This window comes from Rhamphochromis sp. 'chilingali' (assembly GCF_963969265.1).
Source record: "Rhamphochromis sp. 'chilingali' genome assembly, chromosome: 5".
NCBI lineage: Eukaryota > Metazoa > Chordata > Actinopteri > Cichliformes > Cichlidae > Rhamphochromis > Rhamphochromis sp. 'chilingali'.
In genome coordinates, this window is record NC_137932.1 from 39,475,737 (window position 1) to 39,619,915 (window position 144,179).

The following is a 144,179-nucleotide window of genomic DNA, read 5'->3' on the forward strand; positions in this document are numbered from 1 at the left end:
AGGCTTAAAAATAGGGTTTGGAGAGGACAGCAGCTCAGGAGGCAACAGAACACTGTCTGGCAGGAATGACTCACAAGAGCTCTTACAGTCACATGTTTGATATAAATGACTGCCAATAACAGCAGCCCGATGGGAAGCAATTTCCCCATATGCCTCCCCTTAACCCTCAACCAGTCATGGTAGATCTCTGGAGGTTTCTTCCTGTTAAAAGGGTTTTTTTCCTTCCCACTGTCACCAAGTGCTTGCTCATAGGGGGTCTGTCTCATTGTTGGGGTTTCTCTCTATTACTGTAGCATCTTTACCTTACACTATAAAGCACATTGAGGTGACTGCTGCTGTGAGCTGATGCTGTTTAAATAAACTGAACTGAATTTAAAGCAATGGAGAAAAAAATGGCAAGTAAAAGAAGCACTGGAGTGATTTTGCAAACTGCTGACTCGTCACACATTTATTTATAACTGCTTGAAAGAATATCAACAGTAAAAATGCACTGCAACAGAAATGTCTCACCATAAATACACATAACCACACAGGCAAACGGTGCAAATAGACAAGCAACTAAAGCTGAATTTACGACATTAACACAAATTCAAGTTGTTTTTTCCCCCCTCAATTATAGTGTACATGCTACCTGTGTGTTGAAAGTAAAAAGTTCTGGATATCATTTAAAAACATGCACAGTCATACTAGGGCTCTAGCTCTTTCTTGTACAATCTTTTTTCGCATCTGCGAAACAGGAGCTGCCACAAAGAGCTATGCATTTGTGGCAATGTTTTACATTTGAAATACAGCTCGTATAATAATTTATTCATGTGGACAGACATCTTCCACCATAGTTAAAAATCAATACAGCACATTGTGAAATTCACGACGATTATTGATTTACAAATTCGAGATGAGAACTTTCAGTACCGGCTCTTGTACTGCTCTTTGCAATCGCGTTTAAGAGATAAAAATGTCTCTGCTGTAATTTTTAAGCTCCAATCCTCCTCCCTCTCACAGCCCTGGCTGTGTTTGATCTAAAATCTTGAGCTCATGTCCGAAATGATGAAAGTTATCCACAAAAAGAGGCATCTTGGGCAATCCCCACTCAAGTAATGAACATGCCAAGTAAGCAAGTAGGATTGAGTGAGAGCAAGAGAGAGGAGCGTTATCATATTCTGCCCCAACTCAGAGCGATACTAGACTTCGGAGTTAAAACACCTGAATCTTGTTACAAATAAATTCTGCCGTAGTTGGAGGGTGTCGCACACATTTTGTATCACCTTGAGTAGAAACTGCAGAAACTCAGGGCCAACAGAGACTGTCAGGTGCCCAGAGTCGCATGACTGTGGGTTGTGTTTATTGTCTAACGTCATATCAGGTTACAGAAGTAGTCTGCGCTGAAGCCGAAGGGCGAAAAGAGAGAAAAAAAAACCCTAAATGCAGAACCACAATCATAGACATTGTTCCACCCAGTCCTGCTCCTCCTCTTGCCACTAAGCCTCGACCGTCTCTGTTTGACCCTGATCGTAACCTGGTTGGATGATGTTACAGGAAGCCCGATGCTCCTGGGAAGATAGTGCTACCTCGTGGTGACAGCTCCCTCCTCACCTCCTCTTTGATTGCCTGCCTGAAGACAGAGGGAGAGGGGAAGGAAGAAAGGTTGATAGGTTGATGAAAGGGGGTAAGAGGGAGAGAAAGCGGAGGACAATCAGATTTAATTCATCAATAAAATGAGAACAAAATTAAGCTGCTTTGTCACCAATGTATACAAAACGTAGTTGTTAAGCTCCTGTCACTGTGTAAGAAATAGCATATTTAAATGAAAGATTTAATCCAGACCTATTTAAAAAATAAAAAGGACAGTGCTGCTTCTTCAGCTTCTCTGGTTCTCAATTGGCTAGGACATTTTCCAAACACGTAACCGAGGTTATTATGGTTAACTAAAAATAAACACTTTATTTGAGTTAACCAAAATGAAAGGGACACAGTGGACGTTTTAGTTGTTAGTTTAATATCATTTTGTTACAACTTGCCTGATGAGGCTTTGATGGACACACTTACTGAGACTCAAAGACTGTGAGTCAACTGCTTTCAAAACGTTCAAGGTTTTTATTGTATTATCTACTGTGATTGCTCTAAATATTTCCTCTGACACCTGCCGGTCATACAACAGTAATTAAAAAGACTAAAACCAATAAAAACTGAACTGAAATGGACAAACCGGCTCTGGAAACCAACTGAAACTAAAGTGAATTAAAAATAAAAATCCCAAACTAAGCAAAAATAAAAACTTATTAGAAATCATAAAATTGTAAGAACTCTGCTCTTAACATTATGGCTCAGCAGAAACTCCTATCCTTGTCTCTACTTGCTAAGTGGGTGGCCTGTTAAGCCACACAAACATCTTTTCTTTACCCAAGGGAGCCTTTCACTCAGTCACAGCAGATATGTATGCTAGAAAAAACAAAACAAACAAAAAAGCCATTAGCCTGAGGGGAATCTTGCTCAAATGTGTGCTTGTTATTACACAGATCACTGAACCACCCCCCCCGACAATAGCTTGAAACATGCCAAAAAGCTTACTATACAATACAGGTTATTTTATATAGCATGTCTGTTTGCTTATTGCCCTTCAAGATGAGATGTGATTAAGTGACAAACATCTGATATTCGCCAGACCTCAGAAGTACAACACACTCACAGAAGGATGCGGTGGCTTTGAGTAGCTAATAGGTGCCATTACAAACTTCGTGGTAAGGGCACCCATCGGAAGAGCCGGAGGTAATCGCTCATGAAATGCAATTAGGATGCATGAGAGCATGGAGAGATGTTATCGGCCAACTAAGAGCACCAGATCATCTCTGCGCTGACTCCAGTTCTGTGTGTAAGACATGAAGTTGACAGCAAATAAAAATGGACCCAATATCAGGCCTGACAGTGCAGTGCCTCCAATAAAAGCTAACTCAATTAGATTTTCCCAATTTTCATTTTCCCAATAAGTGCTTACTGTGTTTTTTGTTTATAGCCATTGTTACGTTCTGCATGATAAGCCGACTTATGATTCAGACTACTTTGTGTCGCTGGCCATAACGGGAAAAACATTAATGCAGATTTATAAGGAAAGTCTTAAAAAAGGGGCATATTTTATTATATAGAGACTTCTGGCAGAGACTGGTAAGAAATGAAAGAGTGGCAAGTGAATATCCTTAGTGGAACTGAAGCAAAAGTTGCTGGGAACCAGTGCAACATTTTTACAGTTAATTTCCTTTAGCCATTGTGTTGCTGTTGTCTTGGTAAGTAAGTACGGCATGAAAAACTGGATTTTCAGGCCTGGGAACACCCACACACCCAGGAGTTTCCTGACATGCATGGTTGTGTTGATATATGAAATGTAAAACTGATGTTACACAAATATTTGGTGATTGTGTGGCAGAGATTTAATCAAGCAGTAAATAATTCACAATGCTCTACATGTTTGGTTGTGTGGGGTGCTACAACTCCATGACAGTCACCGGTTAATGCTTTCATCATTTATATAAGGCACAAATAACGTGTTTTTTACGAATAATTATTTCGAACAAATACTTTAAAAAATATTTGTATTCGGAAACAAGGAAAAACTTTAAATCAAAAAGCTGAGTTTCCTTATGAGACCGCAGAACATGACCGGATGAGTGAGTGACGTGTCGAAGAGGTGAGTGACACAGGCTGCTCCACACAGCAACAGAGACGGCTCTGCTGAGCCAAAAAACAGTGAACTGCATCAGGATTTTGTTGAATTGATTTTTTTGCACCTCCAAATCTGAGGCCATGGTTCTCAGCCGGAAAAGGGTGGAGTGCCCACTCCGGGTCGGGGATGAGTTCCTGCTCCAAGTGGAGGAGTTCAAGTATCTCGGGTTCTTGTTCGCGAGTGATGGGAGAAGGGAGCCGGAGATCGACAGACGGATTGGTGCTGCAGCCGCAGTGATGCGGACGCTGCACCGGTCCATTGTGGTGAAGAGGGAGCCGAGTGTAAAAGCGAAGCTCTCAATTTACCAGTCGATCTACGTCCCTACCCTCACCTATGGCCACGAGCTGTGGGTAGTGACCGAAAGAACGAGATCGCAGATACAAGCAGCGGAAATGAGCTTCCTCCGAAGGGTGGCTGGCCTCTCCCTTAGAGATAGATGGTGAGAAGTTCAGCCATCTGGGAGGGGCTCAGAGTAGAGCCGCTGCTGCTCCACATTGAAGGGAGCCAGCCGAGGTGGTTCGGGCATCTGACAAGGATGCCTCCTGGGCGCCTCCTGGGTGAGGTGTTCCGGGCATGTCCCAGGGCAGACCCAGGACACGCTGGAGAGATTATATCTCTCGGCTGCCCTGGGAACACCTTGGTGTTCCTCCGGCTAAGCTGGAGGAGGTGACTGGGGAGAGGGAGGTCTGGGCTTCTCTGCTTAGGCTGCTGCCCCCGCGACCCGGCCCCGATAAAGCAGAAGAAGATGGATGGATGGATGGATTTTTTTTGTACCTTAACTGAGTTCCAGAGGCAGTATATAACTTTTGTGAAGATCGTTAAAAGGTTAAAACAATCCTTGTGTAGTTGTCACTTATTAACGTAGCTGAAACTCCCCACATGGATTTGCGGAACCGAATAAAAGAGTATTGCTGCTGCTGAGCCATCTGGCAATAACATAAATAACATAACAGCCAATGGCTCTTATGTTATTTTCTTTTCAATGACGTTCCTTGTGACATGTTTATTGCTGGATTTATGGTAAAACATCAACTAATATTGCATATCCATAATTATTATAATGTATATAATTAAAGAATACTTACACTATAACGTTTGTTAGAAGTGTAACGCAAAAAAAATGGATTTTTACGCTTATTTTGAATTTTACTCGAATAAAAATACAAATACTTTTCCCTCCTCAACAAATACAAATACAGATACAAATTCCGGCTGCTTTGCACATCTCCAAGTACTGTTTTCCATCATAAACTGAAAATGCATGCTCAATAAGACTCAAATAAGTAGTGTTGTGCTGATATACTGGTCGATATCAGCCATCTGCAAGTATACTGGTATTGATATTTATAACAGCCGATAAGTAAACATTTTAGTAATAAAGAGAAGACAGGAACACCATTCAACCATGCTGTAAGTATTGATGTTGGGAATTTGTTTCAGATTGCACTGCAGGGTTAGGACTGCAGATTGGCTAACAAAAACTGACCGATTCTTTTTGTCAGCTTATCTTACTAAGGGTGGAAAATAAGTACAGATAATAAATGTTAGGGAAATATGGTTATGATTCCTGTGTTTGCAAGAAAAAAAAAATCTGGGCTGATATGTCAGATTTTTTAATCGCCACATATCTGTATCGGTTTTAAAAATGCAATATACTATTGCTTAAAGTGCATCTACAGCAACTCTTTTCTGAGAGTCACTGAACATTCAAATCAGTGCTGGCCACCATCTAGAGTGGTTGGCAGAGTAGATGAAGTAACCAGATGGGGCCAAAATCTGCCAGACTGGTGTTGATTTCCCGCTCTTAGCATACGCTTACTTCCATTCCCGCCTCCTCCTGTGGAGCTGGCAGAGACAGGCCGGCTGCTCTGCTGCGGCTCAGACTGTGAGAACTGGGGAGCCAGGGCCAGGCCTCTACCCCGGTGAGCACTGTTCTGGTTGGTTGCTGTGTCAGGTGAACGGGGAATCTTGGGCTTACTTGCAATTGCAGGGATATAATCATTTCTGCTGACAGGGACAAAAACAAAAACAAAAAAGAATATAATCTGTTTTTGGTAAAAAAAAAAAAGAAAGAAAGAAAGAAAGAAAGAAAGAAAGAAAGAAAGAAAGAAAGAAAGAAAGAAAGAAAGAAAGAAAGAAAGAAAGAAAGAAAGCATTAACAACAATCTGCCAATTAAATGAGTCACTATAAATACCATGATAATCATACAAAGAAGGATAAAACAGAAAAAACCCCTGAAACTGGTAGGATGGGAATATTTAACAGTTAAGTTAGGAACGTGATCTGTAAGACTGTGCAAAAGTCTTGCAACCCCTCATTTCTGTATATTTTGCAAGGAAAATGGGAGATAGGCACAGCAATAAAGTCACACATGGCATGACAGAGTTTTTCTCTGTCATACTTTATATGTATGAATATTACAACAGGGCACGTTCTGACTGGACATGCATCAGTAAATCCTCATTAGTGTTAACTTTCCTGTTTTCCCTTTCTCTAAAGCCTAAACACACGTAGGGTCACGGTGGTTTCCATAAAAATAAGAAAAGTTTTTAATAATTGAGGAGCAATTATTAATTTTTAGGTCTATTTGGACAACAGACAAGACAATCGTTTAGTCATTTTTAGACAATCAGTGTTAAACACTAATATAACATTAGAACATATTTAAAATGCCTTCCTTCCATTCAAATTAGACATTTTCTTTTTTTTTTATACCTAATTTTCTTTGTGCACCTTCTTTATGGTGTCTGAGAAACAGGGTCACGAGTGAATAAATGTCTTCAGCGTCCATTCACAACCTCCTCTAAGGTTCTTATCAGGAAAGAGCTAAGCGACCTACATCCTGTTGAGCAAGCTCACACTTATCAAATGGATCGATTTCATTCTGGTTTCTGTTCAGGGTAGTCACATTGGCTCCAATATCTCTGATAAAATCTGGTATAACTAAGCGTTACTGTCACGGTCCTGGGTCGGTGACCCAGTGTTTTGAGTTTCTTGTGCCTAATCATGACAGTTACAGTGTATTGTATTCCCGTAAAAATGGGTGGAGGTGCTATCCTTGCATGTTGAGCTCTGTTCAGAAGCAAAATGAAATGGGTACACATTTTACATAACTTTTCATCAGTCCCTAAAATTCTTTTTAACAAGTCTCGAGTCTGAGTCCCGATTTCTGACAAAGTGTGAGTGGAAGACAGCCTGACTCTCCAGCAGGTGTTACTCTGTCTTAGGGAATCAGTTCATTAGTCTAAAAACAATTGCAAACACACACATCTGCTCTTTTGGCATTTGCCAAACCACCGTGTTGCTAAGATTCTCTTCAGCTCAATATGAATGGCCATTTCATCTCACTATAAAAGTCTTGCTTTCCAAACTGGGGTGAAACGAGGCTACCGAAGTCAGACTCAACCAGGCTGTATTGTAGAGGTGTTTTACGTTCCTGGGGGGTGAGGTGTGGGGGAGGCGAGGGACTACTGAAGCAGTTTCCTGGGACTCATTATTGTGGGTGGGTTTCAGGAGTCAAGTTCCTCTGGGATTTAAAGGAGAAGAGAAGCAGGGGAGGTTCGATTGAATGGGTCTCTTTGTGGGCACTGCTCGTTTAAACGCATGTCACAGTCTCACAGACCAGCTTGGCAGTGCTGAGTCACCTATCGGTGTTCAGCAACATTCTTGCCAAATCTTTATACACACACACACACACACACACACACACACACACACACACACACACACACACACACACACACACACACACACACACACACACACACACACACTCTTACAGGAATCTCTCCAGTTATGTGGTGGTTGTTTTTTGTGCTCATTCCTTAACAGCATCAGATCAGGTCTGGTTCTAGTTCTCAGGAAAAATTAAGCCAAGAATATTTTAACATGTTATTGTTGGCTCAATAACTTTATTTTAAATGTAAATTTAGTTTGTATATATTTAGTACATATATAGTATATATTTCTCTATAAATACAGAGAGTGTGAAGTGCCCAAATGTTTGCTTTTTGAGTGATTTTTTTTTGTTATGTTGAAACTGCAAAAGTTTAAATGTTTTTTGTTTTTTTTTAATCATCTTGTTATCTGTTATTTTATTGGCTGCTCTTTCTGTCATTTTCAATCGATCAATCAAAGAGAATAAAAAGTAAAATATTAAAAATAGGATTTTAGCAGCACAAACATCATCTGCAGAGAGCTAACAGCTTTTTGGGAAAAATCAGTGTAAACAAATCTGATAGAGTGAAAATCCAAAGTGAAACTGTTCACATTTCCATCGATATGTGCAGAGGAGGTCAGAAGAAAGGAACAACAGTGAACATCTTCTGCTTGGCTGCGCCATGGTTTGGGGTTCATCCAGCTGTGTTGGATGATCTTATTAAAACAGATGGAATTATGAACTCAGAAAAGCACAGTCAGATTTTACCATCTAGAAAGCATCCGATTAGCAACAGCTTCATTTTTTAGCATGACAATAATAATAAAAACACTGCCAAAATGTTAAAAGCACATCTGGATAGAAAAAACACATAACAGAAATGAATATTAAGTCATGGATTGGCCTCCTCAGAGATCGAAACTCAACATTAATGAAGCAGTCTGGGATTATCCCGAGAAGAGCTTTGAAATGTCCTTTCGGATGCTTGGACAACTATTCCTGAAGTCTGCTTAGAGCGATTACAAAAAGGAGAGTTCACTCTCAGTTGAAGAAGAAAGATGGTCTGTTTTTGCCTTTCATACTGTATTTCCATGTATGATTGCACTAGAAAAAAAATGAGTCTAAACAGTTTTTATAGTCTCTCTGTGACTGTTTACATTCAAACTCTGATCAAAAACCTCAACCTGATTAACTTTGACTGTCGTTAAACTGTTGCCTTTTTATTCAAAGAACTGCAGTAAAATTCAACACAAACAGCCATGTTATACATAAAATATGAACATGAGCGCGCTCAGTTTACATTTGTGTGTCAGTATACCTGGCAGAGTGTCCGTTGTGGTCCTCCTGGGAACATCCTTTTCTGGCTCTACCTTCATACTGCCTGTCCAATTCTGACTCCTGGGACAACTGCCCACACTCTGAGTCTGAGTGGGAATAAATTAAGAGTGTCAAAAGACCAATTTTAGAATCAACCAAAATGTCAGACCTTCAAATGGAAACAAAGGTCATAACTTTAAAAAACTAAAAAAAAAGTAGATGGACAGCTGAACACTATCAAACACACAAGCACACTTGATACCATCAAACTAAGGTCATTAGCCTTCTGGTGCCCACCCACCGATCTGAGCCATGGTCTGAGTAACTCTCATCACTCCGGCCACTCACACACATACTCAGACTGAGCACTTTGAAATCTGTCCTCTAATGTGTGCCTCCCTCCTGTTTTGTATATACTCCTCTTGTCTACTATTCATTCCTGCTGTCGTACTATTTATATTTGTATTTCAGGCACCCACAGTTTCACTGTACATGTACAGTGACAATAAAAGGCTATTCTATTCTATTCTATTCTATTCTATTCTATTCTGCTAAGTCTTTATCCCTTATGGTTTGTGAGGAAGTTGCAGGAACTTCATTCTCTGGAACTATCTTTTGTTGCTTGTGGACACTGGGCACCACATCAAATACATCTAACACACCAAATAAAAAGCAGCAGGTAGAAGGGAAATTAAAGATTTTTCCACAAAAATGCACAGAGCTTCTACTAAGTGTGAGTAATCTGAGCGCAAACATCTGATTTACAGCCACGGCTGTTAGACACGGTCAAAGAGTTATTATTTTACTCTTTTGAAATTCTACCGCTACTCCTAAATTACATCTGAAACTCTGAAAGTTGAGTCACCCACCGATGCTTTGGCGTAGGGAGTCTGTGGTGCTCGGCCGACTGCCGGAGCGTGTAGGAGGTCGTGAGTTGTATCGAGAGTGTGGCAGGCTTCCTTCCCCGCTCTTCTGTCTGTATTCTGTGTCTCTGCTGGTCTCGCCTCCCCGACTGGCGGGTCGATAATCACTACACATAACACGAACACAATCTCACATTAAGAACTTCCATGAGGATGTTGGTGTAAGCAAGATGGCTTTTAACTTGAAAAAACAATTTATTTTGATGATTCCACTGACTTTCATCAGTGCTAGTTCTCCATATTTGTACAGTTCTCTAACAGTTAATTATTTAAACTGTTAAATACAAGGTTAGGCCTGTTTCTCTAGGTTGGTGCTCAGAACAAGGAAATTACCTTGTCAAGACCAAACAAGATGCTTTACAGCAATGGTATGCAGGCACTCCAGTTCTAGTCTACTGCGGCTGACTCATCTCTTCAAAGTTTACGCTTTGCAAAGAAAAACATCAAAATACATTTGAAACATTTTTGTATTTTCAGAGTTTTAGCGGCAAGAGGAACGTCGTTATCTATGTATCCTAAACAAATGGTGGCACAATTATCTACACAAGCTACAGATTAGTCAGCTCATAAAATCTATGGACTACTGTGAAGTGATCAGCCTTTAAAGAAATGAGGCCTGAAGACCGGTATCTGAGATCTAAGGACCAATGTTTATGGTGGTTTGTAAATCACTTAAAGAGAGGCTGCCGCTGCACAGTTTCTCATGTCTTACACATTTTATGGTCCCACAGACACCACAAAGAACTGTTTTAGCTTAAGAGTGAACTTCAGTTTGGATCTTATGACACCGTTTGGTAATTTAACTTACCCCACGCCGATATTACGATGAGAACTAGGGGTGACTGGCCGCTGTAGCGGCTCATCAGCAGCTGGCTGTGGTAGAGGGGTTGGCTTCCTTTTCACTTTTGTCATGTTGGTCATGATCTACACAGCCACACACACAATAAAACAGTAACATACCAAACAAATTTCCATCATGGAAAAAAGTGTTAACAGGGAAAAGAGAGATTACACGTAACTTTTTCTCACTGTAAACCTGACTGTGTTCTGTCCGGCGTATTGGCCGGTCATGAACTCATAGCCACATAAAACAGATCCCTAAAAAACTAACAGGCCAGCACCTGAGATATCAAAAGCCATCACCACAAAGAGGCAGCGATGTGTGCGGTACCTTATCTAATCATGAGGTAAAATATATTTCATGCTAGCATTTATGAACTAAATAGCCAAATAATTACAATTCTGTGAATGCACAGACCTATGCACCGTCTAAAGTTCAGTGCACGCTGTGATAATGTCATATCCTGTTATTGGTGCAATAAACAAAATTTACAAGCTACTTTGCAACTTGCCCGTAATACATTCAAATTCAAATTTTATTTGTCACGTACACAGTCATACACAGTACGATATGTAGTGAAATGCTTGGACAACTGCTCGTGACCTAAAGAGAACAAAAAAGGAAAAGGCTATGAATAAGATAGGAAATAAATATGAAAAATTAAAAAGGGTAAATTTAACTAGGAAGGAATAAAATATAAATTAAGGTTAAAAATGAAATAACTGTACAACACAAATTAGAATGAAGGGTAAATTTAACTGGGAAGAATAAGATAAAGATAAATATATAAATTAAAGTTGAAAATAAAATAACTTAAAGTTGAAATTATATTATTCTTGATTAGTGTCAAAATTTGAACTCTGCGTCTTCTTAGCTACAAACAATATGTTTATGGTGAAAATGTGTGTTTTGCTCTTACTCCCAGGTACTCAGTGGTGAGCAGGCTTTCCCCAGACAGTTCCCTGTGCTGTGGCTGAAGAACTTCCTCTTTATCAATGTCGATCTCCATTAAATCTTCCTGTCACAATGCAAAGACAATAAATCACTTGAGAAAGAATTTGTGTGCAGTGTCAAAAATGCATATTGTCCGCACATGCACTTAATTTATGTTTAAGCATTAAGCAGCATTATATAAAACACCCACAGGGTTGCTGCAGGTCGATTTTTACCGGGTTACATTGGCAAAGCGTAACTTCCTCAGACTGACTAAAAATTAACTCTCACCCATTAAGTTTTAATTTTAAAAATTAATACAATGCTTGGTACCATTCCACAAGGCTCTGACAAGGGACCAGTGTATTCTGTAGTTTTGAGACTGCCACTCAGAAACAGGTATGTACAGTACGTATCAGTTCACCATTGTGGGCAGGGAAACGGATAGCAGCTATAAAAAAAAACAAAAAATATAAACAAAAAAACACCTAATTCGAGATTACAGGGCAAGGGCACTCACACTCAAGGAACTCTCATGGGAACAGGAAGAGAATGGAATATGTGCTTATACACACACACATACACACACACCCCAGGAAACTCCTGTAATTCATTTACATTTTAACTTTTTAAGTCCATCATTCCCCCTCATACTTTATTTTCTTTGTTTAGTTCTTTTGATATGAGCCAGTTATTTATGGTTCAGTGGTTTTGTTGAATTAATTTGTAAACAGGCATTTAATATGATGATGGAAAACACCAGCACATTGATGTTTATCAGGCGGCCTTACGTCATTGTCATCCTCTTCCTCCTCATCATCAGACTCTGGTCCTTCCTCTTCAGCTGGGGGGGGGGGGGGGGGGGGGGGGGGGGGGGGATTAAAAAGCCAGCAGATTTTCCAAAATTATACTTCATAAAAAAACTATAGTTTCAAATGATAACTAATGTTATGAAAACTGGGGATCTGAAACAGGAAATGTAAGATATCAAGTTTCATATTTACATATTTTGTTTTTCCTGCATTGCTTGAGTCGCTTACTTTTGGACTACCAGTTTATCATCTACGTGTTTAACAGTAAATTTCACTAACCTGAGTTTAGCTGTTTAATGATGAATTCAATCTGTCTGTTAAGGTTTGGGTTCTCCTCTTTGATGTAGCAGCGGAGAATCTCTTCAACGCTCTTCACACATGAGGGAAAGACACACAAAACATTCAAAAAATTTGTATGCAAGTATAAAATTACAGTATATATATATATATATATATATATATATATATATATATAAAAAACAATATTTGGCCAAAGCATATTTGGCCAAGGCATGTGAAAGATGAACATACCTAGGTGACACTGTGATGTCACTCGTTGCTTTCTGAAAACTAATTTAAAAACACTGAGATTGCATCCGTGTCCATTTTGGCCTTTTATAATTGGTTCTGATGAAAAAAATGGCTAACTAATTAGCTAAAATTTGTTAGTCAATACACTAGATAATCCTCATTTTTGAAATGATAAAACGATTAAGGTTGATTAAGGTGTGCTGACCCAGGGTTCCCCACTTTAAAAGAAAGTATGTTTTAAAGGTCTCGCTGATCGCATTGACTTCAGTTTGCAGACCTGGAAGCTGCGTCCATCTTTTATACTTTTTGTGATTGCAACTCCACATTTTAACTACACTTCCATTTACAACTTTCTCTGCCTATTAAATGAACACCTGAGGAAAGTGAAGAGGAAGAGACATGCAAACTGCAAAATGCAAACTGCTATCTCACCATCTCTCTTGCTTCCTGTCGCACAGAGGGAATGCACAGGATGCTGTAAAGAGCTCCATTCACATATGGCCAAATCTGAAAGTGACACAGACAAACACAACCTCTATCTCTATGGTCTCAAATACAGCAATTAGAGATGTGTGCCCACAAAGAGGAACTAATGTTTGTGCTGTGGATAAGCTTTTTTTTTTTTTTTTTAACAACCTGACCGCTAACATAACGTTAGCTTCATAGCATAAGTGCCTAAGTCATTGACTTAGGCACTTATGCTATGAAGCTAACGATAAGTAAAATCAATGAACTCTGTGCTTTCTATGTTTTATTGATGTTCCTGCAGTCATGGCTCACTCATGCCAAGACTGCAAGACATTTCAAGGGACATAATTACACAGTGTAACATAACAGTAGAGAGACTGTTAATTTATGAATGTTGGCGGTTTTAGTTTATGATATGCTAGCAACTCGTGTCATTTTCTATCCTTTAATGGCATTAATTCTGCACTTTCCACCTATTGCATGCAGTACACACTGTTTGTTGTGTAGCCTGTATCAGTTTCAACCACGAGAAATCTGTTTTGCTTGCACACTGCAACCACTGTGCATGCAACTTCTGTGCTGTGTGTTGGTAGATGTGTATATCACCTCGTGGTTCTCATGTCCAAGGAGATCAGTCAAAACTTTTAGCACATGCTTGGCGTTTTCTGCACACTTCCTTTTTCCTGTAAAAAGACAACCATCCAGCACACAAATTTAGCAACGCTTTTTCTGTGTGCAATATGATGGGACTCTTATTTGATTTAATACATATAAATCCGGTTAATGACTTCCCAGTACTTATCCGTGTAAGACAATACAATTACTGATAAATCAAATGTGGGACAGTATTTCATTGTGGCATTCTACATTGAACAGAAGTACAGCATATAATAAAAACATGTTTTGGGAAAAAAGAAAAGGAAAGAGGGAGCGTCTGAAAGCGATACATCCTAGATATGACGTAAATGGAAGACAAATAATTGTAAAAACAAGAGTGCAGTGAAAACATGTATTCAGAAGGACCGAAAAGCTAAACGTTTGCTTTCAATGCAAACTTAGGCAATAATTAACCTTAGTGTATCAGCAAAAAAAAAGAAAAAGAAAAGAAAGAAAGAACAGGAACAAACCTAGACCTTGACTCGTTGTGGCGTGAAACAAGGTCGTTCTGATTTTCATGATAGCATGGACTATTAATAAGCTCTATGAATGAACGTTATAGTATAACCCATGGTGTGTTTGAGAAGACTTATTTGACTTGGAAATTATTCACGGACAGTGAAAAAAAACAAAGACACAAAAAAGCACACAGAAAATCAACACCAGTCTTAAAGTAAATATAGCATAGTAGCATAGCGTAGTAAATAAAATAAAGCCAATTATTGTTTAACATGGATGAAAGACAATAAGGAAATTGTAAGCCTGGGTCAAAAGTCAACTGATCAGAAAAAGGTTTCCTACAGTAAGGCTTAAAAAGAAATGTGTTTATTCTTTAATGCCCTGTAAAAGCCTTGAGCCAGCTCTCCCTCTCACCTTCCTTTATTTGTTTATCACATTTTTGCTTCCACAGAGTGAGATTGTTATTTTATTTACTTTATAGTAAGGTATAAAGACCAGTCTTTATACCTTGCGATTTTTTGATTTGTTGGTGAAGCCACTTAAACACTGACCTATGAACCATTCACGCATAAAGACAACTTGGCAACTGTAAATTCTACTTTGAGGGATTTAGTTATTAGCATAATTTGTTCCTATTTCTTCAGTTCAGTCTTTAGTTGGTTACTGATGTCATTCACAAACAGTACCCATTTCCCATTTTCTTGGCAAAATAAAAATATATTTGCCAATGGCCAGAGCTGCCTCTCAGCCTCCTAGCAGACACACCTATCAATTTCAAAATCCTACATCTCCATGTTCTCAAGTTATCACGTTCACAAGATTTTTACAGAACGTGATGCGGTCACTGAAAGTGGAACTTGTTGATACATCGGATTTTTAGTAAGTGCATCTGTGGTATCAGTTTGAAGCTCCTACGTCACCTCATTCTTGTGTTATCGCATTCACAAACGCCGGTGTCCATGCCGCCCGTCTGGTGTTCGCATTATTGAGCTACATTTATGTTCTGCATGTTTTTATGTTTACCCTTTGTTCGCAAACACAGGTTCATAAGCAAAGCTGCAGAATACTCCAGGTTGTAGTCACTGAGGCAGTCTGAGTCCTGGAGCTCATCCACTAGCCAGCCAATCAGATCATCTGCAATCATGGCTGTCTGCTGACTCCTCCTAACAGGCGAGACATGATGTAAGGTCAAATATTCATGCTTGTCAAAAGGACAAAAATTGTGACATATTCATTTAAAAAACATTAATCAAGATAAGAAAGGATTTAGAAAACCTTAGTAATTTTAAAAACTACCTGAGGCTGAGTTTCTGCAGAGCCACAAGGACATTTTCGCGAGTAAGAGATTCTTTTTCTTCCTTTCTGAGTGTTTCTGTCAGATGTTTCAGAAGAATGGGGATTTGGGAGAGGTAAACACGACCTGTAATAAATATCAAAGGAACATCTTGAAAGCATTCACAGCCATTCTAAAGTCTCCTTTTTACAAAATGCTGTCTACAGTTACTGTTTAGCTTTGTGGAGCATCATTAATAGTTTTTCTTCAAAACGGAAAGCCAGTAAGGTCAAACCATCAGGAATCAACTTACAAAGTAAATGATGATGCCTAATGAGCTCTAATGGCAGCTTTAAACTTACCCTCTGCAAGGGAAGCAAATGCATTGATGAGACGAGCCATGTATTGACGGACAATCTCGTTTGTTGATCTCATTAAATGAAGCACAGTTTTCTAAGGAAACAAACAAATGTAGGGCAAGTTGTGCACTGTGAGTTTTTCCACTCACCATTTTTTGAAGAGTGAAATTTCTTAGAGACAAGGACTATGAATTTAAACATAAAACACAATGTAACTTATTTGAGAAGTAGCATCTTTTTAAATGTGTCCTTCCTTAATGTTCATTTTTGCAACACTTTAAAATGAAAGGCATCATATTTATGTACGCTGACCAACACCTCAGTTAAATGCAGAGTCTTCCAGCGTTGCTATAGAATTTAATTTTATTTATATAGCACTAAATCTCAACAACAGTCACCTTAAATGATTGCAGAGTCACTTAGATATACCTAGAAAACCTTGAAACATACACAGGAGTACAAAGATTGAAAGCATTTATGAAAGGGTTATTCACTCTAAAGAGATTGTATTCAGCATAGCACCTGAAGCTAAAGGCTAGGTGAAAAGAAAATGACGAGAGAAAAGAAAAAAAAGAACAAAGTGTGTCAAAAGTCTTTCACGAGGGTAAAGTTTGGGACACAATCTGAGCTTCTCAGAGGAAAGTGCTTATTCTGAGACTGGGAACCATTTCTAAATGACTCACCATTGGGTTCAAATGATCTCTTAATATAAAATAATTACTAAATATTTGATAATGTTAAGATCATAAACAATGATTTTCTTCCTCTAAATTTAAATATATGACCTACAGAGCTAAACAAATTGACAGATTAGACAGTCTAGAATAAAAACAAGAAGACTGTGATATTTTAGAAATCTGTCAAAAAATGTGTTTACAAGTTTGATTGCCTTTTCCCTATCCTCCAGCTTTGTCATGAAAGTCACCTTGTAAGGATAACATAACCTTTTTGGGAGCGAGTTATGTTCTAAGTGTTGGTTTAAAATTGTCTGGAAGCACCACATTTCTACGATTCTTTTATTTACGGCGTGTTTTTCAATTTGCACGTTCACAAGTTAATTAACAGGCCCTCTGAATGAATTTTGTAGTGTTAACATGCATGATAGTGAAGCTATAACCCCACCTCTTTAGTACTGTAGCACTCCAGAAGATCATTGCTGATGTAAGCCTGAAGCACAGTATCTCTCTGTTCACCAGGGAGTGAGCGGGTGAGTCTCTAAAAAGACATTAGAAACAGATCCAACAATCAGCACTCAAAAGTCTAGTCCAAGTAAATATAAGTGCCACTCTTCTTTTGTCCAGGTTCACAAACTGCCCAAGTTTCTGGACGCCCCAAATTAAAACTGTACTTAACGCATTCTACTCTCTGAGGATGAAGATGGATAAATACACTGATCTTAAGTTATAAGCGAGTGTTGGAGCCAAACAAAGTCACAAGGAAGGCTGATGATCAGATAAATACGAGACATCTTATCACTAAGGAGAAGGCTGGAGATAATAAACAGAATACTCTCACCCATCGCATTGCCTGAAGTAGCAGAGACTGAAGTCTCTCTGAGCCTTCGATGAGGTCTTTCTTAAGCTTCTCATAGTCTAACGAGGGCAACATTGGCACATCCTTTGGTCTCCTGGTGATTTAAAGAGAAACGAGATAGCAGCCTTGTTTTATTTGGGTTTAATGAAACTGTATGATTGGTACAAAAATGATTTCTTCCAAACGAAGACTTACTGTGGTGCAATGGACGCTCGTAGCATAGAGGAAGCCTACAAGAGAAGGCAGAGGAAAAAAAACAGAGATAATGAGAAGAAAAAAAGGAGGATCTTTAATGCAGGGTATTTTTTTACAATCTGACTTTATTTATCACTTTAAAGTGTGCAAAACATACCACATGCAACATTAACCATATGTTACTCTTACCATCTGGTCCATCCAATCTAAGATAATCAAGTTAGCTAATGTGTAAATATGTCATTAGTAGTTTTTAAGACATGCATACATCATCATGCGTGTGGTACATGCTGAGTACTGGGACATACAGTATTGCAGTGTTTGGCAATATTATCTATGCAGTAAGAGGCCAAGAAACAGTACCAGAAAGGGTAGGCTAATACTTCTGCATTTGTCACACATTAGTCCATCTGTGGTTTTTTTTAGATGGCTCCAGAGTGTAGCGACTGACATCTAACAAGTGAAAGACCCCCACTTTGACCCAGGAGAAGAAACAAAAACTTGATCACCGAGGTGTTGTTGTTGTGTGTAAAGTAAGGTGAAACTGACTATTAAAGTTTTTACTCTGAGGGTATTTTGAAAACCCCTGAAATCAAATCTAAGGAGGAGGAGGAGGAGAACACTGATCCGTGTAAACGGAGGTATCGCCTTGTCTGGCACACTAAAACAAACAAAGAAAAAGAACAGAACAGTGATACCTGGCTTCTTTCCCAACCAGAAGGTCATATTTAAAGCGACAATCAAATATGCTGCTTAGTAAGAAGAGAACCATAAAGCTAAACAAAGGTACTTCTGACAACAGCAGACGGCTGACTGTTGTCAGGGCAGGGATAGCTCAGTAGGTAGAGTGGTGGCCCCATGATCGGAAGGTCGGGGGTTCGATTCCCCTGAACAACTACCCTGAGGTACCCCTGAGCAAGGTACCGTCCCTACACACTGCTCCCCGGGCGCCCAGTGGCTGCCCACTGCTTCACTGAGTGAATGGGTTAAATGCAGAGAGGGATTTTCCCCACGGGGACCAATAAAGTACACTTTCTTTCTTTCTGACAGAACAGAAATCCAGGTTTCTGCAAAGACAAAGATGGAGGTGTTCAGTCAATCCCACCAAAGAGCCAATTATATGTTGAACCTGAAATCTAGTGTTTGCATTGAAGCGCATACAAGCTAATTTTTAAAACGACTAATTTCGACTGTGTGGAAATTAGTCAACTACAGGGTGGGCCATTTATATGGATACACCGTAATAAAATGGGAATGGTTGGTGATGTTAACGTCCTGTTTGTGGCACATTAGTATATGTGAGGGGCAATTGTCTATGGTGTGAAGATACGAGATGTGCAGCACCTGAAACTACGGATACTGGATGCCTGTGCTGACATTTCTTCTGCGGTGTTGCTATCAGTGTGTGAAGAGTGGGAGAGGGTTGCATTGACAATCCAACACAATGGGCAGAACATTGAACACATTTTATAAGTGGTCAGAAACTTGTAAATAACTCATGAAAGAATAAAGTTACGTTGAATCCAAGCACACCATTGTTTTTCTTGTGACATTACCAATAAGTTTGATGTGTCACATGACCCTCTTCCTATTGGAAAAATAAAAGATCTAAGATGGCCGACTTCTAAATGGCCACCATGGTCACCACCCATCTTGAGGAGTTTGCCCCCTCAAATATACTGATGTGCCACAAACAGGACTTTAATATCACCAACCATTCCCATGTTATTATGGTGTATCCATATAAATGGCCCACCCTGTATATTTAAACCAACAATGTAAGCTGCGACCCTAAACTGAATTAGCACAGTTTTTAGATGTTCTTTTTTGATCCTTGAAAATAAAAATGACTCTCTCCCCCTTCATTTAGTCATTCAACCTGCCCAAATAACTGGCTGGAGTCTTTACCAAGATAGCTGCAGAATGGGGAGACTTGCTTGCAGCAAGACTTTATGTCCAAGTTTTATCTAAATTTTGAGTCCTGATTAGTTTTTATATTCTTTGAATAAAAGTGAAATGCTTTTTATGTTTTTTCATCTTTTCAATCTGTTTTTACACTGTGGTTACAACCAAAATCATGGACTGTTGATGCTATTGTCTAACTACAAGGCTTTATGCCTTGGTCCAAACAGCAATAAAAGAAAGATTGATAATGTACAAAGACAAAGACTCTGATACTGAGGATAAATTATGGCCTTGCACTCACTTACATTAAACTAGCAAGCCTAAATGAGAAAAAATACTATCCTCAAAAATAATTTATGAAGCTAAGCAGGTATGTTGACCTGCTTAGCTTTAAACTGCTACGTAACAGTGGTTTAAAGTAAAGTTTACTAGCTATGGCTGCTCATTTTTTAATGTTTAACTATACCTAAAAACAGCAAATTTGATATGTTGACCCTGGGTGCCTGTTTTTAAGGTTGTTAAGAATCCTACATGAAGTGTTCTTGTTGCTGCCTTTCAAATAGCTGTAATATAACCTGTCCTGTTTGAGAACCCGAGCATGCGAGTAATTCTTTTAAATCAAAGCACCCTGTGATGGCCATTCTTGTTCTGTCATTTTATATGGCTATAATCTAAAAAACAAAACAAAAAATAACAATAAGCATAAGAGAAGAAAAATGAAACTGAGAGATAAGTTGAGAGCTAAAGGCTAAAATGAGAGTTGAGGAACAATGACTGTCATCGTCCTTACTGCAAATAAAGCCAAACATACGTTTAAACTGGGACAATCTAGCGGGAATGCACATATAGTCAGGAGGGTGTGATGAAGAAATATGTTAGGAGGTCATGAAGGACATAAAGACAACAACAGGAGGGAAAAGGGAGACACCGAGGCAGAAGCTAGATGAGAACTGGGGACCTGAGCAATAAGAAAATGTAAAGATGAAAATATATGAAACTTACATAGCCATCATCATAGGGACTCATAGAGTAATATCCCTTTGGGGACAAAAGCATCACACAAGCAAAAAAAAAAAAAAAACCACACACACAAAACACAGAAAAAAATGTTGTTCAGTTCAAATAGAAAGAAACAAGATTTCACAAGCCAGAGGTCAAAACCACAATGAAGGCCGCTAACAGCAAGCATGATTGTCAAGCTGTGGACAGTTTTTTAGGTCGGTTGGGAGCTTTTCTACAGCCTTTTGATTATCGGTGGCACAAAAGAGGCAGAAAAAGAGGCTTAATAACAGCAGCAAGGATTTAAGATTTAATGTAACTCTGACCCATCTCGACACCTTTAAATGTCGTCTTTATGGGAGAAACACAGTTACATTTCCAAGGCAGATGATTACGTAAATGTCTGTGACTGCTTATTGGAAATTTGTGTTGTGTACACTTGACTTTCCAACAATGACTGTATTGATTCAACTCCAGGATCCAGGAAGCACTCATTCTAGGATGCACACAACAGAATGACTAGACAGCTTACATAAAAGGAACAAAGATGTCTTTTTGTACATAATGTAAACACTCCTTAAGTGCACTTATCTCCTCACCGTCTGCTATGCATACTCTATGCTTCAATAAAATCACATTAAGTTGGGGCCAGGTGTTGTTGTTACTATTCTGAGGCGTGAAGAAGAGGGAAGGAATAGAGCTAAGACTGTGTGCTGCAACTCACAGTGCCTGGCCTGGTGAAGTCTGTGCTCTGCATCACACTCTGTCTCATCTGGCTGCTGAACAGGCGAACACACACATTCTGCAGGTACTCTGGGGAGATCTGCAAAAACAAGGCACGTTCCCCTGAGCTTTAAAATACTGTTTGTGCGAGAAGAGCAGGGTACTACAAGTGTATTCTAGTTTTCCAAATATTAAAATCTTTTCATATATATTTTCAATCCATTTTGCGCATCAAAAGATTTCTTGTTGGCGCTCGCATGCACACCACTGGACTTTGAATATGCAAATTTGGGGTTTTTTGTCCTGTGTGCACACATTCTTTTCTAACTTGTGCCACACTTATGGACTCCGTATCTGTTGCATGTCTGACAGAATGTGTGCTTGTTTGTCCCACAATTAGCCTGCCCTACCATCTTTCCGCTGACTGTGGCCTCCAATGAGTCGACCAACTCAGCAGTGATTCCAATCAGGTTATGGTAGTCAGCTTGCATCTTGTTGAACTTCCGTACGTAGCTGGTGATGCGGCGATCTGATTCAGCCAGCTGGAGCTGTAACTGCTGCGTGGCCTCTGTGCATTCACCCAAACAAACAGAAAAAGACGGAGACTGCAGAAACCAACACTGGCTTACATGCATTAGGTGAAAATGCCTGTTATCCTTTCAGATGTCAAGAAATTCATTTAAAAATTAAACAATATTCTGAAATGCCATTTTTAATCAACCTCTCCAACACCAATCTCATCATTGACTTTTCTACTAACCTTTATCAATATTTAACATAACGTTTTTTATCCATTAGTGAGAGTTCTGTAAGTGTTATTACGTAAATAATACTTTCCACATTATACAAATGAATCAAGCAAAAAACCCTTGGCAAACAGATGTATAATGGGTGACGCTGATATGACTTCTTTATCTGTAGTATTAGTTGACCACTACTGATTAATGAGCAGGTGTGGCCGTGAGCCTTTGTTCCCTTTGAGATTATGAAAAGTTGAAAGAAAGAAAACTGAATAACTGGCAATAAGAAACAGCTGTTGGGGTGAAGAACTGCAAACTGCAATGCACGAAAAGGTAGACTCTGTGATGGGGTAATTACCTTTAGTACTCCTTCCACCCTCCTTCTGCATGAAGCTGGTTAAAGATCACATACTTAGAGACAAATCAAACATTTCTCCTGTATTTATTCCCTTGTTAATGGTTTCATCAGGAATTACATACAAATGAAATAATTAGTAAAAGGACTGCAGATGGAACTAATTAATATCTGAAGCCTCAGTTATGCTTTCTCTGTCGGTTTGAGTCCAAGTCACGCAAATTTCATCATGAGATGCTGAGCGTGGTCCACGCGGACATCTGTTTTCCTGAAAGCAGCACAGACTTTACATTACAACATACCAGATGTGCATGCACCCCAGGTAGCAGACAACAAACAACGACAATTGGTTGTGTTCCTACTTTCACTTAAGTACCCTATAAATGTCATGTAAGCACATGTAAATGTTATTAATTGGCTGAGCCAAAAAACACTGATGCTCAAATGTTCCCACTTTTGGTAACCGTGTTAATTTTGTATACACTAGAAACATTTTTTTTCAGCCCATAGCTTTTTATTTTACAAAGCTTTGAAAGTTGGCTAGTTTAGTTTCACAAATATGTACTGAGCAAAGTCTATGTGGTGGGTTTCCAGTATCCCAATAATTCCATTACCTTTGCCTGCCCTTCTACTCTGAGGAGGTTAGGATAACTTTGTTTCTTTCTGTGCATTAGCTAACTTGATAAAATCTAAAACCCCAGTTGGGGACAATGGTTGTCATGACGGTTGTTATCAACTTTCTCTTTTAGGCTGGGTTTTGTGTTTCCGACTGTGCTCTCAAAAAAGTTCACAGGTTGAATTACTGGAACTTTACAGTAAGTAGTAAGTAAGTAAAATTTTGGCAATTCCAGAATATTTTTTAATCGAAACTGACTTTTAATTCAACATAACTCACTATCCCGTCAATCTCTCTTCGTGGTACGTCTCTCAGGTTGTCACATGATCAAACATGTTACAAGAGACTGGTTGTTAAAGAATTCCTTATTCACCTACAGAACATATATGTATTCTACATTTAAATGTGCAGTCCAGCTAAAGAAGGCAAGTTTTTTTGCTCCTCAGTGGGTTTATTTTCTACACATCATACCTTGCCTTCAACGAAATTGCTAGATTTTTACTGTTTGCTAAGTTTTATAAGTTTCACTGAAGGCTGTTAAACTACCTAACCTAGTAATCTGTTAATGTAAAAAGCTGGAATTGAGAATTTAATTGACAAAAGTTACGTTTTACTTGACAACCGTTTACCTGTCACGTGGGTTTGTGCAATGAATGAAAATATGAATTGTGTTAATTTTCTATTAGTTTCAGATTTGTCGCTAATGCCATCTCACTGAAATCAAAACAAGACAGACAAATCCATTTGTACATCTGTACTCTGATGGTTTTCCCAGCAACGGCTCATTAGTGAGGCACAGTAGAAGGATACATATAAAGTCATCAGCCTTGGGCTGTTAGATGGCTTAAGTATCACTGACAGGAACTGCTCCAGCTTATCTCTCAATTTTGGCATCCAGGAATCCTAAAAACATGAAACAGAAGTTAAATATGAAGTATGGTGATGTTCATTCTCACAGTGTGACTTAGTAACTGTACTAGATGGTTAAAAGCAAGGTAATATTCTATAAGTGTAATACCTGGAACAGTTCTTTGAAAGAAGGGTGGACAGTGGGGTTGGGAACAAAAGGCAAAGCGTAGTAAGGCAGAAACTCTGTGGTCTGGCTCAGAGCTCCTCCTCGAGTTTCCAGGTACTGCCTGAAGAAGGAAACCCTCTCTTCAAACTCAGCACGGTCCTTGAGGTAGATTTGAGATGTCCATCAAAAACAATTCATGAACAAAATTTAAAAAAATAAATAACTAAATCAGGTAAGCTTAAGGCTGGGGTGTCCAAACTCGGTCCATTTTTAATTGGCCCGCAAGTAATTTTATAAATAGAATAGAATATGGCCCGCACTTCTTGAGTGTATTGCACTTCTTAGTTTTAACACCAGGGGGAGCTGCTGTTGATCAAGGCAGTTGCTCCACCAAAAAGGCAAATCACAGAAAAACTTATCCCCAAGTTACTAAACATGGCAGAACCAAAGAAGCAAAAGGTAGAAAGTGAGTGCAGAAAATTTCAGACACGGTGGGAGAGTGAATATTTCTTCAAAGAATTCAAGGGGAAGTATGTCTGTTTGATCTGCACTGAAACTGTGGCAGTTATGAAAGAGTATAATGTACGACGTCATTATGAAACCAAACATCAGGCCTATGCATCTTACACTGGTGCTGAGCGAGAGCAGAAATTAAAGCAAATGGCAGCTATGCTGCAGGGACAGCAACAGTATTTTTTTGCGTGCTCAAATTGTCCAGGAAAAGGCTCCAATAGCCAGCTATGAGGTCGCCCAAGACATGGCAAGCCTTTTTCAGATGGAGACCTCATAAAACACGGCCTCGTTAAAGTCACCGAAATAATGTAGGCCTATCCGGAAAAAGTGCAGAACTTCAACAACGTCAGCATGTCCAGAAATACAGTTGTGCGACAAATTGAAGACTCGTCAGCCAACATTAAACTGCAACTGTCTGATAAAGCTGTGCTTTTGATTTTTACACCGATGCCACAGACACCGCACAGCTGCTAATTTTTTTGCGGGGAGTGGACGAGAGCACGAGCGCTTTATGTGAGTAAAAATATATTCCACAGTACCCGTGTGTTAATAAGCATGCATGTGTAGGTACACATGCTTCAAATATCAATAATGCGCATCAATTATGTCACTACCCTGCTTTTGCGCACCACTTTCTTTATATGCACAGCGCACGCAGACGTAGTCAGCTGATCTCATCTGATGCAGATTTGCTCCTTGATCAAGTGACATTTGTCTGGATTTTTGCCAGGAGTGGCGTACGATCAGCACTGCAGCTGGATGGCCCGATTTACATACCCAGCGCAGCTGATACTCACCAGAATAATTTACTAAAATTATATGGACTCCTGTTATTAAGTCCAGTCCATCGTCCATCGTTTCAAACGGACGTTAATAGATGTTTTGCTAAGCCTAATAACTTAAATAATAAACTTGAAATGTACCCGTCCCATTTTCCCCTTTATTGTTTTTTCTCTGGACTGTAAATCTTCTGTCTAAGAAGAAATCTGAGGCTGCTGTTCTGAGAATGAGCTACCAAAGCTTTTTCTGAATAAATCAATAAACATCAATTTATGGAAAGCTGTGATGAAGGCAGTTTTGTCTTTAATTATATTCAACAATATAACACATTTGACCACTTTTAAGTGATTTTTCTAACTTTAATACAGTAAAGTTAAGGTTATATACCTAATTTCTAGTAAGTGGCCCAGCCCCTCCAATATTTTTATGTATGTGGCCCTCAGTGAAAAAAGTTTGGACACCCCTGGCTTAAGGGGTCACTTAAGAAGACGCAATACATCTTCAATTATGATTGCATGTTTTGCTAAAAGAAGCATAAGGTTTTTTTACAAATCTGTATAAATAAATGAACTCAAACTCCAATTGACTCACAAAATTGTTGCCACAGAAGGGCGAAAATAAGACTCTGGCGCAGCTTAGTGGACATATGAAAAATAGCACATAATGAAATAAGTATTAACAGACACATACACTTGTAAATACACATGTAAATACATACATGTCCTACAGGGTGCCTCCTCAGTGGGTAGATTGTAAAGTGGATGTAAAGGTAGAACTCCAGTCCCTGGGCCTCAGCATCAGTGTCTTTAACTCTGTGGGGAATATTCTCTGTCCACAGTTCAAAGAACACCCTGTGGTCTCCATCATCAAATGAGCTGAGAAGGTCTTTCTACAAAAGTCACATTTTTTGTGGTTTATCACACAGTAATAATTGAGTCTCAATGTACATGACTATTACAGATCTTTACAATTAATACAGACAAATACATCAATTTGAACTTTTCTTTGAGGTTGCAATATTTACATGTTAATTAGCATTTTCTAATCAAATAGTCTTTTGCACTTTTTACCATCACTCCTCCATGAAAAATCAAAATGTACCTGAATTACACGTGTCTTTGAGTCTTTGAGAGTATTCCCTCGAGGCTTTGAGAGGAGTCTGCCTTTGCTTTTGCACTCCTTCTCAAAACTGTGAAGAGTTTCTTCAAATTCTTCAAATTTGAGGTACTACAAAGAAACGAACAAAAAAATACAAATAAACACACGTGACATACCACCTCAATCAGAGCAGAATGTAAGTATGCTTTCAATCATCTATGCATAATTTATTGTAGAAACGCTATATATGAAAGTTGTGCATTGCGATTACTTCATTTCTATTAATGCTCACTGCGATTTGCATATGGCAGTTTACAGAAGAAACGTGCTACCTCCTTAATCATCCCAAGAAGATCGGTTTCATTTGCCGAGATGTCCCCCATATTGGCTGCCTCCTTGGAACTCATGTGAGTACCGAAAAGCTTTAAAATATCCGGCAGCAAAGAGTCCCACTTTCATTCAATAACGTTTTCGCTCCGAGTTAGTATTTTGCGGTCTGTTTGAATTGGACAGCACAATGGTTTGAGCAACTAACACACACACACACACACAGAAAGAGAAAAACATCAACAAAGATACAACTGATGGCGATTTTACTTTATAATCTAAAATTCAAGCACATTTGCCTTAAAAGTGAATTATTTTCATCACAGTAAGACATCAGAGACAGCGTCAAGATGTCACAAGCTAGCTAATAAGCTAACTCATCAATTAACGTTATGCGACATAAAGAGAGCGCATTAACATCATTACCTCGTTCGTATATCAGGTACTTGGTGAATACATTTCATTGACACTTCCGAGGCGCTCACGCGTAGAACCGTCCATTTTTGTGAGGATTTGTGGTCTTCAGTTGCAACTTATATTAGTTAGATAGCCATTAGCTAGCAACAGTACACAGACAGGACGCTAAAAAACACCTAGCAACCGAATAGACTGGAAAGTAGAGGCAAATGTCGTAAAGATTGCCGAAAGGATGCTATTTGGTTCTTACGTATTCTTTGCAGATTATTGTGATTTTCTTTTGCTCTTTTTAACTTTATAACAACAATAAGGTATCTCATGAGACCATTTATTTTTTAAACTAGCTGGAAAACCTATATATTTGTTTCGAATATTAACGTAGAGAAAGAGCAGATAGGCAGGTATTTTTTTTTATTATACGTTTTTTTTTGTCTGTGGCTGAAAAAATTCGTCTATCTGTCTTTATCTAATTTCGTTATATATTTACGTTTATATTCTTTCTTTCCGTATTTCAAACCGGAAGCACTTTCTATGTCAAAGGTTGAGCACATTGTTCCTGCGCGGTACAGTCTGTTTGGGATAATAATGAATGAAATTTTGACTAACTAAGACATCTAGCGCAAAATTAAATACTCCCCGTCGCAGAGTGAAAACCCAAGTGAGCGCGACGCCATTGAACTTACAGTATAATATCAAAACTTGAGGTACGTTTTTGGAATCGTTTGGCCAATATGCTAAGGCTAGCAATTAGCATGAATGAGAGATGCTAAAGTTGAAAAAGCTTTGCCAAGACCTTAATACTTTCGCTAACTGATTCGGCAACAACGGGTGTTAGATTACTGTTAAATGGTCAAAAACAAAAGCACGAATTATTAAGGTTTGAAGTTTTTTTTTTACGTTGTGATACACAGTTGTTTCATTAATGTATGATTAGTGGTTAAGATTTTTCAGCTGCAGTTGTGCACAGAATAGACGGGGGGAAACAATAAGACAAGCAAACACAAGTTTCTGTGAATTTCAGTGAAGTGTGTTTCTTGTACTGGCAGGGTGTGTTTTAAGTTTCAGTAATGGTTTCAGTCTAATAAAAGTGGCTTCATTTTGTGTTTTTGTCTTTATTTTCCCTTATTTTTACAGACTGACAGACTCGGAGAGAGATGGCTGGAATTCTTTTTGAGGATATTTTTGATGTAAAAGATATCGATCCAGATGGCAAGAAGTTTGACAGAGGTGTGTGAAATATTATCATTAAAAAAGTGAAATTATAACACCAACCAACAGATAATTGCATGTTTGATCTCTAATTTGATCTCGATATAGATAAAGTTTAATTTATAACCCAAGTGCAGTTCTTCTTAGTGAAAGGGATCTGATATTAAGTATTAAACCTTTCAAGTATCCAAACACACAACTTCTGGCCAATCATGAACCAGTCTAACTTTGATTATCAACAAGAGGCATTATTTTAGTTATTGTTGATCTTCGTTAACACCATTTAATTAAAAAAACAAACAAACAATAAATTATCTAATAGAAACTCTTCAACTGTTAATCTGCAGTATCTCGTCTGCATTGTGAAAGTGAATCGTTCAAGATGGACCTCATCTTGGATGTGAACATTCAGATCTATCCTGTTGATCTTGGTAAGAAAAAACATTCTTTTTTTGTCCCTGTGTGTCTTTGTGTTTTTGTTTTGTTTTGTTTTAAATTGGAAGTCATTTGTTAGTTAATATGTATCAAATACAATGGTGTAAACCGGTCCTATATACAGCATAATTATAGCAAATGACTATGTCAGCTATTTAGAATATTTTATCAGAATAAACTGGCACTCTTCAAAAGTAAAGATTATACTGTAATACATAAAAAAATATGATTGCTCGTTAATGTATCCCCTGACTCCCTCAATATTTGACTTGTTCACGTGCAGGTGAGTCGTGTAATAGCTGTATAATAACATTTACTCAACCCAAAGGAACCCAGCTCTATGAGTAAAAAGCCTTGAAGAACCATGTGTCAGAATTGTATCTGTAACCCAAAGTGTCCAAATGCACAATATGATAAAGCTAGTTTGTTGTAATATATCTCTTTCATTAAGGTGACAAGTTTAGACTGGTAATTGCCAGCACGTTATATGAAGATGGAACACCAGACGATGGAGAGTACAATCCTCAGGATGACAGACCGTCTAGGTAAGACAGCTGCTTCCAATTTAAAGTTGTAATTTGTGGAACTTTAGCAAAAAGAAAATTGCTGTTTTATTGGCATATTTAACAATAATAACATTGTTAATACTTCTTACGCTTTTAATTTACAAAATGACTTTCACACTCATTCCACTTTGTTTAAATTTCCAGAGCAGACCAGTTTGATTATGTGATGTATGGGAAAGTTTACAAGATTGAGGGCGATGAAACTTCAACAGAAGCTGCCACACGTCTGTAAGTGAAGTGCTTAGTTTTCTCAAAATGACTATATGTCATATATTTACTGAAATTAATAATCCGCTGGAACAAAACTGTGTTTCTAACAGAGAAGATGACCTTTCTGTGAAACTATTTATGGAAATGAGATCACATTTGAATCTGCCTGTGTGATAACTTTTCCAGACTCTGCCGTTGGTTTGTGCTATTCCAATTTCTTGTGTGTTTTTCTTGTTTCAGCTCTGCTTATGTGTCTTATGGAGGCCTCCTCATGAGGCTACAGGGAGATGCCAACAATCTTCACGGCTTTGAAGTGGACTCTAGGGTCTACCTGCTCATGAAGAAGCTGGCCTTCTAAAACAAACCTGTGGTCACCCACCCATGGTTCACCAGTCAACCTTAAATTTATATGGAGCATCTACAAGGAGGCTGTCGGAAACTTTTTTATTTTGATGATTCTCATTCCTCCATCAGGATGGACTAAAGACTAAACACTGTGGCACATAAGAACTGCTACCGACTCCACCTGCAGACAAACTGTAAATAAAGACTTCTTTTATACACATTGGCATGTTTATTCTTCCTTATATCTTAGCAACTGCTCTCAAACAAACATTTAATTATCCTTGTACTCTGCAAGAAGGGTGAGTCTAACATTATTACACAGGCATCATGTGTGCTGCTATAATTAGGATGGAAGATGGTTCTATAAAGAAACAGTGCTAATTGAATAAAGTAGTTCAGAACGGTGAACTTTCAGGTTTGTAATTACAGTTCCAATAAATCTGTTTGCAGTTTTTGGCTCCATTTATTCCTCCTGCAGACCCCAAATGGGCCATTTATCCTCAGCCTACTCACAACCGCAACAATGCATGTTAGCTGATGTCATTCTGACTCTGCACATGAGGCAACAAGGGATCCACAACCACAAGCAAAACCTTAAGCATGTGTAAAAGCAGCAACACACATGATTAATGCCCAAAGATTAAATCTCTCCCTAAAAGGAAGATTTAGCAACAAACATGAGGTAATCCTACCTCATGTGTGGGACTTCACAGTGTGATGGGAAATGTTCTACATGCCAACAAACTAAAATGTGAACACACGAGAGACAGAAAATTTAATCAAGTGTACACAGGCAGCTTTTTGTATGGAAAGCGGGTTTTTCTTCTAATGGAAGTCACAAGATGGGGAACATTTTTGTCTGACTCAGACTAGAGTTTAGTGATGCAATAAAGGAACGATGTAACTTCTCTGAGGTCTTCCGCTTTTCCTCCTGCTTGGTATCTCCATTTTCAACATCCTTTGTCCAACAAATCCACTATTCCTCATCATCATCCCTTGTCTCTCCAACTTTATCTCCAAAACACTTGACGTGAGCTCTCCCTCTGATACACTCATTTTCTAGCTTGTCCACTTTCTATGAAAATTTTAGCATTTCCAGCTCCAGGTTTAGGGTTTTTAGTTTAGTCTTACTGTCCAAATTATACATCATAGCAGGTCTCACTCTCGTCTTATAAACCTTCTTTTTCACCCTTGCTGCTAACCTCCTGTCACAAATCACCCCTGACACTCATCTCCACCCACTTCACCCTGCCTATGCTCTCTCCTACTCCTAAACTGCATTAATCAGCATGATTGAATCCACACTCATTAGCGAATATCCAGATTCAGTCCAAGGGGTTCAAAAGGTTTTATTTTTTTGCAATAGTGACGCTTGTCTAATAAAGCACGTATAAACAAGAAGTGCAGTTCTTTGTATCAGATCGATACCAAAATTTGCAGTATCGCACAGCACTACCATCGTGTATCTTGTTAAATGGTCTTGCAACAGAAAGAAGAAGAAAAAAAACCCTTATACTCCAATGTGTGCGTATATTATTCAATCTATGAAAGGAGTTGAAGTTTCAGCGGTTGCGACTGTCAATGTGCGGGCAACCGGAAGTTGTGTAGGATGGCTTTAAACTGCGCGCTGCTGTGATTGGTTGTTTCCCCTCTGCCTCGCTTTTGGCAGTTTGAGGGCGAGTGTTTAGTAAGCTACGGCTAGCATCAATCATTGCGGAGCATTTACCCGGCTGGTTTAATTACAGACATTTTATATATGCATGGACTGGACTCGTGTTTTCACGACGAAAACACGAGTTTTCCATACGATATGAGATAACGCGTAGTGATAAGTGATATTAGCCTTGCAAACGCTGTTCAGGTAGTGGGAACAGTGTGCTCTTGAAGCATTCTGCAGCTGTTCTCTGTAATTGGAAGCACTGCTCTCGGGATTATGTCGGCTGTGTTTGGTAGGGAGACGAGAAGGGACATGTATGTTTAAAGTCTTACAGAGAGAAGAATTCAGCAGTGAGGCGTAATGGATAGCAGACGGGAAAAGAAGCTGACATATATCACCATTGGACTTATTTTTCTTCTCAGCGGGGTGGAATATGGTAAGACTTGTTATTGGGGTAAACATGGGTAGATGACAATGACAAAGAAATTGTAACAAGTACAACAAAACTGTTCTATAAAGATATTTTAAGTGGACAAAATGGACTGTTTTAATTATAACGCTGTGGCACAACACCGGTGCAATGACGCATGAGTATAAAGAGTAAAAAAGATTTTTAAAAATAGGTCATTTCTTTATTTTATATATATCCATATCCCCTTCATATCATGTTTACTATAGTCTATTTAACAATATGCAAATATAATAAACATTAAAAAGAAAAAACATCGGAAATAATTCATTTCACATAATCATTTTCAATGAAGGTCATCTCTACAGTGCATTTAAAGCGCATTTGTGATAACATAAATGTTTATAAGTATCCCAATATATAAGATGTATATGTATTGCATAGAATATATAAAAATCTAATTATTATAAGAGGTGGAGATGATGATAATAATAATAATATGTTACATTGTGTTTATTTACCGCATTGGCATTTAACAAACAAAAAAATCTGTTCTGTGTTACACACTGCATTATAAGTACCATAAGCTTAACCGGTTATAAAGACACACACAGAAAACTGTAAAAGAATAGATTATAAATCCAGGCTTCAATCAATACAATTGTGAGCTTTAAATGAAGTGAAATTAAGTACAAATTTAAGGTTTGTTTCAATTTTATGATTCTGTAACAGCAAATTGTTTTCACTATTTGCTGGTGACGAGTGTAAATCAGAAAATAGGAAATTCAGCATCCACAGATGCAAGATTGAGGTAGAATTGGGCAAACTCAAAGGTAAGGCGATAATACCAGTGTAAATCTTTATGTGGTGTAAAAATATTGCGATATCATTGCATCACCGTACATTTATGTTCCCTTGTGTGCGCAGTAATGAGAGAACCCCAGGCTGATCTGTGAGTAAGATCAACGTGTGTCAGCCTCCATTGATGAGTTAGTTCCTAAAAATTGAACTACTTGAACAATCTCCAACAAAGCACAGGACTTAGCAAAATGTGTAAGAAAACTGTTCCTGTGGAAATAATAACTGTGTTTCACCTGATAAGACCATAGCACAGAACCATTGAGTACAACCAGGCTAAGCGTGGGAGGACCTGTGACCCAAATGTATATAAGTGACTCAGTCCAGCATGATTGGAGCGCTTGATAGCACCCCATGTGACAGTGAAAACAAACAAGGAAATTAGTGATTAAAGGAAAATCTCAGGTAGAAAAGATTTTTGTTTTACTTTGCAACAATATTGGGCAACTCCCAAAGAGTTATAAGGTTAAGTTAACCTAAAATCTTAAGCAGTTATTTTACACTTGGACTTCAAATTTTCAAGGGAAACACTAGCTAGGTTTGCTTGATCACAGGAAACTGAACAGTACTTAAAACACAGTTGGTTCATCTTTTAACATGAGTGGTTTTACTTGTAGTTGAATTAATGTTTTAGATCTAAGAGTGCAGATTTCCAGTACAACCCACCTGTGTTTATTTAAGAGTGAGTAATGTAAAATAGGGTCATCTACACTACAGTTTGACACTGTATATTCAACTGCACGTCTTCTTCCCCTCACCCCCAACTGGTCTCGGCACCTTGCCACCCCTCCCTAAGGCTGATGCTTCTGGAGAAATCTTCTTGTTAAAAGGAAGTTTTTATGCTTGCTCATACAGGGTCACCTGATTTTAAGGGTTTTCCATTATGTATTATTACTGCAATATAAAGTGTATTGAGTTGACTGTTTTGTTTTTTAAATTTCGTGCTATATAAAGAAAAATCAAACTGAATTTAACTGGTTGGACATCACTGTCTTTATGCAAACATTGCTTAAGCCATTATCACAACTCGGTAACAGTCACTTTAAAAATACAGTCAAAAGAACAACTGACAACAGACATGAATGCAGGTGTGCCTTGTGAAACCATTGCATAATCCAAATGTGTTTAAAAATGTCCGCCTTTAAGACGTGTATACATAAGAACAGGTTAGGAGCAATGTGGCAACCACAAATCAAAGTCAATGAACTTAACTAAACTCTTGCAAAAAGGGTGAATTAACGCATAGCTGATGTGAAATAACTGCCATGTAGAGTAAATAATTCTCAAATTTGGGACAAATAATTAAAGCAACTACACCAATGTGAGCAAAGAATGCCGCTAACTAACCGGATGAGTAGTTGTGAAGAGCCTGGAAAACCGACCAGCCAACCAGGTATCAGCTATAAAGCATTGTGCATCAAGCAAATCGCTTTACACAATTAGGTCAATACGTTTTTGGTCTCTGCTCCACTGTAGTGGATTTTAAATCAAACATTCATGATGTGACTGAAGTGCATACTTTAATTCAAGGGTTTTACCAAAATAATTCATTAACCTTTTAAGAATTACAGCCATGTTTAGTCATTTGTTTTCAAAGGCTAATGATTAATTGAGAAGAGAAACATTATTTTTAACATCACGTAATCATACATATATTTGAATGAAAATGCTTCCTGGAGTGTAGAAACCATACACATCACAAAACGCTGTGTTTCCTTCCTCAAGATGCTCTGACAGGCCTTGTTGTGGATCTTTCTACCTCCAGTTTTGTACAACCATGCTCTGTTGGGGTGAGATCAGATGACTGACTTGGCCACTGAGGAATATGGCATTTCTTTCCCTTCAGAAGCTCTTGGTTTGGTATTGCAGTATGCTTTGTTTCACTATCCATTTGCACTGTCAGCTGCTGTCCAATCAGTTTTGCGACATTTTGCTGAATGTGCTACTGCTACTTCTATCAGCAGTCACATCATCAGTAAGCACGACTGACCTAGTTCCACATGCTATAATATTGCCTCCACCATGATTTACAGATAATGTCATATGCTTTGGACCTTGAGCTCTTTCTCTCCTTCTCCATCTTTTTTCTTCCCATGATTCTATTACAAGTTAGAAGACATTTTTTTCAGAAATGTGTAGGCCCCTTTAAATGTTTTCTGGTAAAGTCTAATCTGACCTTCTTATTTTTGAACATAACCACTGGTTTGTTGTACATTTGTATTTGTATTAACAATCAGAAAGTGTCTCTTGATTGTAGACTTTAACAAACACCGACCTACCTCCCCTTCTGTGGTCTTTCAGGCCTTTTTGGTGTTTTTTGAGCTAATCAATTCATTCATTCTTTTAAAGAATGAACCAGATTTTTATTTTATCAGCTTAGTTTGTCCTGATGTAACGAGGGTACAGGCCTCACCTGGCCGTGAAACTGCTTATCAGTCAATCAGTTTCTATTTACCTTTTTGCATCTAAAAATGGTACATTAGGTACATAAATTGGCTGTAATTGTTAAAAAGTTAATTCAGTGGGTTTTTTTTAATACCTTGAACTAAATTAAGTCTGTACTTCAATCAAATCTTGTTTATTTGACTCCACTGTGGTGCTCTATAGAGGCTGTTTATAGACAAGGTCAATGAAAAAGAGAGATTATTGAATTATCTACAGATACAGAGGTTTTGCTCTTTCCTAATGAGCAATATATAAATATACAAATAAATGATAAATTCCTAAAGTTTATGAAAAAGAAACATTCAGTTTTGGAGCTTTTAGTTTTGTCACTTCCACACACAGTTGTCTGTCAGGGCCATATCCCTGAACGACAAAAATTTGAGTAGTAATTTTCTCTGGAATTCTCAGAGAGCGTGCTTTATTGTGTGCCATCTGACCCAGTAATTGAATTTTGGATTACATTTGGTCAGCATTATCCTTTGCCTGTGTGATAAATAAAGCTGTAAGCAATAACAGCGTGCTGTATCCATCTTTTGTCTTTTAGTTTTCAGACTATGATGAATCGAATATGTATGATTTCTTAATAGTAAAATAAAAAACAAACTCTCTTCTCTATCCACAGCTGTAATTTTGCCCACAATATGGCGTTTCTTGCAGACTCTGGATGCAGCACCTTACTTTCTGGGATTGGTCCTGTCAGCATTCAGTCTGAGTGGCCTACTGTCTGGACCACTGTTTGGCCACTGGTCCGACAGAACCCGATCAACAAAGAAGATCATATTGTTTGCCAACATCTTTGAGATAGTTGGTGAGTCCACAGGTCTTGCATATTTTCTAACACTCAGCAATCCTTCAAATAGGATTCACGTTTGAACCCCAGTTATACTGGGTACTTCTTTTGTACAAGAAACCAAACATATTTTTTTTATTCAAATCTTATGACAATTGTTTAAGTCGATTCCATATTTACTTTTTATCTTTTTTTACAGGTAATTTTATGTACTTGATGGGATACTCAAAGTGGCTTCTGCTGTCAAGCAGACTGGTAGCAGGTGAGTCTATAATAAGTAAACGTAGAACTGAGAATCATTTTGTGGATTTAATGACTACAAATATGTTAGTCATACTGAAAAGCATGTTAGTTTAGAACAGTTTAAAAAACTTGATTATAAAAGTTTCAGACTGAAAGTACTTCAGTGATTAGAAAATACTGGGATACATTATTTACTGCAAAATATAGTCCCTGCCTTTGTGATAGTTTCCATTGACACTCATAAATCCTTAACTTGTAGGTCACTAATAGTGTTTCAAAGTTCAACCTGCGATCGGTTTACAAGCTACTTTAAATTGAGTCTTAAGGTATGTTTGGTGAAATATACTGCTGAGTTTGCAGCAACTGAGTGTGTTATGAACTGGATATGAGACATTGTTAAGACTTTGTCGAGGTTGGACATAATAGTTGCATAACTGCTGTCACTTTGTTGGAGTAATCTGGAGAAATTTCAAGAATGCCAACTGTTTCCTTCTTGTCTAAATAGTTCATGTTCACAGTTCTTATTTGGAGCTGTGTTTTGGGTCATTGTTCCATTGTTGGAGGAAATTGGCTCCATGTGGCTCCAATAAATGAACATTCAATGGCACGGCTTGTACTGCAAAAAGTGATAGCATTCCTTTATCCCATACAAATCCCTCACTTAACATCACCAAGACATTCGTGGGAGTCACTTAATAGAGCTGTTAAGATAAGATGAAGACGTGTAAGGTGTCTGTTTGTCAGAGTAGAAACTTGTTGTCTGGTTTATCGTTTTTTGCTGTTTTATCTTCATTTCTTGCAGTTCCTCAAAGCCTTCAAAAAAAATTTTCTTGGCCAGTTTGAGGCTGAAACACCCAAAGTTCTGATTACTCAATAAGCCAAATACATTTCACCTGTCCCAACATAAGTGAAAAAAAACAAAACATTTTTTTCCCAATTAATTATGCTTTTAACATTTAAAACTTGCAACTGTTAACACAATATGCCATCTGTGACCATTTAGGATAACTGAATGCCATCTTAAATAAAAAACACGTGTTTTTCTTTGTTGTTTCTAAATCACTCCTGTCACTTGACTGTTAGTGAAACATGATATCTTATCTTTTTTCCCACTTTACAAAAAACAGTTTTACCTGGAAAAGAGAAGCCAAAGTTGATGTTTTTGGTTTTTAGTTGGTTTGTTTGTTTCCCAGGCATCGGTGCAGGCGTTAGCTCGTCTATCTTTGGCTTCTTAACCAGAAGCACGGCCCCAGAGGACCGTGCCACTGTATTTGCTGCTTTCATGGCATGTCGGCAGGCTGGACTTGTGATTGGTCAGTGCTTGTTTGCTTTCTTGCGACAAATATTAAAGATTGTTTAGTTATTATAAATCTTAATGGTTTTAGGTGGATAATGTTCATGTAGTATCCTTTGTTTAACACAGGTCCAGCATTTAACATCTTTCTGAGGTTGTGTGATTTCCACCTGGGTCCTTTTGTAATCAATAAATACACTGCACCCGGGGTAAGATTTATAACATGTCAGTATGCATTATAATAAGGTGTTTTACATTTTTTATGCATTTCTTTGCGGCCATCTGTGGAGAGCAGTGATCTTGTTCATCCATCCCTTGCAGCTGTTTATGTGTCTGCTGTGGATTCTCCTTCAATTCGTGGTTGTTTTCCTGACTGTGGACCTACCACCCGTTGAGAAAAGGAAAGCCAGGGATAGTATGATGCGAAAGAACCAAGAGGAAGAGAATGAGAAAAGCCTTGTGGAAGACGTAGAAGAGAGCGATGAAGAGGGAAAGCCCCTAATAGTGTCTCAGGAGCTGATGGGGTCCTACGGCTCTGTCGTGGCTTCCAGTCCACCCAGGAACACTACGCTGAATCCGAATCCTTCACCTCATTCTCCTGTTTCACCAGCAGAGTCTTCAGGTGTCTTTAAGAATTTCAGCATATCTCGAGGTCAGTGATTCACATGATTATTGCTGGGTGCCTTGCCTGTTTGTTCATCTCTTCTTCTATCCTCTTCTTAAACAGATTGGATTGCCTTCTTGCTACAAAGCGTCTTAGTTTTATGAGCCTTGGAATGTGCAAAATATATCTCTTACAAGTGAAGTAGCACAGTTTGTTTGTTGTTGTTGTTTCTGAACTTCCTGGTTATGAAATAGATTTTTGTCCCCTTTCTTTCTGACTTTGCTGTTGACCAATGTCTCTTTCCAGTGTTTTCATGTTTTGTCTACATGTTTCGGTTTCTTTGTATCAGAGTTCCTGAGAGAAGAGGTGATTGTGCTGCTGGCTGCCCAGTTTGTCACCTTTTTCAATCAGACAGCCCTGGAGGTGCAGATTGAAACTCTCATACAAATTAAATGATCTGTTTTCAGTATATCATTTCTTGATTTTTTTTTTTTTAAATCATTTTAAACCCTGTGAGAGCATACAAACTAAGTTTTATCTTGCCAACAAACATAATGAGACTAAAGGATTTAACGGGCTGTGTCCTCAGACCATGGTGACCCCTCTGACGCAGAAATATTTCAGCTTTGGGGAGCTGGAGAACAGCGTGATGTACTTTCTTGGTGGTGTAGTGGTGATTGCCGGCTTCCTGTTTGTGCGCTGGCTGAGCCGCCATGTGACGGAACGGGTGATCCTCGCCATTGGTCTGTGCATGTGCAACATCTCCTGTATCTGGTGCCTCATCTTCTTGGCTAAGCCGCTAGGTTAGACTCAACTTGAAATTATAATTTTTTTTGATTGTTTTTTTGCTTTAGCATCTAACTCTCATGAATGCTGTTCATCTGGACGGAGCATTTTCACATATAGAACTAGGTCCTTGATCTCTCACTGAGACACAGTCAAAGTAATGCTTTCTTTTTACACATATGTAATATTTAATCCTTAAAAAAGCTTTCCTGAAATCCATCTTCGAAATGTGTCATATATATTATTCACCTTTTTCCTTCCTTTGGCGTTTTGTGTTTTCTCTAGGTGGCTTTGCATGGCAGCTGACAGAGTTCATCATTGGGGTATTTCTGCAGATTTTGGGTTTGCCGTTTGTGTCTGTTGCGCAGGTTTCTCTGTTTTCCAAAATTACAGCTGAGAAAACACAAGGTGAGAAACTGCACCATCTACTGGACAAGCAAAGGCATGACAGGGTTCTGGGGTCGTTTCGAGGGAAAAAATTAGTATATCAGTGAAACTGACTGCACATTTTAAGGCCTTATAATAACCATAGAAGTAAGCCCTTTGATGTGTTTTGTGCTGTGTGGGGCATTTTACAGGTTTCAGTCAGGGAATACGTCGTTCAGTGGGGGGTCTAGCCACCATTCTGGGCCCACTATGGGCTGGAGGCCTTACCGAGAACATGTATGTCATGATGGGGATGATGACTGTACTGCTGGTCCTGCTAACGGTAAGCAACAATTACAATGACAAAACCATAAGGCATCCTGTCAGAGGTTAAGTGTAAACGGACCTTTGTTGGCTGAGAGGAATCATATTTATATCGAGGGCATAACCTGAAAAAATAAAATGAAAACTCATTTGCAGTATTTTTGCTTTTGAAATTTTCTTTATACAGTGTGAATAGTACATTTGGGTAGATTTAGGTTATGTACTTCTCTTCTTTTCCTACATAAAATATTACAAATAAAAATAATACATAATACGCATTTGTGCTTTTGTATTGCTTTATTTTGCCTAAATACTTCTCTCTACTTTTCATTTGTTAGGAATGAATATTGCTACCTACTTGAGAACATAATGATTAATCACCACATTCCCTTTTTACGCAAACCTTTGTTCTTGCACTAATGTGTATAAAATAAACCAGTTTCTAAAATTGGGACTCACAAAGTGTGCAAATGTGCATTTCTGTTTTATGTCAAAAAGTGATGTTTCTCATCAGTGAGTATCTGTTTAGAACAAATAAAAACCTAAAAATAGGTTTTATGTTAAGAAAAGGAGATGCATGTTGACATGTCTAGCCAGCAGCAACTGGATTAGCTAACAAGCAAGCACAACAATATCCTTTTAATGAAGTACAGGCTCACTTGTTATGAAACCCAAATGTTTAGAAGCAAACAAGACAAAACAAGGCAAAAACAACCAAATTTACTCCATCAGTTCTTCACAGACCTTTCTTTCATTATTTTCTCTGTAAAAAAAAAAACAACAAAAAACGTGGAGCTCTACCTCCCTGACACATCCGATGTAGTTTCTCAGTTATCACAGCATCAAATGTTCAGTTCTTAAAAATATTTAAACTTTTACAGATACTACCAAATGAACCCGAATGAAACATTCCCGCTTCAAATCACGTCTGTAAAACTCCAGACGTGTCTGTGTCCAATTCAGGACACAGACACTATCTCTACTTTTAAGATTAGGCTTCAAACTTTCCTTTTTGATAAAGAATATAGTTAGGGCTGGATCAGGTGACCCTGAACCCTCCCTTAGTTATGCTGCAATATGCTGGGGGATTCCCATGATGCATTGAGTATTTCTTCTTCTGTCACCTTTCTCACTCACTATGTGTTAATCAACCTCTGTGCATTAAATCATACTTGTGATTAATCTCTGGCTCTCCTCCACAGCATGTCTTCTATCCTGTCTTCCTTCTCTTATCCCAACCGGTCTCAGCACCTCCCTGAGCCTGGTTCTGCTGGAGGTTTCTTCCTGTTAAAAGGGAGTTTTTCCTTCCCACTGTCGCCAAAGTGCTTGCTCATAGGGGGTCATATGATTGTTGGGTTTTTCTCTGTATGTATTATTGTAGGGTCTTTAACTTACAATGTAAAGCGCCTTGAGGCGACTGTTGTGATTTGGCGCTGTATAAAAAAAATTGAATTGAACTAAATATTGAACTCAGCTTAGCAACTGCTAAATGATAATGACACGTGTAGCGTTGGACCCGTTAAGCATAGACAGGACACGGACGTAATGACAGCACTACTTTATTTTCGAATGTGATTACACTGTGGTTTTTGTTTTCACTGGGACACAGACACTCCCCCTCTGCCTGTCACTGACAACATATAAAGAGACATAATCACACTCACATCCCAACACACCTGTTCACCCCACCCCTGCGCCGCCCCGGGAGCTCACTGCGTCACCCCTCCTCTGCACCCGGCCAGAGACCACACCCACGCCACAACACCAACTAACAGACAATCTTTCTCTCAGTCACCTTCCACTTCAACATGAGAATAAACGTTTCTTTAACAAACGTTTTTTGTCCATTGCAGATGATGCTGGTCTACTCATACAGCCGACTGGTGGAACCTGCTGCACAGGAGCAAATGGACAATTCGGAAAACTTTAATTAGCAAGTGGCTGTTAGAGGAAAAGTGGTTGAAGGAGGTACAGTTTTATTTACAACCATAATGTATGTCTTGATGCGATTAATTTCAATTCACTTTGGTAGTATAGTAATCAGATGTTAGAAAGTAAATAAAAGTCTTACATACTGTCTTCTTCTGTCTCTCTCTCTTTTTAAGAACAGTGTGAGCTTCGCGATCTGTACTTTCTGTCCCTCATCAGTCTCACTTTCTGCAGACCATCATTTAGAGTAGTGTCACGCACCAGAAGCACAAAGCTCATTCTGTAGGGGTTGGATTTGTCTGTGCAGAGGCTGATCTGATGCTGTTTAGTTCACTATATTTCCTATGGAAATATACAGAGTTCTGCTGTTCATGCAAGAGTTGGATAAAGAGGTTTGTACCAACATCCTACCTGTGCTGAAGCACAGGTAGGATGTTGGTACATGTTGGATCCTACCTGTGCTGTGATCACACATCATGCTAACTGTTAATTTGATGAATATTCCAAATGTTTTACATTTGCATCAGAGGACATATATGAATATATATTAAGCACTGACATGATTTGCATTATTCAAGGTGTTTAAAGTTTTGTGACCATTGTGGGATTAATTTGCTGACTCCCTGAATTTTTTTGAGGGTGTTTTTAGGGTTTAGGAATTACAGCTTCTTAAGCTTTTGCCCCCTTTTTTGTTTTTTCCGGGGGACTAAAGGTAATTTGCTCAATTGACCTTTTTCATGGACAGGTGTAAACTATTCTTTCATTATTTTTTGCATCAGTTAAACAGTTAAAAGCTCCTAAGTTGATTTCAAATGCAGCATTTGGATTTTGAACTATGCATGTGAACTTGGAATCAACAGAGATAAATATTGGATAGGCTGCAAAAACAACTCTATTGTAGAGATAACAGCAACATTAGGATTTGCGAAATCAACAGTATGATGGATATATGAAAATAAAGATACTGGTGAGCCACAGAAGACATTGGCGGTAGATCAGCGCACGTGTGTCACTGTCATTGACTGGCTAGTCTGTAAGTGGAAGACTTCACAAGGGTAGACTTTATCGGCTTCAAGAATAGAAAGGCCAAAATCTAAAATGATGATTTTTATTTTAATTATGATTACAACAATTTTTACAATTATGTGGTGCCTCTGAAGACAGGGGACTGTAAATGAAAATCGCTGTAATTACTCAAAAAAAATAAAAGCTTTAAAGGCTTCAATTTCATCTCAAATCTGTTGTAAAAAATTATAACTGAAAAAATATCACTGTCTAAATGTTTCCTACTGAAACATAATGATACCTTGACCTATTGACCTTCTGTTGTGATAAGGAATATTAATATGTTATTAATACCAAAACAGTACAGTACAGAGATTTTAAAGGCAGGCCCTTTTGTCTGAAATAGCAGAAGGATTTAGAACTTTATTTTTATTTTATTTTTTTTAAATTTACAGTAATTTAATTACAGTTGATCAAATGAAATATTCAGCTTTTGATGACACTGTTTTACATTCTTCTCATATTGTATTTATTAATTTAACAAGCGCTTAAACACATTGCCGATATGTTTTTTTTAAATGTCACAGTAAGTGAGACAATAATTAAACACTAAATAATCAGAAATAATTACAACAACTAATACAAAGAATCTTTTTTTCATTGGAAAGAACTACGAAGTACACATTGCTAATATCATGATGCTGATTTCATATATATTTTCAACACTGGTGGGCGCTCTTAGTCTTTGAAATATTTCATTCTTATTGCTGCATGACTGGTATGTGATCACAAGGAGTTGAGTCCACTGTTAGAAGCTGGGGTTTTTTTTTGTGTGTGTGTGTGTTTTAATGAACATCAGCACTGTTAGAGTTGCTTTAGGTACAAGGCAGTGCTAAAACAGGCACTACACTTTTTGCAAGCATTTATGTTGTTTGTCTCGTAATAATTTCTTCACATTTTACACTAAACTCACCAAAGCGATGTTATGAACCGAGTATTCTTTATTTCATATTTATTTTTCATTATTTATTTATTTTGTTTTGTTGCCTCGCAAAATGTACATGACCTAATTTGTACCATTGTCTTTAAATAAAAAAGATGAACTTCACTATGTGAGCTTGTGTTTATAATTCTCCTAATAAGTGATGAGTTTGGGTATAGTCACACAGTCATTTTGAGAGTAGATCAAAAGAATTGGTTTTATAAGACATTACTTATGTTTACAATATAATATATGACAAGAAAATAATGTTTATATACATATTTATTTAGTTTTCTATTATTTAAAATGTACATTAATTGCAATAACAGTATTTTGTCAAGGTCATTTGTTTTCTATCGTTTAAAAGTCAAAGAAAGATTTTTTAAAAATAGTATCTTGTAGTTTAATCTCTATATTTTAATTAAACAGTTTCACTGAATTTTAGTAGGTTACATCATCATCATCATCATTTGGAGGCAATGAAGCCAACAGTGTTGGTATCCCAAATTAATGGTTTAGTGGAAAATGCTTGAGTTGATTTCTAATTGGAAGCACTGTTTTAAAAAAAAAATAAAAAAAAATCTGTGAGGTTGTTAAAATTACATTATTCTGTAAAAAACCTATTGAATATTACTTGTTTGACTTCTTTATAAATTGACTTTCCGATTAAATAATACTGCATAAAATATAATTTTATCTGCATTTTTATTTCAGCTTGTCAGGTTTCAGAACAAATAAGTCTACTAATAAAAAAATATTTGAGGTTCATATGAAATTAATCTTTTTTTAAATTTAAACATTTGTATCAATTTTATTTATTTATTTACCCTTGAAATTAAAATGTTTTTTTTATAGTTGTCCTGGTCAAGAAGGCACACCATTACAAAGACAAAAACATATACAAATCAAAACTAATATTAAATACACATATGCCAAAAATAAGTTGTAATGAAACAAAAATAAATTAAAAGACATGAGATTAGAAGGTCATGTAATACAAAATAAATAGTACATTAAGATTCTACTTTCTTCACACCATTTATTTTCTTGTGCATTTAATATACTATAAAATTATTTTACCAGTACATTTAATTTGTAATTGTTAAATAAAAAATTATTCATATAGTTTTGTAACATAGTTTTAAAAAATAATGTAAAATATATATGACATTTACCCTATTTCCTTGTCATTCCTAAATCTGTGCCTATAATGAAGGCACATATTTAGAAATGTACATTAACTGATAATAAAATGGTGATATTATTCATCTTCCTGTCCATATTTTTGGTATTATAATTTGAGTGTGTGTGTTTTAGTGAGAAAACTGTAATACATATTTCACAACTCTTTTGTTGCCTTCATATTTCCGTAGAATTTTGCAGTTTATGAAATATTTGTATTTATTTATTAATTTACTTTTTAATAATTATTTAAAATTACTGCAAACAAATTCATTTTGTTGTAAACTAATAGCAGGCCTTCTTTGTTGGTCCATTCAAGACAAAACTTGCTCTAAATCAGGACATTTTACACTGTTGATATGACGCGAATGTCACCCCACTGGGGGCCGCTGTGACCTTGGCACAAGAAGAACCAAGAAACAAGCGTGTAGGTGAGGCCTTGCTCATGACGACATGCCTTCTGCTTGATGACGCGATGGCGAGGAGGTGTGGCCATATGTTGTGAACTCTAGTTGAACCCATTTTGATGTTGGGCGGGGCTGGCTCGGAAATGTTACGACACAGCGCCAGTAACAGAGATATTTTAGGGTTATCCTTTTTTTTTTTCCAACTCCACTCACCACACACACAATCCCCAAACACAGTTAGCCTGCAGCGGCACACTGACCGAGCAACGACCCTGCATATCAGGGTCAGAAGTGTAGAGCACGTCGTGTGTCGTATCAACAATTGTCGGGGTAAATTTGGCTTGCCCGCTCCTCCTCTTTCACTACCAGTCGAAGACATATAACCAAATTCACAGATGATAATGGACACATGAACTTTTGGTGAACTGTATTTTCTTGACTGGGGCAACGAGGGCATGTAAAGTTTAGTAGGACTTTGTCTGTGTTGTTCTTTTTTGTTGTTGTTCTTAGTACAATTCCACAGGCTTGATCACTAATCGACATCCACAAACTGAGTGAAGATGGTGTAGGGATGATGCTCTGTGACTCTGGGGGCCTTGCGAGACCCTGGCATACATATTTTACATGTGTGAGAGCGGACAAAGCATTACTGCCGTATCACCATCCACTTTCCCGCCACATCTTCTTTTTCTTGTCGTTTCACTTGCACTTTACACAACTTTCAAGAATAATACCTTCGACGAGATTTTAAGACTTTCATGAAGCGAGGTGACATGGGTAATAAATGAAGAGAAGTGCTTTAAAGCTTAAACTTAGCCTTTGAGTTGCCAAGTGCATGAAATATTGACTTTGTGCACTGGTGTCACAGATTCCTAATGTTTGTGAAAAAAAATAAGTTGGAGCCACAGTTAAATCAAAATGATGGCACTGACAGAAACCTGTGAAAGTCTCTGAGTGTCCCTGCAGGGATAGCACTTGAATCCCGTTTTAATAATACATGTGTCCTTCCGAAGAGGTGCGATGTTGCAAACGCAAGACAGTTTGTGGAAAAAAGTGAGCGGCTTGAAAGGGCTCGAGTTGTGGGTAAAAAGGATGGGCTGTGACAAGAGTCTTCCATAACAAAGGGTAAAATGCGCATAAAATCTCATGCCGGAGCTGGGCTTTAGAGTCGCTTCTTTAGTTCAAAAGGTTATGCAAGGAGTAGAGTTGTGTTTAGTTGCTGTCTGAAATTGAACTCCTGGAGAAGATTTAACTCCAGATCCGTCACCCGGGGCCGTCTGACAGGCAGACTTTTTCTTCCCCACTGGTTTTATCAGGGATGCAGGGTTGTGTAATGCTCCTTCTAAGTGAATGAATAATTAAGTCTGCGTAGCCTATAGCGGGGGAACCCAGGGATGTGTTGTGCAAGGGAGCCAGCTGCTATTGCACAGAGAGTTCTGTTTTGCCAAATAGGTCACGCTTCAGTCATCCTCAGTTCTGAGATTTTTATTCTCCCCCCTCTCTTTGATCTTAAAGCATCATACACTTACTTTGGATTTGGTCTTTTTTGACCTCTGACATCCCACTAGTCTTGACCTATGTGGCTGATGAGAATAAAGTAGCACACGTGGGATTAAGAATACTTGTGTTACATTTTGCACCGTTTGAGAGGGGTGAGTTTTCACAATCTATGAAAAGAATGTTAATGTTGCCTTGCCATTGAAGCGCTGTGCTCCTCACTTTTATTTCCAGGATGCATGTCATTGAATTTCAAGTTCTCACATGCAAATTTTAGTTTTAAATTAATTTTGTTGACAGCTCTATTCTGGAGGAATATAAATTAGCTTATTTGTTGAAGGGAGACATTGGTAAATGGACCTTTAAAGTTGTTTTTGCTGGCAAAGCACCAGTGCACAGAGATGAAATACCTTGGGGACAAAAGGAGCTGCCTAACAGAGAGAGAACAAAATGTCTTTGCCTATTATTATGTTCTGAAATATTTTGTTTTATTTCAAATTTAGAAAGCTAGCTTACATTATTATAGCGATTGTTATCTGTTCAGTAACCCCATTACTCAGATTTTACATACCTGCTTTTAGGAGATATTTTCATATCTTAAAGTCACAAAATTTTTATCTCCAATTTTATCTAACACGTGTTACTGTCTTAATTTTGTTCTAGCCCACATCCGCACTCAGCCGTCCAGCTGCCTCTGCCCTCATGTGTCCCCTCTGCCTTGAGAGGAGAGAGATTACTAGCCCATCTGTATCTCCAGAGCCAGGCCACGCTAAGCCGATGGGAGCCCTGCTCAGCAAGGCACCGCCACAATTGTTAACCCTGATTAACTTGATGTGGTGTTCAGTAGAGAGAACAGTGTGAAAATCCAGCGAGTACCATGACCTAGTGCCCTGCCGTTGAACCTAGAGGGAATTGAGCAAACTTTGGGGAGGGTGGATGAGAACTGGAGCCAGGAAAAAGGATGAAGAGCAAAAAAACAGCGATTGTAGAGATGGAACTGGCTGGAAACCTTTAGATTTCAGATAGAACAGATATATGCCTATGAATATCTTTCTGTTTCAGTGCAATTGAGTATCAGTTACAATACAGACTCCAGCAATAAAGCATGTATTGGTGTGACGTTCTGTGCCCCTGCGACGGTCTACTGTAAAGGCACTGTTTACTGTAGAACACCCACTCAGATCATGATTTCACAGAGAAGGCAGTTTAGATTTATGCTACAGAGCATGAAATGGTGCATAATTTAAAGATGGGGACATACATATAGAATAGAAATAAACAGAGAAATACATGCCTTGTTTGCTTTTCTACATAAATTAGTTTGCTCAAGTCTCCAAGGCAAAACAGACTTATGCTTGGACCTTTAACATACTTGAAATTCAGATGAACCCTGTTCTCAAGCAACATTATCATCATCCCTCATTTCATTTAACATATTTGTATATAGCATGTCAAATAATTATTTCATTCAGAGCCCGGTCAGATTTGAACTTTAGCACGAACCTTTCTTATTTGTTCATTTCTGACTCATGGATAATGGCCTATTATATGCTTTTCAGCTGAATAGCCTTTGAAGAATTTCTCATAAATGAGCCTGAAATTATTACTTTGCATATCCAGATGCATTTGCACATCATTTTTTCTGTATACAGAAATGCACCAGTGCCAGTGGCAGTTCAAACAGTCAAGGCACATTAAACAATATACGTTCAAAGGAGGTTACATTGTGGTATTCACTGTGTTGTGATGGGGATGCTTTAAGAAAATAATAACATGTTGAAACCCATACCAGCCTCTGCAGAAGCCTGCGTTGCTTAGCTCGTGGCCCTTTCCCCTTTGACCCAATGATTAAGCTGCTTTTGGCAATTTAAGTTGAGAAGCAGCTTTGCAGCTGCAGTGACAAATCTGTCCTAAATGAACCTCTGCTTTCACGGAGGCTCCTATTGTCTTATCTGCAACGCATGGACGCTTCCTAGTTCCCCAGTGTCTTTTACCACACTACTTAAATCAGAGGTGTCAAATATACAGCCCCAGGGCCGGCCCTGGGGCTGACACCCAGCAAAGACACCAGTCTGATCTACTGGATGGCAAATATGAAGGGGGCAAAAATTTAGGACATACTGTTGGGATGTGTAGTTAAACCTCTTTACAGTAAGTTTCACTGTTCAACATATTGTAAATATTCTTACAGGAAAACTATGTTTTCAGAGAGGATTTTGTGGATTTGTGTCAGTTTAAATTTTCAGTTGACGTGATAGAGGTAAATAAATGGAGGGATTGCAAACTCATATAACAAATATTTAAGGTGTCCGTTTATTACCCATGAAACCAAAAGAAACAAAGTCTGGATTATTGCTCATATTAAGCAATGTTTAAAAAGCGCTCACAAAATAGTGCAGAGCTGATCAAAGATAACTGTGGCTACATCTACACTAGCCCGGATAAATTTGAAAACGGTGTTTTCGTCTGAAAACACTCCGTGTCCACACTATCATTTTCAGTCGTTCTCACAGAGTTGTGCGTCCACATTGAAACGGGCGAAAACGCTTACGTTCCAGTACTGCGCATGCGTGAAACACAAGACGATTCGACCTGCCTCATTTCTGTCTGCCGTCTATTTACTTACCGGTTCTTTGAAACATCGCCGTAAAATGTCGAGGAAAAGTTTATTTAAATGGACTAACAATGAGGTGGAGTTGTTGCTGCGAGTAACACAAAGGTACAAAGTTGCAAAAGTGAGTGAGAGTTAAAGAATTTGAAGAAAAGCTATCTGAAGCATGTATAAACTGATATTAATCTTTAATAGGGCTGTCAAAATTGAGCGCAGACAAAACAACTGCTGTATAATGTCCTCTGCTATCTTAGTTTAATTGGTCACATGACTGCATCACATGACTAAAACGTGTCATCGTTTTCTAAAAGGCTCCGGGTTCGCTGTCCACACTGTAACGCGAAAACGGCGTTTTCAAATGTATCCGCTTTGGTGAGTGTTTTAAAAATGCTGTGTTTTGCTTGGCCAAAACAGAGAGGAAAAAGATGCGTTTTCAAACGAAAATGTATTCGTGTGGACATGGTCAAAGCCCTAAACTGCAGTTGCAAGGCCAGAGATCAGATTCTTTTTGACCTGCAGGTGTGATCGCACCCTGAGCTCAAGAGCAAACTGTCAAGCACATCACTTTCAAAATGCAACCAAGTCTTGTGAGATCTTTGTTGGAGCTGTTTTTTAACAAGGGAGGTTTCTCAGCCTTTTCCGTGTTAGACTGGGTGGGTGTTAAGAGAAAGAGACAGGACGGGGACAGAGAGAGAATGTGTGAGGCAGGAGGCAGCAGAAAGGAGGGTCTTGGAAACAAGCTTGACAAAGGAGTGACCCAGGATTAAGCACGGTAGACAGTAGCAGTTTGATTTGATTGGGCAGTGCTGCGCTGTTAAATCGCTCATTAAATCCAATTAGTGGAGGGTAGTTGGAGACAGATTTGGGGGTTTGTAGGGGACGGTGGAGCTTTAGACTTTTCCTGAGCAGGATTGCATGCCAGGGAGAGCAGGTGACAAACTCCAGCTCTGAACTCCTGACCTAGCCATGGGACTCCCTCCTTCTTTCTCTCCTTTTCACCCCCCTCCCTTGTTTTTTTCTCGGCTGTCCACTCACAGCTTTCGTCCACCTTCATACCACTACGCTGAGGTGTGATGGTGATGGGCATATTTGTGACACGGCTGATGTCAAAGAGCAGTCAGTCCTGCTAGATTTACATGTCACTGTAAAGCCAATTAATGTCCGATCAAATCAAAAACAATTAAAGCCAGAGTGTTGCTCTCAAGTGTTGCTGAGAGTCACATCAGAGCAGTGCCAAGACAAATGCCACACAATCGCACGGTATAACACCACCCGGCTGTGGCCTCTCAAAAACCTCTCTTCAACATCAGACATGGATAAATGCCTCTACCCCTCCTGAATTTAATAATTCCTGAAACTTGATTCCCAACTTAATCTTTTTCTCCAATTTTCATGGTCCATAATGATTTTGCCCCAGAAATTGAGTGCAGTGGTTTGAGACACAAACAAACAAGTAGGGATTTAGAGAGACTTTGACATAAAGTCTCATTTAGTTGGCTGATCTGTGAAGTCATTGATGCTTTCCACCCAAACTGTCACAACACTGCTTTTGTGATTCACATTGTTTTTCCAACTTTCACTCCACTGTTTGGCCCTTGATGTGTGATTCATGTGCTGCATCTCTGCGTTGTCTGTCCTTTGCAATCCAAATCTTCTTCCACCATGTCAAAGGTTTTTAACATCTTTGGAAGGTTCCTGCTTTCTTGATTTGTTTGTGTAACTGAATTATATAATATAATAATAATAATAATTATTATAATAATTATAACAATATATATATATATATATATATATATATATATATATATATATATATATATATATATATATATATATATATATATATATATATATATATATAATAAAAACCCTTATTAAATTACAAATTACAACAATGGCAACATAACAACAAATTAATGATGTTACAGCTACCATAAAAACAATCGTGAATAAGGGTGTTTTTATCTTTTTAAAAATAGCTCGGGCTGATGACGATCTAACCTCAGTTTGTATATACGTTCTAGCTATGGTATTTACATCTGTGCACTACCAGGTGATCAGACTGTGCAGACATACTGGATCCTTTACACATCTCTGATTTTTATATTTAGGGTCCAATTTATTTAATGGTTGAGAAACAAACAGAAATAATTCTCTTTTTTACTGTTTTTGCTAAAATTGTAGCAGTGGCATTTTTAATTAACTTTAATTGTCTAATAGTGTTTTAGGAAGGCCAATAAAAGGAGCATTGGAATAGTCAGCTCTGCAAGAAAGAAAGACATAAATGAGCTTCTGCAGATCTTGCCGGGGTGCATAATCTCTCGGTTTAGCTATATTTCTGAGATACCCAAAAGGCTGATATAATCGCAGCTTTAATGTATATATAGTTAGTGAAACTAAGGTCCTCATCCATCATTACACACATATATATCACACACACAAGTTGCACATGAGCATCTTTGTTTCTAAACAGCAAAATCTCAGTTTTGTGTCTTTTTAACTGAAGGATTTACTTATTTATTTGTACAGGCAGGTTAATGTAGGTGGAATTTCTGGAAATCTTGTAGATGTCTAAACAGATATATTTCCATATTTAAATAATTGATCTTTTATCCATTTAGAAGGAGTTATGTGTCCCAGCAGTCTCCAAACTGACTCTGCTCTAACAGTGGGAAGATGGATGGGCTATTCATTGATATATTTAGTAATTAATGTTAGGTTAAAAAATGTGGCTTATACGTCGTCACATAAAGACGGTGAATAAATACAAGAATGGTTAAAACTAAGGATTATTCCTAAAATAAAGTTGGAGAGTTGATACGTGAGGCCTGTTTGAGTGCTAAAATAGGCTGCAGTGCATCACGGCTAACAGACTAGCTAGCTATGAACCATGAGGGTTTTCAGTTAAGTCAGACTGTGTCAATTACTGTTGTCAAAAGACTCTCTAAATAAGATTTTACTGCTATCAGCTGCACAGTCTCTTCCCAGCTGTCTTATTGGCCTTGGGCTTAAGGAAGGGTGAGGTTGCGTTGCACCATTTGAGAATTAAAAGTTATTAAAAAAAACATCTGTGCTTTAAACTCCCCCTCTTTTTGTCAGTCTACCAAAGTGTTACATGGAATTTTTACAAAAACATATTGTGTAGCGTTTGGTATCTGTGTTATTGATACTACAGTTTAACTACAAGCAGTGTCAGAAGTGCAATTAAAAGTACACTGATAATAAATCCACAATGTTGGGGAAAATACATTTCTTCTGTAGAGCAACATGCAATTCTTACTTCTTGGAAATATTTAGATTCAGTTGTGTCTTCATCAGCTAAATGCAGATGAATGGAGACGAGGTGTCCTCCAGTAAAGCAGCACATCTCTGAAACTGACGATATCTTTTTACTGACAGGATAAATTGTTTATATGTTAAATTAATGCAATTTAATTTAATTTGGTCGAGGTTATTACTTCCTCTCGAGAAGCAATAGCAAAGTTACAAGTTTTTGGTTTATTTTGATGAGTTTTGAACATTTTAAAAAACCTATTTACAAATATAAGAAACAATGGGCATGTGTACTTTTGAACATTATATCTTCTATCCTTTCTGTATAATTAAATCCACTAATTAAATTGCAAATATTTAAATTACTGATCTAGTATCCAGTTATTTACATATAAAAAAATAATAGCAGTAGTCTTTAAATAAAATAGCATATTGGACATTAGAATTAGCAAGGTTTCTGAGCATACACTTCTTTTTTTAAATGGTTTTGATAGTAAGTAGGCAGTGAGTGGACACTGGATCAAGTGATTTTTTTGTTTAATATCACACAAAGTTTAATAGTTTTAAAATTAAAAGTACAAAGAATGAATTTGAGTTAATATCAAGGTTTAAAAGAAAAAACAATACAGTATAAGTAGTTATGGTCTAATATTCCTAAAGGAATATTAGTGCAGTTATGCCAAATATAATGTGTGTTGAAACTAAAATTTCTAAAATTTCTTCTTGTACATCATATCAATATTTTAATATTTTAACATCAAACTGTTCAAGCTCCAATTTGCTGTGCATTTTTCATGACACCTGACCCTTTATACACATAAAGAAATTCATAACAGCCACAGCAAATTATTAAATAACAGTAATTTCTCTGATTGACCTGATGCTGTATAGCCTTTCTAGTTAAATGTAAAACACATGGAGCTAAACCCTTACATGCCAAAATGAATAAAAATGGATGCCAGCATTTAGGTCTGGGATCAGTGGGCAGCAGTGCCAAGGTGAAAGTGGCAACTCAGGACACACACTCACACACAAACCCCCACAAAACTGGGCTCACTGTGCCTCTAATGCATGACTGTGTGCCCCAGTTACATCTGGATGTCCACCGAGGAACTCCTCCGGGCCTTCAGACTCACAGTAAAAGTCAGCAGAGCCTGTGCAACCTTTTCCTGACCTCTGCCATTCTGCTCGCTGGGCTCTTGAGCTTCTGCCCGGCTGTCTCTTACTTTTTTCAGCACATAACACAGATCAACACAAGATCTGACAAACTCCTGCTTATGTGCAGCATCACAAACGACCAAGTGAGTTGGCTTGGTTTCGCAGCACATTCACCGCGCTGTTGCGCCTTGATGTATATTCTGTTTCTCAGTACGTACAAAGATGGCTAAGGGGGGCAGTTATGCCAAATCTATTTGTCAGTCCCTCAAGACAAGCAGAGACAGCTTCCCTAACAGGCTCTTAGAGCCCAGAATAGATGACAACTTTGACACTGTTGTATGATGTTTCAGTAGCACAGACGTGGAAGGCGGACTGCCTAGACTTGATGTACTGGAGGGTATAAGCCAACAGACGTATAAGAGGGACGGGGGTAGGGGTGGGGATCTATTTAAAAACAATCGTAGCTGTGTATCCACTGTGGGCTAAACAAAGGATTTGGTCTCATTAACTTACAAGTGTATACAAAAGCAGGCTAGTTCTTAAGTGAACATGCTGTCAAGGAGGCCGCTGAGAGGCAATGGCCCATTTTTTTTTTTTTTTTCCCCAGTGCGTGCCCCTCCACTGCATTATATGCATGTACTGAGCATGCTCATCAGCATCTTCCCTCCATTCCCCTTCATCAAGTCCATCTTGCTGGCGGTCATGTGGATATGTCAAGAGAAAGAAAACAATAATCAACATTGACAAACAGCCCAGGCTGATGTTCCACAGAGCAGAAGTGATACCAGGAGGCTGGACACAGCAAATCATATTCCAAAAATACATTTTCCTGCAAATTCAACGATAGTAAAAATGAAAATTTTGTGTTCTGGCTCAGCTCAAGCATCACAACAATAATAAAAAAAGAATAACATTGCAGTGTGCTGATTTAAAACATCAACAGACTTCTGTTTTCTTGTGACGTTTCTTTATTTTATTTGAACCAAAGTGTTTAGTTTGAATCATTATTCTTTTTGTTTATGTTCAATATATTTGTTTATTTATTTTAAGGGCAGCAGGGAACACAGTTGCAATTTCTGTTAAATGACTCCCTTTTAAAATAAAATGATAAAAAAATGAATAACAAATGCTCTTTCAAAATAAAGCATTCACATGGTTTAAAAAAGCACTTTCTAATAAATAAAAAAGGCAAAAGAAGAAGAAAAAAAGCATAGACAACACATAAAATCTCCAAATATAATAACTCTAAAAACCTTATTTGAATAAGACCGCTTTGCTTGTTTTACTGCTGGCATGAAAAACACAAATTAAAAAGTTATGCTGACTAAGACCCACAAATCAAACTGATCTCTAGACTTGTTAATTAAAGTTTCAAGGAAGATTTAAAAGGAGAAATTTCTCTGTAAAAAGTGACAAAATAATTCATGACCTTCAGTAGAAAGTCGTGTATTCCCTAAAGTAAAGTTCTTCAGACTGCTTTCAGTCTTCTTTCTGTTACATTTTACAAGCTGACAGCTGCACTTTGCCACGGTCAGCCTTTAGGAAGTAAAAAAAAATAGAAGCAAATTTACCACCAGATATTTTCAAGTTGAGATTATTTTTCTTTTCTGCACTTTCGAAGACCTGTTCAGAGTCTCTGTTGTATATTTTATACAGTTTACTTCTTAAACCTCAGCGCTGGTAAAATCCGTGACCGGAGGCTTTAGACTATATTTTTTTGTCCGTTTCATTTCCATGAATGTGGTGTCTCAGGGACACTTTGAGGGAATTTCTTCAAATTAGATTATGATGGTCAAAAATAAAGGTCGCTGGAATCTCTCAAAACACACTTTTGCTCATAGCTCAAGAATCCATGTGCTCGTTATGTGCTTTCCAAACTTTCCAGCAAACATTAAATAAAATCATGATGTGATATTTTTACATTATATTCCATTTACATTTTGCATCCATAGGTCAATATTCAACTTCATATTGTAATAAAATAATGTAAAATGTACTTCAGGCTTTGTATTCCACAAATATTTGAAGCAAACAGTTTTCCCTAATAATAATAATCCATAAATTAAATATAGGTAAATAGATTTTCTTAATTTCGTGGACTATGTTTACATTAATAAAAAATAATGCTGTTAAGAATTAAGCAGTAATTACAGTCCCTAAACAAAGGCTTGTGCATGGGTCTACTCTCCCTGTCCCCACTTGACACAAATATACAAATATTAATTTATTTAGTTTATTATAATCTATCATGAATTTACTGGTAGCGGTTCACATGTAGACAGTATGTAGACATTTATCTTGACTGGACAAAAGCAGTCATATTTTCTTCTAATATAACTTTTTATTTTTATGTTAAAGGAGTAAAGAAACAGTAAACGTCTCTTTACGATTATGAAAAAAACATTTCAGCTGTACTGTTGGTGGAAATGAGAGAGGACACCCAGAATGACCACTGAGGTTAGAAGGTAGATAAGGAAACAATTACTCCCTTACATTTTCTTCACATAGATAAAATAGCTTTTATTTTTCTCTGAGCTTCAACCCTTCAGCTAAGAAAACACCGTCCACTGACATCTAGGGTTGCCAACTCCCTGAAAAATAAATAAGGGACACCTCGTGGCCAGGGCCGGGCAACCCAGTTGTCTTTACCCTTCCCAGTGTGGTAGCTCTTTTTTTTGTGTGTGTGAAATTATTTTTTAACCATTTGACTTGAATTTGATTTAAGCAGATGCATATTTTTTGTGATATGACCATATGGGAAACAAATGATCATTTAGCCATTTATTTTTAGCTCAAAATGAAAACATTAACACAGTAAAACAGGTCTCTTTCTTAAACAGAAGCCTGTCATGCTTAACTTTTGAGAATATAAGTAAATCTTTCTTTAAAAGAACTTTGTCCTGCTTAACTTAAAATTATATAAATTAATAGAAAGCAATAGAACGAAAAATATTCTTGTAACAGTGCACATATAGTGCATTTAGTACAATTGGCTTCAGTTGAGGTATTATTTCAGCTTTTCTAATGCTAATCAGCTGCTCCTGTTTGTAAACCCGCTTGTTCCCATGATTACGCACCTTAACTCATCATCATTATTCATCTATGTATTACTTTTATGTATTATTCATCTATTTGTTGTAATCATCCATCCTTGCAGTTGTTTATTACACAAAATAAATGATATTATCACACTTCTGGCCACATAGCGCTGATATTCACCGCACATGCACATATTAACCTTAACCAGAGGGTTTAAACAACAAACCCGTGTTTATATACCATATCTGCTTCTGCCGTGGCCTGGTGGACAAAAAATTGGTTAAGGGTTCCCCGAGCTTTCACGCCCCTCATGTTCTTCATGTGCCCACCACTAGAAGCATGCCTATGGAAAAAGTGCGCCGGCACACAGTGCAGTGCGCTTTATAGGTGTTATCGTGCACTTTCCCAGCCAGGTGTTTTCCTTTTCCCAGTCCTCCCTGTGCTTTTGCAGCCTTTTTTCTTTTCTTTCTCTGAGGGGAACAAACATTGCTGCTCTAACGCTGGGCTTACACTGTGCGATTTTTGGCCCATTTTGAGCCGATTTTTGAGTCGTGCGACCGATTTGGTGATCGGCCCGATTTTGGCCTTCATCGTGCATCGTGTAGTATACGTGGGGTAACGAGAAGCGATTAACACCTCACGACCAGCTCCCGATCATCAATCGCTCGTGAGGGTGTCACCACAGCCGCTCACACTGCTCATGCGCAAACACGTAAACATCGGTGAAAAAGACGGCGCAGCACGGCTGTGCAGCGTGTGATCTGGACACAAGTGATGGAGGCACTTGTAGAACTTTGGAAAGCTCATCCGAGCCTTTTCGATGTGGCATCACAAAATTATCACGACCACAACAACCGTGAAAATAGTTGGATTTACACTGCTGCTCAATCACAGCTGCCTGATCATGTTTTTCATTAGCAATTTAGCAAAGTTGATGGTGGTGTGCGTGTCTGTGTGAGTGAAAGACAGAGAGAGAGAGCGACAGATTTTCTGTTATAACCTTCATGTTATGTTGGCACAGTGTGAGCACTCAGGTCGCATCAGAGCATCGGGCCGTATAGTGTGAGACCCTGCATCGTGACCTGCAAACTTCTAATCCCTGCGAGTCAATCGTGCAGTTTGAGCAAGAGCTGAATAACGTGACTGAAAAAAATCGCAGTGTCTGCCCAGCTTTAGGTGTACTGTCATCCGAGACGTGCACCGCAGTGTCGGCGTTTGTTTCCCTGTTGGCCATGCTTGTTGTTGTGGTCATCTGTTGTCTTCCGGTATTTTCTCCGCAAGCGACCTTTCCTCGACCAATGAGATGAGCGGTAATCTGAATTGTCATACTCGAATTGTCATAAGTGTGCTGTCAGCTCATTGGTCACAAAGCAGGAGAGGGGCTGGGAATTATGTTTTCAAACAAAGCGTTAATTCCATTAACATTTATAGACTACTTTTGATTCTCACTGTATTACGGGACAAAGTGCGTCCCTTATTAGCTCAATACGGGACGTGTACTTTTGTTTCTAAATACGGGACGATTCCGTTTTTTAAGGGACGGTTGGCAACCCTACTGACATCACCACCAACTGGATAGGATGCTTCAAGCTAACAAACAGAAACTCTCGTCTCATTTAGAGTGTTTAAGCTTTTTTATCAGGGAATAAAAAAGAAGTTAGCTGTTAACGCAGACACTATGAACTCTGAGTGACATCGAGTTCACAGAGAGGTTATTGGTTCAAATTAGCTGAAAGATTTGCAGGGCAAACTGATGCTATTTTTTAAAAAAAAACTATGACAGACAACTTCCACTAGGGGGCAGTATATTACCTCAGTTTAGCAGAAGCTGCTGTTAAGAGCAGAGTAATGAATGAATAGAGCAGAGAGTGAGAGAGATATGACCCTCTAATGAACTGCAAATCTGCTGGGAGCTCAGCGGGGCATTGCTGACTGGTTAAATGCCAACGCTCCACCTGCAAGAAGAGAACAATGACAATGATGCATCTGTATGCGTGTGAGCGCCGCGAGCCTCTGTCTCTGAGTGTGTGTTTGCATGAGTCGGCCGGCGCTTACACAAGTGTTTGGTGAGATTTTGGGTGTGGCTAATCATGCTAACATGCCGCCAGCAGTGCAGCAAACACAAAGTCCCCCACATCCCCCACATTTCAGATGTGTCCACCGTGATATCTCTACTCATTCCTAGACGTGAAGGCCAGGGAACATTTCCCTCACAGATTAAATTAAGACTATTGAAGCCTTTTTGCTGCCAGATCACTTCTCTAAACAATTCCTTGGCCCCTCTTTTCTCTGTTCACTTTATGGAGGGGATTCTGTCTTTCGCATCTCACTTTTGGCTCTCTCCTGTACTTTTCTTCCATCGTTTTATTTCGTATCCTAACAAAAGCCAGGACTGCGAGGCACATGATTAGACCCCCACTAATTGGTATCAGATTCACAGGTTTGGATTGGCGCTGTGCTGGCTGGAGTCGATGTATTGCTTACATCTGCACAGAGAGCGGGTCGCTGAGAACCTGAGTGTGTCAAGCTGTTTGGCCAACCATCAGTTTCCCCTCAGAGTCATAGGCCTGCCATCGCGCACAGCGCTAGGGGCCAGCGCGAGTTCCAAGCACACACGTATGGGAGCTTTCATGTGCAAGCCAAACTCTGATCAGAGGACCTCCATATTGACACCTTTCATGGTCTGTTAGCACCTTGACAGTGAAGAAACAGGACAGCTGAGATAGCTGCAGTGTGACGGGAAGAAACCAACCGGTGTGGAGGGAAAGCTGTGGTTAACGGAGGCGGGGTGGACATGGGGATTAGGGAGCAGGGGGTCTGCCATATTTCCTGCATTCATAGCCCCCAGACATAGAAACCCGCATACACAGACTCTCACACAAAATATAAACATAAAATTCAGGCACGCACACTCGTACTTGTTGGCACTAATGCGCTCTGTAAGTGTGCCTCATGTTTTCGGTGTGTTTTTGTGAAATGAAGGACGACTTCGTGCCACCGAATTTGCTTTGGCAAGGCACTGCAGTTTGTTTTGACTTTATCGCCTCGGCATGAGCTGGCAGACAGTGGAGGGCAGTGGCTGGGGCCTGGGGTGGACTGCAATGTTGCGCAGAAGTGATGGCAGTAGCAAGGAAACGAGAATGAAGAGGGGAAAAAGAACAGAACATGGGGACATGTGTATGCTCACGTAACGCATCTGTCTTCCCCGAGAGACGTCCTTGACCCACAAAACACTTACCTAGCGTGTTGTCAGTGGCTAAAGGATGATTTGTGACCATTAAGCTAGTGGAGTGATAGCATGCTCACGACAGCACACGGTAAACTCCTGGGACCCTGCCATTGGATATGAGCAAGCCACAAGGGGTTTCCTGCCAATAGTCTGACAGCTTCTGCCCACCCCTCTTTGGTTAACCCCTTATTTAACCTGACAAGTTCACCAGGAATCCATGTTTGTTTATCATAAGGGGCCTGTGAAGGTGAGTGCAGGGCTCAGGACTGGACACACAGCTGTGCTATTATACCAAATCTTGTCAAGTAGCATGAAAGTAGCAGCAGATCCAGGGCAAGCCCAAAGTCTATTTGCACTAGTTCTGATTTCCAGTGCTTGGTCCATGACTGGTTGGTTGGGGAGAGTGCTACGCTGATATCTAAGGGATAATAGTGAAAGGTTTTCAGTGAAGTTTTAGTAAATTTGTGATATAATACTGTATGGAGAGGCCCATAACATAATCAACATGCGCTTGCCTTTGTATTGTTTCAATGTAAGCATATCCCATTGGTGCCATAAATAATAAAGGTCATTATAGTTAAATAAAACTAAAACTAAAAACTAAAATTGGATGTGACAAAAACATTTTAGTTAATCTAAATAAAAATAAAAACTACTGTCTTGTAAGACATTAAAACCAACTGAAATGAACTTGGGAAACCTAAAATAAAATTAAAATATAGTAGAAATGTTATTTCTTTATGTGGATGTTTTTGTTAGGTTAATACAGTTTTATCACATCTTGCCTGCAAAGGCTTTGATTAATGTGTTTGTTGAGACTCCAGATGTCTACAAGACTGAGAATCAACTGCTTTCAAAAAATTATGTTTTTTTTTATTGTAATACTTGTTTTCCTAAACATTAGCTCTCACATATTCCCTCCATACACTAAAAACTAAAAAAGACTAAAAAAAAGGAATAAATAAACTGAAATGGGGAAGGCTGCTCTGGAAACTAACTGAAACCGAACTGAATTAAATACAAAATGTCAAAATAAAATAGAAAACTAATTAGAAAATAGAAAACCTGACAACAATTTAAAACTAAAAAAATACTGAGGCAAAAAGAGAGTCTACATTATATCAAAATACTTTGCAGGTCATGAAAAGTTCTAGCAGTGTTGCAGTCCATGCTGGCTGATAGCAGTCATAAATAACTTAGCATTCATTCGTGAGAGCAGAGCGCAATACTTATTCATTCTGCAGAGCTCTCGAGTTAGTTGGATGAGTAGACCTGACAACTTTCTTGTTAACTATCTCATCTCAGATTTCGCTCATTACACCCCCTGCTAGTATTCTCCAGGCATCTTCCTATCAATGTGGAGACCTCTTACTGCTTTCCTGCAGCTTTGCTGCCGTTTCCCACTACTTCCCCTAACTCAGTTTTCACTGAGTTTCCTGTTGCTCCGCCTCCGTTTACTTATCGTTCCACTGTCAGTAGGTGATGGCAGCCACCACCCTGGGGAGCAGAATGTGAAGCTCCAAGTAATGGGAGAGGACTTGAAAGTGATTTACAGTTGAACTGGGAAGGGCTGAGATGGGCTGACGTATGCTTCAAGACAGATGTAAAAATTTAAGGAGCAGAAGACTTTTTGGACAAACAGGATGGGGAACCCACGCATCCAAAAACTAAAGACAGAAAACAGACAAAAGATTTCTTCTTGTTCAAAGTCAGATAGAGATCTTTTGTTCCATTAAATTTATTCCAAACTGTAGCGTTTGGATGTTTTGTCAGATTTTTTGTTGTAATGTCTTATGATTTTTTCCCAACCATTTCAAAAGAGTTGAAGAGAGAGAGAAAACCAACTCTGTTGGTGATTCAATATCGACTGAGATGGTGACTGTTGCCCAGTGCAACACTATATCTGCCTCGTCACTGCACGCAGAAACACCCTTGCTGAAGAAAAGCAACTGGGATTTGTTTTAATGTTACATTTTGCTCCTAATATCTGCAATCGAACAGTTTTAAAGAGCTATGAGCTATATGGTTATTTGCAACAGTGACTGGCCCCAACTGATTTGGCCAGCTTTTAATTCTAGCCCACTATCAGATAACCGAAAAGTACGAGTCTTTAACTTTAATTTGAATGGACATTTTCCCCACTCCATGGCAGACAAGTAGGAAAAAGGGGACTTGTGGAAATGTATCGTTTTCATTTGTTTTGACCGACGTTCATTTCACTTGCTCTTTAATTAAACCATAGTCTTGTAAGAGTAATTGCAGTGCCACTTTTTAAAAGCTTTCGCGTGAAATACAATCCTGCAGCCATTTTGGTTAGCCTGAGTCGTCTTTCCTTTTTGTCACGTACCCCATGGCAGTCCTCTTGCACTCTGAGTCTCTTCCAAGTACAACAACCAGGGACTGGTTGAGGGACCATGAAGGTAATAATGGTATAACCTGATCTTTCTGTTTTTCTTGTCACTTCTTCTCCCCCCCCACCCCCCAGTGTAAGTCTCTCCCTCTTCCCTGCTAGCACATCTAATTAAATTATAACTGCATGGAGGTGAGGAGAACTGCTGTTATGAGGCCCTGCGTCTCTAAATTCAACGAAAGAGAAAGAGCGGAGTTGGGAGTTTATAGCCATCCCTTCACCCCCATTACTTCCAGTAATCCCCAGTAGAAACCGAAGAGAAGAAGAAAGGGCAGCGCCTGGTGCCCAAAGATGTTATAATAACAGAGAAAAAGAAGGGCTTTGAAAGTGACTGGTGTGCATTTGCATTTGTGTATGTGGACAGCTCACCAGTTACACTCATGGGTAACAGATGGCGCCTTATCATTGGCCAGGATCGGTCGTGCACCACACATTCCTAGACATGCCGGTAATGCCTTTTGTGATGTTCAGTTAATGCTAACTTCACGTAGAATTACACACCAAATTGCACTTGGAGCGTGCTTATTACTCCATACATTATCAATGTTGAGCTTGTCAAACAAAACACACCGGGGTGGGGGTGGGGTTGAGATAATTGCTGTCTAATTATTGAACAAGCTCTGGTACCTTCTTGTGTACCACAATCCAAGCCAGCGCACGATGCTACGAGGTTGACCCATGTGCACCGTCGAATGAGTGCCCATCGTGCAAACACGCTTGCTCACCTGGCCGCCCTACAAACTGGCCTTTTAGCAGCCCCCTCCCCCTTCACCCTTTTAATAATGCCCTTTTATTCTTGAACATGTTATTAAACACTGTCACTCAGGTTAAATACCAGAAATAGTTGGATAAGAGCCTACACAAGGATGAGGGGATGCTGTACGGTGGGGGCATTAAGAGCGGGGGGTGCGGGTACATAAAGTACCCTGAGTGATGGACCTGGGAGTCCATAAATGCTGGTGTTGTGAATAGAGAGCGAAAGGTAAAAGCTGGGAGGGCGAAGGGAGGCTGGAGGGAGGCCAAGTGCATTATGGTTAGGGTGAGGAGTTCAGGCTGGAGTGCAGCAGGGGGGCCAGTATTCGTTCTGACTGCACACAGTGATGGCTGGTCAGCAAGGATGGTGATTGACACCTGGTAGAGTTGACTGGATGACTGACAAATGCAGTGGGCATGTTAAAGTCTGTGAGTGGAAAGATATTGTTGGTGTCCTGGGCATTTCTACGAGAGCAAAATGAACAGATGTGTGTGTGAGCTTGCTGGAGTATGAACATATGTTCTAGCGCATGTATTTCACCCAATACATTCATGAATCACAGCTTCTCCAATCCACATCTGGACTTGTTTTTGAAAGGGAGAAACCTCAGGTAATGCTGCACGTTCTGCTTGATGCAACAGTGATACTGAGTGTTAGTCAGTTTTAATTTGATTTATTAGTGCTGCAGCATATTGGCAAATATGCTTATTTGTTTTCTTTTTGAAATTCTGAAGAAAAAATACCGCCTATGAGTGTAAAAACAAAATATGCAACAAACTCAAAACTGAAAATGTATTGGGTTTCGACAGTCGGTCAAATAAGCCCTGTAATGTGACTGTCAGTAGACTGCAGTCAGCTGAATTTTGTTTAATATCCCCTCGCATTCAAGTGCATAATACTAGCTATGGTGGCTGCTGCAGGACAAATGACTCTGCCTGTCATTCATCTGTAATTATCATACAGAGCGAAAGTAGAGAATTTGTCTCGCTGGTGCTCAGAAAATAACCTGAAGCTGAACGTCCTTAAAACAAAAGAGCCCATAATGGACTTCAGGAGGCACACACAGTTTCACTCCCCTCTCCTTAGAAATGGAGAACGGGTGGAATCTGTCTCCACCTTCAGGTTTCTGGGCACCCATGTCTCCGCCTATCTCGCCTGAACCCACGACACCAACACCCAGAAGCTGCTGCTGGCCTTCTGCCACTCCTCAGTGTTCTCCTACTGCCTGGGTGTTTGGTACACAGGGGCCACTACTGAGAACAAGAAGGCTGTGCAGAGGGTAATTAACACCGCCCAAAAAATCATTGGCTGCCCTCTGCCACCCCTAGAGACAGTCGTCTGATCCTCCTGTCTCAGGAAAACCAGTGCCATCATAGGTAACCTCTTGCAGCCTGCCCACCACCTGTTTGACCCGCTGCACTCTGTAAGACACCTCAGGTCAATCAGGTCCCTCAGCTCCAGACTGACAAACGGCTTCTTCCTCTGGGCCATTCGGGGAGCTGTCCAGAGATGGGAAAATCACATTTCCAATCTGCTGACAATAACTCTTCTGTTGATTTAGTTTATGCTGGTTTTCATATGTTAGAGCTCTGACTTTAGGTCATCAGATGAGGCTTGAGGTGAGGAGGAAGTGGATGAGGTGGAAGTAAGGGTGGAGAGAGCAGTGGTGGAAGATGCAGATGAAGAGAAGGAGGAGAAATGCATAATGATAAAGAGATGATGAAACTGTGCATGTAGAAATGTTAATCATATATAGTTTAAAAGAGCTATTTTGTGATCTTTAAAGTAAAAGTAACTTATAATGCATATTATATGTGGTCTTATATGGTGCTTTCCTACTCATTCACAGACACACATGCTTTTATCTGTGCCTACACTAACATTTACATGCACACTCAGATAGATGCGTCGGGGCAACTCAGGTTTCAATATCTTGTCCAAGGATACTTTGACACGTAGACTGGAGGAGCTGGGGATCAATCCACGGATCATCCAACTGGCAGACGACAAGCCACACCGGTGGTGGAGTCAGGATGTACTCATTTAGGATGTACTCTGAAGTGATTTTTAGTGACGATCAGTAACAATATGCTGTTTATTTGACACAGTGGTATGTTTAAAAAAGGCTTAATGCATGTCTTCCATTAGACGTGACCACTATTAATTTGTGATAAATCTAACTTTAAGGTCAGCTGGGCCAAAACTGCAAGGACAAAGACATTTCGTCAATGGAAAAATCACACTTTGTCTAAAAAGTGCCTAATTACCCAAACAAAGTTATAGTTAGCAAGACATTTACAAAGTCTACATAGCAATACCGCCCTTGTAATACACTAAAAGCTGAAAGATTGAGTGATGGTAGTACCAAAGTAGCCTTGTTTTGATATTTAATAGCCCTAATGATCCTCTGTGAAAGACAAAGGGTATGATAACGATCAACCAGGGCTATGACAGGCTTTGCCTGCTGGTTACTGGGAAGAGTGACAGACTGATGGGAAAATGAGTTTCCAAAGCATTAAGTAAGTAGCCACAGTTTGCTGTTGTCACCAGAGTGCCACTGGGAATGTACGGATGCACTCGCACTAAGACACACAGGGATCACCTGCCTGGAGACAGACTGGATTACGGAGGAATTAGGGGGCACTGTGTGTCTTGGCACCAAACTGTGGTCCTGTTGTCGTCGGCACAGTATCTAATCTTATGCCAAAATACACACACTTACACAGTCTCACAATGGAAAGCACACAGATGACCGAGGACACACTGGTATGCACACAGGCATAAGGTAGAAAGAGACACGCACAAGCATACACATATACAGCAGCTCCCAGCAGTACAAGTGTGTCCCCTATCCAACAGTAGCAACTGTAACAATGACAAGGCTTAGCGCTGCAACAGTAGCCCCCCTGAAGATTGACATATGAGACTACTGTTCATACAGTGCAACCATTCACAGCCTCAAAGCTTGATAACGCTCTTGTAGCCAACAGTAACCTGCAGCTGTACACTGTTATAATTAACAGCATGGCCTCAATATGAAAAGCAAATCTTTATTCAGCCTTCAAGTGACAAGCGTATCCAGCAGGTTTTCATTTGAAATATATAAACATTTGATTACAACGTGTGGTAGCCATGCTTGCAGATCAATCTCAATCAGATTTTGAAGAAACTGCAAATACATTCTCCTGAAGTGGTACATTAGGTAAATAAATCAGCAAATTAAGTTACAGAAACTTACAGTAAAATAATATCCCAGGCAAATTAAAGCAGTGTTCACAGAAATAATCTTAAATCACAGTTCACATGCTGGCTTTTTCCAGAGCTGTCAAAAAGCATTTCACGGTCTAACTGCAGATGGGCTATCTGTTATGGAGATTGCTCAGTTGTCATCACACAGTCTACAGTAAGGATGGAATGGTGGTCACATGATTATATGCTGTTATGTACTGGGGGTAACTGGTTTATTAACTTCCATTATTACTGGTTTTTTTATTTCTACTATTTTATTAATGACGTGTTGCCAATTTCTCAAAACTGTCTCTAACCTCCCTCAAATTGAAAATGAACATTTCACTCTGTGTGAGAAACTGTAATTCTACATGAGCTCCTTTGCCTGGCATCTCAATGCGAGCTGTAAAGCATACAAGGCATTCAACAAGGGCGACTTGCGCTCTAGATTAATATGGTTATGCAGGAACGCTGCAGCTGGGTGTTAACCACTCATCATGCAAGTACACATTTAAATCATGTTCATGTATGGCTGAATGCTCATTCATACTCTGCAAATGCACATATCGATGCAACAGACACAGTAAATCAAATAGCATTCAGAGCTATGCCGAATCACCACACACACACTCACACTTGCAGACTTACAGTACACCGAGTCATGCATATCTCTCACACCCTCTGCCAGTTGTCAGTCATTGCCTTTGAGCGCAAGGCCTGAGGGACTAGATTAAATCCTTCTGGAGACAGGAAGACGGGTACGTGGCCTGCCCCCCCCACACACACACACTCATTCACACAGACTGAATGACTGCATGTCCTCTGCTAACTATCTCTAATTTTTCAAACTCAGTGTTGCTCTGACATTATAATTGTGTTTCTCTGTAAACAGCTACAAAATCCTCAATCTTTAATACCAATCAAACCAACTATTATTCAGCTGTTGGTGAAAAAAGGCTGGAGATGAAAAGGCCTCCAGTAAATATTTTTGTTGTGTTTGCCTGCAAATAAATAAAAGGCAAACTAATGTGCACTCGTAAAAAATTCATCTCCTCGACTTCCAGGGGGTAATATAATCAAACGGCCGATTCAGTCTTTATCTGTATAACGCAACAAATCACAGATTATAGGCTTGATGCTGCTATGCTTGACAGAGCCGTATATTCTCCATTAGATGCTCATAATACCAAAAGCAATATATATATATATATATATATATATAGATACACATATATATATATATATATATATATATATATATATATATATATATATATATATATATATATATATATATATATATATACACACACATATATATATATATATATATACACATATATATATATATACACATATATATATATATATATATATATATATATATATATATATATATATATATATATATATATATATTTTTTTTTCCCATCCTCTTAAATTGTATTTAGAGCGTCTGGAAATCAGTGTGAAAGACAATGTGGGCGCATTATTAGGTGACTCGAGTGACTAAATGTACGAAATTGCTCGGTTGCCGTGTTTGGATTTGCTCTGTGTTCCTTCACTGGCTGTCAACAAAGTCTTGGCAGCTGCGAAAAACACAAGAGCACATTTTGTTTTTGGTTGTGACATCGCAAAACCGTCGCAGCTAGGCAACCGCATGTTAAAAAGCCTTAAGTTTCCATGCTGGACAATCCGAGTTATGCAAGGGCAAAACAGATGGTGATGAGCTGGTGAAGTTGTTTGGCACCATACTTTGCAATTTTTTTAATGCACTCTTTCGTTGTTCTTGAACGCCAACATCAACTGTCCTCCTGGCTCTGCTGCGAGTGGCCGTAGCAGCTGAAATAATACGGCACTGACAGAATTATGAAGGGTTTATGGCCTAGTTCCTGCAGTGAACCCAGGGTGGGTAATTGTGGCCTAATGCAAGGCAAACCCGACTACACGATTGCAATGAGGATCTACAAATGAGCTTTTCTTTTTCTCACCAGACAGCAAACGCTGCTGTGTGTGCCTGTGCCTATCCTTCGTCTCCGTTAAACATAGCTGAAGTGACGTGTTCGCCACCACATACTTTTTGAATTATGGGAAAGACGATACACATTTCAATCTGCTGAAAACCGGATGGCGCTGCATGGTTGCTCTGGGAGCAAGAAAGTATTTTATTGACAGATGACATAACGTTATGGCTCCCCCCACCATCTCTTCTCTCAGATGAAAACTATGCTGTGGATTGATGGCAGCAACATCTGAAAAGTCCTCCTTTTTCTCGCCCAACAGGCATTAACTGAAGTGCTCCCAGAAGAGGGAACTTGCTGTCAAAAATACTTATGTGCCAATATATTTATGGCACTTACGGCAGTATGTTTCTCCCGGGGAGGAAAAACGGTGTGAACATTTAAAGTTGCATTTTTCTTCCGCGTTTAATGTGTAATTACCATCCAATTTCAGAACAGACCTCCAGACGCTCCTGTGTCCTTGGGTTTGGAACTCGTATGTGTGACTCTGCAACATCCACCTACTGTATTATTATGTTTTTGATGAACCAGCCATGTGGGCGCAGTCCAAACTCAAGTGCACAGCCCATCTATCCACCATCTGTCAGCAACTTGTCATCTGGCTTTAGTAATTACACCAGCATAAATATGGCCAGGAGACAGCAGTTTGACAGCTGTATGAGATCTGTGAGATCTCTGTGGAGTATATCCCAGAGTTAAAAACCTAACAAACTGTGGAAAAAAACCCAAAACAAACCCAAAAAATCCCACGTCAGGTCTTGAAGCTTTCCTCTCAGGAAATTGCTTTAGCTCTTCACTTAGAAAGTGCTCAAGCTTCTCACCTTCAACAGACCAAACAGATGCTACACTCTTGTAATTGTTGTATACATGCATTTGAATTTAATTAATTAATAACTGTGATTTAAAACTTTCAGATTTTTGTTCTCTATTGATTATAAAAAGAAACGAAAATGTATTTTATATTCCCTCTTTGGTTTTTCTGCTGGAGCAGAAGGGTGAACCCATCAAAAGAACACAGCACAATAGGACATTTTTTGAACAGGTTAAACAATTCTTTTCTTTACAAAGTCATGAAAATCTTTCAATTTTTTAAATTATACAGGTAGAAAGAAAAGAAAAGCCACTGTGTATAGGTCCCGAGTGTCTCACTGAATGATGGTGCAGTATTATTTGTCAGGTCAAAGAGGAATGTTTTTACTTCACATTCCAATCTCAGATATTCGTGACTTTCGTGGGTGAAAAGCTTGTGTCTTTGAACCTTCAATTGCCACTGCATCTCAACGCATCAGTTGGAACCGTTTTCGTTGAAAGAAAACACGACTTCTTTGAAGAGGCATTTAAAGCCTCCACAAAGCAACCAAATAGTGAGACAGCCAATGAATAAAGATGACGAGGGGACAGTTTTATGCATGAACATCTCTGACCGGCTAACCTATTGGAAACAATTTGTGGAAGCAATAAAAAAAGGGGTCTATAAAGCACTTTAGGGAGAACAAGGAAACAGACATTTATCTGAACCTCAGCAGGGAGGATAAAACACCTTAAATCTTCTGTCCTGAACACTCCATTTTAGAGTCCAGATTGATTCTATCTTTATGTCTCGGTAGTAGTAAAAGATTAAAGTTGTCTGCATGCTGTGTGGGTCAGGCTCTAGGTGGTCTGGCTTTCTAGACCTCACAGACATTAAAGAACACAGATTCTTCTTCCTTGTGGTAAGAAACCCTCACAGTAGGAGCTTTGTTCATTCTATTGATTATTCTCTACCAGTGCAGGTCTTTGACAGCACAAAATACATCGACACAGGGGCTTTGGTGGTTCATCTGTGGAGAAGCTACTAGATTTTTACAGTCAAAATGTCAGGTGATACTGTGGGATTGAACAAAAGTAATTTATCAGTACAATATAATCTGCAGTATGATCATTGCCGTAACAATGTAACTGATAGCTTTAAGATGGCCTTAAAATGTTTATGCATACTGTTATCATATTAACCTTGTATTCCAGATGCAGTTATAACTATTTTTATACACCTTGCAGTTTGTGCATTTTAAAGAGTTGTGGCTAAGTCCATTAATTGAAGGTCAAGAGCTTTGGCCAGCGATATGTCTGGCCAATCCAGTGTGAGGTCGACTGGAGCTGTGGACGGAATTGCAATACATGCTTACAAAACACTTATATTAGGTCATTCTTTATTATCTTTTATTTGTTCATATTCTTTTATTAAGTTTTAAGTAGAATCATTTGATTAAAACATTTATTCAATATATTACACATATAGTTTCAGTGGTGTACGTGCTGGCCTTCTGTCTGGTGGAAAAGGTTACAAGGTTCAGCTGGTGAGGTGAGAGGTGAAACTGAGTGCATTTCATGCTGACACACACACACACACACACACACACACACACACACACACACGTACACACCCACACACACACACATACACAACCACACACACACAGTAGATAAATTCATTTATAGGTGAGAGGTTAATCATGTTTGCTTGCAACTGCATTTTTGTGCGTGCAGAATTGCTAGTTTGTTGCAGAGCATGGCCTGAGGTTTTGGAGAAGCGAGAATCAGAAGGTTGACAGGAAGCACCTGCCGTGGAGATGGAGACAATGTTCTTTTAAACTGTGTTAAAAGTCATTGTGGTTTTGAAACCTATGTATGTATTGTATTTGTTTGACGTTGAAGGGGCGTCATTAAATTTAAGCCCAATTGGTATAAAACATCTGCTTATGCATTGTTAGTCAGAGATCAATGCTTTCTGCGTACAGCGCTGGTCCCTCCACGCGTGTATTCCATTAAAATCATCGTTTGACTTCACCTGGCCGGATCAGTGTCGTTATTCTTCGATTACCTCCTGTATCCCTCCTTAATATTTGAACCCTTAACAATACACACACACGTACAGTTGTGTGCTGTTTGCAAAAATCTTGAGCCACCCCTCATTTCTTTATACCTTGCTTCTAAAAAGCCAGAATTTCTTTTTTCTTTTTCTTTTTCACTCATTTTCAGTTTTTATACCCGACTATTTTCACAGGAATTTGGCTCGTGAGCACTGAATTATGACTCCTTCAAGCATTAAAACAAAGCAAACACCCAACTCAAGGGATGAACCGGTGTTCTGACTACACAAAAAAGGCAACTTTGCAAAGAACCGATTTTAAATTGTATGTTTAGGTACTTTGTTACTAGCAGCCCGTCACAAAAACATTACTTGGTGGCATCAGCAACAGATGCCACCAAGCATGTCCTTAAAAAAATCTTTAGTACACTAGTGGATGACAAAGAAGACGTATCAGGCCTAAAAAATGATTTAAAGCAGATTAAATATATACATGCACACACACACACACACACACACACACACACACACACACACACACACACACACACACATATATATATCAAAAGAATGGATCCCTACGATAATTGACATAAAATGTCCTCTTTCCTCTTTAAGGCATCTGTATCTGCTGTATGTTTCAGTATTTCAAGGGGAGGGATAAAATTACGCTGCATGCACACGCATTTCAGCGCTGAGTGACGGAGCAGGTCAGCGAGGTTCCTCTGGGAAAATTGAAGACACGAGCCTCTGCAGGCTACTTTTGACACTGACTGACAGGTGAACACCGCACCTTCTTACCCTAGAGGCTCCGGTCTTTATGGTGCTGATAAAGGGGCCAACAGATGGCAGGCCAGTGGAAATAGGATGTTTTCACCCCGTAGAAATGTACAACCAAGAAAAAGTCACGACCTCCAATCTATCAATTCGCGTTTTTGGGCATGACTTATATTTGTGTCCCAGAGCACCATTTTTCTTCTGTCCTGTAAGTACTAAGTACTAATTTGTACGTTTAATTGGTACTTTTTCACTTTTAAAGTGTGAAAAGGTGATTTATTTCTGAACTTGAAACAAAGCACGAAGTCAGACTCATAAAGGGTTGCAGCTTGGGTTGGACAGGAAACTGCAGGATCTAGGACTGAGCAGCTCCCTCTGCAGCTGGATCCTTAGCTTCCTGTCTGACAGACGCCAGGTGGTCAGACTGGGCAGCATCACCTCATCCCCCATCACACTGAACACTGGTGCTCCACAGGGGTGTGTACTGAGCCCTCTCCTGTACTCACTCTACACCTACGACTGCACAGCCACTAACAGCTCCAACATCATTGTGAAGTTTGCGGACGACACTACAGTGGTGGGTCTTATCACCAACGGTGATGAGACGGCTTACAGGAAGGAGGTCAGCGCCCTGACCCACTGGTGTCAAGACAACCATCTCACCCTCAACGTCGCAAAGACAAAGGAGTTGATAGTGGACTTCCAGAGGTGCCGAGAAGTACACACCCCCATCACCATCAACGGCGCTGCTGTGGAGAGAGTGAGCAGCTTCCGGTTCCTTGGAGTACATCTGGCTGAGGATCTTACGTGGTCAGTACACACAAACAAAACAGTGAAGAAGGCGCAGCAGCGCCTCTTCTTTCTCAGGAGACTGAAAAGATTCGGCATGAGCCCCCGCATCCTCAGGACCTTCTATCACTGTGCCATTGAGAGCATCCTCACTGGATGCATCACCACCTGGTATGGCAACAGCACCGCCTACAACTGCAAAGCTCTCCAGCGAGTAGTGCGGTGCTCTGAACGGATAATTGGAGGTGAGCTTCCCTCCCTCCAAGACATCTACAGGAAGCGCTGCCTGAGGAAAGCGGGGAGGATCATCAAGGACTCCAGTCACCCCAGCCATAAACTGTTCAGACTGCTTCCATCAGGAAGGAGGTTCTGCAGCATCCGGTCCCGTACCAGCAGACTGAGAGACAGCTTCTTCCATCAGGCCATCAGACTGCTGAACACGTCATAGACACCTCAGCTTCACTACTGGAACTTCAACATTATGCACTCCACACTGTATATAAATGCCACTTGTTTTGCACATATTCAACTCTGTATATTTTATTATTATTATTATTATTATTATTATTATTACTATTATTATTATTATTATTATTATTATTATTATTTTTTTTTTTTTTTTTTTACTATTTAATTTGTAAAAATGTGTATACACACACACACACACACACACACACACACACACGTAGGAAAATATTTAGTATACACATCCAGAAATGCATACACTATTATATATTGTACATATATTTATTAGTTTCAGATTGGCCATTCTTGTATTTTGCTCGTTTGTGTTGTTGTGTTTGCACATCTCTGTTGCTTGTGGGGCTCGCACACAAGAATTTCACTCGCATGTGCTGTGCCAGTGTGCCTGCACATGTGATGTGACAATAAAAGTGATTTGATTTGATTTGATTTGAGCTATCGTTGCTTCTTCTGAAGGTCCATTTTCTTGATTACCATGACAACAAATCCCCTACATAATAGCTTTCTAACTATAGTATAAGATAACCTTTAGAATGTAGTAACAGAAAATGTGTTGACTAGATTATTTGAGCTTTTCCCTTAATTTTGTTAATAACTGCTCTGAAGTGCAGCCTTGTGGATTTGCCCATTAATGGATCACATTTCTTTCTCTAAGACTTTTTTTTAAACATGAATGTATCTATTCAAATGAAAGCAATACATTTTTTTTGCCTTCCAGCTTGTGCACAAACTGCCTTGACATGTCACACCAACTTTTAGTGTGCACAAAACTTCAGGGAGCAGAAGATATCAGCCACCACTATCGTGCATGTAGGAGGATATCACTTATAGGTAGGGATGGGTATCGTTTAGGTTTTATCCGATACCGGTGCCAAATCGGTACTTTTGAAACGGTGCCGGTGCTCAAACGGTGCTCAAACCGGTGCTTAAAGAATGGAGAACACAAAATTGGTCCAAAAACCTCTCATGTTCAGCTGTTTTTTTGTAAAAAGATAACAATGTTAGCCTTTTCTGCAGCTATGGGGCATATATGGCATCACTCTTGGCTGGAAGCAGTGCTTAAACAATGGAAAAAACACAAACTTTGTCCAAAAACCTCTCATGTTTAGCTGTTTTCCACTTTTTCTTTGGTCATTTTAGCCTTTGTGGCCAGGGTGAAGGGAGTATCTGCCATCAAACAAGAAGACAGCCGCATGTAGCTATGATGATGTTTGCTAGTTCACCTTACATGCATTAATGTAATAACGTGGTTAGCCTACTCAACGTAAATCACACAAGAACAACATTAAGCTACTCACGCAGAGAAGAACAGCTGCTGCTGCCATCAAATACGGCGCATTTCTCGGCTTTTAAAAAAACGTTATGCGTCGCCAGGTGTTTCATGAGATTCTTGGTGTTACCTCCTTTGACAGTATCACAGTATCAGCTTAAAGCACTTGTTGCAGGCTGCTGAGTTTGCATATTTTGCTGTGAAGTACAGCCAGACTTTTAACCGCTTCGCCTTGGACATTTTTAATCTGTAGCTCTGCGCTAACAGAACGTACGTACCTGGCCCCGCCTACTATCCTCGGAAACGTAAAACGATTGGCTAAAAGTGTATCACAGCTCAGGAAAAAAAAAGCACCGAAATAAAGCACCGAAATGTGTGCTGCTTTTCGGTCTGGTTACTACCGTTTATGTCAGAACCGGTGCCATCATGGCACCGGACACCGGTACCCATCCCTACTTATAGGTGATGCTGAGCCTATTTCTGCAGTTAGAATTGAGTAAAACATGTTCCCCCCAAGTTTGCCCAAGGCTAGGCAAACATAATGTACAGACAAAAAAGCAGGAATCAGAGGATCTTTTGGATTTACTCTCTCGAAAAGGTTACGTAGTCTTGAGGAAAACAAAAAATGATCAAGCCTGTCTGTAATTGTAATCCTGTGATATTTTCCCCTATATGCTGCCTTTGCTGTTTTGTTCTAGCTGTGCTGTGAGTCAAGTCATTTTTTTCTGTCTGCAGCATCAACTCTAAACATCCAACCAATGCAAAGCTTAACGTTCAGGATTTTGCCATACAGGCTAACTTTCATTTGCAATCTATGGCATGTTGATGGTTTGCACAAGTACCACGGACATAAACCGAAACTTAAAGAGTCATAGATGTTTTTCCAATATTTTTCTTCATCTTAACGCACCTGTGCACCTACCCATTACGCACCTATTTCGCTCACAGCGCATTTCCCCCTTTATTTAAAATTTCCCTCCTGCACTCATTCAGCCTGAGTGCAAGTAAACACACCGACACGCATCCCCCTGACATGCCACAGACTCACACTTCAATATTCTTCGAAGATCTCAATCTCCGATAAACAGATGCCGATTCATTCTGCCTCCCTCCTCTCCTAATTGTATTTACCCTCCATCTTCTCTCCCACAGTTTCTCACCTCTGTTGCCCTTTTCTGACTCTTGAATTCTCACAATTTACCGTCTTTCACTTCTTTCCCCATCAGCACTCTGTCTCTTTTCCCCCTCCTACTCCTGAATTTGTTTACCCATGAGTGCTGACTGCTGACCTGGCAGCCCTCTGCTGTCTCCCCACCACCTGCATTCTGAGCCATAAGAGGCTAAGGACAGCAGGCAGGGGGGAAACTCTTAAGTCTTAACCTTAGTCTGATCGAGGTTTTCCTTAAACGGCTTTTGACTGATTTTGTGTATTTGTTGCATCCCTTATCTGGGCACTTGTCCCTTGCCACGGCAGGCAGGTTAAACTCATAAGACGCGCTTGAGCTGCTGATAGCAACCTGCCCACAACTAGAGTGCAATTTGGTGTTTTGGGAACTTTTAACCTCTGTGATAAATAGGTCATTAATGATTATGCAGTGTGGGACCCCTCTGATGTTTGCCCCTCTTATTCAAGTCCGTTATGATGAGACGGGAAGTAAAAGCTAAAATAAAAGTTGAAAAAAAAAAAAAGTAATGGATGTTTAGCTTTGCTGGATGATAGGGTCTGTCAGTTTGTCATCTGGTTTGCTGCTTTTGTCCAAACAGAAAAACCTCAATAACCATCAGATAGATTGTAATGACATTTTTGTACACATATGGTTTCCACTTTCTTTCGTTTTCACTTAACTGGCACAACATTTCAGCAGATGTTTAAGGTTACTGAATCACCAGATCTATAGGACAACTTGCGCTAAGCTAAGAAAGTGAATACTGATAAATGTTGATTTACATTGTGAGCATCAATATCAATACTAGTGAGCTGTAGTTACATTTACTTGATAGGTATATGGCTCAAATTCAGAAAAAATAGAAACACAAACACACAAAGCATATTTATTGTGTGTTTGTGTGATTAGCGCGCACCATAGGAATAAATGTTAGCATGCGCTTACTCACGCGGCACATTTCCTGGACTGACTGATTTCTCTGCAGTCTGCAAACACGCAGACTGCTTTCTCTGATGACCACAGACTCATCACGAGTAAACAAAAGGCCTACAGTGGTTTCCTCTGAACAAGCGTGGACTGTTAGAATAAAAAAAAGACGGGTGTAGCTTAGCGCCCTAGAAGCGACTCATAGCAGCAAACAAAAGAGTAACAATAACAAGAGCCGCAGCCCCTGAGAGCCAGTTTTCTACCTGAATTATTTATGAGACCAATATGGTGAAAATAAATATTTATAAAGGCTGCAGTGAATGACATAAAAATAATCAAATATGGCACACCTTTCGCTTGCAGTGATTGCCACTTTTCCCTATATAGGAGCATGTATTGTATTTGTGTTTCAGCTTTTCTCTCCGTCTCTCTTGCAAAATCGTAAACATCAAAAAACTTTTTTTTCTTCCAATAAACACTTTAAGGATGTAGCTGGAGTTTTCTGCAGAGTGGATTGTATGTCTTCTTTCCCATCTCACGCCACTGCCATCTCTGGCCTGCGCTCGTCTGAGTCAACGCAGCAAATCAAGGCTGCCAGCTACGTGCTGGAGAAAATTAATCTTTCTAATTGAATGAGCATGTTGACTTGACTAGCCATAAAAAAACTCACGAACACTATATCTTTGTTTGGGTTTTTATAGACTTTTACAGACTTCAACATCCTGCTGCTGTGTGTGCGGGAAAAAAAGAAAAAAGACTTTGGATGGCCAGCCAAGCTGCGACCAGCAGCTTGGGGGTAATGAATCTGTTAAATCATTCCCTCTCTTATTAAGACCACATTAAAAGAGGCCAAAATCTGGAGCAAAGCACATAGAAAGGAGGAAAAACAAACCACTCAACACATAATGGATCAGTCCCCCCCTTTTTTTTATTTTGGGGTGGGGGACTAAAAACAGGCTGCTCTTTTTATTGCCTGTCAGCTCCCAGCCCTACTGCAGCAGGCAAACAGAGATGAAAAGAGGAGAAAAGAGGGGGACATTTCTGTATTGAGAAGTTAGAGAGGCTCATCCGGACGTCCCGGGTGAAGCATGAGAAAGAGAGCGAGAGACAGGAAAACAGAGAAAACTGAGAAGAGGGACAGACAGACGCAGAGAGAGACAGGTGGGGTTTTAAGTGTGGGTGGTTTCTGATGCCTTTAAGCAGGATGTTTTTGTGTGCACATGTATGCAAAGGTTCTTTAAGTATGAATGTGTGAGTGTGTGTTTACAGATGAATCTTGGGAGGTGGGAGCTGGAACACTAAGCAGACCCACTATTGTCAGTTTTCACCCAAAGGCTGCCAGGAAAGTTTAAGCTTTATCCTGTTTATGTAGAACATTTCCCATATTAGGTATGAAAGATGAAATATGAAAGACAAAAATGCAAACTGTTTAGTTATGATTATAGCCTCTGTCTGGCATGTACCCATCCTATCACAAAGAGATGTTATAAATTAAAGCTTGTGATATCTTTTTCTTGTTTAAACAGAAAACGGACAAAAGCTTGGTAGTAATGAGAGCTCAGCAACGCGACAACACGAGACATCCTGGATTCAGAGCCCTAATTTTTAAGTAATTAAAAAAATACAAATTATTGCACAGCTGCATAGCATATCTGTAAATTGTTTCCTGCATTTAAATTTGGTGATATTAGATCAGCTTAACTGTGCAGTGGTGTAGTTTTACTCGAATCGGTATCTTGTCATGTTGCAAAAATCTACAAATACTGTCACCTTAAATGACGAATACAAATTATTTGTAACTTCCATCTGTGTTGGACCTCTTTTAATATACATGAGGAGGTGCAAGAGATCTCCAAGCTCTTCCAGTGTGAGTTTGTTCCTCTATATGGATTTTATATGCATTTGTTTTAAAAATGAGACATCCTCCAAGATGGCACGCTGAGGGCAAGTGAGGACGCATAAGGTAGATTAAATGAGAAAAGTGAGAAAAGCCCATTGTTTAATTAGCAAATTTAAGCTAGTAATAAACACCTAGCTGACATTTTTCATAAGGGTTTTTAGTGTGAATTTTTTGTATTGATGAGTAATATTGCTGTTGTCATATGTTGTGTTACAGTGATTGAGAAGCTAACAAATATACAACAGTGAAGCAAATGTGGTGCAGTGTGGCCATGAGTTTGATATGCTAGTTGAAGGAACATCAGCTTTATTGTGAGAGGGGTTTTTTGGTAACATTTTACTTTCGCGAACTTCTGTGTGCTTTTTATGTGCGAGCAAATTTGGGTGATTTTATGTTACTGTCTGTATTTGTGGAGCCATAACCAGTGAACAGTCAGTTTTAGAGTCCACCATTTAGCTATGGCTGCTCTACAAATTGATCAGTTGTTCTGCAAAAGTCTCGACAGAAATCATTCTAGATCTGATTTAGTAACATTTACATTCACTTTCAAGCCAGCACACGTCTGAACTACAGTATATGATAATCTTAATAATTAATAGGCACATGCATTATTACTGTATGATTCCTTTTGTCTCTGCATTTCTCTGCTGCATATTTGTGAGTTGCTTATCTCATTAAAAAAAATAGGATTAATTTGGAAAAAGCTGTCGAGAAAAAATAAACCAACTGGGTTGCCAACTGTGAGACGCTTGGCCTGTCATGCTCCTCATGCCAGGTTAACAGGACACAGAGCAAAGTCGGAACATCAGGTTTTTTCCACCATTTCTCTCCAGCTTTGCTCCATAAACATCACTGAAAACAAAAATGATTTGCATGCCATTAGAGGCCAAAGGTGCACACTGATACCAAAACTGCACGACGCTTTGCAGGTACGGTGCTTAACAAACGTAAGAAACCAGCACCCAGTGTAAGATTTATGCCACCGCTGCCCAAAACTAACAGTGTTGGTAATTACTAAAATCTTTTTTTGTTGTTTTTGTGATGGTTAATCCATCAGTATGCACGGACTGTTGTTTGTTTGTTTTTTTCCATTGCCAAATTACAGTTATTGCATTCCTGAACAGGGAAGAAACCTTTTAATGGTTGAATGTTCTTGATTAATTTCTAACTTCTCAGTGAAGTCGAGTATTTCTACATTCAGGTCAGTGAATTTAGTAATTTTTTTTTAGCTTTAAATACTTCTAAATTATTTGTTTTCCTGATTTTGTTGTATTTATGATTTTACCGAACACGGTAAATTCTTAACAATGATGTGTTCGCACGTCAGATTAACAATAATTATAAATGTGATTATAGTTGGATTGAGTTGGGTTGGGTTTTACAACATTGGACCCAAAACATCTCCAACACATCTGTGTACTGCAGTCTGCTATGTGGCACAACAGTGATGACTTCATTTCAATAAATGACGCCCCACCTGGAGATGCAATCATAATAACTATAAACCTTTATTTGTGTAGCAGTCTTCAAAACATAGTTACAAAGTGCTTTATAGAACACAATAAAAAGATCACATTTAAAAAATCATGAAAATACACAATGGTAAAATAACATGATGTAAAACCTGAATAAACATTGTGAATACACTTACAGTGAACTACATAAGTGCAAAAATAAAGAAATAACATTGAGGGAATGAGAAGTATTTTACTATATAAACAAAAGCAGAATGATTTAAACCATAGATACTGAGTTTTCCTACATTAATTTTCCTTGTAAGGAGTTTCGCAGCTGTGGAAAACTGATTTCCCTTTGGCGTGAGGCGGGCTATACAAACAGGTAGGACCTGAGGTTTGACCTGAGGACTGCAAACAGTGGCTCTTTTCATAACATGTGACTAAGTCTATAATGTAGGTAGAACCCAGACAGTTTAAGGGTTTAAAAGTAATTAATAAACCTTTAAAATGGGTAGCTGCAGAGATGTGATTTTGTCTCTTTGAATGGGTTAGAAGTCTGGCTGCTGAGTTTCTAACATAAATGCTGAAAATGGGACAGGGCATAATTTTGTGAGTGAATTATACAGCGGTCCCCAACCCCTGGGCCACGGACCGGTACCGGTCGTGGAGTCGTTAGATACCGGGCCGCGACAGTTGAGGCTTGGGTATGAAATTTATGGTTTTCAGGATTTTTATCGTTAACTCTGTTTCCCTGGGTCATTTCCCGTACCAGTACTGGTTTTATTTTGTTGTATTTATCTGTAACACCTTAAAGGCCGGTTTTTGATAATATTGTCGGACATAAATCGGTCCGTGGCACAAAAAAGATTGGGGACCGCTGGGTTATAATATACTCAAATGCCAAAATGAGTGCATGCTGTCACTTTAACAGTTTAATGAAGCCAGCAAGGTTACAGGTGTGTGTCTAACAAGGGCTTCTGGTGAATGGGTAGGTTGTGTGAACCTGCATGAACTGAAATTTAGCGTCTCGCATACTTTTTGTCAGGAATGCTGAGGCTGAACTCACAAGCAGGACTCAAATAGTGCAGTCAAACAGGGGTTTGTTTACACACCAGTGAAATAATGCACATATATACAATGATGGGAAAGGTTGGGGCACTCGAATTCTTCTTCGCCTTTATCTGCTCACTCCAACACCGTGACCACATTTACTCACACTCATTCAAGTCGGGTCCAGGGAACACGGGAAGTCTAAATGAAGAGACAGAGAAACAGGTGTCAATGCAGCAAAGGGGGAAGCACAGGAAATTCACAGGTAAAGAGCCGGACACACTAACACAGGTGTGTTAACACTCCAGCGAGGAACAGTACTCCAACCGGGCCTTAAATCCCATAGGGCCTCATCAACAGCTGATGAGATGCAGGTGGGTGTGTGGGCGGAGGTCAGGAATCACAGGAACACAGTCGCCGCCCTGGTGATAGTGGAAAGAATAGCACTCCAGGGTGGTCATAGATGACCCCTGACACTTTTTCGTTCCAATTCAGTTTTCCAGACGATAAGCTAAAAAGCTGGTCAGGGCTAAAAAGATTTAGTGAACACCTGAAGATATTTCAGTGCTTGACAAGAAATCTGGTTTAAAACCAATTCCCAAACTGAATGCAATTCTTTGTTTCTCTTTCAAACTGTTCCTGTGTATAATTAACTCGCGCTTCCCTCTCCCTCTCCACTTCTCCACTTTGTTTTCTTAACAACGGCTGTGCATCTCTGAGTCAGTCATCAGCCCACACATGACACTTCCCCATATGCTGGCACTGCTTGTGCAGATGCTTTAATTTCTGTAGACTGGCTTTGTTGATTTTACCAGCCGCACACAAATTCAACACTTCTACAGTACATCCTCAAAGCTGATTTGTTAGCCTTGCAAACAGTTGGTACTCAGTTAGCACTGAGACATAACATTTTGTTACTAGAACAAAATGTGTCCTTAGTACAGAAAATTCTACAACAAAAACTGCTGTTTAGTAGCAACCCATTTATTTTAGTTTTGGATTACTTCGATGGATCTGTTCCGACTTCTTCAGGTAAGTGACAGATAAAATCCTGTGTGTGATGTGTAAAGAATCTAATCTTTAAATGCAGTGCTACCATTTGTCCTCTAACATATTTGTTGGCTAAAATATACAGTTTTAACTAAATCTATCCATCTATCTACTTTTTGTTTTTGCTTAGTTTTTCAGGCAAAGGTCATTAAATTGCAAACCATGTTGTTTTGTTCTTGAACATGCAAATTTGGGCATTTGGTAGAATTTAACAGGTGGCCTGCTACCAGAATTTCTAGTCTTTGGTGACCAATCATTCAGTGTTTTGTATTGTGTATTTTTTTTACTCATTTGTAAGGCAAACAAAGAGTAAACACACTTCCTCCTGACAGCCAAATACTAAAATCTGCGCCAGATGGCAGAACACAGTACACAGTCTTTAGCTTATCTTCAGGTGTGGTCCAACATTTAATAGCTTTTGCTTTCAACTGTCACATCTTCACAGGTATTGTTTATGTTGTGTATTGTTTTGTATCCATCTGTTACTGTCGGCATGTGCGGAGAATGTTTTACACTTGCTTCACGCTTTTCTTGGATGACGAGCAGGTTGACATTTTTTCCCCCTCATATTCATGAGGGGGAAAAAATTTGAGATGCAGACTTGTTAAACATTTCCTAATACGGACATTTTTTCCTCTCTGTCACAACTTTCCCTCGCAGGGTGTCCTCCCATCTCTCCCTCCTGGGAAACCTTGCTACTGAGTTATTGACTTTCTTTGCGCAAAGCAATGCTACTGTTCATCCCCAAGACAGCGGTCCCCAACCTTTTTTGCACCACGGACCGGTTTATGTCCGACAATATTTTCACAGACCGGCCTTTAAGGTGTCGCGGATAAATACAACAAAATAAAACCAGTATAAAACAATAAAAGAAGATTTATTCATAACACACGGGAAAAGACCCAGGGAAACCGACTTAACGATAAAAACGATTAAAAAAATAACGCTACAAACCCTGAAAACCATGAATTTCACACCTGAGCCTCAACTCTCGCGGCCTCGTACCAAACGACTCACAGACCGGTATCGGTCCATGGCCCGGGGGATGGGGACATATGCACGTATAGCTCTAGAGTTGATGTAGGAAGCGTATTGCTTTCTGCTGCCAAAAGCTGAGCATGGACCTAGAAAGCAGCTATGCCAAGTCCAACAACAACAACAACTGTCTTTGTTCTGCTGTATCGACATTTACCCTTGTCTGGTCTCAGTGTGTCCTATTAAAAAACTGATATTTTCCATCTCAAACATCTCCCTGGCTTTCATAGCCTCTCCTTCATTCTTATTCCTCTCTCTGCCTCACACAACACAACAGGTCTCCTCAGCCCAGATTCTGTTTGATGTTGGATTGCAAGCAGCCGCCTCTTCCTTTTTGCTGCTTTCTTTATTCCCTCACTTTATTTATTTATTTAATTCTAGCGGAGGTTCACTCATCGCCTGGCTGTCTAAGCTTGTCCCCTCTCTGGCCTTTGTTCTTGATAACAGGAGCCTGCTCTGGTCCATCAGCACTTCCCACTCAGACATGGCTGGGGCCTGTGTTACTGACAGAGGCTGCTCTAACTTTCCAAAGCTCTCCCCACTTCTGTGGTCTCGCCCGATTCTTCTGTGCTGCTTCCCTTTCCACCTCTCCTCCCACGTCGGCCGTCTTTGCCAGCCTACTGACCGTTAACTGTTCGGCACAATCTACAGGAAGTAATTGAGATTAATTTGAGTTTTATTAAAAAATAAAAAAGTATCCTAGTTTCTTACATTTTCCCAGTCTTTGAATTTGTAGTTGAAAACATGAACAGGCAAAAAAGCAGAAAAAACTCTTATACTTTGGCCTCTCTTTGAAGACATGTGATCAAATATTTCTACATTTGTGTTTTCTTATCGACTCAGCATGATAACAGCTCCTTTCTGTTCGGATACAGATCTTTCAGATGTCTTGTGCTCAAGGAAACAGTCTTCAACCGAACAAAGGAGGCTTAATCTAACGTGGATATTTAAAAGAAGCTTAGCTGTATGAAGAAGAGTAAAAGCCTCTCAAGCCAGACATGTTAGCTATAGTAAAGTTTCAGAGATGGGGCGACAACACTTATTTTATTGTCATGGAAAGAAATGGGCTTCTTGATATTCTACACCTTTTTAATAATTATTGTTTAGGAAAAAAGGGAAAAAATAAGATGCGTACAATCTTTTGCAGGCTATAGCTTTTAGTAACCTTTAGTGGATTTGTAAATTTTTCTTACATAATATAATCGTGTAAAATTACACACACACATTCATATATATATAAATTGGTTGTACATTTTCTAGATGGCTGTGGTTTTGTGCATCTGTGGCTTGTGAAATTTATAACTAACACAGGGGAATGTGCTATTAAGACCTCATTAAAGTGCTGTTATGAAATGTACCTCACACAGGATTAATCCTAAGACCTGGGGGAAAGAGTTTTGCATTAATACATATCAACATATATATATGATCTTTTTTTCTCACCATTGGAAACAAACAAAAAAACAAACAAACTGAATTTAACACATTTTTCTAGCTGTGAAATGAATGAATTCACAATTAATAAACTGGATGTTCCTCTTGACTTCTTTTCCTATTATGAAAGGAACTTTTGAACTCAAATTTCTTTATTAATCTGGGAGACTCTTATTACAAAAAGTACAGAAGGTCTTATTTTATCTTTGATTTCATTACTTTGTTGTTAATAGTTTTTTTTTCCCTAAAAGGATCACACACTGATGCTTTGGAGAAGGCTGGAGCTGAGAGGAGTAGTCAGGCTTTGGCCACACAAACAACACTTATGAGTAGATTGAGGCGATTGTTAGAAATAAAAATGCAAAAATATTTCTTTAAAAGATTTTTAACTATAAAAAAACACCCATTATAAGCTGATTTTAGGCTAATGTTTCGTGCCAAGTATTGAAGTATTGCACTTCAGTAAACGTTCAGTGTCTTTTAAAAAAAGTCTCCTACCAAAAAGAAAAAGGGAACGTATACTTGAACATTTCCTCTTTCTTTCCTTGTGTTTACTTTCCTACTGTTTTATTGCTGCTCAGCTGCAAGGTACCCCCACACTTAAAGTTTCCCGTCCTTCCCAGCCCTTGGTCTGATCCCTTGGCTGTTTGGCTGCACTGTGAGTGATGTGTTTACGGTGAGGGCTTTGGCCCAAAGCACTACAGAACACAGATATTAATTCCACTGACGGCTTTATCTGCTTTGGGACTCCATATGTGTGCACATGTGTGAGTCTCCCATGTGTCTCGGCCTGTGAGTGTGCGTGCATGTGTACAAGCACTTTACCGTGGCCCGTGTTGCCATCTATCTTTCACCGTGCAGCCTACAATACACACCACTTATCTCCATCAAATATCTATCTCATGCCGATTGTCCACCTGCGCTGCGCTTATATAACGTGCATTTGTATGCGGCCTGAGATCATTTCGGTAATGGCCAGCCGTTCCACGTAGATCAGCAGTGACAAGAGTAATCTGTCTGTATGGCAGCGGCTCCCACAGCGCACTGCACCCCATTTACAGTCCGTGGGCTCTTCGGCAGCACAGGCTGCAATACCAACACAGCAGAGCCAAGATGTTTTCATTTAATGTTTCTTCCATGATAGATTTCTAATGACAGCACTGTAGTTTTGGAAACATTTTGACCTCTGATAAAAACTAGCTGGGCAGATGTGGAAATGCATTCTGTAATATTAAATTTGAGATCTCTAGGTAAATAAAAGCAGTGGATTGGTTGATATCATTCTATCACTGTGGAAGTGAATGCCTGCAGTCATCACTAAGGGAGAATCCCATTTTCTAAATGTCCCGGCAGATTGCTGATTGAGTTGTTTGGCCATTGAAGATAGCACCACTTACAATATAAAACATTTGAGTGCTTTTCCCCTCCCTCCGTTGCCTCAGAAGCATTTCATATGCCGTCTGCTTTTTCTGCCTTATAGGCAGTCCCTTGGCTTAATGTTTCATTTAGTTTCGAATGACAGCGCCCGTGCAGTTTGCAGTGTGTATCGTCTTACCCATAATGCAAAGAATATGTGGAGATGAAAACGGCGTTTCAGTTGTTTTGTCTAGGGAAGACAAAAACAAGAAATGCAAAAGCATAAAGGAATACATACATCTCACCGCCAAATCTGCCGCCACCCAGCCACACACCACTCCCAACAAAGCTATCTGGTGACACTCGGGAACGATAACGTTTCTTATTCATGTTGGGGTTTTTAGATCAGAGGAGACAGCTGCTCTCTCGCCTAAAAATTTTGATATAGAAAAGTCGGAAAGGTCACAGATTCCTCTCTGCAGCACTTGCAGTCTTTGAGCTCTGATCACTATTCAGCATCCTCACTGCCTACCGATGAGTCTTTCAACACCAGTGGACAGATACACGGCCTCACAAACACGTTTTGCAATGAGGGAAATCAAAATTAATCCCATAGGTTGAAAACAAACACTAAGCCACAAAACATTTTTGGATAGCTGACTGTCAAAGGTTTTGTGCATGAATATGTATGTTTAAATTCCACTGTAAAGGGGAATTCTTGTTCAGTAGTCAGTCTAAAAAAATATCCCCAGGACATAAATTTTCTGAGTGGTTAACGATTGCTTTATTGACTGATAATTATTAAGTTAAGCTTCATAGAGCGAAAAAAGATCTTGATGTGTGTCTTTAACAAGTTCAGTTCAATTCAGTTTTAATCATATAGTCCCAGTTCACCACCTCGAAGTGAAAACCATGCAATTAAAAAAAGAATGACCCCTTTTGAGTAAGCAATTGGTGACAGTGAAAAACTCCCTTTAAACAGGAAGAAACCTCCAGCAGAACCAGGGACTCAGGGATGGTCGGCCTTCTGCAATGCCTGGTTGGGGGTGAGGGGGGAAAGGAGAGAGCAGAGAGAGGACAAAAGGCAAACTATAGGAGAGCGACCCAGGGTTTAATCCAGCTGACATATTGTGCCATTACCATTCATGGAAACTAATACATGTCCTATAACTATGTCCTATGTCAAATACCAGGGGTCCCCAACCCCCTGGCCGTGGACTGTTACCGGTCCGTGAGTTGTTTGGTACTGGGCCGCGAGAGTTGAGGCTCAGGTTTTAAAATGTATAGTTTTCAGGGTTTATATCATTAACTCGGTTTCCCGGGTCTTTTCCCGTGTTGCAGTTGTGTGTCTTATTTTGAAAGAAATATTTATGCATAGCGACCAGAGAGCATTAAGGGGCGGAGCATTTCAGGAGGACGCTGCTACATAATTACACAGTGAATCTGCGTTTATTTTTATATTTACACAATACCACAGTTTTTGTCTTGGTCGTATCATTTATTTTGTTCTATTTATCTGAGACACCTCAAAGGCCAGTCCGTGGCGCAAAAAAGGTTGGGGACCGGTGTCCTATACTATTTTTATGCTTTATATTATTAAGCGAAAAATATTTTCCTTACATTTATTTTAAGCAAAACTCTCCCCTGCTCTACACTGTCCCCACACGTGCCCCACTATAAAGCACATTATAATACATTATCAAGTTTGCTCACTTTTGATATGAATGACTGTGTTGAAATGGATGTTGAGTCCCAACAATGTCGATTTTTAACTTGGTGGAAGACAATGATTCGTCTCTCCGAGCTATTGCAGTTGTCGTCATCAGGATTCTACCTAACACCATAACTTCACTCTTTGCCTAATATCCTGTGTATACAGTGCATAACTCTTTAGCTCCTATATTTACATACTTTTACAGCACTGTAATGAAAACTTAGCCCATCAATTGTACAACTATTGCCAGTTCTCTAATTTGCTGTAATGGCCGACATCATCGCTTTAAGTAACAGTATTCCAAGTAATAGCTGAGGGAACCATTTTTCTCCATAGCTCTGCCTACCTGTGCCGAGAGTGTGAATGGATGTAGTAAGTGGGCAATAATCAAATGTGTTTCTCTCTAATACGGGACGGCCGAGTTTGTCATGGTCATTTAACTTAATTGACTGGGGCAAATTATTTAGAGTAAATGAAATTATAAGGAGTGACACCTCCCTTTCTGCCCACAAAATTATGTTCCCCCTCTGCTACTCAAGTTTTGTTAGTTAGCTAAGCTGAGTTATTTCTGGCTATAAAAGCCCCATTCTTGTTTCAGTCGCCAGCTGTAGCGGCACATCTGAAAATGCTTAACTAAAACTCTATCTGCTGGACATATGCACACACAAACACACAGCTCACCACGTACACAAATCTGCCGTGTTTGCACATTTCTTCTGTCACGTACAAAACAGCCTGATACAAATCGGCACACAAAGCAGATTGCCGAACAGAACCTCGCTGTCCAAGACAGACAGACACGCAGACAGACAGGCAGACAGCGTGCATTTGTTTCCCAGTCTTCGCCGAGCTCCATAGCTGCCGCTGCCAAGTTGAAACAGATGATTTTGAAAGCCATAAATGAACTGTCAGTAAACAATGCCGATGGAAGGAGTTTTAGAGCGTGGATTAAAAGTGTGTGTGTTTGAAGGTGGGGATGCTACTGGAATAAAAAGAAGGCCAAAATACAATTTTAATACCTTTCAATTTAGGTTTCTTCACCTACTGCACTGACATTTCAGCAGCTTTTTACCAATCACTACGGTTAGGAGTTCATTTGATTAGCAGCGATGCTGCTTGTTATTAATGCAAGAGGAATATGACAGTTTTATAAATGGTCTTGCTGTTCCTTTACAAAAGGATGACAATACAACAGAAAAAGCTATTGTTCAGAGTCCAGCTTCCTTTGTGTGAAGAGCTGACTTGTTTATTTCAAAGAATACGACGGCTTTTGTAGAAAGGATTTCACACCTGCAATTACACTATTCTAATTTCCAAGGTCACTTGAACAAAAGGAAGCTATTCAAAAAAGGGTGTCAATTAGGTGGCGAGGAGAGGCTCGTCTCTCTCCAGCCCTTCTTTGTGATTTGATTTACTATGACAAGTTTATTTTCTTTAATCTGATGAGATTTAATCTGCAAAGACAAGTTTATTTTTATATAGAAATCACAGCGGCTCTAATTAGCCCACTTAATGACGAGATCTTGTGCTTTAGCATTTGTTTAAGCGCTTCTGGAGTGATATTGAGTTTTCCACATTCTCTGTTTGCCTGGTATTGCACTTGCTAGCAGCCGCTTCGAAGCTTTAACTAACAGTTAAATCGGTAACCAGAGTAAAAATAACATTTCTGCTTCAAGGCCAGGGTCTTTCACCTCTGTTGTTACAGTATGCAGTTAACACCTGAGATTTTTCAGAAAAGCAAGTCATTCCAAATGTGAAAGGTTCAAAGAAATAGTATATCAATCGTAGGCTGTGAGTGATATTTCTCAATCTCCTTCACTTTGGCGAATCTTGTTTCATTCATTGCTTGAGAAAGAAATGAAGATACAGCTCAGCACGTTTAAATCAAAGCAAATCGTAACAATAACAGCAATCACAGATTCAACACACCGACATCAAACGCGCAGCGCTGCGTGACGGACAGGTGCGTGCAAGGCTGACATATGTTTTGTAACCTCAGATTTTTTTTTGATTTGATTCTACTTGTAAAAACTGCGATAACTGAACTCCTCAACTAACTGTTGTTGTAGGAGTTGTAGTGCAAGTTTAGCCATTGTTTCCAATGTTTGTAACACTACTCCTTCAGCCGATTATTGCAGCCCACAAACCTGCGAGTAGCTGCTGCAGTCCGAAGAAGTGTATTTCACATGTTGAAAGCTTTCCTCCTGCTTCATAGCAGACCACGTCATTGTCCACTGCCAAACTGCCTGTTTGAATTACACCGACTCTGCTTCTTGTTTCAGTCAATTTGTAGAATATCATGCACAGTTACGCCACATTAATTTTTGTGACTGACGGGATGAATTCAATATTAAAATAGGCTCACATATTACACTGGAAAGCTTTATTGACTTTTAATGTTTTCCTTTAAAAAAATCTACACATTGCCTCTCCTCTCCTTCCTGTGTTATTTTTTCACACCTACATCACATAAAAAAGCTTAATCTGCCTTAAGATTTACCTTTCCAAAGCCATCCCACTGTTGGCTTACATTGAATCTAGGGCTTTATTTGCTCGATTTAGTAATGTGCATGTAGCATTGTAGAGAAGCATAGGGACTTTATTTTAGTGAGTTATAATAGCTTGTGTAGTGTGGAAAAGACTGTAACATATGCCTTTTGTTAGGCAGCATATAGCTTATATACTGAGATGTAAATCTGACGGTTGATAGGGCCATATATATTGTTACATAGGTGCCATAAGTGTGTGTGTACTGTTCCTGTCAGAACAGATACAACCTGCAACTAAAATAATTGGAGCCATTCATTAAGCCCAAACTGAAGCCAGATTGTGTCAGCTCCCTTGATCTGAATTTAGTCAGGAAAAAAAATCCACCCTCCCTCTCCGCTCATTCCACCGTCCAGCCGAGATCCAAGGACTTGCAATGAACCCAGTGTCGAGAGCCTTGCCTTAATTAGTGCATTGTTTCTGCGCGGCCCAGCATGCAACTCTCTCGGCAGAGAGCTTCATGGGAGTTTGTTCAAACTGTCACCTGGGGGCAACTTTACTTACTGCCGCACCACCTCCCCCCCTCCCTCCTCCACTCCACACAGACGCATTTCCATTCCTGCGTCTCTCTGCTCGCTGACAGATATACGTTCAGACAGACAGACGCATGGCGCTATCAAGGACTTCAATCTGCTTTTTCAGCAGCGAGGGAAAGCAAAGGGAGGGGAAAAAGGGAGGGAATCAATTCAGTTCTGATTATTTTAAGCTGCGTTCACACTGCTTAACTCATGCATAAGTCATTCGTAACTCCTAACTGCTGTTGTGTGTTTTTGAATTTCCGTCTGACCTCACAGATACAGCGCGAACACACACAAGTGTTTGAGTGCTCACAGCTGCTTATAACATCCTTCGGTGGAATATTTGCGATTTAGATTTTGATTAAACCGCAGCATTTCAAAAAGATACACTCAGGTTGGCTGGTTTTCTTTCTTTTCACCTCATTATCCTTAATTTAAACACACTTTTAGGCACTGACACGCCAGTGTTGCACAATGCTTTTGAGCAATACGTTGCAACCTTTCTTTCAAGCTCATTTGCATGTTGCATGTCTCTGCATCTCATCTTATAAAAGCAATTTCCTGTGTTTTATCCTATTCATACTGATTAGGAAATCTCAGCCCGTGATCGCATGCGAGTGAAGAACTGGGACAGTTTGAGCTTCATTGTGAATGTAACTTGAGATAAGAGCGGCACTCATCTGGGCTTTCCAAAAAATCAGGAGGAAGGCCCAAAGACACAGAGCCACTCACACTGTGTCAATTGCTCTTTAGCTCTCAAGTGAGAGGCATCGACCTTTTTCAATTTTCACAAGGAAAGAAACTGGCTGAACATCTCGAATGCGCGTCACAGGCAGAGCCGGACTAAGCGATCTCAAGAGACTCAACCGTTAAGGCAGAAAGGGTTCTTTTGTTTCCGTAAACCAGTAATTACGCTGGAGACTGAAGGATTTCCGCTGCTGTTTGATCTCGCTAAATTGATATAATTTTCCTCCACAGGAAAAAGTGAATACGCTCAGATGTACAGTAGAATGAAGCCGATATTGATGACATTTAAGATTATGCATGCCTAATTACACCCATGAATGCCTTAATGGCATGCACAGCACCAAGCATCACTCTGTTAACTGTACCACTTAAGACAAACTGCTGTGCACAGATCACAGATAGAGATTACTACTTAAGACGTGTCAAAAGTTGGTCAGGACTGGTTTCCTGGCTGCGTCACTAAACAGTGTTTGATAAAGCTGGAAAACGTTGCTCTCCAAAATGCTCCCCCCTTTATCCGTGCCAACAGGGGGAGCTGCAGCATTTCTAATTGCATTGCTTACCGAGAGAAAGAGTGACAGAGAGGATAAGATGGGGAGCCCTTCGGCAAGTTGCTGTATACTTGAAACTGTTTTTATTGAGAATGATTTCTAAGTAAAAGGAAATGTGGCTGTAAATACTCCCTTTTATTAGAAGGCCTATTTTTTCCTGGATGAAGGGTTGCTTGATGATGATGATGATGTGTGTGTGTGTATATATATATATATATATATATTTGAAAACCCACTCAGAATAATTATCATGTTTTATATAGGCAGAGGTGGGGTCTGAAACTCGAGCCTATCAAAAAGATATTTTAAAAGTTTCCACATCATTCAGCTTTCAGCTTTTCTTCTCTGTGTGCTGGCAGGATATATGGGCCGAAACTGGACCGCATAAAACGGGCTTGATTAAATTAAATGAGATGTGGCTCACTCATTTATTACAACTTGATCACATTAATGGCACTGGACAGTTAAATTCTTAATCTCTCATCTTTTACATTATTAATGGGACCCATGGATCATCAAATCAATTAGTGATGATAACGATAACATTGTAAAATGATGGCTTTTGATCAATTACAGCGTGGAGTGTGCAGATTAATGTAATTAGTTAATGGTCAAAGGGGCTGGATGGGAATCTGCCGACGGGTAACAAAAGGGGGACAAAACCGACCGTTAACAACACTAACGGTCAGTTTTTTTCATGGATTAGACTACAAAACTTTTCTCAGTGAAGATGATTGATTTTTTTTTTTTAACTCTAGGACTATTCTTGATCCATCTCTGTAAAACGTGCTTAAAGTCTCTCTTTGGTCACAGCATGCCGATATAACAGCGTCAGTGTGCTTTGCGTTGATTGTCCAAGTCTCTGGAGAATCAGGAAGGACGGGGACATTGTTTTAAAAACCATTCCCTCATTTGGTGTAAATTCCATAACATGTGATTCACATGCTTAACGTCTAAACCATCCAGTGACCCACCTTCCTTCCTGCCTTTTAAATGGACACAAAAGGTGAAAATTAAATATAGTGGTTCTTATTTTTTTTCCTACAGTTATAAAGTTTTGTATTCATATGTTATATTATCTTTTATTGTTTTATCTTTGATTATACTTTAAATATCGGTCTGTACTTACTAGTACTTGCATGTTTAAAAGGTGTTTTACAAATCCGTTTTATTATATGGTGTGTATGTTTGGTTGTTTTTTAAATTTATCATTATAAAAGTGTTCAAAAATGGTAGAATATTGACATGAGTAATATTTAACTCTGCTGCTCATATATAAAAAAAACATATTAATAAATAAAACATTTTCAATTAGACTGTTTGGTCGATGTTAAACCCAGAAAGACACCAGATTAAACTGAAGCCCAGGAATCCATGTATTGTATCTTGTCCACATGCACTAAATAACCTACATGTGTCGATATTGTCGGGTAAATATAGTACCTGAGCCCTGGGCAAAAACACCTTTCTCACTTCCTGGCTGTGTAGGAAAGAAGTAGGTGAGAAGTGGCACGAAGAAGGAGATAACAGAGACAACAGAGCAAACCAGAGCTGAAGGGCACATGACAGGGATTTGTTTGAAAGTAGAACATTTTTGTTGTTGGAAGCCAAGCTATTTTAAACGTAAAGGAGGAATCTTGAGAGAACTCATTCAGCTACAAGAGAGGTGTTTGTGGTGGTGAAGGTCTTCTGTGTATCTGACCAGCCAGACAATGTGCTGCCTCTGAGACCGGCTTTGTTTTCAGCTATCAAGTTGTCTGACTTTTATTGAAACGTTGGATTGGACGACTATATAAAAATAAGAATTGACTGTTTTCCCCCCTCCAAGTTTAAAAAAACCAACTTTTTTTTTATACTTTATACATTATAACATATTATGTCAGTCCTATCGACACACTTTGATTTTTTTATACCTTTAATATGCTTCGAAAATGAATCTGAAAAAGCTTTCAAAAGCAAAAGAAAAAAAGCAAAAGTAGTAAATTGAACTTTGAACTTATTTCTGACATAACAAGCATGTAATCACACAAAAATAATGGGTTAACACACTCTGATGAAACTTGTATGGAAGAATCCCTCACTAACAGTATGAAAAATATATGTAGCGACTTACTGAAATTGACATTTTGTCTACTTCTTCTTCTCCTCCTCCTCCTTCTTCTAAGTACAAACACATGTTCTGCCTACGTCTCACGATGGTACTTGCAGTGGGGCTTTCCTCTGCCTCAATCTCTCTCTCTCTCAGTCTCACAGTTCTATTCCCTCCAGTGCCACAATCTCTCACCTCACCACTAGACCTGTATCATAAATCTTTCCCACCAGTCTCCCCCCACACACATCCTCTGCTGACCATTTTTACCTCCCCTACCACTCACTGCCGGCAAAAGCCCTATTAACCCCTTGCTAGGTTCTATATTGTTGTTGAATAATTGAAGGTGCCTCCAACCGCAGTGAAAAGGCACTTGAATAATAAATAAGATAGGGTGCCTTTTAATGGTGGGAGAACCCTGTGAATAATTAAGTAGGCAAATCTGTAGTAAAGAAAACACCTGTTGCGTAGAAAAAGATCTCCTGGAGCAGTGCTGCTTTTTATGGATTCCTAAATCTATACAGTGTGGGGCTTTCCATTAACTTCTCCTACCTGGGGGAAATAAGGATGTTTTAGAAGCACAGCAGTAAATTTGTTTCCAGTCACAAACATTGCTTCATTTATAACAAGTTTTGCATCATATTTGTATAAATCTAAGCTTATTAGCTTGGAAATAGATGTTATACATGCATAAATTTGTGAACATTGTCTGGCAACCTGCCCAGTGTTTACCGTGCAGGGTTAACTAAAGGTGTAGTATCTTCACTAACTCTGTGCAATAAGTGCTTCTAATTTTCATTCAGGATAACATTTCTAATTTGGAGTGGGCTGCGACCCATTTGAATATGATCATCTTTTAAGTGGCACGCTGTTTAGTGCACTCATCGAACTCACCGATGATTGAAGTTTCAGCGTGGTCTGTTATGGTCCACTCTGCCGGGAGCATGATTACAGATTGGGCTGTTCAAGTGGCTTCATATTAGCCAGTCGGTTTCAGCATGCAGAACATTTAATGCACGTTCCTGAATTTCTTGCCTATTTATAATATTGAAACCCCTACCATTATGAAAGCTCTTAAATCTCCAATAACGATTTCATAATCGGACCAGTTGAAACAAGCTGTTAACACAACACTGACAGTTTGCTGTGTTATTTTCGTCAACCAGTAATTTTCATCATAGTTTTCGACAATAACTTTTTCCCCCCAGTCAAGACGATGATAAAAATGATCATGACAAGATTAAAATTTTCTGCAGAGACGAGAGCCAATCAGAAGTCAGTGTAAAAAGTTTGGAAAATGAGTTTGGAAGTCATCCAATCAGAAGTAATCTCCTTGTGCAGTAAGGTTTGAAGATTTGTCCCTGGAATAAGTACAACTGTTAGGTTTTCTTTTTTTGGTGGGGGGTCCCATACTTCTGTGTCTTATGAAAACGCAACAAAAGACACACGGACACATTTCCCATGATGAAAATAAGACAGTGTGTAAACCATGCAGGGCAACTCTCAAAACAAACTTTTATACTTTATATTTTAGTCAAGTGATGGACTAACACCAAATGATGTTTAGTCAAGGCTACAACTAAAACTAAACCCAACTTTGGTGTCAACATTTACACTGTTTTTCAGAGCTTTTCTTTGTAAACATTTGCTTCCTTTGGACCAAAAATGAGAGTGGTGATAGTGAACCAGCACGTTAAAGTTGCAGGTCCCACAACTGATAAATAAAGAGAAACTTGCTTTAAAAAAGAAGAAAAAGTGGCCGCTTATATATATATTTTAGCTTAATTTCCCCATCTTTTTGGCTATAGCTGTAATTTTCTTTTTTAAGTTTAGAAAGCAAAAGAAAAGCGTGTCAAGAGCACAGCGCTCCTGTCTATACAAGCTGACAAAGATAATCGCGGCAGTATGGAGGACGGATAAGAAAATAAATGTTTGGAGCAGCTTTGTCGTTGTATCCCCTGTGGTGCAGCAGAGAGCACATCTCAGTCTGGGGTCACAGCCACCACTGAGAGCACACCTGGCAGAAGAGATACAGTCATTTCTCCACCAGAGAATCGAGGTGTGTGTGTGTGTGTGAGAAAGAGAGAGAGAGGGGGAAAGAGCTGGAGGGAGAGATAGTGACACAGAAACAGAAGAAGTTGCGTGTCATTGGTGGAAGGAGACAGAAAAGACAAAAGAGTGGAGGCGATAGTGTGCGTGTACTTGTATTACTCATGGTGTGGTGACATATTTATTTACATAGTCATTCTGTGGGAACTCGACTCCCTCGTTTATACAAAAGAAAGTCCCTATAAGGTAAATAATTACATTTCAAGGTGAATACTTCTGTTTAAGGTTAACTCTGGGTTAAGATTAAGTTTATCATAGGTAAAGGATTTATCTCCAAGAAATGAGAAAATGTGTAATGTCCATCTGAAGTGATGAAAACATGTATACAGAGATGGTCAATGTGTCGCAAACACACTGTGAACAATCTGTGGTGTGCGATCTTGATGCCAGAGGAAAAGTACAGGTTCTGTTTTAAAAACTAAATAAATGGTGTAAATAACGCCATCCAAATTTGACCCACTACAGGGATTTCACTATGAAACCTCTTCTTTCCTCCACAACCCTGTCTCCTTAACAAAAACTACCCACCCACACCTACCCACTGGAAAGCAAGAATAAGAGCAATAAATGGCAAAGATACATGTAATCCTGGAGAACTCTTTTTCACTCAAATTCTAAATAAAAATGGTGTTTATGGGAATGTAGTTTTAAAGGCAGGACTGACCCCGTGCACGACCACCGTGTGATGGGCTTTTCCTCAATGTTTGGCCTCATAAACAGGAAATAAATTATAAATGAATTGTGCGTTTTCTTCTCTCCTTTTGATCTAATTTAAAGTCAAGCTGCAGCATCTCCTCTGACTCAAACTGTGCCAGGCAAGGAGACAGCAGTGGAGATAAGGAACCCCAGCTTTTTAGACTTCTCTGAATATGAAGCAATCAGCTTAAGTTAGGAAGTTAGGATAATATAACAAGTACATCAAATATAACGTGTTAATATGCTTTAAAAAAAGAAGAAAGCTGTGCAAAAGTCTTGAGTCACCCTCATTTCTCTATATTTTGCTTGTAAGGAGACTTTCTTGTAAATTTTTAAAGCATTCTTGAGCAATACAGTTTCTCTTTGGACATTGGCTATTTGACCTGTGAGTCATTCGTGCATAATAGACACGCTGCTCAACCGCCGCTTTGCCTCTTCAAAGAAATGGTCATGCATGCCGAACTTGCAGTAAGTTGCAGTACGCTGCAGTACCAACAGAGGGAGATATTTTATTTCAACATGAATTTGGTCACGTGAAAGCGTTTAAACAGTCATTATTAACACATTTACATATAAATGCATATTAGCCACCTAGCTTAATTGTTTCTGACGATTAAGATCCTAGAATGTACTTCATACCTTCCATTTTCACTATCCCCTTCTTGGCTTTTTAATATATTATCTCCCTCTGCTGGTACTGCAACTTCTGCAACTTTTTGCACACTTTATGCGCAAAGTGGACTGGCGTGTCTATTACACACTTTGCTGTGATATCGAGTTGTGCTGATGTAGCTCAATGATGAGTTTGGTGCTTTTGAATTTTCTAAAATAACTAAAATAATAATTTGCAACAACTTTGAGCTACGCACAAACTATCCTTTGGCATTGGCGCTGTGATGTAAAAAAGACATGACAGTATTAGTTGTCCATTGGAGTGCTTCCACTCCAAGAGTGCAAACATCCACATTACCAGGCAAATGGAGGTGTAAGTCAAAGCACTTTCATCCAGTAGGCCACAGTTTTTGTTCCCCTGCTTGCACACAGTCTGTATGCAGACAAACTTAGCTACAGGCTTAAATAGAAGTCACCCCCATCTCACTGTCTGACACTGTAACCTGCAGGCACTGAATCCACAGTGCAGCAAGGGAAGACAGAGGAAATGCCATAAACATTAAGCCTACTCTTGCAGGCAGAGATATGAATCATCGCTTCCGGTCAGAAGGTGATAATGACGGCAGAACAGCTCCAACAGACCTCCTGTGTCTTCCATTGCTGTTGTTGTTAACATTTCCAGAGAATCTTGCTCCCTTGACTGGTGGGATTGTTTGTTTTGCACCAATCCTGGAATGTTATTCTCAGCTCAGTTTGTTTATCATCGTTTTTCTTCCTCAATGCACATCTCCAGTTACACAGAATAGCATCACCTTCAATTGCTGCTTCCCTGATGGAGATGTAAGCAATTGACAGCTGAACTGAATCATTTAAATTGCAACATCTGATTTGTTGATTTGAATCTCCACCCTCTCTAACTGGTTGATTTTTGTCATGTGCAGTGACATTGCTTTGATTCTGATTATGAAGTAAAGGAACAAAACCCTAGTCAATAATAATAATAATAATAATGGATTGTATTTATATAGCGCTTTTCTAGGCACCCAAAGTGCTTTACAATTCCACTATTCATTCACTCTCACATTCACATACAATCTGATCCATAATATTTCCTTGTTGTTGTTGTTTTTTCCATACACTGAACTAATGAATGATGAGTGAGAGAGGCAGAAAAACTCTTCTGAAAATGTTCTTTCTAACTTGCCACCGAGCCAACCACACTGTAGAGGCATCATTTTACTACCAAATGTTAGAAAATATCATTTTCTCTCAAGCATTATCTTCTTGAAAGGAAACAGTCTTTGACTTTTTCTTCTGTAGGCCTTTGAGTGAGATGAGTGCCATCTAACTGACCCATAGAGACCAATTACAATTAGATTTTTGGAGTTAATTAGAAACAACCTCTTTTTTTAAAATCTCACACTAGTGACCATCACTAGGAACACACACACACACACACACACACACACACACACACACACACACACACACACACACACACACACACACACACACACACACACACAACAAACCCCCCTCAGATCTGTAGAGCAACTTTTTGGGGAACTTGTGATTTTCAGAGCACTTTGATAACAGCTGTAGGTCTGACTTCATTAACTATTTCTCATGAGCGTTGCAAAATTTCACATAGATTTCACTGTCTGCTTCACTGACACAGGTATAAATGTAGTTGTCTTAATCATGCTTTGTATCTGTTTTTCCAGATGTTCTTTTATTAGCATCTGTACAAAGGACGTTTTCTGCATGTGAGCCTCAGTTTGGCAATGGTACACAAAGATTTACACTTGATGGGCAGAAAAGAGCACTAAAGGATGTGGGAAGAACTTAACAATGCAAATGTATACATAAGATAAAAAAACATTAAGACCAGTGGCTAACTAACATTATTACTCTGCTACATAAGCAACTGATAGCTGACAAGCTGCTTCGAGAACTTCATCTAGTTTATCAATTTCAATCTCTTGTTCTCTCAACATGTTTTCACAAGCTCTACCTTCAGAGAAATGGTTGGACACAACTATTGGGATTTGCCTGAAATGAATTTAAACACACTTCATTCTGTTTAAAACTATTTATCCATCTGTCTATCAGAGTGTCTGGCTGTTTGTTATTTTAACTATGGACACACAGGAGAGTAATACATGCTTTTATTTCATGGGAAGCTAAGCTAATTGGCTCGCACTCCTTTCTGTCTACTTTGACCTCTTAGCCAACTCAAAGGATAAAATGTATTATTTACAACAGGGTAACACATAAAGGCTATATATACAGGCTTTCTGAAAGTATTCTTTCTTTATGGTTTCCTTATTTTAAAATGTCACAAGGTACAACAATTTCTGTGTTCAAAAAATAGTTTAGCATTCTTGCCAACGCTCCTCTGGCTAAATCAGGAAACACTTAACCATAGCTGTTGGACACAGTCGACATCACTTTGAGACAAAGTGCGAGAGGACCTGGATCAGCACCTTGTTGCACTCCAGTGCCACAAGCTCTGGTGACAGGTCAGGCGTCACAGATGTCACAGGACATCTTAATGGAAGAATAAATAATTAATAAAGAGATATTCCTGAGGCTCTGAATGGTCCTCTTGTCTGCAAATCTGAATTTACGTTGACAGTAGAACACAGTGGCAAAGTTAAAGAGGGACTAGATAGAAGGTGACACCTTGGCATTTAATCCCTTTTAGCTAGCTGCTAATTGAGTGACTAATGTCCCTCATTTAAAATCAAAGCAGAAAACTCTCCAATTTTATAATGTCTGTACCTACCATCACATGTCATGCAAATGTCACTGGCTTCAATTCATTCCCCCCCCCCCCCCCCCCCCCCCCCCCCCCCATAATTTATAATAGTACTGAGGGAGATATAAAAAAATGTGATATCAGTGGTGTGACTGATTCTATCTACCAGGAATTTTGCGCAGACATTACAGGAAACTGAGAAACCTGTCAAGGTTTCTAAGCAGTGCCAATGTGAGCCTGACAGCTAGGCTGGGGTTGGCGAGGCATGCCGATTATCTATGTGACCTGCATTGTTTCAGCCACAGCCTTGTACTGTTTTGTAGCCTGTTTGGCATCTTCACACTTGTTCTCATTCATAATGAATACCGACGGGGGTGCAATATTAATAAGGCTCAGTGCCTAGGGCGCTGGGTTTATTTAAGGATTCAGATTAAGAGGACAATGGAGGTGACAGAATCTCTGCATATACATCTAATGTTTTCATTCAGGTATCTTATTTATAATTCAGATAAAATGTCACAAGTTTGATACCCTAACTACCGATGCTTTATTAATTAGTCCTGGGCAAATGAGAAAACAGCTACTCACCTTCACTTCTCAAACATTTGGATGTTCAAACAATGATTACAATTTTTTTTTCCAATCAAAACCTTCATATGGCACTAAGAATATTACTTGTTTCCATAGTTTGTTATCAAAGTGCTTCTCATGCTGAACAAAGTATATGGAGGGAAACAATTTATACATTTCAGGACAAATACTATGTTCCACTGCTGTGCGGCTGAGTGACTGAGTGATGAATTTGAACCTGCACAAAAAGTCACTGGCTGTTATCACGTACAGTTCAAAGGAGCCTTGAAGGGCTGATCAGAAACATTTTCTGCCTTCCAGGCTTGTATTTTCTCAGCCCCATGTGAAGAGGTAATATTTTACTATGGGGCAATCCATCCATCCATCATTCAAAACAAATCTCAATATATTTCTGCAACTGTGGGAAGATGAAGTAACCCCTTTAACATGGTCATATTGCAGTGTCATTCAGTCAACTTATCTTTGAATAAATATCTAAACATACATGGAACAACAAGTGAATAAAAGTTAGTAGTAGTAGCAGTGGTCTTGGATGAACTGTTAACCAATATTGCATGATTGGATCATATAACTAATGGTTAGTTATAATAGTGTTTGACGTGGACTACATTGGCTATATGACTCATTCTTAAAAATTGCTGGTGGTTTAGGGTTGCTTACATTGGTCAAGAGCTGTTGTAGAGTCAGTCACTGTGTGCATTGTAGGCACCAGCAGAAGAATTCACGAATGCGATACATCATTGTGTATGTTTCGTGTGCACTTCTAAATTCTATACTTTTCAACTGCACATTTGTTTGAAGACAGAAGGACGATCATAAGATTTCAGGCTCAGCTAACAGATGTCTCACAGAGTCATGCAGACAATGAACAAATATAGACTACAATTCAGAAGTAATGCCTTCAACCAAGTGTATTAAATTTAGTTGTGCGTTGTCACAACCGTCCATTCAATGTTGTCCTCAAAAGACTTTCTAGAGTCCTCTTACAGCAATCAGGATATTTCTGCAAAGTCACGGGTAATTTCAAGGTTAAGTTTCAAGTCCATTAATAGAAATCAGAAAAATCTATTTGTACAATATATTGATTTTTTTTCTTTTTACCCCAAACCTCGATAAAATCATACTGACATATAAGCTAAGGGACTTGTTCTTGATATCTCTGATATCTGTTTCAACTGGGTTTAAAAACTAAAATCAATGTATTTTGTCCCCTAAAATCTCCCTTCTCTGTCACTTTTTAGTATGCTAAGAAAACTGTGGACTTGAGATGCTTCAGACTCCATCTTTAAGGGAACTTGAAGGTCACACCATTCATCAAAGACTGATGAATATCCTCAAGGATGCTGACACCAGAGATTGGTCATTTAAACATCTCAGACATCAAGAAGGATCTACTGCGATTAACAGAGTGGCTCGAATGCTCTTGGAAAGTACATTTTCCCAGGGCTAAAAGAACAACCATTTAATGTTTACAAATTCATCTAAAGAAGATCTAAAGAAAACTATCCTCTGATTCCCCTGAGCTCTTTCAAAGCGGATCTTTGATCCACCATCTCTTTCCCAGCAGATCGATTGCAGTTGAAGAGTTCATTATCCAGGACAAATACATATGCTTCTCTGCCACATCTTCGGCCGTTCTTCTCATCCCCTTTTTGCTCTGTCTTTTAATTGGCCTTCAGTCATCAGTCATCTTGGCTGCACTTGTTCTTTTACTCGCTCTGTCGTTCCAGTCTAATGACACAAAGGCTAATTTTACACCCGCCAGTCGTTTCGTTTAATTACTGACTGTCCAGACTCCTCTAGCTCAATCAATAACAACCATACCAAAATGAGGAGATGCTTTGTCCATGGGGCATTTGATTTGGAAGAGGAAAGAAGATTCTTTATATCTTTGCACAAATGTAGTTAATAGAGGGAAGATAAAGGTAGCTAAATGGTTATCAAGGATATTTGTCATGTCTTTAACATATCGCACATGCTAAAAGTTATCTGCGCTTCAAGGTTTAACTCTGCAACACTGGTAAACTTTGACAGTGTAGAATCACGTTAAATCATTTATAATCCACCAGTGGGATGAGATTGTTTCACTCGTTCACATGTACTATAATCGGCTTCTGATTCACAAAGTCTTGTGAATGAAAATGCTTATGCCAATGGGTGACTGACTTGCTATTCATAATGTCACCTTTTCAGAAACTACTCTACACATCAAAGTGTGTTGGAAGTACAATCATCAAACCACGGCGGTTTTCTACAGTGAAGATTTCAAACATGCTTTCACACCCAGTCTGATTTGTTTGGTCTCACCACAGAGGGGAAAAAAGACACTATTGCTTTGTGTCACATTCATACTCATACGCAAGATCAGGACTAACAGGCTACTCATCCACTTTCGGTTACTGTTATCTGGTATCATAGCCTTGTACTCACAGGGGGAAATCTAATTTCAGAGACAATAAGTCATACAGCAGTTAATGCCTCTTGGATTTTTATTATCTGGCAGTTACAGAGAGCTCACTAAGAAGGATTTGATTACAAGCATAATGAACATACTCAAGACTGCGAGTGGACCTCATATGTCAGAGTATTGCACCATAATATTATCACAGATAGTTAGCCTCCTTATTATGGAGGAATTTAGTGGAATCAACTAATCTCACATTGTCCAAATGTAAGATTTTTATTAATTTTACCTTTCTATTTTTTCTATTCTGTATAAGTCTAGAAATTCAGTTCTTTAATCACATGACTTTAAGGGAAATCATTAAAATAAGGTTTCTACAGAAACATCAACCTGTTTTAAAACAGGAGCAACTTTTGTAATGCTAACAGTCTGGTACCAATATCAGTGCTGGTATGAATCCTGCCCACCTCTAGCAAACAGAATAACTGACATTTGACATCAACTGTGTAAGTAGTCACTGTGATTCTTTAAAACAAGAGCACCCATCAAGCAAGCGCTTTCTTATATGATGAGAAAGTGAAAGAAGGTTTAATATCTAAATAGGTGTAGAGTTATTTATTTTTGAACTTTTACTATTTTAGCAAACACCAGCACTGGAATTTACTCTCTGTGTGCAAGTTTACATCCTCATCAAGCCTGAGGGTTTACTTATTGGAACCCACTGGAGACAACCAATCAGCAGAGTCATTTGAAGACGCTCAGTTATTAGGGACCAATGGGAGATGACGGGCCGAGCGGAGCTAGGAACTGATGGTGGAACTGAGTGGCTGTGGCAGTGCTAATGGTAAGTGAGAGGTAATTAGGTAGAAAAGGCTTGTGTGCGGCTCTCCATCCGGTGAACAGAACGAGGAGCCGGCCTCCCACTGCCTCATTTATCATCATCTGCTTAGCAGGCGGCTCAGAGGCAGGACAAACAGAACAAACCCCCTCCATCTTTTTCTGTCTCTCCATCTCTTGTTGCTTCTTATCTTCTGTCCTTTTCATCCTATGGACGGCATTTCTTTCGCTTTCTGCATCTAATCTACTTTTCTGTATTCACTTTCATCTCTGCTTCCTCTTTTTTGTTGTTTTCTGTCTTTGTCTTAGCCACCTGTCACATTTGCACTTCATTTTTTGCCTGCTGCTTATGCTGTCTTTCACATATTATGTTCCATTCTACTGTTCTTGCTCTATTTACTGCTTTTCCTTTCACTTTCACGTCAACATACTGTGCTCCATCCATTGTTATTTTGTCTTGCTCCATCTATTTATTCAATATGCTTTGCTTTGCCTTTACTGCTTTGGCACTTTCCACTTCTACTTTGCAATTTCCATCTTCTATTTTCCATCTTTCCTCCCATCACATCCCTGTGACCTTGGATGTTTTTCATTTTTCCTCTTTCTCCCCCAATTTCTCTTCATTCTTGTCACTGATGTTCTTTTCTGTTTGTATTTTTTTGCTTGTTTACCAACTAGGTCTAATCTATTGTCCTTCAACTCCCTCTTCCATTTGCCTCTTTTTGTAAACGGCTCAGAGAATCTCTGAAATGTTTGATAAATTATCTGTCCTGAGGAAAAACATCGTGGATGAAGGAAAACATTTGGTTGTTAATTAATGTGGCAAATGACATGGGCATGTATGGCTGCCAGTGGAACTGGGCCACTAGTGTATATTGATGTTGTGACTGCTGAAAGAAGCAGCAGGATGAATTGTGAGGTGAACAGCTGCGCTCGGATACAGCTAAATACTGCAAAATTGTGCAAGCGGATAATAAACCAAAGCATGCTGCAAAAGCAAGTTCTTGAGGTAAAGAAATGGGATATTCTTCAATGACCAAGTCCGTCACCTGATCTCAGCCCAACAGAGCTTGCTTTTCAGTTATTAAATTGAGAAATGAATGCAGAAAGACCCACAAACAAAGTGCAGCTGAAGGTTGGTGCTTGTTTGTCGACCAGAGGTTGAAGGTGGGTGGATTAAAGACCTGGCAGGGGATCTTGAGGAAGGAAACACAACATTTTTTGATGTGCATGAGTTCCCAGACCTCAGGCTATTATTAAAAAAGTATTTAAAAAGAGCTTTTATGTTTAAATTTATGTTAGCTTGTCCCATTAATTTTGGACCTCTCAAAACAAGAGACCGTGTATAACAATGGCTTACACAGTCCATGCAAATTGTTGTAAAACCCCCCAGAATTAAACCTGAAAGTCTGCATGTCAACCACATATTGACTGTTTAAATTACAGTCCACCATGGTGGTGTGTAAAACTGCAAAAACTGTCCCAAACGTTATGGATGGTAGTGTATATTGATGTCTGATTGGTGTTTGGAAAGCAGTGCTGCGAGCCTGTTTAAAAGGAAGCACTTTCCATCCACACCAACTGGCACAGGGCACTTAGACTTAACAAACTGTCTTTAATCAAGTTTAAGCTGATCATTCAGGGCTGCTGGTAGCTTTACTGCTTTGAGGAATGCGCAACTGGTATGATTGAATGGCAAAATTTCAGTCTACATCAGATGAGGTCATCGTTTCCCTCACAGATGTGTGATGGATGGGAAACTGAATGGTCATTTTTCGTAGAACTCAGCAAAAAAAGGAGCCACTCTTCACAGAGTGGCTCAAATTCATTAACAGTCACGTCTCTTTGTTGTGTGCAGCTGTCAGTAATTAATGACTTCACTTGTTCTACAAGTGTAACAACATGTCAAGACCCTGGCAGCGATACAGACAGCAACGCAGCCAATATCGATAATTGGCTGCAACAGGTGACAGAGAAGAATGGACCTAAACAAGAAAAAAAAATATACAAGTACAAGAAGTACAAGCCATGAATATAACTCCAGGGTGTGACATGCAAACAGACCTAATTTGTAGCAGAAAGTAATTTGTATCACTCCTGACTGGCGGCAGTTGTTGGAGAAATAGGGAACAGATACACTCAGGTACCCTAATTTATCACCTCAACACTCACTTCCTGCCTGCCTGTGTCACTCGGATATCTCATAGTGCCCTTGTTTCTACTATGAGACTGCAACATGTGGCTAAAATACTGGCTTATATACCAAAAAAATTTAACATTTAATCAGTTAAGTAGTTTTTAAGTAATATAATTTGTGTTAATCAATACATATGCTGTTAGCAGCCTGCGCAGCAATTTTATATTAAAACTAAAAAGCTTTTCATGAGTTCATTCAATAGACTTTTGGCTGTCTGCCTCTCTTTTAACACGCTTTTATCTTCGACGGTCCTGCCCTGCTGATCTCTGATTCCACCCACATGCAAGGATGTTTTCTGTTCAGCACATTAGCTTCTGTCTGAATGTTGGCTAAAGCCGTCCCTCCAGACTTTCCCCTCGTTGCCACGATGGAGGGCCGCACTCAGCATCGATTAAAGCCGCGGCTGGGTTAAGGCCTCTGACAGGTCACCTCTATGGTTGTCACCTCCCACGTGCGGGAGCAGAATGATGAGATAAAAATACTCCCTCGATGTTGACATTTCAAATTGCAACACCATGTGCCTATCAGATTAAGATACTGTGATATTGGATGTGCGTGTAATAACTGTCCACTTGTCCACTGACCCCTGAAGCCCGGCGATGGTGAAGTTTGGAGTTGAAATCCATCAAAGGAATAACTCCACCAAAAGAGAAAGCGATGGATTTCAAACACTGGATTTAAAGCACATGGCTACTCGTAATACAATACAATGCGAGCGTACCATAGATCAAAGCCAGTAATGCTCCTCTCTTAGTGTTACATAAACCCACATTTGCTACACTTATAGAACTCAAATACCTCCTCATGTTACATTTTTTTTGTTACAGCTCCGACTTTTACATTTTTTTTCTCTCAGTTGACTATATTTTGCTCCACGTGTATAATTTTCACTCAAGAAAAAATATTATGCTCAAAATACTGACCTCATGTAATTTAATTCAATATAAATTTACCATGTAATGTTGCTACAGTACAAAAAACATTGTAAAATGCTTACATGAAATTGACTCGACTGGTGTATATGCTATACATCAGGTTGTACCAATCACATCTTCCTTAATAGCTAATTTTTTTTTTCTTTGCTTCGTGTTTGTTGAGGGTGAAGCTTCCCGTTTTTTATCGTAGGCAACATTTTGACTGTGGTGCTTTTACTTACACTACCTTTAAATCGCTCTAGTAGCTTTGCCTCCATAATAGATCTTAATGCTTGTTTTTTTTCTTGACAGTGTTATTAAGTGCCTCACTTGTGAGTCCCAGTGGTAAACAAAGCTGAACAATTTACATCCAATAAATGTGTGTGTGGAAAAACAAAACCCCCAAACCAGCGGTGCTCTGAACAAGCTGTGGAAGCAACCCTCGCTCGCACCAAGTCGCCATCTATTTGTCTTTCTGAACGTGGAGCTTTGACAAGAACCACAAAGAGTAAATTTATCAAATTGCTGCATGTCAAATTCTATTTGTCTGACAGGACCTCTCTTGTGCGCACTTATCAGCCGCCCTATCGCAGCCTAATAGCTACTGTAAATTTGCTCATATCAGATGGTAGGCATTCATTTGGAAAATGGCTGTCTTAATCTATATTTTATCAACTGGAGTGAACATATTAATAGTAGATACTCTTATTAAGCCTTAAGGCTCATCGAAATTCCTGATGTGAAACTCGTGGCGAGGGACTCAAATGATCCACAGAAAGTTATTTTCTCAGATTGATTTCACTACGCTGTCTTTTGTCTCCACTTTGACCTGCAAAGTACAGTAACTGTATTCATATGGCGTGTGTGCTATTTTCATGCTTCCCCTTGCAGCATTCACTCAAACAAATAAATAAAGCAATCAGGTTGCAGAAAGCTTATAAAACATACTCTCCTGCATGTTTGGCGTAAGCACAGATGGCTCTCAGATCACGGTCTTAAGGTACTGTCTGTCTGGATCCAAGAACACCAATCTGCTCCAGTCTGCCTGAAACTGATACAGTCAATGAGGACAGGGGCTTCATAGCTGCATTATAATGCTGAAGAAGTTTTTCTTTATCTGCCGGATCTCCTTAACCTGAGAACGATCCCACACTTAATTGTCAGTCAGATTGCTTCAATATCATAGAGGATCTTTTCCAGAGAACATGTGCAGAAAGGCAGAGAACCAATAAAAGAGACAGATAAGCTACAGAGAGCTGTGATACAGTCTGCCAAGGAGCTGAAGATGAATTACAGTCAAATGCAGATAAAATTAGTCCTTCTTTAACTGAAACAATACAGATTTGGATGACTTTGCAGACAAACTTCTTGGTAAAGTCCAGTTTATCATTTCACTGCTCTTTTTTTCCCTGTTCCTGCCTTTGCCTGGTACTTATCTACAGTCACACCGCTCTCCCATCTCAAGTACTTATCTCCTGTGCCAGTGTGTGTCATGCATCCATAACCCTGTCGAAGATAGGACATTACATGGCCAGATTTTGCCATTTACTCAAGATCTCACACTTGGATGATTCCTGCAGGCAGCCATCTTAGCATCAAAGTGTTTGGTCTCCAAGCCATTTGATCCAGTCCCAGCAGTGTGTTTGCCCAGTTTTGTTTGTGCAGCCGCATGTCACCTTTCCTCCTACTGCAGAGATTTAGGATGATATGGCATTCCAAACAGGGCAGCAGATATGCTGAGATTGCCCAGAAAGTCAACCATATTACATGCAATAGCATCTGATAAGAAACCAATGGAAAGCCTCTCAACAAGAAACTTGCTTACACTCTGTCCTTCTTCTTTTGCACTTATTTTCTCTTTGGTTAAGACACCTGATAATATTGAAAACAAGCAAACTTCAGCACTTTGCATGATGAGCCAATAAAATTGTGCAGTCATTAATGTTACCTGCTTTTTTAGGCAATATTAATGAGTGGGCCAGCAGATCCTAAAATGTTTAAGAGGTACACTCTTGGGGAAAAACACTCTTTTTTCCCTTTATAACTCAATGAAAAGAGAAGAGAAGAAAAGAGAAAATAGATCTTCACAAGTAAAAAGAATATCATAAAAGCAATTTTGTTAAATGTAATCCTGAGCACAATAGAGACCAACCATTCGGATGCAGTAGCTGTGCTCTATCTGATAGTGGCCCTGCAGGGATGGGGAAGGATATATCAGGGTGGGACATGGTGCGAATACTTGCTTCCTCCACACCCATTTGGGAAGATAAGGAAGTGATGACACTCACAGGGTAACAAAGGATAGAGAAAAGGAAATTGGAAAAGGGAGGGGGAGCATGCTGTAGATCAAAATATCTTTGATGTACTTCCTTGAGGTATTGCTGTGTGGTTTTCTTGAAATGTGATACTGACGCTAAGCTGGAAATCGGGTGGCATCGGATTTCATAAGCACTTTGTTTCTGTTTTTATTCAATCACAGTTACTACCTACCCTCGTTTCCCCCCTTTTGTTTTTCCTCTAACTCATTCAAGCACATGCTTACGCCTCTAATGTTCCAAGAAGAAACACAGTCCTCTACTGGATTAATTAAGGGGTAAATGACTTGCTCAAGGGCACCTCAATTAGTTGTATGGGAACAGGAAAGCATGAGTCATATACGACTGCAATTTTGCAGTGGCTCTGTGGTTTCGACCTGAAAGACTATCTTTACCAACCTGATAAAATAAAAGATAAAAAGATATTTTTTCATGACCACAGTAAAGTTATGAATTAGAATAGAGTCCACCAGCACAAGTGAAAAGGGCTCAGAAGAGGTTTTGAAAGTGTTGAGCAAGGCATTACTTTAATTGCATCACAGCAAAAGCAATGGAAGTGAAAAGTTTGGCACACACCTTAAATTAGTTTTTTTTTTTACAATGGCTTCTTTGCAAAGTTCCATCTCTTGTTTTCTTAGTCTCTGGAGGTAATAGACCTGTCGCTGCAGTAATAATGATGAATCTCCTCTGTCTGCCCGGCACAGGCTGAGAGAGGTCCCCAAAATATGGATGTAAGCGGCTGAGCCAGTGGAACTGGGGTTAAATGGTGGTGGAGAGAATGCAAAGATTACGACCATGCTTTGGGGTAATAAATCAAAGGAATACGTGCCACCGGAAACACACCGTCACCGTTTAGCATGAGATTCCAGCCAATTATTTGTGACTCGTTCTGGCAGCGTTTAAACTGGATAAACATTAAATTACAAGCAGATCACATTCTGCAGGCTCCACTTCTAACACTCTCTGTCCAAAGTCATCATGGAAGGGACGTTCAAGTGGTACAAATCACACCTCTTCCCTTTTCTCTGTCCTGATGGCACAACACTTAATTACGCCCCTGCCATTTTAATACCTTCTGGGTAATGCACTTGATAGTGCAATCATTCCTTCTTGACAACATCACCATTCATTTAGGCTTTTTATTAAAACTCATGAATTGTTTTTCCTTGGGGAAGTGTCCCATCCTCAACCACCAGTCCAAAGCAAGTTTTTCGCTTGGTCGTGACTGTAAATTCACTCCCTCCATGGTGCGGTGAAGTGTCACAACAGCTGGTAATTTATGTCTGTAAAACAAACGATTTACCTTTCAATTGCCAAACTGTGTGGGTAATTTTCTCAGTAATCAAGTCAGAGAAAGAAGGCAGGCAGTAAAGGTTAAAGAAAAGGGTTTGAGACTATTAAAGCATATATTTATTGTCCTTCTGTTACCTAATGGCATTTGCTAAAACTATATAGATTCATTTACTTCAAATATCATAAACCAATGTTTTTGCTTCAAGGTTGCAGGTTCATCTTGTATTGAATGTGTTCATTCAATACAAGATGAACCATTGTCAATAGCTCCCCCTGTTAAATCCAGAACTCATCACATATAAGGTCTTGAAAAATCTGTCCCCACCTCATCTTACAGATATCTATGGGCTTACTTGTGGTTCCTGTGACATTTAAAAGTAGAATGGAAGGCAGAGCCTTCAGCTTCCAGGCCCTTATTTTGTGGAACTAGTTCACAGTTTTGATTCTGGAGACACACATCCTCTTTATTTTTAAGACGTTTAAGACTTTTCTTTTTGCTAAAACATATGGGGGTTGGATCAGGTGACCCTGAATCCTCCCTTTGTTATGCTACAATAGGCTTCACTCACCTATTTTCAATATCGCTGTGTTCATACACCACTTTGCATTTAATCAAATGTTATTATTAATCTCTGCCTCACTTTTACAGCATGCCTTTGTCCAGTTTTCATCCACTCATTTCACAGGTTTCTTCCTGTTAATAGGCAGTTTTTTCTTCCCACTTTCACCAAAGTGCTTGCTTATAGGGTGCCATCTGATTGTTGGGGTTTTCTCTGCTTTCTTTGTATCATGGTAGAGTCTTCGCTTTACAAAAGTGAACTGAAGTGAGTGTACGTGGACATTTTCTTTTACCAAACCTACTGAAATTCCCTGCAGATGTTCCTAAGATTTTGGATTTAAAAGTGAAAGAAAAACACGACTTTAGCGTTACCTTCATGTTTAACATCAAACAGAATCTGTTTGCGCTTCAGTTATGCCGCATCTGAAGCAATACCTCCAAGAATTTGAATGGTAACACGTGCTCGAACACAGGAGAGCCTATAACCTTCATTACAGACAGATGGGAAAGTCTGAAATGTGATGGTCTGCAACTTGTGTCATGGAAGTTCAGAATCAGCTCAAAACAAAAGGGTCACATTTGAAGAAAACAGTCACTTGCAGTATTTAAAATATCTTTATTTTAATTTGGGATTCATGGGTAAAATTGAATAGTCTAGTCTGAGTGTTGAGTTTTTCCTTTTCAGTAACCATTCTCACTCATTTTGTGTTAATAGACCTCTCGGCATTGAATCGTACATGTTATTAATCTCTGTCTCTCTTCCACAGCATGTCTTTATCCTGTTTTCCTTTCCTCACACCAACCAGTCGCAGCAGATGGCCCCGCCCCTCCCTGAGCCTGGTTCTGCCGGAGGTTTCTTCCTGTTAAAAGGGAGTTTTTCCTTCCCACTGTCGCCAAAGTGCTGCTCATAGGGGGTCGTATGATTGTTGGGTTTTTCTCTGTATGGTATTGTAGGATCTACAATATAAAACACCTTGAGGCAACTGTTGTTGTGATTTGGCGCTATATGAATAAAATATAAATATAAAATAAAATTGAATTGAATTGTTTAAATCCTTGTAAGATTGTGTTTTTGAAAGACAAAAGTCTGATCATACCTTCATATCTTTGACACATAATCTTTGTTTCCCTTTCACCTTCATATCCATTTTCTTGTGTTTCCTGAAAGGCTCATGTCATGAGTGCATGAACATAGCAACTCATTGTGCATGTTGGTACAGATTTCTTTTCTTGGCTTTTTACATGTCATTTTATGCTTTTCCCATAACACTTTTCTCGTGTCGTTTAGCATTATACTGTAAAATGACACACAGAAAACTTACAACACTATACATGACATATGGCCATTTTAATGTAGTCCCATTATATCACATTGTTCTTGGCCCAAGGTCATAAACCTGTGTTCACACATTCCTCATTAGTTCCCCTCCTTTAACTATCCACTTCCCATTGTGCGATATAGTTCCTCTTCTCTGCTTTTTTCTCCCCAAAACAACCAGTGTATGCTGCACACCCACTGCTGTTGGCTGCACTGTGTTTTCTTGCTCTGCTAAACCCTACAGTAGTGCACCGACCCGGAACAGATGCAGTCGACCTATATACAGTAAGCTGTGAGTGAACAGCTTCCATCTGCAAGAGCAATCTGGTACTTTTGAGTCCTTTGAGCTCTGCTATGTTTCCCCGCCTGCTGCTTACGCTACGCTTCACACTTTGGGCACTGCACTGCAGTTCAACTCCCAGAATTGGCTTTCTGGCTGTCTTCTGGGCTAATACTGAATAGCCTTGGGGCTTGACCTTTCTGGAAGGCAGTGAACTGTCAAGCCTGGTTACATTTTAGTGGTCCTGCATCAGTGTACAACACACTCCTGAGTGTGCTGATTGTGACATTGTCTGGCACACTACCCGAACCCGGGTGTCATTAGAGGTCTTCAGCTCTGACCTTTTCTGCCAGATAATCCCAATGAAGATATCTGGCCTTCGAAAGAATCTTAATGAATTTGGCTTTTTTATGTCCCAGAAAGAGGAAACTGTTTTTTAAAGAGTGCTCACAGACTATTGAATCATTTGTGGGGAAGTTCTTAGGCACTTGAGTGATCATTAACCTCACCTTGCACAACTTTCTCAAGTCACTGCCTGCCTTAGGTCAATGAATAGGAGAACATATACCCCTTTAGGCTATCATGAAAATAAAACAACAACAACAAAACAAAACGAAACACTGCAATAAAAGCAGCCGAGAAAATGTGTGCAAAACACTGTTCTCCACAGGTAACGCACTCCCATCTCGTCCAGTGGTGTGTGAGATTTAGCTAACAAGCAAAAAGCTGTCAGGCTTCGGCAGGGGAGAAATGAGACACAATTAGATAAACACAGTTCAAGCAAATTGCTCTAAAATCCAAATAGTGGGCGAGTTTTAACTCGACGCTGAATAAAACCTCCCAAAACAAAACACAAAAACGGATCGGCCACTGCTTCATCAACTCTAGGACAGAGGCAGAGACAGGTATGTTGGGAATTTTGCAGCACTACAGAGTGAGCATGGTGAACACTAGAGCGTGACCTGGCTTTGTGATTGGATCTCAGAGTTCTTGGAGGGTAATTGGGCTCCAGGGCTCAGACAGCAGTGGAAAAAAAGGGAGAAAAGGTGGAGGTTATCAAAAGATTCGGAGGGCCGAAAGACAAGATACAGACTCTAGACAGGACACAGACAGACTTCTCTGTGATATTGTGAGCCCGTTTGCTGAGAAAGTGCGAGGCAGGTGAGGAAGAGCTGATTTTGGGTGTGTGTACGAAAACCCTCTAAGTGCAACTATGTATTTATTTGACAGAGATGGAGCAGTCACTGAACCAAAAATGAAGCACTGTTTTCAAGAAGTGTAGGGTTGTTATAGCACTTCCAATGTGTGGCATCAATATTTCAGACAGTCAAAGGCAATGCCAATGAAATCCAACTGATTAACACACACACACACACACAGGGGAAAGAGAGAGAGAAAAAGAGAGAGCAACACAGGAAGGAGTGTAATGATTAATCTGAGCACCCAAGGTCTGACCTTAGTAACCCCAAGGCTGTGGCTGTTGATCTCCACATTAGGAATGCAGTCACATAACCTTGCACACCAGCCATCTTCCCTCTTAACCCACTCACCTGTCTTGCAGCAGCACCTGTTCTGGGCATTCATTGATATTCCCATCATGTATCTTTCCCTTTCCAAGTTCCCCTCACAACCTCCAGTGCTTGTAAGAATGTGTATAAATGTATGTGTGCTGCTGGTAAGAAAAAAATAGAGAGAGACAGAGCAAGCATGTTTACAGCTTTCCTCTGGGCTCTTTCAAAAACGAATTCTACCTCCAATCTAATCTCCAACTAATATACCAAGACTGGCTGCCCGCCTACATAATCTTGCATAGCTGTAGTGCCCATATGGCCCAAAGGGATCTCTCATTGTTTTATTACAGATCAGACAATCTGGGCCTTCTTTCCCTGTTTCTTGTAATAGCCTGTCCTTGGGTGTTTTATTATGGCGGGTCATTTCATTCATTCAGATATACCACAAACGTCCTATTGTGAGCTGGAGGGAAGGGTGAATGTTATATAATCATTAATGCGGTATATTAAAATGTTTTTAATTGCACTGAACAAAAGACAGCACAGGTGCAGAAAGCTCAGCAGTTGACATAACCAGATAATATGTAACAATCCAAGTATAACTTCTTAGTATGGGCAAACATCCAACTGCAATCATCAGCTGGTTATTTTATCATTGTAAGGCATTAAGTCTGTCTTCCAATTGGCTAATATATGCCTTGGCGCGATTCCAGACCCGATATGCTGGCAGTGAATTGGTCTTAGGGCTTCCATTAGCTGCTATCTAGATAGTACTGTGTCTGGTAGGTCTAGCTTTCATACCCCTCCTGAGGCGTGATTGTCAAGGGCAGCTTACCTCCAGCCAGAGGTGGTCGAAGTGAGAAACACGTAATAGAAGAGAGGAGAAGGAGGACAACGGAGAAGCGAGCAAAGGTTGTTAAAGAATGCTGCTCAGGTTTTGAGCTAGTGAAAGGAGGAGGGGGGGTGGGGGGGCTCTCTGGGATGACAGAGTGTCTGGCCGATCTGGCGGGAAAGGAAATCCAAATGTGGGGATGGGATGGTTGCCACGGTGCTGAGGGAGGATGCAAGTGATGGATGGCAGTTGTTAGACGCAGTAATTGTGTTCAGGTAATTGACCCCGCTCTCTCCCCTTTTCTCACTCCCCTCCTGGTGAGCCAAGCACTCCATCTCTCTTTCACTTCTGTTCCACAGACATGAGAAAGCATCAGCAAGGTTTGGTGGCCCACTTATTAAGGATTTTCAAGCTTTTGCTTTGTTATACTGGTGGCTGCATTTCATTTTATGTCAGTTAGGACAATAATTTATGCATTTAAACCCTTAGCAGACAATGCTATCAACAGTGGGTTAGTGTGACTCACTCACAATAGAGTAAAATAGGATGCTAACCTCCAAGGGAAAACTGGTGATTGCACTGAATTGCTTTTGGTGACTGATTCCAAGTAGCTGCACTCTGCTAGTTGCAAGGAGTGTGCAGACAATTGCGGTCTGACTCAGACCGACTGCGCTCACTCTCAGGCAGATTGCCAACACGTTGCAATCAACTCGACTCAACTGGTTTCCAGCTGGTTGTATTCTGGTTATATTCCTATATTTATGGAAGCATGCCTTGTTTTGCATTGTCTTAGAGCAACTATCTCACAATTTCTGGACACATTTCTGAATTTCTACTTCAGATCTATGAGATTATGGCTGGATTATGAATCTAAGTAGTTAATGTCAGTGCTGTGATCACTGACTGGTAGCATTTAATTACTGTATTATCACAAACAGAAATGTATTAATGTAATTTTTAACTTGACTCCATTCATTCGCGAACTGATAGCAGACGTACTCCATCTTATTGGTGTTTTATCACCATATTGTAATTTTATTTATCTTATTTTATTTGACAACGGATGCTTACAACAAGTAGTTGCAGATCCCTAAAGCAACCACAAAAAAAGGCGACGAGATTACAAGATTGCAAACAATTGGAAAGATTTCGGTCATGCTGCTGTCTCTAACCAGTTTTCTCCAGTTGTGACTGTAGTATTAGTCCCAGCAAAGCAACAGTCAGAATCCAGCAAAATCTTCAAATGCAAATGCATCCAATACAGTAAAGACAAAGCATGAGGATGCAGAGACGGACTTTAAACAGAAAAAGAAACTAAGAACTAAGACAGAAGATCTGAAGCAATCTTTTACCTTAATTAACTATGCTTGCATTGCAACCTCTCACTCCTAGTAGAAGCTATATCTATTTTGCTGTTGAGTTTTAAATTACACTGTAGCGATATCAACCTCGCTATCATAGGTTATTTTCAGGAAGGGGTATAGACAGCAAGCTATCGAGCTACTAGTTTCCAGTTAAAATATGTATTTTTCCACATTTAGGAGTCCCAACATGTTTAGTGAGCTCTTCATTAGCCTATTTCCACTGTCAAGTAAAAGGTGTAGAAGCAGTTGGAGCTGCAGCACACACTCACCTTTAGTGATAAAGGCAATTGCCCAGTGACTAAAACGGAGAAGGATTGTCATGGCTCAATATGGAGGAGGCGATGATGTACTTCCCTCTTCATGCATCAGCAGCTTATACCAGTATTCATCACTGGTCCCAGACCCTGTGCTAATAATCAGCAGGGTATATCTCAATCTACAATCTGTGATTTATACCAAGCTCTGCAGTAGGGTGACAAGTTTTTAAATGGAGCAGTGCAATGTAAATCATAACCTCAGTGGGTGTTGCGTTGGCGGGTTCATGCTGTGAGATACGAGGAAAAAGGCCATCAGCAAGTATGAATTTGTGTCTGAGCACTTTCAACTGCTGGAGAAAGCGTTATGGAGCAGTGTTTGCACAGACCGGAATCTCATGTTTGCTGCTAGTTTCAGATTTCTATCCACATGTTATTTTCTGTATTGTTCTATAGCTGTTGAAGCAACAAGACTTTTGCTTCTTCGTGGTTTTTAATTTCCAATTCATCATTTCACAGGCAGTGAATTTTAAAGCATGTCGTGCTAACCACAACTGACTCCCAGTCATTATTTTGATGCTAACCATGTCACTCATGAGCTTCTTCTTCTCCTTTTTTTTTTACAGTCGATTTTACTGCACAGTTCAATCTCACCTTTTAGGATCAGGCAGTAAAGAAGGCCAATGTCACCCTGCTAACTTGGATCATAAACTACCCATGCCCGGCTTTCTAATTCACAGGTCTGTCTGGACTTGGAGCATGATGACATCACCTTGTCACACCCAACTGAGGCGCAGGTTATGCTTTGTCTCCTTTGACCTTGCTTGCTCTGATTCATGGAGTTGAGGTTGAGTAGCACAGGGCTTTATGAGGTTTTCTTCCATTTCCTTGCTTTCATCTGGCACTGAAAGGAGGAGAAGAAAATGATAATGCCAGAGGATTGGGAAAAATTTCTTTACTCACTGTAAAGCAACATAAGAGTTATTTGCCAGTCTAACTAATGTTTTACAGGAAGCTGTTATGTGAATTAACTGAAGGGCAAAGACATTCACCTCTTTTGCTCTCTTTTTTTTTTTTTGCACTGTCTGTGAGCCCACATCTCAATTACAGCTTGTTCAGCAGCCTTTAACACCCAAACCTTAATCCAAAATTGAAGTTGTACTGGAATTGTGAAATGAAAAATGGGCCCTTTGCTGTCTTCAGCAATTGAATTGACCTGAGAGGAGACTGATCTAATGAGAATATGCCTGGGCGGAATTAAAATGCTATTAACATCAAATCAGGGAAAAGCAATAATCAAAGATAGATAAATCTGGACTGTCCCTCCATCGTTGTCCAAGGTCAGTCACTGCTGACTGGTCCAATCTAAGCTCTTTCCTGTAAAGATGCCAGGCAACTCCACACACTCCCGTCTTCCAACCTCCATTTTTCCAAAGCACTTGGTCCACTTCAGAATCTCCGAGTGAGGTCACGTTAAAAAGATGTCATGAGATATTTTCAAAGACAAAGTCAAATTCAATGAAACTCAGTGGAAAGTGCTTTCAGCAGCTTATTATATAACAAGCTTTTTATCCCCACACCCACTACCTTTAAATCCAACCGCTGCCCCTGCAACGCATCTTTTCACTATCCTAGGTGTATTAAATAGAAATTAGGTCTCGGATGCCTGTTCTGTAATGATCATTTGGGCCAGCAAATGTCTCACACTTTACACAGGCAGGCTGCCACATCTGACTTCCATCTGTGTGACATTGCTGTGACTCCATTAGCTAAAGTGTTGGAAGTAAATGATCGAAGGGAGCGCCTTGGAGTGTCAGACCCTTCTCGAATCAGCTGGCCTCTATCGATTCAATCACAGAATAAAGGATGAAGCAGGGAATAGTCACCCCAGGTGCATTTTGTCTAACCAAGCCACACTCTATCTTTTAAATGTTGGCACATTGCGTCATGGAGCCATTCTTTCCCATTCTTGGTCAAGTAGGTACAGGAGCTCTAAAACTGACGAGGTCGGCTAAGTGATTATAAGCACAAACACAGCACCGCAAATGACATGGACACAACAAGCTCACACGCTCTTTCTCCTAGAGGTCCAGCAGCGAGCCACGGGAGGTGAAAACTCACAAGATTGAAAATTTAGCATCACCATGGTCTTTAGAGTAAACTGACCAACGATCTCACCCCACCATCTACATCTTTGCTCAGGCACTGTGTCTGAAAAATTTAGATTTCTTGTTAAATAAAAGGTTCAATTCCAAAAGTTTTTTTTTGTATGTTTTGTGATGGTAGGTGTGCATTTTTAACAACTCTGAGCTGAGCCTCATTAAAATGTACATTTTCTGTTTTCTTTTTTTTCTTTTTTTTTTGCCTGTCCCATTTGGTTCTTTAGCCATCAGAATTGTTGTCTGAAGACCAACAAGGAGACCCAATGGATTTACTTTGCCAAGTGGATCATCACGGCCTTGCCGTATTGGTCCATTTGATCAACCTTTGCTGTTATTATTTATTTTATTTTATTTTCAGTTGTTACAGATGGGACAGACATGACTGAGGGATAGGAAAGGGAGAAAGGAAGATGAAGGAAAAGAAAAACAGAAGGGATGAGGGACAGTGAGAAAGGGCACATAAAAAGAGAAAGAAGAGAAAAAAAAATCTCCTGGATCACCCGTTGAGAGAAAAAGAAGAGAAAACAAGCAAAAAAACAGAGCAACATACTAAACACAACACCATCACGTTAATCTAGCTAAGTGTAAACAGCACTAAATACTAAATATTGAATGCTGTTGTGTAGCAAGCAGGACCGACAGCGCGCAATGTGCTTGGAAATAGCAGCCAATAGAGGTGTAGTTTATGTCTATGAACAGTGAACACCCGTGTGCACACCTGTGTGGATCAGCGCGCTTGTATTCAAAAGGTTTCCCCATGTAGAGGATGTAGAGAGCCATAGCCCTGTCCCCCAGGGCATGAAGCAGGCATGGAGGAGATCCATGCCTCCCCTGCACCCTGGTGACACACCCGCACCCCAAGGCCCTACTTGTGTGGGTGGGTGTGTTGGAGCGGGAAGAGGGAGGCAGCCGGGGATGGGGAGGAAAAAAAGGGAGGAGCAAGCTCCCCTGCTGACCCCAGTAGGCACCCCCGTCCTTCAGCACCCACCAAGGCAAGGGAACCCAGGCCCATCCAGATCGGGGCCTACGGCAGCAGGACAAAACAAATAAGATAAAAATATGTGGAAGCATCCTTTACTGCAGCTGCTACTCACCGTGCCTCACGTTCTCTCTCTTAAACCAGTGCTGCATGTGTTTCTGGGCATTGAGATGGTGAGTACAGAGAGGTCAAAGGTTATTTTAGCTTGTTCAAATTCAGGCCAAGTCTACCTCATTGTGTTTGTTCTAATGTTTTGGTTCAGAGACGTTTGGGAGTTTTCTTGGCTTTCTATTTTCACTGTGCCTCCAATGATCCTCTCACGCCTCAGCTGGGAACCTGCTTGAACTTAATCGTGTTTATATGAAAGTATGAGCCAAGGTGGCAGAATGCATCAAGAATATGTCCAGTAAAATATATATTTTCTGGCCTTATGACCTCCAACACTGTCTAACTGCTTACAGATATCCCAAGTTTGCTTTGAGACACTGGGGAATTTCCTTGGCACTTCTTCAAACCTATCTCTGCCCTCTAAAGTTGCATGAGATAAGCACTTTTACTCAAATGTAAATTCTTACAGTGGATTTGCCTAGGGACAAATCCTGGCAATCTTCCCCATAGTTACAGTCTTTATCTGAAGAAGTAGCCTTATTTTCATGGGCAGTATTTTAGTATTTTCCCCTGTGTCGACCCCCCTCTCCCCCAACAACAAGTATGTCTGTGTGCGGGGGCACAGCTAACTATGTTTTTTTTTCTTTTTAGAGACTTAGGCCGAAATAAATGCTTACCTTAAGCCACAGAGTCTCATTTTGGTTTGTTTGTATATGTTTTGTAGACAGAAACGCAGTGCACAGCTAAAATCTTGAGTCGTCACTCATTACAGACTTTTAAAAGTATGTTTAAGCAATAGCTGTCCAAGTTTTCTGAAGTTCTTTCAAAGTTTTTCTTTGGACATTGGCGGCTTTCTTCTTACACATTTTTACTCCAGTCCTTGTACCTGACCCTTCACACTGACCCTTTCAATTATTCAAGCATAAAAAAGGCACCTAACTTAAACCATGAAACAAGCTGTGTCCCAAAAGCAGGCTGCATCCTTTGGAGGACCCGGCCTTCGCGGTCTACATGGGCCGAGTCCTTCGAAAACCAAGAAGGCCGGAAGTGCGAGGCTGTGAAATGGGACAGTGTAGGCTTCTGATTTGCGTCACCAGCTGTCTCTGTAGAGTTTAATAAGCTCAGCTGTCATCTAAGTGACTTATATATCACGTTTAACCTGAGTAGCGAAAGACCACGGGGGTTTGTAAACGATGTGGTGGGAGTCCGCTGTTCTCGCCGGCTCTAGTGACCCTTGAATCCCCGGCTAGCTATTGATCTGGTGGGTAACAGACGTCTCTGAAAACATCTTAGCACTTTTGCAAATATGTGATGTCTTGATAAACCGAGCAGATATTTGAAGTTTACACAGCTACATTCTCACTTGAAAATATGTTAAAAGTTTATTTTGTGACCTAGAAAGAGAAATATGAGTAATTATTAAAATGCTAAGTAGCTGCCGCCATTGTTGGAACCTGGAATTGGCTGGGCTTTGCTATTAATTCTGGGATAGGTCAGGCCTATCCCGACCCATCCTTCAAATTCGTGGAATTGAAGGACGCATTTGTCAGCCGCGTTTGGAGCAGCATTCGAATTGGGACAGCCTTCGTCGCCTGGCTGTGACGTAAATGCGGCCTCCGAAGGATGTGGCCTAGGTTTTGGGACAAAGCCACAGTGTTATCTCTCCAGATAACACACAACTTAGCTTTTTAAACTATTTTGAGTTGTATCTTTAGGCACTTTACTTCTAGCTACCTTTTGCAAAAACACATAATTTGTTTCCATTTCCTTGGTTTATTTTATGAAAAATGCCAAAGATAACACAGTTTGGCAACAGCTATATGGAGTGATGAGTCCAATTTTGAAAATTTTGGTTCAAATTGTCAATATGTATGAAAAGTGAATGTGTCTGCACAGTGGAGGCTCTGTCGTGGCTTTGGGCTGAAAAGAAAAGTACTGTCAGATTTTGATCCTCCGTGTAATATGATCTGGAAAGAGTCTGATTGGCAAAGGCAACATCCAAAAAGTGTCCTTGAATACCCTTCAAAAAGCCTGGAAAACGATTCCTGAAGTCTACTTAAACAAATGACAACAAAGTTTGGCTATGAGAGTTTAGGTTGTGTTGTAAAATAAAGACATACTCAATATTCTGTTTTTGACTTTTATACACTAAATGTTTATATTTTTATGATATGATACTGCACCTAAAATGGGTAAATGTGAAGAAATGAGGGGTAGCTCAAGACTTTTGCACAGTACCGTACCACTAACTCTTCTGGGGACTCTTTGCTCAGATCTTTTTGTCTCAACACATTGTGGGTTATTTGCTGTTTGCTTTAAATCTGTATTTCATTTCAGAGACTTCCTCCTTTTAAGGACACAGCTTTAGTTGATTTAGCACAGACACAATCCAAGCTGTCACATCTCACCACACACTGCCCAAAACTAATGGTGCATTTGGTAGGTCTTTGCCATTTTATAAACTCTGAAATTTCCAATGTTACCACAAAACAGTGCTGAAAACTTTCAACTGTAATTGGAGAGAGATCCAACGAGATGAAGCCAGATAGACAGATAGTCCACCACGAGAGGCTTTTGAGAAAATCGTCCGTTTTAGTGCTTCTTGTGAAACAGGCCTTCAGATTGCCAAAAAAAGAGCGACGCCAGGGAGTATTTGATGGGAAAGAAACAATTTCTGACACCTAGAGTCCCACAGCATCCATATCATTCTTTTATAATTATCTTCTAGCTGTGCTGCTGACTAAATTGTTTCATTCTGTTCATGTATAATTATAACTGCAACTTATGGCTACATAGCATGTGTTGGCATTGTTCCTATAGGCAATATGTTGCCATAGCTTTAGTTACTTTATTAATTAGAGTAATCAAAATATACAAACTGTTCATGCACACAATACTGATGCAAATAATGACCTTCAATTTCATCAAAAAATTGATTGAAACAATAAACCTGACAAGATTTTTTTTTTACTCAAGTAAGTGGGTCAGGCTTTTTATCAACAGTAAAACATTATAATATTCTCTCCGTTATTAATAATTCTGAATAATATAAAAAAGCTACTTGTGTGAAACGAACTTTAATGAAACTAGAGGAAAGACTGAAAGCAACAAACTGAACTTCAGTTCATGGTAACATTTTTCTTACACTCCTGTCTGATAGGTCTACGTGTTCACCAGCGGCATCTTCAGCACAAAAACAGCCTTTTCTCCAAACTGTCCAGTGTTATTACAAAAACTCACTTAATCTGTTTGTTTTTCCATAAAAGAAGGGTGTGGAGGCTTCCTCTCAATTGACACAACATAGGGCGGAGTTTTTAAGAATCCAAAAAATGTGACGTTTAGGCTTGTTCCCGAATGCCTCGTTTCATCTCTTCTCCAACAGCGTCCAAGACTAGCAAACAAAATCACTGAAATTGAGATCACCAACATCAACAAACAATCATTTTCAGTTACACTAATTATGGAATTTTCCTACATTTGAAATGCACTGAAGGTTCAAAGGAAGGAGAGCAATACTGGTGACTGGACTGGTTCTTATATAGCATTTTTTTTCTTTTACTCTTTTTGAGCATTCAAGGCACTTTATACGTGTCCTGAAGGGATCGAACGCCCAATCTTCCGACTAGTAGACGACCTGCTCTACCCCGTAAGCAACAACCACCTCAATACTGGCAACAGAAGTGCTTAAACATGCTACAACTGAAAAATATACAGAGGCCACAGTCATCTTTTCAGGATTTGGTAGAACACTTGAAATGGGACAGTGCAGTGTGAGGCCTGCTCTGGCATGTTCAATCTTGAGATGCTGAAAAAGGAAGGATCTGAACTGGGACACATCCGAAAGCCCTGAAGGGCAGAGGGAAGTCATTTAAAAACAGCATGTCGGTTTGTACTCTCACAATTATAATTTGGGTCAGCATTTGATATTATTAAGAAGTTAGCAGAAGCCGTGGAAAGCATTTGTTCTTCTGGGAGCAACTATATGTAGCTACATGGGAAAGTTTTCATTGTTTAATTACACCGTCAGATAGCACTGCTCCAATTAGGCGACGATGTAACCTTAACCTGTGAGGTTTGTTGCGAATATTTGGTTTTTTTCCCCTCTTGAGGTAGATATGCTCTTCCTATTGTTTAAACTAAATTTGAAGGGATAAGTATCCAGAAGTGTTGCATTTTCTTCCCCCATGAACATGACTGTATTTGGGAGGATTTTGATAGAAGACAGAGATATTCCCCTGAAATCCTGTGGAATTTGTGTTCATGAGCTTCTGGATTGATGCACTATTTGTCTAGGCTGTGTGGGTGTAATATTGTCAACTACTAATTTGTGGGCTCTGTGTTTTAACAGGTGGATCCACTAAAGTTAATTTTACACTATTTTTTTTTCTTTTTTTGTTTTAGTCCTCTTGTTGGAGTTTAAGGGGTTTGCAGCAGCAGCAGCTTGTGGTCTTCCGGAGAACTTGGAACTGAAGGCTATGAAAATAATACAAACTGTAGTAGATGCATCCGTGCAGCGTGCAGTGTTGTTTCTGTTTATGGTTACAGTTTGCACACAATTACATTTAAAGCTTTTAATTTGCTTTTTCACTGAACAAAACTTTTATTGTTTAGTATAAAAAAAGATGAACCTGAGTTCTGGGCTGTTTGGATGTTATAGTTTTCCCTTTAATATTCTTGCTTGGCCTTTAAAATGTTCCTATTCATGCAGTGGATTCTTTCACTCTGAAATAAGCTGGGATCCAGCTTTTAATCACACCTGGGTGGTCATCCAAATTCAATTCCAAATGTGATTAACAGTGACATGATTGTCTGCCATTCATGTAAAACCAAGAGAAAAATAAATGGTAAACACTGCCTCCTGAATTCAGAGGAAACAAAATGCATTTTTATTTTATTTATCAACAAAATCTGAAACCTCTGCCCTCAACAGGAGGAAATCTCCATGGACCAGAGGAAATAACAAGCTGAAGCAAGCCAAGCAGTCAGGGCACTGGCGGCCCTGCTGAGCATGGCTTAGCTCTGCCTGACGCAGCATTGTCAGGACCGAAACGTCGATCGGCCACTTTACCTGGTGTTCCCAGCTGTGCCAGCGCTGGCCTTACCTCTGTTGAAGCTCCTGCACAACTTCAGAGGATGGAGCTACATGCTGAGAAATAGGTTAGATACCACTGGCACGAAAAAAGAGACACACAGCTGGGAGAAAGCGAGATTTTGCGGGGGCGGTTACTTACTGTTCAGCTATGTAGGGTGGTGAATACTTGTTTATGACTTCTGTTAAAGCGCTATGCGTGTCACTGGCAAAAAGCCTGCTAGACCGATCGATGATGAGGAGCTGCTGCTGCAGCAGCCATGTGAGACATGCCCTGATTTAATTTGCCCAGCCTCCCCGTGTGAGGTTAATGCTTCGATTCTAATGCTAATGCACATGGAAAAAAAATGGCACATCCCCTGCCTGGGTCAGAATGGTTTTATTTAATAATTTTGCTATGGTAATCAAAGTGTTATGTATAAATGAGCCACCACAGCCAATGAATGACAAATTATCTGATAGTCAGGTTTTGTTTTTTCTTGTTTGGAAAATACAAAAATGAAAAACAAAAAATGGTGAGTTCCAGCTTCAGCTGCTATGTTGATACAAAACAATTAATCTGATTTTCAGAAGAAAAGCTCTAAAACTGATGGAACTCATCTACTTCCTATTCTTGTGACTTTCGTCTTAAAGTTAAGAAAGAACCATCATTTTTTTTAAACTCTGGAGTAACTTTGGAGTAATGATGATATTCTTCTGTAACCTCCTTAAGTCATGTGTTGATCTTTGTGGATCCCATGGTTACAACATCCTTTCCCTCAAAATTGGAGACACTTAAAAAAAAACACCAGAAGAGAAAGCTGCTGGTGGTTTGCACAGTGAGCTCGGATTTCCCATAAAGGTCCTATTTTAAGCTCTATGAAACATATCTGCCTCCTATGACCATAAAAGGGCACAAAAACATTGTAATGGTAATAAATATAGAAAGAGAGCAGAAGCAGAGTGCCTTCTATCCTCCAAATGTCCACAGCACAGAGCTACAGTATTGAGAGGCTTTGGAAACCAAAGCCAACCCTTTTACACTTCAATAAAGACATTCATGAACCCGGCTGTTCCTGTAGGTCTAAAGGTCTAATAGCCTAGAGCGCTTTCCTTTCAGGTGAATGTGCTTGTTCTAACAGGTGCTTAATAATAGGGAATTCAGGGGAAATGGGATACAAGCCTGAGCGACTGTAAGCAGGTACACAACACACAACAGGATTAGAGAGTAGACTGATCCTGGCTTTGTGTGCTGTCGTTTAGCCAGATTACCACAGCCATGTTTTTATTGTGTGGAAATTGGACAGAAATTTGTTTTCAATTTGCCAGCATTTGAATTTCATTTCGGTGCCTATTTTTGTGCGTGGAATGAGGAAATGCGCCATGCGGTGCACGGTGCAGTTTCACACGATTAACTAGTTTCTCTGAGATAACTGAACCACCGGTGACACTAAATCAACCTTTTTCATTTGAAACCTTAACATGAGATACTGACTTGCAGAACCTCAAAAACCAGGGCAAGCTGAGGTGAGCAGTGTTTAACGCCAGTGTGTGACATTCTAAATGAGTTCCATAAGATGCAGCTGTAGAGCTGAATCTAAGTGCACACACTGACAGCAGCAGTTCTATGTACTCTACTTCATTTTGCAACTCTTAAAGCATGACGCTTAATCCCAAGGATTCAAAATTAACGCTGCAGTTCCACAGTTTTGTTAATGCAACGGCAGAATTTAACCATCCATCATAAATATCGGCTTTAATAACGTAATATAGCATGCATTGTGGTTTTCAGCTTTTGCTGAAAAGCTCCCTGAAAAGTCTTCAGCTGATCCCAATTGCTGCAGTGAAGGTGTTAAAAGAAACTGGCAGGAGAGATCATATTCTTTCCACTTTAGCTTCTCTACACTAACTTCCTCCAAAAGTATGACTTCAATTCAAAGTCCTTCTCCTCACACACATAATCCCTTATGACCAAGTGCTGCCATATCTTAAAGATCATAAAGTATTATTATTATTATTATCCCAGCAGAGCGCTTCACTCACAGAGTGTATGCTTACTTGTGGTTCCTACAGTTTTTCCAGGCTAGGATAGAAGGTGGTGCCTTCAGCTGTCAGCGTTCTCCTCTGTGGAACCAGCTCCTACGTTACTGAGCCAGACACCACCTCTGCTTTGAACAGCTCATGTGAACTTAAACTATCCTTTATATATATATAAATACTTTTGATGCTACAGGATCAGGCTGCTGGGGACCTCCCAGTGCGTTAGCTCCATGTGAACAGCTCTCGTTTTCCACCGTCTTCCTTCTTTTCCTGAATGCATCCCCTCCTGCATGAAATGAACCTTGTATTTAGAGAAAAGCAGACATTTCATAATGCATACAAAGCATAATTAACAGTATTTTAACCATTCTGTCCAAAAGTATGAATTTTTACCATGCTCATGCTTAACCTCTGCTAGGACCAAAGTAGCAGGAACGATAAGACTCCTCTGCCACTTCCACAAATCCACTTCATGGTTAGACTGATAAGATGAGCTGTATTATTACACAAAAATCTTGCCTGGCTTTGCTTAACCTGCGCTCAATTCCCCTTACATTCCCTGACTTTACTCCTTTAATGTGTTGTAGTCATGGCGTATATTGAAAAAGCCCAGCATGCCACACATATCCATCCATTTGTTATTATTATTTGAATTGCATTGGAAAGTGGCAACGTTGAATTGGCAATGGGGCGGTGAAGCTGAGACCACCTCAGCCCCAGTATTTTAGGCACAGTTCTGCCTCAGTGAGCTTGGCTGATTGGGATGCAGCAGGGTCTCTCCCTTTCTCTGCGTCTTGCTTTCTCTCTGTGTCTCTTGTTCTGCTCAGCCCGAAACAGACATTTTGATGAAAAGCAAAGGGGGACAAAATGTTTAGAAAGGCAAGGCACATGCGAGGACACACACACTCACAGAGTACAGATGTGTTTCTGCAAAGGTGTGGACACAAATACACAAATAACAATTCAGCGCTGTTGCTAACAATCCTACAATTTCCGTGCTTCTCTAAAGCAAACACACATAATTCAATATCTTCTGTAGCATATGTTCAATAACTGCACTGAAATTTTATTCCACTATTCCCACAAGATTACAGGGTGTACACACAAAGAAAAAAAGATAAGGAAAAGGAAAAGCTGCAGTCTGGGAGCTTTACTCTGGTTTCCTCAAACAGCTCAAACCATGGCGATATTGTGAATTTCTCCACCACATCTTGGAAAACCTCCCATCATGCAGTGCAGTGCTTTTAACATTAAGCAAAGCACATGGCAGTCTAGCAGAAGCTCTTGGTTTGTCTGCAATTCTGATCACAATGACAACAATGAAAACAAAAAAGAGAGAATTAGGATATATTAATATGTTTTGCTCTCTATTATTCCTCAAGGAAAAGCTAATGTGTAGGCGGCTGTCATCTAAAATGCAAGGATACCTTACTTAATGTGGTTAAAAAAATGTCTCAGCACTTGCAATGTTTGTTTTATGATGCTACTGACCTTCACTGAAATTTTGGACAAATGAAGAGAGTGGGACTCTTCTGGTCTTGTAAATCCATTAAGAACACTTTTATAGAAAGTATCAAAAATTTGATTAAACGTTAAGTGGACGTGTTTCTAATCCACGTTTTCAGAGAATACCTGTTTAAGATCTGTTTGTACTGTTTAAACAACTTTGGAGGGTGAGAGTATGCCTGAGGAATGGAGAAGAAGTTTACTGGTTCCCAATTCCAAGAACAAATATGATGTGCAGACGTGTAGCAAATACAGGGGGAGAAAGCTGATGAGTCATACCATGAAGATATGGGAAAGAGTTGCTGAAGCAAGGTTAAGAGAAGAAGTGACAATCAGGCTTTGTGCTGAGAAAGAGCACTACAGTTGTGATGTTTGGTTTGAGAGTCTTGATGGAGAAGTATAGAGAAGGTCAGAAGGAGAGGCACGGTGTCTTTTTGGAGCTAAAGAAAACATATGATAGGGTGCCAAGGAGGGAACTGTGGTGCTGTATGAGGAAGTCAGGAAGTGGCAGAGAAGTTATTGTAAATGGACTGGTTCTTACATAGTGCTTTTCTACTCTACCTGTGCACTCAAAGCACTCATTCACCCATTGATACAAGCTCTTTTTTCAAAGTAAGGGTGGAATTATATCAGACTCCGAGCCTCTTCCTGTTTGCTATGGTTATTGACAGGTTGATAAATGAAGTCATCCCATAGACTATAAAGTTTGCAGATGATACAGTGATCTGCAGATAGAACAAAAAGCAGCAGGAGATGAGTCTGGAAAGGTGAATGCAGACACTGGACAGAAAGGTAATCAAAGCCTCTAAAGCAAGTCAGAATACATGTGTGTGAATGAGAGGGAGACAGGTGTAAAGGTGAGCAAGAGCAGAGACAGTGGATGAGTTTAAATACCTGGCATCAACCATCCAAAGTAAAGCACAAGTGTGCAGACAGGGTGTCAGGAGTGATTTGTGACAGAAACAAACAGAAACTGGTTTGGATATGTGCAGAGGAAGGATAGTGGATACTTTGGACAAAGGATGTTAAAGATGGAGCATCCAGGCAGGAAGAAAAGAGGATCCATGGCTGTAGTGAAAGAGGACATGCAGAGGGGTGGTGTGACAAAGGAAGCCGTTAGACACAGATGACCTGCTCTGGTGACACACCTAAAAGGAGCAGCTGAAAGAAGAAGGTCCAAGTGTTGGCTAAAACTTCTCTTTTCAACACGCCGCTGTGTCATTTAGGTCTCTTCAAATCAATGAAGAGACCTTATCCTTGGTTGTGAATCACAAACATTGAAGACACAGTCTAATGTTGGCCTTGCTAAGCCTATGACTGTATTTCAGTGTTTGGCACAATATTGAGTAATACTGAAGTGAAAGTAGTCAACTAAAAAAGGAACAGAAATTTTAAAAAGTAATGATGAACCTAAATACGGATGCCTTGGTTTGCAACCATTCATTTTCTTAACAGCTCATCTAATTAAGATTATCCCAGCTGTCTTCAGGATCTAAGTGAGGTACACATTGGAAAGGCTGCCAGTCTGTAATGGGCTTATCTTCATGTTATGAAGAGACGCGTGACACCGAACAACATGCATTAGGAGAAGATCCAGAGGAGAACAAGACTACGCACACCACACAACACTGGCTTTTATGTGCCTCACTTAGTTCATATGACTTAATGTCAAAGAAAAGTCATCCTAGCAGCCATCTCCAACCATCCGCACACGTTTTCAAACTAAGTCTTTCTCTCACTTAAAGCACGAGCTGAATATTTGTTGTTGCTTGTTCTGTTTGATATGTTCTCTTTGTTCCTTTTGTACCTTGAAAATCAGCGGCGTCAAATTGTAAGCTATTAAACTTAACATTGATGTCGAAGCGAAAAATTACAGCCATTGTGACAGAAGTACAAGCCCAAGAGCAAATATCAAATGACTAACACACACACACGCACACACACACACACACACACACACACACACACCTGCACCTTGTATCCATTTGTAGTGCTACAGTAACATGTGAAGCTGTGTACCTGGCCTTTCAACACCACCCCCTTTTTTCTCAGACCATTCTGTCACTTGCAGTCTGATACTACGCCTGAAGGCAGAGACAAGAAAACAGCCACTCTATCCTCTCCTTTGATTATATATTTCACTGAAAGGTTTGCTGAACACTGGAGTTACCAACCGGTGGGCAAAGAATGAAGTGGGATTAAACAAAGTAAAGAACATTTTCTGGAAAATGCTGTTTATACATTATTTTCCTGACAGTAGTAATGCTGTAGTATGGCTGGCCGGTGTTTATAATTTGCAGCGGTTGCAAATTCTTCATTCTCTTTCTGATCAGTCTTTTCTTGGTTCCTAGTCGCTGTTTTCACCACACTCCGGCTTTTTGGGATTAACACCACTGTGGCTCCATTTCTTATTGTTTGTCAGGAGTCAGCCAGACATATGGTGAAGATTAACAACACATTGTACTCTTTGCGTTTGTGTATGTCTCTCCGTAGCCTGTATGTCGCAGAGACCAAAGCACCATTTGAACATGGCCAGGATTATTGTCATCTCCATGGCTACTGTCTCCACCACCTTTCAGTCCTTCTCCTCTCACTCACTTCGCTCCTTTCTCTTTGTGTATGGGGGAATCTGTGGCGTTCCTACCACAGCGGCCGCACATTCATCTCCCTTCCCTGCCACAAATTCTAAATCCTGAGATTGCAAAAGAAGTAATAAACAAGATTGACTGCAGCTTCTCTATCGATCGAGCTCGGATGTGCGTACGTAATTTGTAATATTCCTTCATACCCACCCAACCTCTTCTCATCCCCGGCTACAGTGCCCAGTGGCCAGACCACATACAGACAAGGCAAATTATGATGGGATAAAAATCAATTTTTACCAAATTAAGCCTCTTGTTCTTTCATGGCCAAAGGGCTTCATAAGTGGGGGGAAAGCATGTACTGAAAAAAGACATTTACAAGGGATGTAAGTAAAATCCTGAAGAGGAACCCTGCATTCTGATTTTTACTTTGAATTTTATTGCAACAGAATAAAAAAAATGCAACACACATTATTATTCTACTTTTAAACATTTTTCTAAAAAAAAAAAAGTGGTCTATAAATGGTGAAAAACTAAATTAAATACACACATTTGTCAAGCACTGTATACACATTACATACAATGTTTAACAAATTTATTGGAGTACCTGCCATAACAACAAATGTAGCACTAAAAACATCGGTTTGATTAAAGAGCTTGCACATACTGGTGGATTAACTGTTACAGAAACATAAAAAATATGCAATAATGATTTAAACATATATACTTGGTGAGACCCCTTTAACAAGGCGTAACAAGCTTTCCTTTAGCATTTAGCATTACACAGCTGCTGCAGATTTGTCGGCTTCTCATCCATGATACGCATCTCCCGTTCCACCACATCAACAGTTGGCATCATGTTGGGATCAACGAGGCATTTCCACCCAGAGAATCAAGCTCACGGGACTTTTTCTATTTTCAGAGCATCCTCTTTAAACCCTAGAGATGGTTGTGTTGGAAAAATCCCAGTAGATCAGCAGTTCCTCTGTAATACTCAAGACCAACAACCAAGTACGTTCTGTGCTAATAAGCTTCAGTTATAGCACATGTAAAGGCTTCTGATTTCTTCTTGCAATATTTTCATATGTGCACCAACAACACCAACAAAAAAACAACCGCCCATCTGACAGTGTGAGCACCCAGAATGCTTGATATACATAAGAAAGAGGGAAAACAATGAGGAGTTTAAGATGCTTATTCCCCCTTTTTTTCCCCTCCTTTGAGTTCTCCTGGTTATCCTTCCGCTCCTCTTATTACCATGTTTACAACTTGTTGGCGCTCTGAAAGCGATGTTGGCTTTGGTAGCAACGGCATGGAAAATAAAGGAAAAGAATTTTGAAAACATGTCAGTGAGTGCGCTGATATAAGAGGATCAGACATGCAAGAGTGGAATTGGACCCTTAAGCGTTCCAAAAGAGAATAAAGGGCAAATTATCATTTAATCCTATCCCGGTCAGTTACGAGAAAAGAAAGATGAAGGGGGAGAGAAGAAGGGTTCATTTGTGCTACAGAAGAATGCCGTGGAAGGGGAAGGACGATGGTGGTGGAGGGGTCATTTATCCATCCATCTGTATAACAGGTAGAAAAAGGTACTCTTTGCATGCATTTCCCCAAGGAGATTCAGCTTTTTCTAAATATTTTATCACTTCTAGACTCGATGAGCAGCTGGGTGACGACAGGGACAGGGGCCAAATGGGAACACTCCAGGACAAGCTGGGAAAAGGGGAAAAAAAGGAATTAGTTTATTTGCCCGTGGTTCACAAACCACACACTGTGAAAATGTGTTTGACTTGCAAGATCATGAATTTGTAGACTCAGCTTTCAACACAGTGGAGTCATCGTATATTTATTTAATATTTCGGGTCTCCTGTTTAGCATCACGCTTGAGAAATACTGCACGCCAGCGCATTGCGAAAAAGATATCTTCCGCTGTAGATCATCACTTGCTGGGTTGTGCATGCAAACAGCTGTCTACGTTTCATTTGCAAAAATGTCTCTGTGTCACAACAAAGCTCTGAATAAAAGTTAAACATGATTCACTGTAATGCACCGTGATAAAGCAGCAAAGTAATGCATCTGAGTGAGTGCCGGCCTTTTTGTTTCATTATGAGAGGGCTGAAGAGATTATGAGAGGCATGGGAAGAGATAGCGAATGCGTGTTTGTGGAATCCATCGCTGACTATCTTGTTTGTGAACATAAAACATCCCATAACAGAAGAGTAGCCTGTGATACCACTGCTGAGTAAATACATGTAGGCCTGACTCCTATTTTTCCCACGAGTAAGAAATGATAAACAACAACAGCAACAAGAGGCTTTCTTTAGTCGGGGAGGTAAAGTTTTTCCATCCAAGGAAACATACGAACACTGCCGTGAGAGCTAGGCTGAGGTTGGTCTTACATGAATAGAAGCAGTGCAATAGTGTATGTCCAAGGACAAGTGCTGTATGACTATAGAGTAAATCTCCAGCTTCCTGCAATGACTTACAGGTCTCCTATTATACAGCAGCATGCTCCAGTGAATGTACCAAGTCCGTCAGAGAAATACGTGTACTGTGAATAAACAGTACAACAATGCATTTACCAGATCTTCAAGAGCAGCGGTCCCCAATCCCCGTTTGGTACTGGGCCACGAGACTTGAGGCTTGGGTGTCAAACTGATGGTTTACAGGGTTTTTATCATTATTTTTTATCGTTTTTATCATTAACTCTGTTTCCCTGGGTCTTTTCCCGTATGTTATGAATAAATCTTATTTTTTTGGTACCAGTACTGGTTTTATTTTGTTGTGACATCTTAACCTTCTAGGACCTGGCGTCCACATATGTTGCCATCACATTTTGGGTTGTCTAGACTGACAACCCAAAAGTTTGCTCTGCAAGGGCCTGATATCGTCTTACGAGGACATTATACTTCCACTGCTTTATCGAAATTTAAAGTGAATGTCCTCATATGTGGATCTCATTTTTCTCAGAAACAAAAATCAGGTAAAAAAAAAAAAAAAATCTGGTAATTCTTTGTTTTTACATTCATCAGGTCCCAATCGGCCCAAAGAGCAAAGAGAAATTAAAAATGCATGACATTAAAGAGTTCGGGTCTTAGGCGGTTAAAGGCCGGTCCGTGAAAACATAGTCGGACATAAACCGGTCCATGGCGCAAAAAAGGTTGGGGACGGCTGTTCAAGAGAACATGCATTTTTTTAACCAGTCCATTTCCCCCCCAAAATATTCTACACTGCTTTACTTGATTTAGAATTGATCAAAAAAGAAATAAATATTCACAGTCAAAATAAAGGTAAACATTTATGAGGTCTTAATTGGTGCTTGTCAATCATGCATGGTAATGAAAAGGCACTAAATACCAGGAGCAGTTTTAAGTTGAAGGAAATCTAAAGGCATTAATAAGAGAGAAACTTCTGAAGCTGACTGGGTCTCCAAAACGCTTTGTGTCAGCCTGCTCACCGTTTCTCCCTGGCTGATTAGGCGCCATTGGCAGATTCTTTTTTTCACTTCAATTTTAAATTTTCAAGCCTCGACTCGTGGTGTATTACCATTATTGCTAACTGTGAGACTCCATCGAGCTGTCTGGTACCTGCGGACATGCGTGAAAATTGCTGCAAAATGCTAGTCTAAATGTAAATGGACTCAGGTAATTGTTATCTTTTGCGAGTGGAACTTTTCTCATTGACTACTCTTTTTGGGGTATTCTGATTTTTTTCATCCAGGATAATTTGATTTTAATGCCCTGAACGCATAGTGAAATAGGGTCATATAACCTATTAAAAAATGCATTCAGACACTTTAACCTCTGTGTTTGTAAGTCTCTCCTCCTTTGAATGAGTAACAACCATATTTTGCTCTCTTTGAAGAACCTTTGCAAACTGTTATAGTAGTTTTGGTGTAAAAGCACATATATTTATGATAATAATACCTTTACCCCCTCTTCTGCTCGTTGCTGCATTTGTACAGAACTAGACTAAAAGAAGCCAATTCATGTGCTTCCTGACTATTGTCTGTTTTTCTGGGAAAACTCGTGTCCCCATCTGTTCTCAATTTGTTAAGCATTTTAAGCTAGAATTCTAATCCTCCAATATATGATATGAAATTAACTGTTAATCCTAAAACTTCCATTAATAACACACAGACAAGATCTGATGGAAGTGTACTGGCACTGTCTCGTTCTGATTTGGATAATGGTGAGTATAGAAATGTTGTCCTAAATTTAACGGATTTATATTCTTGTTGTAGATCACTTTTTAACCTTAAATGCTCATGTTTTGTTTTATTCCATCGCAGCTCTACCAACACCTCTTTGGCTTCAGATGTTTACTTTTATTCCTCTCTGTCGCTCAATCCCACACACCTCCGAAGCAACACCATCTCCCTGTGTGACATGCGTCATGCGCTGGGGATCCACTGCAGATAAGCAAACCCCACACACACAAGCGACCAAAGCAAAAAACTGATTTCAGGTCTCCAAAGCAGAACTGTCCACAGAGGACTATCTCCACAAAGCTGCTACGCTTGAGTTGGTGAGCTGTCTCATTGATCTGCCTTTCCCCCACAGTCCAGCCTGGGCATTCACTTGTTTGCTACGCCTTAGCGAGTCCATTTTGGAAAACATCGCCCACGAGAGAGGTAGAAGAGATTTTTTTTTAAAAAGAAAGATCTCACACTCTCTAAGAAATAAAGTTTTTTTCCAGCCAGTCATTGCTGGCAGCCTGCAATTACTCATGTTGCATTGATACCTACTATATTTATGTGGAACTGATCAAATAATGTAGTTTCATTTGCATTCTTCTGTAACACTTGGAGCTCTTGACTATTCAGAAGTAAGATTTTTGTTTAAAATCTATATCTACCTATGTCATTTATTTAACATACAGCTGTATAGTATTATGTTCTGCAGTAGATTTATCATGTTCAGCTTCCAACTGACAAATTAATGTTAAATCCCAAACTAACCTGATATCTTCACATTTTACCTGTGAGTGAAAAAGACCCTTAACCCTTTAAAACCTGAACCATGAAATAACTGCCAGAAATCTTTAATGTTTTGATAATGGAGTGTTTGTTAGACCTTTAGACAAAATATATAAAAATAATACAATTTTAATCTGCATATCGGAGATTTAATTTGTATCACATTTGCTACATAAGCCATATTTTTGCATTTTAGTTATTAAAAAACTGTCATGCAATTCATATCATTTTTTCAGGATAAAAAAAGTCACGCTGATGTTGTAGTAATCTCAAAAACTCACGTATTAAATATGATACGCTTGGCTTTAAAGGGTTAAAGCTTTACAGATAAAGTGGTTTGATTTATTGCGTGATGTAAGATTTTAACATAAGCATTAAAAGTAGTAAAAAAAAGTAGCGGCATCATCACTGAGTTTAAAATAGTTTAAAATAGGTGGTATAGTAAAGGTCTAAGAAAAGTCTAAGTCTAAAAAACAAGGTTATTTTAGAATTTGTAATAAGATGTTAAGAGGTTATCTAATTCTCAAAGGTCAAAAGATTATGTTTTTCAAAAGCATTATTTTGTTAAATATTGATTTAACAAAAAAAAAAATGTCTTCAAGCTAAGTTTTTAAAAATCTGCAGCTAATAGCGTCCCAAACACCAAATACTTGAAAGCTTCAAAAAAGAAAAAACAGTCAGGCTAACAAAGATTGCAGTTTAGGATCAGGACCTTGTACCACCATATCAATGACACACTCAGGTTCTTGATGGGATCCTGTTACATGGCCTCTTGGCTGAAGTTTGGTGCATTTATGGTGTAGACTCGATTTAACCCTTATCCTGCCACTTTTTTATATTAGCCTACTTCCAGTTCTGCCGCCACCAGATTACGTGTTATTATATATCAGCTAGCCCATTAACCCTCCAAATGCTATTTAGTTTTTTGTCTTTATGTCGAAAGTGATAGCAGAGCTGTATGTCTTTCATCTTTAGCTTGAAACTAGTTAGCTAGAAAAATTTAAAAAAGAGGTAGAGAATACAACGCCATGGTTTCAAATGTCTTATTCAATTTTAGCTCCAATACAGTCACCCCAATCCGATAAGCACAACAGGTGGCGGCAACACTGGGAAAGCCACTGTGTTGCTACAGCCAAACCGACCTCAAACCCTCCGCTGAGAATAAACTGTGGCAAAGGGGCTGCTGGGAACACCAAGTGGTGAGTGGAATACTGCTGAGACAAACATGCCTGTTAGTTGAGAAGTTATCTGAAGTTTGAAGAATGCAGACACACAATTGCATCATTGTACTCATATATGACTGTGTTTGAGGGCAGTACACTTAAATGAAACCGTGCGCATTTTTCCAGATCATGCCAAAGCGGATTGGTGTAGATTCCATGAACCAAGCAAAAGTTTTAAAAGCTCAAAGTTTACAGTGTAATCTTGGGAATCTCGTTTTTTTCCCCCTTCTGCTAAATATACACACACAGCATATTCATGTTCATCGAATGCTGTATGTGGAACTAGTCCAAGATGAGGCCGAGGCTTTTTTCATGAAATTACTTGAACACCTAAAGTAAAGTTTAGGAGTTTTATTTGTATAACTATGTTTTACATCCCTATCTAGGATTTTCAGATACAAATATGAGGACAGTGATATCATCCAGGCACTCTCGATATTTTTTTGTTAAATTTGTAAACAGGCAATATCTACTCCTCTGCAGCCTTACTTGTAAATAAACTTTTCCTTGGTGCCTTCTGCTTATCAGTCCTGTTGTTGGGATGATTGTTGTCTGCTGTCTCTCTGGGTTCCTACCAAAAGGAGTGTGACTTTTCTCTTGGTTTAAAAACGTATTGGCGTAATGGAAAGCAGAACAGTGGGAAAAGGGGTGAGTCATGCCTCTTGTGTGTATGTGTGTGGTGAAGTGTGGTGGAGGTAGTCTGGCATGTGATGTGGAGGGTGGAACAGGCGGGCCAAATTTGGCTGAGTATGTGCATTTAATTCAGACATGTGGACATAAATCTGGCAGATTTCTTTTGGGTCCCTTGTAAAACACAACGACCAAGATTAAACTGAACCAAATGAGATATTGCAAATCATCAGGTTGTAATTGATTTCTTTAGACTGTCCCCTCTATTTTGGTCAGGCATCACTGTGTGGGAAAGCCTCAAATAAAGGTCACACTGAGGCTGCTCTTGGCATACAGTGCTGTAAAGAAGCATTTGCCCCATCTTAGAGTTCTATCTTCTTCATATTTATCACACTTACATGTTTCAAGCCATTAAATGAAATTTAATATTAGACAAAGATAACCTAAATACAAAATACAGTTTTTAAATAATGGTTTCATTTATCAACAGAAAAAGCTGTCCAAACTTTCCTGTTCCTACGTGAAAAAGTAATTACCCCCTAAACCTAATAACTGGTTGTGGCGTCCTTGGCACCAAGAACTGTAATCAAGTGTTTGTGCTATCTGGAAATGACTCTTCACATCACTGTGGAGGAATTTTTGCCCACTTTTATTTGAAGAATTGTTTTAAATCGGCCACATTGGAAGGTTTTAGAGCATGAACAATGTTTGTTAAATGTTAAAGCATCTCAATCTGTCTCGACTGGCCACTCCAAAACTTTCATTGTAGGTTTTTGTGGGAAATTCAGAGGTGGACTTGGACATTCTCCTTCAAGATTTTGTAGTAGAAAGTAGAATTCAATTCAATTTATCAGTTATGGCAGTTTTTTCAGGTCCTGAAGCCTCAAAACAGCCACAGACCATCACACTCTAGTTTGAGACAGTAGACCATGGTATATGAAACTGAGGTTAAGATTACCTGTCAATATGTGTATTCATTGCTCCTCCTGAATAGCAAAAAGTTAGTTAAAAGTACTTACTGATATGAACCTTGCAAGTAGAGCATCTCGTAAGTCTTAAGAGAACTCTGATTGTGGGCAGCTTTGCTTTTGTGCAAATATTACCTCACATTGGGCAGAAAATCCTATGGCAAGGATTCCTTTAAAGAACCGGCTCTTCCCATGGGTGCAGTAGCTTTGATTTGATTAAACCTGATCCCCGTCTCTCTGATGTCGTTTAAGGCTCCTGGCGTCAGCATTATCTGTGTCATCAAGCAGACACAAAATGGGCACTTTTGTTGCATTTGTTAAAGGTTGCAGTGTTAAAGGTTACAGATCAGTGTTTTTTATCTAAACAAAGTTCTGAAAACTTGATATTATCTTTTAAGGCTTCCTGGGAGCTCCCGCGTTGACTTAACACACAAACTGCACACTCGCACATGCACACACACGCACACACTACATGAAACTAAGAAAGTCAATCCATGTTTACTGATAAGTGATGGGAACTGAAGTGTATCATTGACTCTAACAGCTGCTCTCTTTGTCAGATGAGGGCTATGTGCAGCAAACCTCTTAGATGATGGTTAGCCTAGGGGCTGAGGATTTAAGATGTGATAAGGCAAATGCCCAGTGTTTAGACAGCAGTATCATTGGCTCTCTCAAGCCCACAGTTAAGAAGGTTAACAACCAGGAGCCCAGACAGTGATTAAACATTTATACAGGATACCTTAACCCTTATATATCAAATGATGTCTGCAGTATAGGTTTCTGACTTTCCAGCTCATCTTATGCCTCTTTCAAAATCCTGTACCCCTCATCAGCCTGCTCTGTCCTTGAATCTTCACAGTACACATGGGAACTGTAACCCTCTGGAAACAACGCCCCCCCCCCCCCCATCATCTTCTTGGAATGTAATTGCATGAATAGATTTTAAAACAATATAAGCTAGGGCATATTATACACACAGGAAACCTCCCAGCCCAGATTCCAGTTGTTCTCTGCATTTATGAGACGACTCGTTTCAGCAGAGGACAACTGCTTTAGCTCCTGTGGCAGAGTCTGCATTTACTATTACATGTATGGTCAAAACCTTGTATCATTCAAGTAATATGAGCCACATTTTACCAGCCAACATTACCAAGGAAGCCAAACCTTTTTACCAGCATCCTGATATGTTGAAAAGCCTGATCCGGAAAGACTTTTATAAGCTTTTAAACTGATTGACCATATCGTCATGGTCCCAGAAATTTCTTCCAGAGTGGTGGTTTTATTTGCAGGGCCTGGCCACTGAAAAAAAGGTGCGGGATTTCCATTTTGCCACAGGGTGAATGTGTGCTTTGCAGTAGTTGTTTCACTTCTGTGTTAGCCTCTTCATTTTTACAGTGCATCAATATGAAGAGGTTTGTTTAATGCAGTTTTCAGACTGTTCTAATTTCTAAATTGAAGGAAACACGCCGGTAGGAAGGCGGATCAATACTTTGTTCTTTTACTCGCCATTACCACAAGACACGCTCACCTGCTACTTCCTGCATCTGTTTTTCTTTGTCTTTCAGTGTGTCTTACGGGGGGTTGTTGTAGCAGCTATGGAAGTGAGTAAAGGACAGTTCATTTTTTTGTGGCTAATCATTACTGCCGAGAGGCAGAGAGATAGAAATAGGTGGACACTTTACCTGGCGTGTAGCCACTGGCCTTTCATGTACTTATATTGTTCTCCTATTCTTCAACTCCTGTCTACAGGGAGCTTTTTCTCGTTCGACATGAACCTCAGGGCTTGTTTTAAAGATGATATTTTAGAGATCAATATGAATGAGTGCGATCATTAGGGACATGACCCCGTTTGGAGCAAATGCATCGCAATGCAATACTATTAGATGCACTATGGGCAGTTAGGTCACATGGTAGTCTTCAGGCTCTGGTTTGGTTTAAGTCTCAGAAAAATAAATCACTCGGCCTAATACCTTCCCCGTGTATTTCCTCCACTACATATGTGACTAGAATACAGACGCAGATGAGGGATAAACCAGAATGTGCGCTGCATGTCAAAGGAAAAAAAAGAGAGTGAAAAAGAGGAATGGCATGGAGCGGAGGTGCACTGCGTTTGGATGTGAGGCCAAAATGCGAGTGCTGGCAGACACGAAAGCAGGATCTGTCTCCTTCACAGTCGCGTCTCGTCCTTTTTTAGCCTGGGCAGTGGATACACGGTAAGGATTGGGTTACTCTGATTAGAAGATTGCACAGGCCGACGCGCAAGAATAAAGGATGTGAAAGCCATGTTGGATGTAACCCAAGCTAGTAGTTAGTCTCCTGATTAATTGATGGGATTAGAGAGGCAGGTGTTCACGGTTTGTCGGGGAACAACTTACACCTCAGACAAAGGTATTGATGGGCATTTCGGAGTAGCATAAAATTGCTACATTATTGCACTACTGTGTTTCTCATTAAGTGTTCAAGGACTCAATCTCATATGTCTCATGCATCCTCAAAATATGTATCAACGTGCATTACAGTGAGCTGGCTGGTTTTGTCTTCCATACATATTTTAACACAGGCTAATTCAGGTTGGCTTGAAAGTACCTTTTACACTTTCTGCACAACACACACACACACGCACGCATAAACATTTGGCTTGAATTGTCCTGATCTGAAAGGCTAATGTTTTGGGAAGGAGAGGATTAAGATAAGTCTTTAATTTGCAGCATCTTGCAGGATTGTTGTGTACACAAGCCTTGGAGATTAGTCTGGCAAACAACTGCTCAATTAAGAAGAGAAGATAAAGTTGCATTGGGGGTCCAAATACTTGCAGAAAGCAGTATAAACAAAACAGGTTTTCACACTTACAGTCAATTTGTAAAGGGGTAATTAAAGGCCTTCTGCAACCGCTTTCTCTGGCTGGTTTATTGGCAGCCAAGAAAAGCATACAAATCCACTATCCTTGTGCTTTAACTACAGTTTTTAACAACAGATGCTTTTGTATTATAAATGACATTTGCAGAAAACCTCTGTACTTAGTAACTATGACTACTGGGCTTTCTATTCATCCTCAACTGAAACTAAACACCTGAACAAACCATGTGAAAGAGGACCATGACTAGGCTACAAAGAGGCCATTTGGTCAAGCTGGACTAGCACAGTGCCTGAGGGTCTCGCTCTTCTTTATAACTATGTCTTGCCATATTTCCTCCTTCATCCCCCTTGTCTATTACCAGCCCTCTACTTTTTCCACTTCATGCCCTTTCTCTGGAAACATCTCTTTTCCAAAAACCTCCAAAGTCCTGCTGACCCTTTGCCAGGTGAAGTGGCTGGTGACAGCAATGAAGTACATAGCCGCAGCCACTCTATACCTTAGCTGTATGGTTGGCAAGAAGAGAAGGAGAAATGGTCTCCTTTGCTGCTCCTTCTCCTTTCCTTCTCTCTCTTTTGCCTCGCTGGTCCTGTATAGGCCTTTTAAAACTCCATAACAGGTTTACAGCATGGCAGATTCATTTAACATTACATTACACTGCAGGAGCTCTGGCCTGCTGCCTCCAAGCTTAGGCAGGAAAGGGGGAAAATTACACAAAGTGAGGTGGCCACAGACCAAAACTTTTCAGCACACTCAGAAACAAGTGGTCGTGTGTTCCTTGGTAGCTAACAATGGGATCCATAGCTACATGCTGATAATCCGTACCATATTTTATGTGCTCATTGAACATGGATATTATATTAATGTTAAGAGCTTGCTGGGATGATCTGACATAAGGAAGAAAGGCCTCGTGTTAGCTAATCTTTCTTTGCAAGGGTCTTTTCCAGTAGTTCTCGTTCATGAATGAATTAGGGAGATGGCTACGCACCCAATGTGACATCTCGTGGAGGTATTTGCACATTCGTGTGGATTCAGCTCTGGCTGGAGCTTTGTGATGTTACTGATGAGGGCTTTTTAACTTGAAACTACAGCCAGACAATGTAATCAGACAAGAAGCTAGAAGTAGGAAGTAGAGTGTAACTGTGTATGAGACACCAGTAAAATTTGCTATTTGTTCAGCCTTTGTGGCTCGAGGTATAACTTTTCTTAGCATCAAATAATGAAATTATTGTAGTGAACCAAATGGGACGCATTCATCTGAATTTGTTTGATATTTTGACTCAAAGTGAGGCAAGTGCTGATAATAGCTAGATACCGCACACAGCCCCACCTAACAAAAGTTTCACCAGGGAACTTCTCTTAAACAGCACTATCTGATTTTTCATGCTCAGAAATTCCCATTTTCCACCATGTGATAGGCAGTTGACAGCTATGAGCCTTGTAATGATTGGTCGAGAGGGGCTCTGTTTAACAGGCGATCAGTATGCTCAGTGATGGGTGAGGATTCCATTAGGGGGAAATTAGGAAACTCAAGACTAGGAGTGGCAATAATGGCTGATATTAGACCTCTAAATCATCTGGCTCTCAAACCAATCCTGTCTGCCCCTGTTTCCCCGCTTCTTCCTCACTCTCCCGCTTGCTCATGTCTTTGAGACCTTGTCAGATTGAAAGAGCTAGATCAGTCAGCTTGTTCTCTGCAGACTTTTGGCCCAGCAGTTGATAAATCAAGCCATTTTCTCTCATGGCACCAAAACACACACAGAAAGGAGGACACGCTATCTGACTTTTCCTGACTGGGGAGACTTCTTTTATCAGTTATACAGAGAGGCTCTGCAGAGGGCCTCAAGGCTACGTGAATGTCCATTTGAGCGCATGTTTTCACATAAGCATATGTTTTGTATGCACGTAAATATGTAGTGATGAACAAAACACCAAGTAGACAGACATCATACAATATCAGACCTTTGGCTATGCAGTGTTTCACAGTGGCAGAATTGATACTTTCAGCTCTGTTTACAGCTAATTTATTTTCTCTTACTGATGGAAAAAATTGATAGTGGAAATGTGTGTGAGAGCAAAACAGGAAGAGAAAAGAGG

General features: G+C 39.6%; 3 protein-coding genes across 9 annotated transcripts; 2 read left to right on the forward strand and 1 right to left on the reverse strand.

Moving 5' to 3' along the window:
- Positions 1–427: 427 nt before the first annotated feature.
- Positions 428–27,369, reverse strand: armc9 (armadillo repeat containing 9). 4 transcript variants are annotated; one of them, XM_080883252.1, is made up of 26 exons: positions 27,173–27,368; positions 26,752–26,915; positions 26,423–26,548; positions 26,040–26,210; positions 24,032–24,187; positions 23,824–23,916; positions 22,401–22,425; positions 21,713–21,870; positions 21,304–21,402; positions 20,583–20,618; positions 17,676–17,710; positions 17,463–17,574; positions 17,070–17,162; positions 15,951–16,041; positions 15,612–15,735; positions 15,339–15,478; positions 13,806–13,882; positions 13,164–13,238; positions 12,480–12,570; positions 12,180–12,232; positions 11,375–11,473; positions 10,423–10,538; positions 9,561–9,721; positions 8,693–8,798; positions 5,535–5,722; positions 428–1,612 (listed from the first exon to the last, which is right to left on the reverse strand). In XM_080883252.1, exons 2-26 carry the CDS (start codon positions 26,824–26,826, stop codon positions 1,590–1,592), a joined length of 2,523 nt encoding a protein of 840 aa, XP_080739378.1. In that variant the 5' UTR covers positions 26,827–26,915; positions 27,173–27,368; the 3' UTR covers positions 428–1,589. The 4 variants fall into 4 exon arrangements, with proteins under 4 accessions (XP_080739378.1, XP_080739377.1, XP_080739379.1 ...); XM_080883251.1 differs by having other exon boundaries at positions 26,752–26,949; positions 27,173–27,367; XM_080883253.1 differs by having other exon boundaries at positions 5,535–5,719; positions 26,752–26,949; positions 27,173–27,364.
- A 310-nt stretch (positions 27,370–27,679) lies between these two features.
- polr2h (RNA polymerase II, I and III subunit H) lies at positions 27,680–30,146 on the forward strand. Its single transcript, XM_080883258.1, has 6 exons — positions 27,680–27,867; positions 28,298–28,390; positions 28,720–28,803; positions 29,259–29,352; positions 29,518–29,601; positions 29,824–30,146. Exons 2-6 carry the CDS (start codon positions 28,318–28,320, stop codon positions 29,939–29,941), a joined length of 453 nt encoding a protein of 150 aa, XP_080739384.1. The 5' UTR covers positions 27,680–27,867; positions 28,298–28,317; the 3' UTR covers positions 29,942–30,146.
- Positions 30,147–31,598: 1,452 nt separating this feature from the next.
- Positions 31,599–43,732, forward strand: mfsd8l1 (major facilitator superfamily domain containing 8-like 1). Of its 4 annotated transcripts, XR_013971741.1 has the most exons (13): positions 31,600–32,021; positions 35,920–36,105; positions 36,287–36,349; positions 37,524–37,643; positions 37,754–37,833; positions 37,946–38,276; positions 38,578–38,651; positions 38,818–39,031; positions 39,300–39,422; positions 39,593–39,723; positions 41,558–41,672; positions 41,810–42,012; positions 42,061–43,732. XR_013971741.1 is itself a non-coding variant. In XM_080883257.1 (12 exons), the coding sequence occupies exons 1-11, from the start codon at positions 32,019–32,021 to the stop codon at positions 41,636–41,638; spliced, it is 1,371 nt and encodes a 456-aa protein (XP_080739383.1). In that variant the 5' UTR covers positions 31,599–32,018; the 3' UTR covers positions 41,639–41,672; positions 41,810–43,732. The 4 variants fall into 4 exon arrangements, 3 of the variants coding, with proteins under 3 accessions (XP_080739383.1, XP_080739381.1, XP_080739382.1); XM_080883257.1 differs by having other exon boundaries at positions 31,599–32,021; positions 35,955–36,105; positions 41,810–43,732; XM_080883255.1 differs by having other exon boundaries at positions 41,810–43,732.
- The last annotated feature ends 100,447 nt before the right edge of the window (positions 43,733–144,179 follow it).

Coding starts and splice junctions, on each gene's coding strand:
- armc9 (XM_080883252.1), bottom strand. CDS start 26,826: ATGAGTTCCAAGGAGGCAGCCAATATGGGGGACATCTCGGCAAATGAA. Junction 12,233..12,479: donor CATTAAACAGCTAAACTCAG/GTTAGTGAAATT, acceptor CCCCCCCCCCAG/CTGAAGAGGAAGGACCAGAG. Junction 9,722..10,422: donor CATCGTAATATCGGCGTGGG/GTAAGTTAAATT, acceptor TGTTATGTGTAG/TGATTATCGACCCGCCAGTC.
- polr2h (XM_080883258.1), top strand. CDS start 28,318: ATGGCTGGAATTCTTTTTGAGGATATTTTTGATGTAAAAGATATCGAT. Junction 29,353..29,517: donor CAGGATGACAGACCGTCTAG/GTAAGACAGCTG, acceptor TTAAATTTCCAG/AGCAGACCAGTTTGATTATG. Junction 29,602..29,823: donor ACAGAAGCTGCCACACGTCT/GTAAGTGAAGTG, acceptor TTCTTGTTTCAG/CTCTGCTTATGTGTCTTATG.
- mfsd8l1 (XM_080883255.1), top strand. CDS start 31,946: ATGGATAGCAGACGGGAAAAGAAGCTGACATATATCACCATTGGACTT. Junction 37,834..37,945: donor ATAAATACACTGCACCCGGG/GTAAGATTTATA, acceptor CATCCCTTGCAG/CTGTTTATGTGTCTGCTGTG. Junction 38,277..38,577: donor GAATTTCAGCATATCTCGAG/GTCAGTGATTCA, acceptor TCTTTGTATCAG/AGTTCCTGAGAGAAGAGGTG.